Here is a 121334-nt window from a genome sequence, read left to right on the forward strand (position 1 = left end):
TATGAAAGACACCATATATATTTTTTTTTTAAATTATAGATCAAAATATATTATTCATTGCACTTTATAAAAGCTACTATTCATGGTTTGAAACTTTCGAGGATATCTGAAAGTTGAAGTTGGATTTATATAAAACAAAGAGGAAGTAGTTCTACATTAGTATCGCAGATCTTTTTGGCCCTTGAAATTCACTTCCATTTATTGTCTACTAGACAGGACAACAGCCAAGTTGTCAGTTTTGCACAAATATGTATCTTTGAAATTGAAAGTACTGCAAACTACATTATTTTTAACATAAAAAAATTGATCGGCCACCGGAGCTTTGAACAATAATGGTAGTATGACTTTACAAGAATTGACATTCTTCAAAAGCATGTGATACTGAACTTGTAAAATGTACATGTGACAACACAGACCACGTGGGTGGGTGCAATTTTCTCGCTTTCCTAACAGATTATTTCTCATTCTCATTTCCGTAAAACGGTTCCGGTTACGTGTTAGTAGCTGGTCTCTTCCAAAACGTGTGATGCTGTAGTGTGCGTGAAAAATGCTGCGAGGTTGTGAATTTCCTTGTAATTGTTAATTTGTGCAATTATTCAACAATGAATGGAAGTGAAAACATAATTATTATATTTTGGAGAATTTAGGAAACTCAGTTTACAAAAACAGATTATTGCTGTACAAAAGGGAGGAAGGCCAACCCCAATACTACCTGGTCTTACATGTATGCATGTAGGCTAATTTGTAGCATGGTTCTCTCAAGAAGGTGTCATTTTGCGCTGTTAACTTCTTTCCTCCTCTTAAGAAATATGCAGGAGCCGCCTCTGACTTCAGGATAATGTAGTTTGGGTTAACCTACATCAATTTAACCCGATATACCTATGTCTGAAGTGTAATGGTTGGAGAGAAATATTGGAACATCTTGCGTTTCCGTGTACTATAGCCTACTTGAGATTAAAAGGACAAAGTGTACAAGACAAATCCACACTCTTTAGATGAACTAAAACATTATTCTCGTGAAGAAATGCGAAAGACGTTTAAATGGTTTTTGGGGGAATTTTTCAGACGCCATCAGTTGTGAAAGGTGCGTATCCTTCAACTGACTTCTTAAGCAGTAGACTACACTTCTGGCATATTTTTCGTTAGGCATCGTTGAAAAAACTAATTCAACATTAATAATTTTCTTGCGGCTAACAATAAGCATTCTAAAATACAAAGCACTCCACAAAGCACAGACATCAGCAGAATTCAGGCAACCGAACACTTGGCTGACGTCAGCGTGTAAACTGATAATAGAGGAGCCAAGTTGTATCGTCGGCCTACCCCAACAACACAGTAATATCACAGTCTAATACTTACAGTCACGCAACTCATACGTATAAAATATGCCAACATTTGACAGCTGGCGCGACAGTAGCCCTCTAGCGGCAGGCAAGTTAAAAGTGTGCACACGACATATGATAACATATCAGAAAAAGGGGTTTTGCGTAATTTGTTTTATATTTTTATGCTATACAGTAAGTGTATATGATTCTTATTATTTTTACTTTAGAATCCTAGAAGAATTTCACACGCAGTTAATCTACAAGTTTCAGAAGCTGAGAATAAACGTAATTCTTTCTGCTCCTTACAACTGAATCATGGAACTGTTCACGTATCATGGTTTGAAATAATATAATTGTTCGTGCGTGGTCGGTTAATTCAATTCATTTCTAAATATATTTATGAATCACTGGAACTTTGTATTTCCTGTGAGAAGAGTAAAAATTAGTAGCTTCAAAATTGTAGGGCATATCTCGTAGGGTACATCGCGTGGTAAACTCTTCTCCCTATTTCCTGAGAAATTAACGATTTTGCATACCGCAAATTGGGATAAACTCGGCTGCTGAGGTAAACATTAATATGAAGTTCATTATTTTTCCATTTCTTAAGAACCGGTATTTCCTTTATTATTTTGAGTCGCAAATAGTGCTGATGTATGGTTTAAATTTTTATGGCAAGTTTATCGCATTTTACATTACATTTCCAGTTTTCACACATAATGCCTAATTTTGACTTATCCTACCTATATAATACGTAATTTACGTGCACTTACTGTTGATATGACGTAGGTGAGAACAAATAAATGAACACACAATTTTGTTGAAAAAAATTGTAACTTCAATTAACTCAGAAAGTGTAGGCCTTATTTTATTTTCAGAGCAGAAGTGGTGTAAGTCAAAAATGGGTAATGAGGGTTAAAGTAAACATTCTGTAAAATACAGCGCAAAGTGGCAGTTAATATTGAATTTATTTAAACTATTAATAGTCAGTGAATAGCACGAAGGATATTTAATTGCTACTTTGCGCTGTGTTTTACAGAATTTTTACTTTAAACCTCATTACCTGATTTTGACTTACACCACTTCTGCACTGAACGGCTCAAATAATCACTGGGAATGTAAAATCAACGCCAATAACAGCCATGAAATTATTACAGAAAAGATTGCTTTTTATATTAAATTAAAAAAGGCTCTTTTATTTATTGAGAACTTAATACGTCTGCCACATGAATCTACACCAACACATCAGAAATTTATCGACACAGTCTGGATTTATTCAAGAAGTGAATATTTTGCAAAAGGATTACTATACTCCATGAGTTCTTGCAAAATTAACACCATGATACCTACTTGAATGCTATATAACATTCAACTTTTGAAAAATATAATGAAAAAAACACGAATACAAAAATTATGGAATTACTTGCATTAAAAACTGTAGATATATTATCCAAAATCGGAATGGTTACACATTTACACATATGATCTCTGCAAAAAATAATATACTGTAACAGGTATTTACTTTGTTTTTATTTAAACTGTCCTTCTGACATACAAATAGGTAATTGATAAGTAATAAAATAGTGTTTTATAGAACACAATACGTAGGCTACCTATAACGTGGATTATTGGTTATGACTGAGTTATGATTTTCTCTTGGTCTTTAGGAAATCTGAAGAACGACAAATTCGGAGATTTAAACTTGTTGTTACTGTACTGCAATTTTCGTCATTGCACACATTGTCTTTATTGCGACGCGTGATTAAAACGTTATTATAACATCTCGCATCCCTTTAAAGCACGTGCTGGCTGTATCAACCCTATGACCAGTGCCTTGCCTGCCGCTTGGGCGCTAGTGTCGCGAATGTTGGCAAAAAAAGTGTTGAAGTTGCGCGACTGTATATATTAGACTGTGGTAATATATTATGGTCGAAGAATAGACGATGACCAGAAAAACTACAATTCGAGATCAAGTAGCACATGTGAAAGAAGGTCAGTGACAAGAGTGGAAGTAAAAGTGATACAATTAACCAAAAAAAGAAGAAGAAGAATGTGAGTGTTAGTGCAAGAAAAGATTTAAGAAACGGAGTGGAAGTTAAGAAAAGGAAAAGGGGAGAAGACGAGAATAAATCATGGGGAAGAAAAGTACTGGATACGATTTAGAGAGTTTAGAGATATTGAGGGAAAAGGGGCAGAGGGGGAAAATGAACCTGGTTTATCTCCATCGAATCTGATCAGGAGTAGTAAGAACAGAATATTAAGGGTGGTATTCATAGACATTTCGCAGCACGCGCTACGAGCGTACTAAGCTAGCCACGGCTATCCACTGGTTACTAGTACAGAATTCAAATCATATCCTATCGCTAACACTGGTTTATGAATACGAAAAACGCTGATAATCCACTGAAAACCCGCGCTAAAAATGTCTATGAATACGGCCCAATGTGTTTTTGGAGAAGATAAGCCAAGATTATTTTCTATGAATATTGTTGGTGATAGTGAGAGCAGAAAATTAAGTGCTTTAGACGTAGCAATGAGAATATGTGAAGTGGAATATTGGAAAAGAAAAATGAACGAAAAACAGGTCAGTGAAGTACAATAAATGAATAATGTTAAAATGTTCAACCTTATGACTTATCAATTTAATATTAACATTTATTAATACATGTTAAATATAAATAACGTATAAACGTTTTCGCCTTTTACGGCATCATCAGATATAACTTGCTTCTACGATATGTAAATTATATAGCAGAATTTTGTTTTCTATTATAGTAAACCACCAAATTGGTGTTATAATAATAGGTAATATTATGTACTGTAATAATGACTCACGAGTTTTATGTATTTTATTGTTCGAAAAATTTTTAGGTTATAAATAAGTCTACATTGTAGGCCTAGGCCTATAACTAATGTATTTAGTATTGAAATGCATAAAACTCATGTTATAATGGTGGTCCACACCTGTGGAGTAACGGTCAGCGCGTCTGGCTGCGAAACCAGGTGGCCCGGGTTCGAATCCCTGTCGGGGCAAGTTACCTGGTTGAGGTTTTTTCCGGGGTTTTCCCTCAACCCAATACGAGCAAATGCTGGGTAACTTTCGGTGCTGACCCCGGACTCATTTCACCGGCATTATCACCTTCATATCATTCAGACGCTAAATAACCTAGATGTTGATACAGCGTCGTAAAATAACCCAATAAAATAAAATAAAAAATGTTATAATGGTTTCAGCCACATGTGTATTTTAAACTGACGTAATTTTAAATTCAAAAACGTTTTTCAAAGTCACATGATATCGTGTTTGTAATATATAGCTCAATTTATGTAAAGCTTTGTTGACGTAATTTATATCTTCATTTTATATTTGTCATAATTCATAAAATAGTTTATTACAATAGGCTACATATGGCAATGGGTGAGGATGATGATGGTGAGGAAGGGAGAAGGGGAAACCCGGTGCTGGCACGTAGCCTACTCCTGTCGAATAGCACCAAGAGGGCTGCCAGGCTTAACGTCCTCATCCGACGGACGAATCACTATCAACAGTGACATAGGGATTATAAAGAATGGACACTGAGCGAATTTTCCTGTGTTTTGTTTCTCTGTGCGCAGCGTTTAGTTCCACTTTCAAGCGCTAGAGGTTAGTGTAGTCGAGCATACGCTAAGATAATAATTGAGAATAGAATTGAGACACAGGATCCAAACATCGCCTACCTTATTGCATAATCCAGTAACGCTTTGCTTCAAATAAATTCAAGTTAACAGCTTTTCCTTATTTCTCAGTGACAAACTAGTTGTAATAATAATATTTTATATTTCAGATATAATAAATTATATTATAAAATAATATAATACATTATAAAATTAAGTATCGAATTCGTTTAATATTAATTTGTATATAATATATTATAGGTATATGGTTTTACTTCTTGTAAGAGTTTTGTTTTTCCATTTTCAGCGCTATCAAATCATTACATATTTTAATTGTTGTTGGGGTCAACGTCTCAACTCTCATTATAAAGGAACTCTAGAGTCTAGGCATTACAGTTAATGATGGATTTATTATTTTATGGATCCAATTTATTTTATTTGAGTACATAATGTACCTAGATGCATGAATTATATATGTGTTATATTTCCGCTGTGTCAACTGCTAGCTGGTGTGATGTCAGCGCCAACTCTAGGGAGAAAGCAGAATCTCACGCTTTAGCTGGCTTGAAGGTCATTGAAATCAGTCCGGCTACATCAAAGGTACCGACGCGAAGTGTCCATTCTTTATAATCCCTATTCGCTGTATGCACTGCGGAGAGATTTGGGATTTAACCTAGGCATATTGGTGCACAGTTTAGTGATTAGAAGTTGTGCACCGCCATCTCTCCTAGTCCCGAGGTAGAAATTTTACAAGAAATGTGAGAACCATAATAGCAAAAATCAACACCACACTGAATTCACAATATGTCAAACTATTTTATGCAATAAATACTATGGTAGGGAAACGTGGACAGCAGATGAGCGATAATTTCAATACTGTTTGTTTTGGCGTATACCGTAATAATTAGTTAAAAGACCTAAAGATGGCTCTGCCTAAAGTCATTGAAAGAGTGTTTTTTAATTGTTGCATTCTTATGATATCTTATATTTTATGTTATTGATAAATTGTATTTTGTCGATTTCTTGAAATATTTATTTAAGCTTACTTCGTCTTACTTTTAATCGTAGTCGTAGTACCTCAACGTTAACTATTATGCTTCTGAAGCAGTACACTCATGAGAATTTGTCAGCAGTTGGCAACATTGACTGTTGAAGGTCCTATACAAATGGCGCGTTCAGATAGCAACGTGAGGTGGCAACAAGCTGCAATAAATCGAATAGGTACTACACCCTTTCCAATAAGGGTAGGGAAACATTTGTTGTGTTGGCTCTACTGACTAGAAGTCCAATTTTGCTGCAGTTCACTACAGTCGTAGTCTGCGACAATCAGTCTGTTTGTGTAGGCGTATGTATAATCAGCGGTTGAGTTAGTGTCAGCTGATGCATGTGTATTTGTTGTTGTGCAATGTCACGTGAGGCAGCAAATTGTGCAAGTTAATGTTCCGCATTTCCAAGTAAGTATAGCTGTGTTTGTTTAAACAACTAGGGTTTAGTTGGATGTAATTAAAGTTACCTCGAAACGCAGTGTTACGTATCAAAAATCCTGTTCACATACTTTTATTATTCTGATTACCTTGAGATAAACCTGTAGTTCAGTATCGATTCTGTTAGAATGCGTATAACCTGGAATTGCTATTTTCTAGGTTGTAAATACTAATTTGTTTGTGAATGAAGAATAGAACGACGACAGTACCGGTAACAGGCTACCGAGGCAAAATCTCTGTATGTTGTACAAATGATAACTAAAGCAAACAGAGTTAGATAAGACTTAATGTCATGTGAGCTGTAAAGCTGTCATGTATCGAAGTCCCAACTTGACTGGCTGCAGAGTTTGAAATGTTCTCGTTATCAAGCTGTGTTGCATGTTTACCGGAAGTTCGGCCGGTTTTAGTGCACAATCGCAGTTTCTTCGCGTACGTACATGCAACATGATGCAAGGTTTTCCTCGTAAGTTTTTGACGCTCATCATATTCATACATGAATTAAAAATCAGAATAGATGTGATATTTGAGAATATTTACTATTTACTGACTTACTGCAGTATGTATATCGAGTGTACAATGTGGTAGGAAACTATGCGTGTTTGACAAGAATCATTTTCAGTAGTTATCCTATAAGCAAATATTGAAATAGTACGTAGGTACGTATTATGAAATTAACTCTCGAACTTGCCTAAACTATTTTTCTTGAATATTAAGACATTGCTTTTATCGTTAGTAACTACAATATACCGAAACAAAATGGTTTCATTCCTGAAATCGTGTTACGACTAGATATTACAAGGTATTTTACACTTTCAGTAATACTATAGTTCAGGGGCCTGTTTCATAAACACAGTAATAATATTAAGTAATAGCATTACAGTCATGAAAATAATTTTATTAACCGACTAAATTCTGTTTCATAAACGTTTTGCACGAGTCATAAAATACGTACAGTAATATTATTAATTTCTTAATGAGCGCATTCTATCAGACTTTGGTTGCGAATGGTCATGCATGGTAAACGGTGGTTATAGTGTGCTTGTATCGTTTGCAGCCAGGTGATTTGAGGTTAAGGCTGACAAACATAACCTAGTTGGTCTGCACTCTACAGCTATTTATATTATCCTCTCTGTTAACAGTTGTTGAATGAAATAAGTTTTGAAGTGCTATGTTTAATAGCAACAACAGAGTAAATCGTACTATGTGTAAAAGTTTGGGAGACATTTATTTCAGATAAGATTGTAAATCATTGCAACTCGAAGTTATTGTTTGTTATTTGATTCAGTTGATTTACGAGTAAAAGAAACAATTTGATAAATCTAAAATATTGTGAACAGATATTTATCATTCCTAATTGTTCACGTCTCTGCTGTTGTAAAGTTTGCAACTCCAAAAACAGTGTATCAGTGACAGAAGCGTGTGTGTGTGTATGTAAAACTTGCACCTCGTTGTCTAAAGAAGTACCGTATGAAAATATTAAGCAGTGAAAACTTTTGATGATAATATTGGAGCAGCCTTACGGACAGTGTTAACGACAGGGTTAGTGGACCCTATAAAGCGTCTTATGCAAGATATTTCAAGTTCCGTTATAGTTCGGAATACTGCGCAAGTAGGCCTATTTACATAAAAAAGCTAAAAAAAATATTGGTGCAAGAGTAAATAAATACAAATGCAAATGCGGTGAAGTCGTTCCTAGAAAATATCGTATTTGAGTTTGAATGTGTGGATGTTGTAGAAGATTAATGTTATGACGAAATTAATAAAAATATTGAAATTGTCTTAATGGGCTTTTATTGCTGATTATGTTGTAAGTAGTATTTTCAAGAATTTACCTGACTATACAAAATATAAATATGTTCTAATTATTAGAGATTGTGATGTGGAATTGTAGATACGGTACCTATAAATCTCGTAAGTAAATTTTAGTTTATCAATAGGGATGGTTAAAGTAGTCCATATGTTTTGTAATACATCCACTTGTTGATATATGTCTGCACAAGATCTTGGCTCACCAAGATCTTCACAATGTTAATTAGTCAAGAGTACCTATGTAGATTCAGGTTGTCACAAGTATACATTGAAAAAACATTTCAATAGGTACAGCAAAAGTTAATATTACTGTATTTTGTGATGTAAATGTCCCATAGACATATATTTCTGAACAATTATTATAATTTTAAAAATGACAAGAAAGGAGGGGAAAAACGTTAAGTTCATTCATTCAAATAACATAAAAAAAATGAAAAATATATAGTAATTACTTTCTAACAGTTCTATACTGTAATTTAATTTAGGTTTGACCCTTTCCAATTGTTCCTCTTTTTCAATTAGATAAGATAGCTTTCAATTTCAGTATGGTCCATCTACATTGGCGTCTATGACAATTTGTAAGAATGGAGAGGGACTTGGTCAGTCATTCATTTTGTCTCTGATGCTTTTTAAAATGGGGAAAAGACGTGAAAATAACTTGAAGAAACAGAGTTTTTTTTTTTTTTTTTTTTTTTTGCGAAAAGTTCACGAATTGAAAGGTCAACTATTTGAGGGTTTTCACCAACAGTAACAAAAAAAAAACTCTAAGAAAGAAGCTTGGATGGAATTGCGGGATTTTGCTGTATCAATTGGCTTGGTAACGAGTGATAAAGATTATATTTATGTACGTAACGCAACATGGCCAAACATGAGAACCAGAACTGTGTTAAGTACGTAATATTTTTCTTTGTCTGCAATTGTATTTTAGTCTGTTTTAATTTAATTCCATGCATGTCTGATACACAATGATATTGTCCACCACTACCCAACCAATGCAGAGCAATTTGTAGCTGTTTCTGAGAAGTTAACGATTTATTCCTTTCTGTGGGATGTTCTAACAAGTTATCAATTCTTTGAAGGACATATCCAAATGTTTCAAAATTTAAGCGAAACCTTTCATTATTCATTATATTCGTAACTTTCTTGCATGGTTGTAGGATATTCGTTGTCTAAAATTTCTTGGACATCTGACAAACACTCCCTCTTCATCACTATTTGAGTCAGAATTATCTATTTCAAATGTTTTCACGGTTTTATCTTCAAAATCTAACCCTACATTGGCATTTAATTTTTACAAATTATTAAACTATTGGGCCCTATTTCATAAAAGTAATAATTTAATACCATTACTAAAAAGGTAATAGCATTAGGTAATATTATTACTGTTCTGTTTCATAAAAGTAATAGTTAATAATATTATTTATTACTGTAAATGCTCATAATATTACTAAAATAAATAATAAAATTACTAAACTGTTTCATAAAGCAGCAAAGATAATTAAATTTATTAATAATATGAACCTTAGTTCCATGACTGTATTTTAAGTAATAGTTTAATAATTTGTAAAAAGTAAATGCCAATGTAGGGTTAGATTTTGAAGATAAAACTGTGAAAACATTTGAAATGGATAATTCTGACTCAAATAGTGACGAAGAGGGAGTATTTGTCAGACGTCCAAGAAATTTTTGACAACGAATATCCTACAACCGTGCAAGAAAGTTACGAATATAATGAAACGTTTCACTTAAATTTTGAAACATTTGGATATGTCCGTCAAAGAATTGATAACTTGTTAGAACATCCCACAGAAAGGAATAAAGCATTAACTTCTCAGCAACAGCTACAAATTGCTCTGCATTGGTTGGGTAGTGGTGGACAATATCATTGTGTATCAGACATGCATGGAATTAAATTAAAACAGACTAAAATACAATTGTAGACAAAGAAAAATATTACGTACTTAACACAGTTCTGGTTCTCATGTTTGGCCATGTTGCGTTACATACATAATCTTTATCACTCGTTACCAAGCCACAGCAAAATCCCACAATTCCATCCAAGCTTCTTTCTTAGAGTTTTTTGTTACTGTTGGTGAAAACCTTCAAATAGTTTACCTTTCAATCCGTGGGGGGGGGGGGGGAACTCTGTTTCTTCAAGTTATTTTCACGTCTTTTCCCCATTTTAAAAAGCATCTGAGACAATATGAATGACTAACCAAGTCCCTCTCCATACTTACAAATTGTCATAGACGCCAATGTAGATGGACCATGCTGAAATTGAAAGCTATCTTATCTAATTGTAAAAGAGGAACAATTGGAAAGGGTCAAACCTAAATTAAATTAAATTACAGTATAGGACTGTTAGAAAGTAATTACTGTATAATTTACATTATTTTATGTTATTTGAATGACTGAACTTAACGTTTTTCCCCTCCTTTCTCGTAATTTTTTTAAATTATAATAATTGTTCAGAAATATATGCCTATGGGACATTTACATCACAAAATACAGTAATATTAACATTTTCTGTACCTATTGAAATGTTTTTTTCAATGTATACTTGTGACAACCTGGATCTATATAGGTACTCTTGACTAATTAACATTGTGAAGATCTTGATGAGCCAAGATCTTGTGCAGATATATATCAACAAGTGGATCTATTACAAAATACATGAACTACTTTAAACCACCCCTATTGATAAACCAAAATTAACTTACGAGATTTATAGGTACCGTATCTACAATTCCACATCACAATCTCTAATTAGAACATATTTGAATTTTGTATAGTCAGGTAACTTCTTGAAAATACTACTTACAACATAATCAGCAATAAAAACCCATTAAGACAATTTCAGTATTTTTATTAATTTCGTCATAACATTAATCTTCTACAACATCCACACATTCAAACTCAAATACGATATTTTCTAGGAACTTCATCGCGTAAGTACGTATGTCGTTATTGCATTTGTATTTATTTACTCTTCCACCAATAATTTTTTAAGCTTTTTTTTTTATGTAAGTACTTGCGCAGTATTCCGAAGTATAACGGAACTTGAAATATCTTGCATAAGACGCTTTATAGGGTCCACTAACCCTGTTGTTAACACTGTCCGTAAGGCTGCTACAATATTATCATCAAAAGTTTTCACTGCTTAACATTTTCATACGGTACTTCTTTAGATAACGAGCGTGCAAGTTTTAGACACACACGCTTCTATCACTGTACACTGATACACTGTTTTTGGAGTTGCAAACTTTACAACAACAGAGACGTGAACAATTAGGAATGATAAATATATATTCACAATATTTTAGATTTATCAAATTGTTTCTTTTACTCGTAAATCAACTGAATCAAATAACAGAAACAATAACTTCGAGTTGCAATGATTTACAATCTTATCTGAAATAAATTGTCTCCCAAACCTTTACACATATTACGATTTACTCTGTTGTTGCTATTAAACATAGTACTTCAAAACTTATTTCATTCAACAACTGTTAACAGAGAGGATAATATAAATAGCTGTAGAGTGCAGAACAACTATAGGTTATGTTTGTCATCCTTAACCTCAAATCATCTGGCTGCAAACAATACAAACACACTATAACCACTGTTTACCATGCATAACCATTCGCAACCGAAGTGTAATAGAATGCGCTCAGTAAGAAATTAATAATATTACTGTACGTATTTTATGACTCGTGCAAAACGTTTATGAAACAGAATTTAGTCGGTTAATAAAATTATTTTCATGACTGTAATGCTATTACTTAATATTATTACTGTGTTTATGAAACAGGCCCCAGTCATGGAACAAACGTTCATATTATTAATAAATTTAATTATCTTTGCTGCTTTATGAAACACTTTAGTAATTTTATTATTTATTTTAGTAATATTATGAGCGTTTACAGTAATAAATAATATTATTAACTATTACTTTTATGAAACAGAACAGTAATAATATTACTTAATGCTATTACCATTTTAGTAATGGTATTAAATTATTACCTTTATGAAATAGGGCCCTGAGAAGAAAATACTGGCGGACTGTACTAGGATATCTTCGCATTTATTACTCACACCAGATAACTCATTAGCACAGCCAAGCCATAAATGAGTTGGATTCTCGTAGCGCTTTTAAGTCTGTTGTTTCTATATACGTAGTTCCTTACCAATTAATGATAGTTTTGATTTTCAGTGCACGGTATGTATCAAAGCAGTATTTTAATTTTAATAACTTTAAGATGCACTCTCAGAAAACGGACGGGTGGAACATGGCTTAGGACAGCGATTCCATTAGGCAACCCGAGGGTACATGTACCTCCTCCAAAATTTATTTCTGGCCCACAAAGAAAATATTGTTGTTATTTAGTCAACTGTCCGAAGACAGATCTGAAACTCGCAAGTTTTTTTTTACTTGGATATTTAACGACGCTGTATCAACTACGAGGTTATTTGGCGTCGATGGGATTTGTGATAGCGAGATATTTGGCGAAATGAGGCCGAGGATTCGCCATAGATTATCTGACATTTGCCTTACGGTTGGGGAAAACCTCGGAAAAAACCCAACCAGGTAATCCGCTCAAGCGGGAATCGAATCCGCGCCCGAGCGCAACTCCGGATCGACAGGCAAGCGTCTTAGCCGATTGAGCTACGCCGGTGGCCACCTCACAAGTGATACCAAGAAGGCACCACTTATGAGGCAACTAGGCCAGGAGATAATGAGGTAGTGTGGCTGTTCCTTTCCCCCTCCATTGCATACATCGCCGATTAGCTACATATTACACTAGTCAGACTTTAGATCAGGCATAGGGAATAGGAACTTTTTCTTTTATTAACCCACACCAATTTCCAACAGCAACGATACTCGAACGTCTGTTTGTATACAAGGCGGCACCAGTGGCGGAACACAATCGAATTATAACTATTTGGATCTGTTATTATTCAAATCAAAGAAGTACTGCAAAACTACACATAAATATATTATACTTCATTAAGTGTAACCAAAATAATAACTTACCACATCCGGCGACGCTGATATAACCTCTGCAGTTGCGAGCGTCGTTAAATAAACCATAACATTTAATAACTTACTCTATTATTACAAAACATAAAAATAAAACTATGTTATTATATAACAAAAATAATACTCTTCTATTACAAAACAAGCCACCGGCGTGGCTCAGTCGGTTAAGGCGCTTGCCTGCCGGTCTGAAGTTGCGTTCGGGCGCGGGTTCGATCCCCGTTTTGGCTGATTACCTGGTTGGGTTTTTTCCGAGGTTTTCCCCAACCGTAATGTGAATGCAAGGTAATATATGGCGAATCCTCGGCCTCATCTCGCCAAATATCATCTCGCTATCACCAATCTCATCGACGCTAAATAACCTAGTACCGTAGTTGATACAGCGTCGTTAAATAACCAACTAAAAAATTACAAAACATAAAAATAATACTTATTGTTACAGTTTTTAAGACTATCTGCACGACATTATCTACTAGACAGCCTGCTTTAACGCGCCTCTCAATATATTATGCTGTGAATTGCAACTAATTCATCTGATTATTCATTAATGGATTTTAGAAATCGTCGTAATATAGCTATGGAGCAATTATGTTTCCCTATCATTGCTGGGTCGCCATCTGTGGCTATACAAATCAATTTATCCCAGGATAATTAGTATTTTGTCAAAACTTCAAAGACAGCTTCAAAAATATCATTTCTCAAAGGTGTAAAATGAAGAAAATCTTGAAGTAGTGAGTTCAGAATCCACGCCCGTAGAAAAATGCTAACTGCGCAGTGTCTTTTGTTTCAGTGCTTTCATCGATAGCTAAAGAGTACCGTATCAACTTTCTCAATTTCACTTTTTGCTGATTTACTTTTTTTGTCTGTGATAGTTCGCCGAGAGAGACTTGTTGATTTAAATGCTTCAGTTTTTTCCGGACAAAGACGCTCGGAGACAATCATCAAACATTCTCTAATAAATTCTCTTTCCGAGAAACATTTCAAATTTTCGGCTATGTGCTTGGAGATGAGACAACTGACTCGAATTACGTTTGTTACTGAACAGACTGAAGTGGGCTCATGTCTTTAACTCTTATAACCTTCTGAGACGGTTTCGACCTCTGCAGAAGGAATATAAAAAGTAGGCCTATGTTACTTTTAAATATGCGTAATTCGTAATACCTTAAAATCACAAACATTTTGTAAAAAAAAAGTACACATATACAGAGACATAATTTTATTTTTACTAACATTTCTAATATTAACCTGGCTATACCTTTGCTCATACAGCAGAGTCCGTATAGGTCAGTTTCTATCTGATGCTTTTCCAATTCACTGCGGGCTAAAGCAGGGAGATGCACTATCACCTTTACTTTTTAACTTCGCTCTAGAATATGCCATTAGGAAAGTTCAGGATAACAGGCAGGGTTTGGAATTGAACGGGTTACATCAGCTTCTTGTCTATGCAGATGACGTGAATATGTTAGGAGAAAATCCACAAACGGTTAGGGAAAACACGGAAATTTTACTTGAAGCAAGTAAAGCGATAGGTTTGGAAGTAAATCCCGAAAAGACAAAGTATATGATTATGTCTCGTGACCAGAATATTGTACGAAATGGAAATATAAAAATTGGAGATTTATCCTTCGAAGAGGTGGAAAAATTCAAATATCTTGGAGCAACAGTAACCTTTACTTTTTAACTTCGCTCTAGAATATGCCATTAGGAAAGTTCAGGATAACAGGCAGGGTTTGGAATTGAACGGGTTACATCAGCTTCTTGTCTATGCAGATGACGTGAATATGTTGGGAGAAAATCCACAAACGGTTAGGGAAAACACGGAAATTTTACTTGAAGCAAGTAAAGCGATAGGTTTGGAAGTAAATCCCGAAAAGACAAAGTATATGATTATGTCTCGTGACCAGAATATTGTACGAAATGGAAATATAAAAATTGGAGATTTATCCTTCGAAGAGGTGGAAAAATTCAAATATCTTGGAGCAACAGTAACAAATATAAATGACACTCGGGAGGAAATTAAACGCAGAATAAATATGGGAAATGCGTGTTATTATTCGGTTGAGAAGCTCTTATAATCCAGTCTGCTGTCCAAAAATCTGAAAGTTAGAATTTATAAAACAGTTATATTACCGGTTGTTCTGTATGGTTGTGAAGCTTGGACTCTCACTTTGAGAGAGGAACAGAGATTAAGGGTATTTGAGAATAAGGTTCTTAGGAAAATATTTGGGGCTAAGAGGGATGAAGTTACAGGAGAATGGAGAAAGTTACACAACGCAGAACTGCACGCATTGTATTCTTCACCTGACATAATTAGGAACTTAAAATCCAGACGTTTGAGATGGGCAGGGCATGTAGCACGTATGGGCGAATCCAGAAATGCATATAGAGTGTTAGTTGGGAGACCGGAGGGAAAAAGACCTTTAGGGAGGCCGAGACGTAGATGGGAGGATAATATTAAAATGGGTTTGAGGGAGGTGGGGTATGATGGTAGAGACTGGATTAATCTTGCACAGTATAGGGACCGATGGCGGGCTTATGTGAGGGCGGCAATGAACCTTCGGGTTCCTTAAAAGCCATTTGTAAGTAAGTAAGTATACCTTTGCTACCCCCTTCCACAACTGAAATTCGATGATACTGGCGTAAAATACAAACAAATCACTTTACTAGGTACAGGAGGGAAGAAAAGTAGTTCATCCATTTACGTTAATTAGGAATTATCGCGATTTTGAGTTTGATAATTTTCATTATGTTTTCCTTTAATCAAAATACAGTACAGTATTAACAATAAGTGTTTTTACTCCTGAACTGAGCTATCCATTCGGACATAGGCCTATTCATTATGCAGTGTATATTATACTGTCTACAGCACATTAGCGTACAATTTAGAGAATTAAGTTAGATTGAAAAATAATCATAATATGGATATTTAAACACATTTTTGAAAATAGTGGCCGTTCATTTCGATACAGGCTTCAGTTCTTTTGTGCATATTATCGCACTATAGACTATTGTACCTAATTCCAATTACCAGTTTCGTCCTTCGTACTAGTAACTGATGTGGAAATAATTCTGTACTTAATCTATAAAAGATTACCTGACGTACTTCTGCTCGATCCGAAACGATAAAATTACTTAGATATGCTATCTACTTTCCATCCAAGTAGTTAACGTCGCAGGGTCGTAGAAAGGAAGGAGATCCTTTTATTTAAGTTATTTTAAACAGTTGTATAATATTACGTAGACCTCCAATTCCTAACAGAAATTAATGTTTTCAGAAAAGAGCTAAGATAGCCCAGCCATTAGCCTTTACAGAGGGACGAGCAGAAGTAGATGGGGAAAATCGGGATGAGACGTAGGCAAACGGACGACAGTACCTGTGCGAAAATATGATTCAATATTGAAAGCTCTTTTGTCACTGAAAAATGTGAATATATTTCTGGAACGTACTATACTCACTAACTCAGTACTGTTTAGTGTCACCGTAAGGCACTTTGACTGCATACGCGGCCTTGGTTCTGTGTGGAGGACGATTGGAAGTTTAGTAGTAGAAGGGGTGGGAGTGAAGTACGTTCAAAAACTCAGGTACAATAAAAATTGAAGTAAAAATAAAATGATGTCCCTGTATAATTGGACATCCAGGGCCGTATTCATAGACATTTTTAGCGCGGGCTTTCGGTGGATTATCAGTGTTTTTCGTATTCATAAACCAGTGTTAGCGATAAGATATGATTTGAATTCTGTACTAGTAACCAGTGGATAGCCGGGGCTAGCTTAGTACGCTCGTAGCGCGTGCTGCGAAATGTCTATGAATAGCACCCCCAACTACCTAAATGACAATCACAATGTGAAATAACAATTTAAATACAATCCTCTATGTCAACAGTGTTAAAATGTCGTCGCACGTTAAACAGGGCAAATACCGCTCTGCTCGACAAAATGCCTTTTCATTATGAGCGACATAGTTCCCATTCTAGTTTGAAAACACAGTATTTGCTCTATCACGAGACATAACTCTACTACTGATGCCCACTCAAATGTTATGAAAGACATATTTGTGCTTTCCTAGTAAAGGTAGGCAAGTCGTGGTCACAGTGGAAGGAGTTAAAACACGGACAGAGGGGAGGGAACTGAATGAGGCACTTTTCCCCAAGACTGCTTTAGGTGCATACAAACAATTGTTCTTCCTCGGACACATATCGTTAATTGAGATATACTGCCTGATAACTTATCAGCCTGAAACTCTATCAGAGGGTAAGTAAATGTTAGTAAACAGAAAAATAATCTAATCATTTGATACAGGCACATTGTACGGGCTATTCCATCTCATATCGACCGAAATATAGAGAAAATTGACCTTGCAATTTTTAAATACAATGAAACTTTTTCCGTCCGTTGACAACTGTGATACAATGCTTTGTGCAAAGTTTGAGGCATCAGAACTTCATAGTGTTTAAATGAAAAATATTTAAATGTATCGTATTTTCATAAAATTAGCAACTTTAAACTGTTGTGGCTCCGAAACCCTTTCACCCAATGATCAAAATCATGGTTTATTTTGATGCTGAAAAATTAAAGTTTATATTGACATGTAAACAGTTTTTCTTACTTTTTTTTTATGGAAATGGAAAAATTTAGATTTTTCTTCATTAAGACACCTTTGCCCACGAAAAATATTTTTAAAATATATGATTAGATTTCGCATTGAAAGTACAAATAAACACATATTTTTTTACTGGTGCACCGTTGATAAAGTATTGAAAATATAAAATAAAGAAAATAAATAGTACGCGCGTGAACTAACCAGCTGACTGTGAGGCGGGAGCTAGTCGAGACAACCAAGGCCAGGAGACAAACACGTGATGTTTCGTCTAGTAGCGCATAGCTGGGCTAGCTTTATCACAAGTTTTCATAAACACAGGAGTAAAATGACGCCCAACGCTCGCTTATCTTCAGCTCTCGGCCAGTGCGTGCGGTACTGCGCCGTTCAAGTCTAGGCGTATGAAAATAATTTATTTAATACCCTCGAAACTTATTGCCGAGCCAGTAAGCAAACAATGCCGAATCCCTCTTAATAATGCAAGGTTTTTTTTCTCAATATTTTTTACATTTTTACAAATGGGCAAAAAGCCTAAAAGTAAGTAAAATCAGATTATCTGTCTCTCTATGTACAATAAAAATGACTATTTAACATAACCTACCAAATGTCAGCTTGAAAATAAGCTTCCGTTCAATGTTCTGTAGTAAATGGTTCCAGAGTTCTGAGCGCTGAAAGAGGCTTGTTTTTTCTAAATACCGGTACGCTAAATTTGTCGCTTAATAGTACGAAAACCGTTTGACTTTTGATAGTATATTTTTGAAAATGCACTCTCCTCAGCACCTTGTATAAATAGGGAAAAATTAGAGTATTAAAAATTGCGCGATCGATTTCATATGGAATAGCCCATACGTACTGTTGAAGACTCCAATCTTGGAACTTGCGGGATGAAGTAGCGGAGTGAAGCTGGGAATCAAAAACAACAGATAACGTACTGAGGCCTGTGTATCACCATTGCACGTGTTCAATATTACAAAACGTTCTGAAAACAATTCCACCCATCGTAGACTGGAGCTCGAGGTACTAGTATCTGGTGCAAATAAATTAATTCCGGAATAAGGGACAATCAGTTTTTTGTTATATAGACGAGTCCAGGATGAATAGCAATATGATATTTCGAAAATGTTGGCAAAATGAGAGTGCAAGTGTCCACACGAACTGAGAAGAATTCTGTAGATACATTGAAAATATAGAAAAACAATAGTGTACTGTGAAAAACATAGACTCCAATCACATGTGATTAATAAAATTATTAGGCTTGTAATGTTGGGAACCGATTATACAAGTTGACTGCAGTATGGTACATAGCCGGGGATGTGAGCTAGTACGAGGACATTGACTTGGTTCTGCGATCGATTACACGAATTACAAGGTGCACATAAACAAATTTGAGTCCACACCTGTGGAGTAACGGTCAGTGCGTCTGGCCGCGAAACCAGGTGGCCCGGGTTCGAATCCCGGTTGGGGCAAGTTACCTGGTTGAGGTTTTTTCCGGGGTTTTCCCTCAACCCAATACGAGCAAATGCTGGGTAACTTTCGGTGCTGGACTCCGGACTCATTTCACCGGCATTATCACCTTCATATCATTCAGACGCTAAATAACCTAGATGTTGATACAGCGTCGTAAAACAACCCAATAAAAAAAACAAATTTGGACAGGTCTAAAAGTAAATATACGATACAAATCATTACAAGGATATATTTATACGTACCTTTCGTTATGTGCAGAAGAATTATCATAGAATTATTCGTGGGTTTGAGTTTCCTCCTTTATTTTCTTGTGCTACAATGGCTCTGTATATAAAGTCGCTTGTCACCTCGTATGTTGGTATTACATAATTTACATGTAATGTTCCCGTCATTCACTTCAAAACTCTCACCAAATTCCTCTGCAAAAATATGCGCTGAGAACCTTCAACATTCGGCATTACTATTCAGCAGGTACACTGTTTACGCATGCTACAGTACTGACTGGTGAATGGATAGTCAACTTGAAACCGCCGTACGCACCCTATCGGTCTCCAACATTACAAGCTTATTTCTTTTAAATTTAAGGGGGCAGCAAGACAGTGATAGTGATAGTGATAGTGATAACCAGGCTTCGAGACTTTGGACCCGATACAATAAGTTTACTGTTCATGCACTGTAGGTTGTTGACTCGCTGCAGGTAGGTAGAGATGTGTTGAGGTAACAACGTTGCTATTTAGAGTAGAGTACGGTAGTATGAGGAAACACACACACACATGTGCATTCTGAAAGTAAATATATAGTACCGGTACATTAAACAATGACAATGTGAAAAGAATGTTAAAAGTATTTATTCCCCTGTCTTTTATGAGCATATGTGTTTAATTATACACAGTGTTAATGGTGGAAATAAGCATTTAGCAATTTTAATTTTTTAATTTATCCTATTGGTCGTCTTTAGGAAGTGCAGTTACAGTACCGAATTGCAATGTACCTACTACAAGATACATTCTCATTGTCTCAAACGTAAATCTTTTCCGGTTATCTGCCAAAGTTTGTACTGTGGAAAGTTGCGCTCTACGTCGCATGACGTGATAGGAGCAAAACGAAAGATCCTAACATCATTGACCCACACCTGTGGAGTAACGGTTAGCGCGTCTAGCCGCGAAACCAGGTGGCCCGGGTTCGATTCCCGGTCGGGGCAAGTTACCTGGTTGAGGTTTTTTCCGGGGTTTTCCCTCAACCCAATATGGGCAAATGCTGGGTAACTTTCGGTGTTGGACCCCGGATTCAGTTCACCGGCATTATCACCTTCACCTCATTCAGACGCTAAATAACCTGAGATGTTGATAAAGCGTCGTAAAATAACCTACTAAAAAAATTAAAAAAAAACATCATTGCAGTCTTTAAGAGACAGTCCTTTATTCTCGGGTAACTCTATGTCCACTAATTTGCTGTTTACATTACACAATGTTCCATATCCGTTACTTTTTTACATAAAATTTATTTCCGCTTCTGTTTTACACGGTCAGTAACCGGTGTACTTAATGTCTCATTAATTCTCTGTGTCATTTCCTCAACTAATTTGAGGGCTTCCGGCATCTCTTGCTCTGACTTTTCTAACCGTGTAGTAGTCTCAGACACAGTTTGAAAATGGGTTTGTATGGAAACTAAATTATTCGTCAGAGCCTTCAAATCCAGAGCGTTTTTCTTTGCGTATTCGTTGGCATTCATTCTACAGTAACCCCACCTACTGTACGCTTTACCACTATACTCAGTATGTTGTTATGCGGATTTCCCACTGAACTGCTCTATTGGGTCCGAAGTCTCGAAGCCTGGTGATAACATTAGTAATATTGATGACGGTGATGTAGGAGTAGTGAGAACAGTGACACTGCACCTGAATGTGATGCTGACATGACTTGCACAACAGCTTCCGCTGTGAGGTAGGAACAGAACACAATTTTTAGACATCCGGTAGCAGGCTAGCATTACTAGTTTTTTTTTTTTAAAGATGCGACATGACAGGAGCGTTGCGATCGGAAAAACAACTGAATGCCACATAGCGTGGTAGGCCTGTTGCTCGACCATGGTAACAACGGTTCAGTTGCCAGAGTTACATTTCCCACGTGGCGAGTGCATAATAGCTCTCTTGGCGACACTTATTGTGCACACAATGTTAGCATTGGTACGTTTCGTCTTTGATTCTCTGTCAATTTTTGTATTGCTTTCTTACCTTCGCGTCAATTGTCAATGAATGTTTTAACGTCAGCCATCTTAACGACAATTACTATAGTCCCGTCGCTCTAATTTCCGGCAGCCAATCGCGTTGCAGGTCGGCTACATTTAAACGTGTGCGTCTTGTGATTCGCTGAGGAAGACATTATTCATTTCTTAAGGCTCGATAAATACTTAATATAATCGCCCACCATTTTGGCTCTTTCGTTGGCGTTCTCAGAAAGCACACGAAAACGTTATTTGCCGCTCAATTATTTGCTGAATTACAGTGCGTTTGATTTATTATCATAGGAGCTACGACATGATAATGTTTAACGGTGTGGCAAATAGATTCCTCGTATGGTAGCTCGGCAACGAAAGAACAAAAATGGCGAACGATACTACCTACCTAGACTTCATAGAGCCTTCACTTCCTAAGACGTAAGCAAAGAGGAGGAGTCACGCCGGGAATAAGGGCGTCGCGACTATAGCTTCCATCAGCTGGCAACATGGCACTGTAGTTCCAAGCTCGGCCGCTTAACTGTCATGTCCCATCTTTCAAAAAAATAAGTATAATAGGGGTCGCTATCGCGAACTGTAGGGTCGCGTCGCATTCCTGTCAGGTTCCAAGATTAGAGTTTTGAACAGTAAACTTAACATTATTTTTTTTTACCGCTTCCCTTCCATTATAATTTCTAGAATTTTAAATAGGTTTATGCTCGACCATGCCGAAATGTAGTAATTATACACCTGGTAGTAGCCCTTTAATGCACCTAATGCCAGTGACAAGTCACCTTTGTACCATTATAAAACCGCAAGTATCGATTATTCTCGGATATGCAATCGAAAGACAATTAGCGAAAAGTCACGGAGGCTGGAAATCCAATACTGTCGCAGAAGATTATGTTCTGTTACTATAATAATTAGCGTTAATTGTAAATAATATTCAAATAAATTCAATTTGTCATCTCGTTTTTCAATTCTAAATCAATTTCCAGGTTATATCAGACTAATGTTCATCTTATTCTCTATCAAGGTCAATGACATTCGACCTCGGAAAAAATCAATACTTTCGCGTCTGCGCACATCTCACAATTCAGGTCAGTTCGCACATAACTATAACATGACCTAATTTTGAATAATTTCAAGTTAGAAATATGGTCGAGCATAAAAAGTCGTATGAAACTTGCCTATAATAGTAATTAAGACGCTCGTATGAAAATAATGAAACTCGCTTGCGCTCGTTTCATAAACAAACATACTTGCGTCTTAATTACTACCATTATAGGCATAATGTACTATTATAACTGGCGTATGCACAATGTAAAGAGGTGTGTGTTATTATTTTTTTGTTTTTGTTTGTTTGTTTTTTTTTTAACTTGCAAGCATTAGAATAAAGTCACTGCGATTCACAGAACAACCAATATTTGCGACAATTGCTTCCGTCCGTCAGGCTGGCCAGCTTGGACGAGCCCCAAGCGATACTCATAACGGTAACTTCGTAGCACTTCGTGAATTTCCGTCGGTAGCGAATGCGACATAGCACGCCGCGCACCATGGCAGTTGAGCGGTAAAGTGATTCAAGTTGTGGGGCCCTTGACGCGGACCCAAGCTCACAATATTTAATGTCATACAATCTTTGACGTTTTACTGACACACCGCGTAATGTGACGAAATTTATTGAAATAATTATGAATCCAGTACATTCTACTGAACAACATTTACGTATTTTAAATTCGAGAAAGATTACGGGGGACGAAATATTGGTGGGGCACGGCCCCGGTCCCCTAAGGGCCGGCCACCCCTGCATGTATTCATCGTTAAAATGTGCTTGGTAAAATTCAGTAACTTAGGCCTACATTAAAAGAAAACCACTACCACTTATCCCAGGAACATCGGCGTGCGTTGCTCTCAAATTTTGGAGGGGGCACCCTTTAGCCAGAGAGAGAAAAAATGTTGGATGATATGCCGCTTCATTAAAACGTCCTCCCCCCCCCCCAAAAAAAACTGTCGTTGCAGAAATTTGAGGTTTCTAAAAACACGACCGTTGTGTTTATAAATTAAATTTATTAATGTCTAATGCCCAACTGCAGTTTGTCTATAGTGTAACGTGTTGTTATTCTATTAAATAGTTAATTTTGCTTGCTTTATTTTATAGACTAGGCTACTATAATTTTTTAATATACTTTATGCTCGATCATGCCGAAATGTAATTATACACCTGGTAGCAGCCCTTTAATGGACCTCATTAAAGTACACCTATTCATTAAAGTTCAGGTGTTCCACCAATCAGAAAATACCATTGTGGCAATATGAAAGCTCAAGTATCGATTATTCTCGGATATGCAATCGAAAGACAACTAGCGCGAGATTAGATTAATAATTAGCGTTAATTGTAAATAATATTCAAATAAATTCAATTTGTCATCTCGTTTTTCAATGTTTAATTTCAAGGTTATATCAAGATTAATGTTTGTTTTACTCTTTAGATTATATCAAGGTCAATGTCGACATTTGTTTCTCGGAAAAAATCAATACTTTTCGCGTCTGCGCACATCTCACAATTTAAGAGGTATTGTACAAGGTCAGTTCCGCTCCTCAGTCAGATAAGAATAACATGAATACTTACGAATAATTTCAAGTTATAAATATGGTCGAGCATAAAAAGTCGTATGAAACTTGACTATAATGGTAATTAAGACTCTCGTATGAAAATTATGAAACTCGCTTGCGCTTGTTTCATAAACATACTCGCGTCTTAATTATTACCATTATAGGCTCGTTGCATAATGTATTATTATATAGCCCAACTTACATTATATTTTTCTTTAATTAAATTGTGAATTTCGTTTATTTGGTCAGCATGATAAATTTCTCGGATGTATGTGGCTCGAAAGAAGAAATAAGCAGATATCAAGATTGTTTCTTTTTCCTTTAGTGTCACCTGCATCCAAGAGAAACTTTCTAGTCCCACATTTTATGCCGATGTAGAGGTGGACGATTATCCAACCAGAATGGAGATATCGGGTCTACCGTACGATACTGAACTTTTTTTTTTTTTTGACGTTCTTTTGTTTACTGCTAAGTTGCGTGGCTAACGAGAACTATTTTTTTTGGTCCCGTTGCGATTCGAGAAATCGAGGTACAATACAAGAGAAATGTTTTCTCAGCGATTCAAGTACCCTCGCAGACAGGTTCTATAGAAATCTTACAAGGGTTCGTTGCCATGGTTACACGTAAACAAATCCGCAAATTGAGAAGCTCTGAAAGAGGGATATGTGCAGAACATATCACGACGCAGAACGTAAAAGACAAAAATGAAGTGAAATGAAATAACATATTAAAATACTTGTAAATAAGTGAAGTTTCGCTTAGTAAACAGGTGAAATGCCGCTTTACGAGCTTCACACGAAAAACCGCCACTGCTTGTCAGTGTACATACATGGTGGCTATCTGGAAGGAAAAGGTGTTGATTGTCATTTCTGACGTTTACCTTCAGAGCAATTCTATCAGCGACATATTCTCTCATAAAACTTGCGATGTGTCTCCGATACAGCCTTCTCGATTTTTAAGATGTAGAGTGGTAGCACAGTCTAATACATACTGTGGTGGTAGGTGACAACCAGTTTGCAAATCTGTCTGTATCAGGGACGGCTTTAGAGGCAGTGCCATCGTGCCATGGCACTACCAGAATGCAAGAGAAAAAAGGATAATTCATATTTTCCGTGCAAAACCGAAGAGAAACAAGTTACGCTTGCGCTTGCAAACTCTACCACCAATATTATCGTTGCCGCCAACCACGTTGTAACCAGTGTTTGCAGCATGGATCTGAGCCAGGCACTACGTCCCATAAGAAATATAATGGGATGCGCGCGCAATTTTCGTCTTTTCCAGTCCATTTCAGCATTTAAAATGTGCCAGGCACAGTTTACCGCTTTCGTTTCTAAATGCTTGGGTAGCTATATACAACCCTATTTACTATCTCACTCCCTTACCTCGCACCCGCTTTGTCGGAATAAGTTTCTTACAGGGGAGGATGCAAAAATAAGATAATAAAATCCTTGCCGGTTTTTTTTAAATACTGTGTTTAAGAATGCTTTTATTTCAGTAGGTTTAAGGACTTTACTAATAGACGATAATTATACACAGTATGTAAAGGATGTAAATGATATTTTGTTATTGAAGTGTTGTATCAGTGAAGAATTATGTTGTGTCAGTGAAGTGTTTTCTGTCAGTGAAACATGTTCCTGTCAGGGAAGCTATAACTTATAAGTTTAAACTATAAGCTATAAACTATAAGTTTATAGTGGCAGTGCAAAGTATTTGAACAGTGAAATGTTTTTGAAGTGTTAGTGAAATCAGGATAGAATTAGTGAAATGTGTCGTAGTTTCAGTGCAGTGAGTGAGTGAGTTGACAGCGAAATGAGTGTAATGTGGAAAGGTACTTGTGCAGATATGAACATATCATACTCGTGGGTTTTGGTTCGAACTTAGATTTAAGATACAAATTAGATTTATTTTAAATGTTATTTTAAGTGATAGTGCTTAATTTAATTTATGATATTCCCTATTATTATTATTATTATTATTATTATTATTATTATTATAAATTATTGTTAGTATTAATTATTGGTATTATTATTAAGTGTATTTTTAATTAACAAGTTTATTATTGTCATTATTGAGTGTAATTAGTTACCACTGCCACCGGGTATATACCCATTGCAGTGTGAATAAATACATACATACATATTTCTAACTGTAGTGCGAAACTGTAAACCTGTGAAGTGTTATCGTGTTATGTAAGTTGTGAAGAAATTAATTCAGCTATCACTTTATTAAAATCTCCGCTTTCAATATTAACATATTATGAAAACTAAATTCCTGTTAAATAATTTACTTACACGGCGTTTAAATATTCACCAAAAACAGCAACATGCTAATGTTAACAGATCTGCCAAATTCAACTTGGATGTTTATTAGGCCTATAAAAATTGGTTGTGTGGATGAAATATGGAGACAGGGGCGGACGCAGGATTTTTTTCGCGGAGGGATTTGAGGAGATAGTAAAAATGAAATAATGAGAAATAAGTTTATATACTGACAATATGTTTCCGAGTCACAAACATTTACAAGTTGGCCTGAGTAGCGTAGTCGGTATAGCCTTCTGTGCTCGAAGTTGCGGGTTCTACCCCAACCCAGCTCGATGGCATTTAAGTGTGTTTAAATGCGACAGGCCTCATATCAGTCGATTTACTGGCATGTAAAAGAAGTCCTGAGGGAAAAAATTCCGGCACACCGGCGACGCTGATATAATGTCGGCAATTGCGAGCGTTGTTAAATAAACCATAATTTTTTTTAATTTTAACATTTACAATGACTGCAATACAAAAACAATGACAGAATGACATTTACAGAAGAAGGGGACGAGGCTTCTTAGACATTTCATCCAATACTTCATGAGCTTTTACTTCTACATTTTTATGTATATAAGTTACATCAAGGCCAGTCCATTTAATCTGTCTGCTCCCATCGTGCTCCTCAAGTAATTCTTCAAACACCGCAATGTTGAGAACGACCGTTCTGGTGTTGCTGTAGTTACAGGCAACATGCAGGGAAAAATAATTTCATTGCACCTGTTCAAAGATGATATAAAATCAGTAGATATTAGGTGAAGATTTTTCTGATCAAGGAAATTTCTTCTCCACATCTTCAATTCATTGAAGAAAGACTCTGGTGATGCATCAACATCATTGGGCCACTGATTTACTATAGCCTCAACAGCAGTTTCTAAATCTTCATCTGATGCTTGCAGTATGTTTTTAGGCAGAAAAGTTCGTATGGACTTTAGGATTCCCTTATGATTTAAAAACCTGTCCTTGAGCTGACTAATGAAATAGTCTAAGAAGAGAAGGAAAATTAAAAGCCTAAAATACTCTTCATGACTCTCTGTCTTGAAGTAAGAACGCTGTGTTTGCCTTCCTACAGTTCTTGGAATTTAACACTTTAGCAAAGAGAATTTACTTAGAAACTCTCTAATTCTTATGTACATTCACGAATTAAAATTAATATTATTTTTGTTTCTTGTTTCGCATTTTTCTCAAAATTTCGGGAGGGGATATATCCCCTTAATCTCCCCCCCTTGCATCCGCCCCTGTATGGAGAAGTGTTCTTCTGTTTCCTGTATGTTCTGTTCCGAGGTGAACGTAACTACTCGAAAGGGTCTTACAGATTTACTACACTTAGGGCTAAGGGATAAACTAAAACATAAAAAAAATCAAAGCTTCGTATAACTGCCTTCAGTTTGTCTGTGCTGGTTAAAGAGAATATTGAAATTCAGTTAAACTTACATTACAGACTCGCGAGTGCAAAACACAACGAGCAAGTTGAAGAAACCAGATATGTCCTAAATTTAATAATAAATTGTATAACATTTTAGGCAGCAACAGATTTAGTATTAACAAGGTACGATAAATCCGATAACTTAGAATATAGGGGTGTGTTTCGTGAATTAGTTCACTTCAGTTCTGAGTTAGATAAAGACTTAAATAGTTAAAAGAGCACTTAACCAAGTCAACAGCATTTAAGGGTATTTCTAAAATCATTCAAAACGAGAGTTGCTTGATTGCATGTTGAAAGTGTACCATGTACAAATAAAAAGGAACTAATGATTATAGACTATGTTTCATCATTGTTTACCCCACGACTGATGTTTCAACATCTTCTACAAGCCACCGGCGTAGCTCTGTCGGCTAAGGCGTTTGCCTGCCGATCCGCAGTTACTCTTGGGCGCAGGTTCGAATCCCGCTTGGACTGATTACCTGGTTGGGTTTTTTCCGAGATTTTCCCCAATCATAAGGAAAATGTTAGGTAATCTGTGGCGAATCCTCGGCCTCACATCTCCAAATATCATATCATTATCATCAATTCCATCGACGCTAAATAACCTCGCAGTTGATACAGCGTCGTTAAATAACCAAGTAAATAAATAAATTACGTTATGTTATTGATGGAATGCTTGTCTATTAACTGGCAAGTGTGCATTTTTCGTCTAATTTGCAATGGTAAAGTTTAGCGGTCCCTGCTTAGATAATAATAATAATAATAATAATAATAATGTCATTATTATTACTGTTTATTTTATCCTTATCTCTAGCACTAGGCATTAAGTGTTTGAGCCGCCACTGGTCTGTACTAACCGAGAAGAGTTGAAGCTAGTCTCCAAGACTGGGGCTGATGTTGAAGAGCAGTGGAGTTTTGCAGTACTACCTGAATTGAAATACTACATTAGGCCTATGCAACGAGCCTATAATGGTAGTAATTAAGACGCAAGTATGTTTGTTTATGAAACGAGCGCAAGCGAGTTTCATAATTTTCATACGAGCGTCTTAATTACTACCATTATAGGCAAGTTTCATACGACTTTTTATGCTCGACCATATTTCTAACTTCAAAGTATTGAAAATTAGGTCTTTTTATGGTTATGTGCGAACTGACCTGAATTGTGAGATGTGCGCAGACGCGAAAGTATTGATTTTTTCTGAGGCCGAATGTCATTGACCTTGGCACACAATAAGAATGAACATTAGTCTGATATAACCTGAAAATTGATTCAGAATTGAAAAACGAGATGACAAATTGAATTTATTTGAATATTATTTACAATTAACGCTAATTATTATAGTAACAGAACATAACCTTCTGTGACAGTATTGGATTTCCAGCCTCCGTGACTTTTCGCTAATTGTCTGTCGATTGCATATCCGAGAATAATCGATATAACGGTACAAAGCTGACTTGTCATTGGCTGAAGACCTGTACTTTAATGAGTAGGTGTACTTTAATGGCATGCATTAAAGGACTGCTACCAGGTGTATAATTACTACATTTCGGCATGGTCGAGCATAAAAGTATTTTCATTCCTTCTGTCCAAGTAGCTATCTCTGCAACGGTAAATTACTTGGTTCTGAATACAACGCATCTACGTGCGCAAAGTTTAAAAGTTGCTTTTCCGCGAAAAATAACTGCTCTATTTTGTCTTCCCATGATCAATTGCCAGTTTTGTTCCAGCTTCTGTATCTGAAAGTTCAACGCACGTACTGTACATGTTTGTACATGTGGTCTTGACAGTCTCTGCATAAAATAACATAATAGTTTACTTTAGTGTATTTAGAGTACCGGTACTAGTGATAAGTGCAGATAATGTATTAAATCTACGTCATAGTGTGCATATCAGTGGTGCGGTCAGAATTTGGTTCTGGAAGGAGAAGGTTTGAATTGTTTCTAAAAAACTTACTATAGCTTAGTACATACTATAAGAAAACTTTAATGTTTCTTACAGTTTAAATGAAACAACATATAGTATATGTAATTAACATTGTTTAACCTGTATTTCGTTTTTCTCAATTGGGATTACTGAATAACATCCAATTTCTTGCAGAATCAGTATTCATCTGTTTCAACCTCACAATGTCTGAATAAGTGTACAGTTATTAACATTTTATGAGCGAATTTGAGAGATATAGCCCTATTATTTACATTTTTATTTTATTCACGAAATAGTCCTAATAAATGTCACTCGAGGTCTGAGTTCGCTCGTGGATTTATCTGAGAATCTCAGACCTCTTGCGACATTACTATAGATAAATTACCTGATTGACTAGTTTCGACGTGGTTTGCGTCATCCTTTGACTCCTGAATTGTAATTTACTATCAAAATTTACAATATTAACCTAGTGAAGTAGTTATTACTTGTTCAATAACGTTCATCAGTGGTTGTATAGAAGTGTTCAAATAGTGTATCCAAGAATGAAAAATTAATTTTAAATAAACTTCAAAATTTTACATTCTAGACAATCGCTTAATGGGATTCTAACCCTGTAACCGTGATTGTTGCTAGAAATGAAGACTCAGCACGAGTACTGGTTGAACTTGCCATAACTAGATTCAACGAAATTGGTCTCAGCATAAACATAGATAAATGCAAATGCATTTCTGTAACCAAAGGTTCTCTTAATTACAAATCACTTGACTTAATTTCTGGCCAAATAATTCCGTCAATTGTCCCTGACGAAAATATCAAATATCTCGGTGTAAGTTACCACACTTCTACTGTATTTGATGCAGTCAAGTGTATGGAAAAGTTAAAGAACAAACTAGATATCCTTGCATCAACTCCTCTATTACATCATCATCAGAAATATTCTGTGTTATGCAGCTACATCTGCCCTATTTTGATTTATCAGTTTCAGACAACTCCACTGAATAAAATACCAGCCAAATTTCTTTCTGATGCCGATGTTCTCATTAAAACCACATTGAAGGAAATACTCAGCTTCCCACCGACATACCAGACAACATGCTTTACGCTGACAGAAAATACAAGGGTTTGGGACTATTTAAATCTAGCTGGGAAGCTTTTTTGCAGCATATCAATGCATGTCAGAGCTCACAACGATCCCAAAATATCCATGTAAACGCTTGTCGCAACTTGTCTAATGAAATTGGGGTTTGTTTAAATAAACTTGGACTTCAAAACATCTCTTCTGATTCACTTCAAGTGAAAAAACTGAGACGAGCTCAGGGAGCGAGCATTTCAATCTTGGTGCTCTTTAAATCAGAAAGGGAAAGGCGTCATCCTTTATAAGGAGTTCACTCCCGCCAGTAAATGGATCCGATAACCTGATCGCCTCACTAGCAGTGAATGGAGACAAGCTCTTAAAATGACAGCTAATGTTTGTCCGCTGCGTGCTATACCAGGAAGGTCCCGAGACGGAAACCACTGTCGTCATTGCGTCAGTGAGATTGAAACTCTTGGCCACGTTTGGGTGCCTGTCCTTTCAGCGAGACACTGCGGAACTCTAGAAATCACAAGTCTTGAGGAAGAAAGGTCTCACTGTGCACGAAGAAGTCCATGGCATCTCTCAAGAGGGATCCTGTCGGCGAATTGACATGCTTGGCATTCCACCAGGCTCTACATCCGCCTACATTATCGACCCGACAGTCAGGTTCGAGGCACAGGAACAACAGCCCGCTGACGTCCACGCAGAAAAATGCAGAATTTATGAGCCCACAGTTCCATTCTATTTGGAGAAATATCACCTCACCTCCCTTGAAGTAGTTGGGCTAATGGTTGGCGCTAGGGGCACAATACCTCGCCTCTTTGCCAGTTTCTGCAAGAAGTTCCAGCTCAACAACGACTTCATTCGTGATGTTTCCCTTGCCGCTATCAGAGGATCGCTTGCCATTTTAAAATACCATCTGTACTTTGTTTCCTAAAAAGGGATACTTTTCCTCGAATGTCTAATCTGTTTGTTTACTATGTTTAGGCCTGTTATATGCAAGCTATTATCTTTCCTGTACTTAATTTTTCCTTTTGTTCGTTCTCCTCATTTCTCTTTTGTGGTCCGTTTTTGTTTTCACTCAATATGTTTATTATGCTTTGTTCAATGAGGCAGTACCGTCATTGGGAAAGCTGAAAGAGTGTCTTTCAATGTGTATTGCATTATTGATTATGTTCAAAATTAGGCTCTTGTGTAAGCATAACTGTATCTCTTTTATTTCAGAGCCATTTTTATTTGTCGAGCTATGAAGCAGTGCAAAAATAAATTTTAAATTGGAAGATATGATGAATGTTAACATGGAGGGCCTGGATAATAGCTCTGAGGAGGATATGACGAATGATATGGAAGAAGAGCTTAATTTGGCAATGGTATCTGATACCAATTTTGAGGACTTGATGGCAGATGTGTCTGAAGTGCAGAAAATACTGGAGTGCAATAACGTTGGACAAAAAATAGACGTTAATGAGATTTATGAGAAATTGGAAGAACTTGCGTATGTTGTAAGAGAGAAAAGAATTGAATATGTTGCAACGCAACTACTCCATAAATCGGGGATTATTGTTGAAAATGATGTTGCCCCAGAGGAACGTGCGTTTAAATTCAAAGATCATCTTCCAAATAATGAAGTACCGGTAACATCTTTTACCTATACATTGTCTGAAACAGGTGATGTAACATCACAAAATAATGTTTGTGCCATAAGCAAAATTTCTGATATGTGTGCACCATATGATGTAGCACCAGACTTTCCTAAACTTCGTCAGGATGTTGTCAGTATTTCTAGGCCAGCGACTTCTCCAGGTATTGCTTACCATCAGAAAGAATCGAATGCAAAAGTTTTAGGAGCTTGCTCCCAAGACTTTTATGTAGATACTGAAACACTAATGGAAGAAGCAAAGTTAATATATAGTATTTTGCCAGATAGTGATATTGAGCAAATTTATGCTTGCCTTATAGTTAATAAAGATAGTGATGTACGAGTTGATATTGTGACTGAAATATTCTTTCAAATGAGCGAGAATAAGAGAAGAATATCAAAATCAGAAATTGTAAATTCAAGAAATATGGACAATAAATTGGTGGAAGAAGATATCTCTTCTTCCAAATCCGTATTTCTGTCTCATAATGCCATTAGTAGTGAGAAGACGTACAGGCAAAACCAAAACCCTCCGGATAAAATTTACACTTCTTCCAGCACTATACATTCTCCTAAAATCCAACATGCATTTCTTCAGAAGTCGTCTCCACTTTCATGCGTCTCTTATTATGAAGATATTCATAAATCCAACAGAGAGAAAGAGTGTGAACAAGTACAATCTTCTTATAATGGTACCAAAGATACTAAAGACTGTGATACTGCTGCTCAAAATTGTTTCGGAAGTACCAATAAACGACAAAACTTAGGTTCAGACTCCACACAGACTTCTGATTACCCAAAGAGAAGTAGTACATTACCTGAATTTAGTGATATGAAAGAAACTGACAAATGTCAGTCAAAAGTATCAGTTTTAACAACTCAGGAGGATTTTACTAACTCTGAATCCACTGAATTGGAAGCTGGTGCTATACTAGGAACTTCAGAGTTACATGAAATAGACTTCAGAGAAGATTCTGTCCCTGTTCCAAGTAATTGCAGTTCAAATTGTGACTACTTCCCACTTTCTACTTCAAAATTTATGGAGGAAAATGCCTGTGAGTCTGACGTTTCAAACAATATGAAAGATATTACTATGCCCTCTGTTACAAATCAGCATGGAAAAACTGATCTGTTAGATTTGGAAGTTCCAAATAGTGAATCACATTACCTAAAAGAAAGATTTGCTAGTTCTACAACAGAAGCAGTTGAAACTCCTGCCGACATGAATGAACAAGTTGAAAATAATGCCTGTATAACATCAGATGAGACATTTTCGGATCTGTCTGAACTTCCGGTGCATAATTCAGAATCGTGTTCATCCGTTGACATGATCTGGCATAATACAAACAGTTCTGTAGATGAAATGGAGAGTAGCAGTTTGTTACGTAACAATGCTAAGGATCTTCACATATCTGAAGACACAAGTTCCACTGCTTCACTTGTACAGCAAGCAGAATCCTTTCATTCAGTAGAAACATGTAATGACTTACTGATAGATTACAGACCTGAAAATGATAATTTGCATCTCTGTGAAGGCAGTGAAACTGGTGATCATCTCGTTTGTAAAGCAGTTGTAAGAGGGTGCACAGACAGTAGGCTCGTTCAAGAGCAAGAAATCTCAAACAGCATTCAAGAAGATTTAATTGATCTCGATTTTATGTTTGTGGAAATGACCGATATTGAAGAACAGAAAAAGTCAGTGGAGGGAACTGGTGATGGTAATGTAGCAAATTTTCAGAATGTAACTTCAGAGCCTTATTCTAATATGACACAAGAACACGAGAATATAGGTGATACACAGAATGAAAATGAAAAATTGTCGATTATAAATACAGAAGATGATTGTAATCATTTTAACTTTACTTCAGACAACTTTGAGGAAGAATGTTCTCACAGAAAGCTGGAAGAACTGCATGAGATATTTCCTGATGTAGGAATGGACTATTTAACTGATGTGAGTCTGAAATTTGATTCACTCTCAGACATGGTAAATAATGTGCTGGAACAGACTGACGACGACCAAGATGATACCAGTGTCTTACAGCCTACAAGTTCATCGGTTACAAACCAATCTAGCCAAGGCTGTCGAAAAAAAGAAATTACCTATGAAGAATATCTCGCTTCACTTCCAAATGTTGATCCAGTGTTCTTGGAAGAGACATGGAAAAGAATAGGAACAAATTACAGTGCTGTGAAAGAATTTATATCACAACAACTACAAGAAACTTCTGAAGACAATCAGTATCACACTCTCCTATCATTGTTTCCTCACGCAAGTCCAGCATTCTTGCGCGAAAAGTGCAATGAAATAGGCGATGATGAAAACGCATTGGGGACTTTTATAGAAGAACAGTTACAGAGTGATAAAAATGAGGCACAGTTTCACTCCCTTCTGGTCATGTTTCCCCAAACTGATGCAGATTATCTCCGTAAGAGGTGTACCGAAATTGGTAATGATGAAGCAGCTATGAGAGCTTTTGTTGTAGAGCAACTAAAAGTGAATGAAGGTGATGACAAGTATCACACATTGCTGGCCATGTTTCCAGACGCGGATCCAGCTGTCTTAAGGAGAACTGTTGATAATATAGGCAATGATGAGGAGGCCATGAGAAGGTTTGTTGGAGAGCAAATAGAGGAGATGGAGAGTGTTAAATTTCAGACACTCTTAGCTATTCTTCCCGATGCTGATCCCGAATATCTACAAGAACAGTTTGAGAGAATTGGAAATGATGAAGAAAGTATTAAATTATTTATAACAGAAGTACTTGAACACAAGACTTACCCGACACGAGATGCATATATCAAACGACAAGAAGTGGCTGCAATGAAAAGGAAATACAAAGAAGAGTTTAATATATATGATTTCCTTGAAATGTTTCCAGACCCACGAAAGCATTTTACAGACGGTAAAAAAAATACTACTGTGAATGAAATAGTAAAGAAACATGGAATAGCATACTTGGAGTATAAGTACAGAGACATTTCACTAGATCAATTAACATGTGTATTCAAGAAAAACAAGTATAATTTGACTTTGACGTGCTGGGAGCTTGACAAATGGCAAGGACCTCAGCAATCCCTACGTGAAATTTTTGAACACAAAGTTCCTGATGAAGAGGACATTCCTGTTGCATTTTTGCAAGAGGTGAGTGTATTGTTCACTGTTCTTGAAATGTGCATAGGAATTTCGAAATCTATTTAAAAGTTACTTATTTCAGCAATAGATTAATTAGCGGACTTACTCGTGTTAATTATGTAAGTTTGTGCGGCTTACAGCTGTTTCGGTGCTTCATCATACCATCCTCAGAGCCTATTAGATCTCGGCGTTATCTCGAACTTCTCTGCCTGTTATGTGGGTGCATTTGATTGTTGAAAGGTGTTGAAAAGTGGAGTCAAATAGTGTGTGTGTACTGAAATTGATCTGTGTGTTGAGAATTTGATCGGGGCGTGTTTTAGTGTGTTTGTATATTTCGTGTTGTTCTAGTGTGTTTGTATACACCTGTGTGGTCGTATTTATTTGTTTGTTTTTTTGTGTTGAAATGTCTTTGTAGTGTGTTTTCTGTTCTGTATGCTATGTTGTATTTCTGCTTTCTGAATAAAGATGCGATCTTATGTGTGCTTTTGTTTTCATATGTTAGTGTGATGTATTCTACGGGTGTTTGAGAATAAGATTCTTAGGAAAATATTTGGGGCTAGGAGGGATGAAGTTACAGGAGAATGGAGAAAGTTACACAACACAGAACTGCACGCATTGTATTCTTCATCTGACATAGTTAGGAACATTAAATCCAGACGTTTGAGATGGGCAGGGCATGTAGCACACATGGGCGAATCCAGAAATGCATATAGAGTGTTAGTTGGGAGGCCGGAGGGAAAAAGACCATTAGGGAGGCCGAGACGTAGATGGGAAGATAATATTAAAATGGATTTGAGGGAGGTGGGATATGATGATAGAGAATGGATTAATTTTGCTCAGGATAGGGACCAATGGCGGGCTTATGTGAGGGCGGCAGTGAACCTCCGGGTTCCTTAAAAGCCAGTAAGTAAGTAGTGTGATGTATTTCTTGTGTTTGTGTTGTGTTTTGCTTGTTTTTGTGTTTGTTAAGCTTTTCTTTGTCTTGCTTATGATGTTGTCTATTATGTTTGGATTGTAACCGTTGTGCAACACAAGAAATACATCACACTAACATATGAAAACAAAAGCACACATAAGATCGCATCTTCATTCAGAAAGCAGAAATACAACATAGCATACAGAACAGAAAACACACTACAAAGACATCTCAACACACAAAAAACACAAACAAATAAATACGACCACACAGGTGCATACAAACTCACATGTAATAGTTGCGACAAGTTCTACATAGGACAGACAGGCAGATCATTCCAAACACGCTACAAAGAACACATTAAAGCAATAACCAGAGGACACAATACATCTACATACGCCGATCACATAACCAATGCTAACCATACATACAATAACATAAATGCGGACATGGAAATCCTACACATACAACCCAAGAACCAAAAACTCAACACACTAGAACAATACGAAATATACAAACACACTAAAACACACCCCGATCAAATTCTCAACACACAGATCAATTTCAGTACACACACACTATGTGACTCCACTTTTCAACAATCAAACGCACCCACGCAACAGGCAGAGAAGTTTGAGATGATGCCGAGATCTAGTAGGCTCTGAGGATTGTGTGATGCACCGAAACAGCTGTAAGCCGCACAGACTTACATAATTAACACGAGTAAGTCTGCTAGTTAATCAATTACTTATATTCAAGTGTTAAAAGTAGTGTACGCAAGATTCAAAATGGATTATCAAGACAACTCTATTTAAAAGTTACTTATTTCATTTACACATAAAATAAGTCAGGTTTCCATAGTGTTTCTTCACTCTTACAGTAAACAATAAATTATTTCTGTTAGTACAGTACAAACTACAGGAGATTCCTATATAGACTGGTCCCACTTCAGCCTCAACCTAACAAAATCTATTGGTGGGCGACAAGTGGTCACATGCCTGCATATTATGGACAGGTCCTTACATGCTTTCCTATATGAACCGTCCAGTACTTAGCTTTCTTGGGACAGGCGTTCTGCACTGTCATATAAGCCCGTGGAACATGACCAGCCTGCATAAGAATGTTCTGTATAAAGGCGAAAGGAAATAGAAAATAAATAAAACAAAATAATAACAGTAGGAAAGATTTTCTTCTTTATATTTTATACAGAGTGGCTCACTTAATGCTTTCACCTCCGATAGCGTGTGAAATATTTCAGATATACACAAACCGACAGTTACAAGTTAAATTACATCAAAGGGGACATCTGATACACATATTGTCGGACCATCGGATCTGTGCCCCTTCAGCGCTGTCGTTGTTCTTGGAAAAGTTAATGCCTGTACTTACTCCATTCCACCACGTTAAACAGCAGGCCACGAACCTTGCCGAATAGGGATGTTGCCAAACTTCCGCCAAACGGTGTCAAATAACTGGTCCTCCATGCTACAATATCATTTCTTTCAATCAAAATACATCTTGCATTTCTACATTTTTAAAACCTAAATCCCATGTCTCGAATCACTTTCCGTAGTGTTTCTCTCCAACCTTGGAAATTATTGCCTCTCTCGCAACCTTCAATAATTTCTTCGATGTCGGAACTTCTTTCTTTCTTGTGTCTTTCTTCTTAAAATACATCGGTTCATATAATCTACAAGAATTAAAGGTTCCCTTGATCTTTTCTTCCCTGGTGATTCTAGCTTTTCGTCTCCTGCACAGACTTCCTCTCTCCTGATTTTCTTTATTAGACTCTCTGACCTGCCTATATAAATTACATAAAAATGTTGTATTATTAGTATTAGTTAAGTAATTTTAATACGTAATCAGTTGAAATAAAATAAGCCTCACCTGTGATCGCAGCTGCTCTTTTCGTTGCCTGATTTATAGGAAACAGATATTGACCTGTTTGTTTCTCTTCATCGCAAAATGCTTATTACGTACTTGCTTAATAATATTTCTTTCGCCACTCCGTGCTACAGTGTTCATGTTGAGATGACAACACTGGACTGTAAGTGCAAATAAACTGTCCCGCAAGAAGGCCAAAATTGTGAATTGTGGGGGAGAGAAAGGGAGAGAGACAGAAAAGAGAGAGATAGGAATATAGGGAGAGAAATGAATTACCGAGGCTGAGAAGGAATTAGGGTTCAGTTCGCATGTCTTACGGGGGCACAGATCTGATGGTCCGACAATAACGTATTTTTTGTACATGAAATAATTTTCAAGATGTTAAAGTCAACTTCCTTTTTTTTTTTTTTTTTAAATAGGAACCAACTATGTTTTGTATTGCAAATGTTGCGTTAACTCTGTCTAATAATAACTGGCTACTTTACTGACTAACTATCACCAGTAAGAGTAAACATAAGCAGTGTCTGGCCAAGAATCGAACAGAGGGAGGACAATTCTGGTTAGAGTTGTGCTCAATTGCACATGGTGAAGTGAGACATAAAAATAGTGTACAATAGAAAATAAATAATTATTCTCAAAAAACAACACAAAATCTCCGGTGTGCAATCAGATTTCTCACAGCAGAAAGTTTACAATTGATGTTCGAAGAGATGGCCATTTGCATCGCAACACATCTGTGCATGCTCCATCACTGATTGACTCACTTTTGTCAGTGTTTCTGGTGTTATTGCAGCACATGGAAAGGTAATACTGCCTTTTCTTGTTTTCAGTGTTGTTGGAACCTGCTGATACACAACATTTTTCAAATGTCCCCAGAGGAAAAAATCTTAATGGGGTGAGGTCAGGCGATCATGCCGGAAATCTCTGAACAGGATTACCGGTACCTCGTTCTATCCATCAATAGGGTGACATTCAAACAAACAGTCGGTAAAGTAGTCAGTTGTTATTAGACAGAGCTAACGCAACATTTGCAATGCAAAACATAGTTGGTTCCCATTTAAAAAATGAAAGTTGGCTCTATATCTTGAAAATGATTTAATGTACAAAAAATACATTAAGTGTATCAGATGTCGCCTTTGATGTAATTTAACTTGTAATTGTCGGTTTGTATATATCTGAAATATTTCACACGCCATGAGAGGTGAAAGAGTTAAGTGGGCCACCCTGTATAATACTTAAGTACTCGTATATTTGCTTATTTATATATCTATTTATGTATTTGTCTAGGTTGCCTTCATTGAAAATGAACAAAGGATTAAGGATTTGTTGCAGGGGAAGGAACAACAGAAAAGAGATGCGTTTGAATTGGTAAGATGTTTTATCATTAGTTTCTTACATTTATAAATTTAATTTATCTAAGTTTATACAGATACACTCAAATAAAGGCGAATGTTGACATGCAGATTGACAAAACTATGTAATTTTAGTTCTGTAGAAGCGGAAATTTAGATTATTGATGATGAACCCTGTGTCTGGACCCACCCACATATCTTACATAAATTTTTTCTTACACTTTCATTGTTCAAACAAAGATTTCAATAATACGATTAAACGATAAACATAAACAATGTTTTGGCAGACTTTTATCACAGTCTAGTATATACAGCCACGAAGCTTGAGTTGTGAGGGTGCTAGGAACAAAAGACTGTGCCGGTATTATTTCGCATTGTCTGTAATGAGGCGATATTAGCGATTCTAGTGGTCAGCAACTATCTATGGATGCATATTTACTACTTATTGAGCTTCGTGACTGTATATACTGGGTGTTCATTTCAAAGTGTGTCATGACGTCACTGTTGTGAGTCAGCGATTTGAAGCGAGTTTCAGCTTTTATGTCAGAGAAGTTGCCTATTAATCAAGCCGTTCAATCTGAACTTGAGAACGTGTATGGTATAACTTGAACGTCATAGCAACAGATGGCGGTCTGTACGGTCTGTGTGCTACCATAACCTCTTTCGAACTGTGTTTTGCGCGGCCAAGTCGTACGCAGGGTATTTGTTATCATCGGTTGTATATGGCAACATTCTACAACACAAATCAAATGCTCCGTGTCCATGTTGACCGTCGAAGTTAATGTCAACAAATACGTAAGTAATCGTCTTAACCCTCTCCCCATATCCCGACAGTAAGGAAAAAACTCACCTCAGTACATGTTTCCAAACAGTTCACATTCCTGCCACTACCGGCGTTACCATATGTATCGGTAAGTACTCTTCAGAATGAATGCCGTACTTGCTATGCAACTTCTCTGACACATATATAATACACCTCTGCGGAAGTGTAGGAAGATTGAATTCTCTAGGCTCATCGACTAGTCATATGACGGCATACAGGGAGCCATGACACACTTTGAACTGAACACCCAGTACTAGACTATGCTTTTATAGTACACTGTTCAACATAGATGAACATGAGCAAACAAAGTCATAATGTACAATGATTTTTTAAAATCACTGTAAATAACTGTATTCACACATTTTGGATAAATTGAGCCATTCTGAATAATGGAGAGTATTACAGATATTGTTTGGAAGTTCATTTACCTGAATGTATTTACTTGTTTTCAACAATCAGGAAATCACATGATTGTAAGTCTTTGTTCAGCATACTCATTAGTTATCTAAGTGTTGCCAGACAGCTAATATATTTTATGCTCGACCATGCCAAAATGTAGTAATTATACACCTGGTAGCAGCCCTTTAATGGACCTCATTAAAGTACACCTATTCATTAAAGTTCAGGTGTTCCACCAATCAGAAAACACCATTGTAGCAATATGAAAGCGCAAGTATCGATTATTTTCGGATATGCAATCAAAAGACAACTAGCGAAACATCATGGAGGCTGGAAATCCAATACTGTCGCAGAAGGTTATGTTCTGTTACTATAATAATTAGCGTTAATTGTAAATAATATTCAAATAAATTCAATTTGTCATCTCGTTTTTCAATGTCTAAATCAATTTCAAGGTTATATCAAGATTAATGTTTATTTTACTCTCTAGATTATATCAAGGTCAATGACATTTGCTTCTCGGAAAAAAAAAATCAATACTTTCGCGTCTGCGCACATCTCATAATTTACGAGATATTGTACAAGGTCAGTTCCGCCCCCCAGTCAGATAAGAATAACATGAATACTTATTAATACCGGTAATTTCAAATTAGAAATATGGTCGAGCATAAAAAGTCGTATGAAACTTACCTATAATGGTAATTAAGATGCTCTTATGAAAATTACGAAACTCACTTGCGCTCGTTTCATAAACATACTCGCGTCTTAATTACTACCATTATAGGCTCGTTGCATAATGTACTATTAATGTTAATTAACTCTCAAATATCATTCCAAACAAAATAAAGAGAATACAGAAAAGAATCATACAAGAAAGGTGGTTTCCGTAACAGATAGGTATATACTTGTACTGCAAGTTCAACAAAACATAATTTAAATAACTTTCATTGACTTCACTAAGACGTCGTAGTGTCGATATGAATGGGAATGGTCTTGACTAGCTGCGTCAGCATACATGTCGTCTTAGCGGCAGAAGCGTGCCTCCCTCCGGCCACCCAGTCTGTCAATCATCACGAGGATGATGGCGAAGACACGCTGTAGTATTCCTTAACAGAAAAACCTAATATGCTTCTCACAGAGAAATGGACACTTCCTTCTCACTCTCGAATCTTTAATAGCATGCTGTTTAGCATTATTGTAGTACACGAATTCGGAATAAATCTTCTTGCTTGATCTTTTCTGTAAAAGCAGTTGTTCAGTTATTTTAGTTTCTCTCACTATATCTTTGTGTAAAAATTGTTGTAAAGTGTGTAATGTAAGGGTTTAATTGATTTACTTGTATGTACTTTGTGATCTATAATATAATAAATACCGGTATCATATTTTAGTTTCTCTCTGATATGTTCTAGAATGTTAATCATAAATTGAAAATAAAACCATCTTGTTACACATATTTTAGGCAAAAGCCAATGGAGAGCTATTGGAGTGTCAGTGTTGTTATGATAGTGAAGTGATGGCTGAGGACATTGTCTCTTGCCCCGAAGGACATGTATTCTGCAAGGAATGTGTTAGAAGGTAAGCACAAGTTCATTATACACAGAGTTCTCCTTTTAAAGGCTAAATACATCGTTGTAAGATTATAAAATAAGTTAACATCTCTGTATTATATAGACGTTACTATTTGTACATGTCCGTCTTTCATAATGTTATGTAGTCACCACACACACACACTTATATATTATCCTTTATACAGGGTGAACCGTAAGTAATGTCATTAATTTCAGGGAATTATTCTTGGAGATATTTCAAACAAATATGATTAATAATAGCCGCCGGCGTGGCTCAGTCGGTTAAGGCGCTTGCCTGCCGGACTGAAGTTGCGCTCGGGCACGGGTTCGATCCCCACTTGGGCTGATTACTTGGTTGGGTTTTTTCCGCATGGGGGAAAGGAATTTTGAATGAGGGTACAGTTTTAAAATTGTTAAACTACACAATAGAAATTTGCTACAATTTTTTAAGCACCGTGCTGTTATATAAAAAAGGAAACAAGCAAATAATTATAAATTGAAATATGCTGAAGCTGAGAATATTCCGTCTAAGCATAAAACATTTATTCACATTGATTCTTATGAAAATTTCACATATGTGTAATGGAGGACGAGATACAGAGTGCTCACTGGAAACAAACACAAGTCTGTTTGTTCACAGCCTCTGTTTAGCATAATGGGAAGCATGGGAAAGGGGGAGGAAGAGAGGGGAACAGGCAGGGACAGAGAGAGGAGAGGGGAGTGAGTGCGTGCGTGCGTGTGTGTGTTTTTTTAATATGCTTTTACTTAAAAATGAGCAATATACACTATGATCTCGTCTAAAATTAACAGTGGTGTAGCGTCAGTGTAAGCTTAAAAGCTCCGCTTCCCCAGTTAATAATAATTTCATAATAAACCTGCAGTTTATGAACAAAATTATTTATTAATTTTAATACAATTTATATTTGCGCATTAAATATTGTGATGCGGCAGCTCAGGATGATTTGTGATGCAGCATTAAACATGAAGCCAGTACACACCAGCTTCCAATCCTCTCCACTGAATTACAAGCAGACTGCTTTCTTTCACGCATTCTTCTGTGTAACCTACCCTGCAGATTTTCCATCCCTTTCTACTAACTACCGTGGTCGCAAGAAGCTAGCTTAGACATTGAAAAAAAAAAATTAGTTTCTGAGTTATCCCTTTCGTGAGTTGTGTTCAGTTGAAGTGTTAGTGTGCATTGTGGCTAATATAATAAATAATGAGTGAAATAACAGTTCCTGACACTAATTTACTTGAATTTTTTTAGGACAATTCCATTATCAAGACTGACTTACGAAAAAAAGTGTGATTTAAAAAACAAACGACCGAATCCCTTGCTCTCAATGAAAGACATAACCAAAAGACAGATGCATACTTGCATAATTATACAAATACTGTTTCTAGTACTGTATGTATTCGTTAATATTGTAATTTCTCTAAATATGACAGGGAGTGAGCTAATGTTATGCGTATACATGTCTATTTGTTAGAGATATTATGTGCAAACCGTGAAATCATATTTTACTACGTACCACTTGAGGTCATGCCTTATTGGTGTTACGAGTTTTCAACCAATCTTCGGACTGCTGACCTGACATTGACTACTATTTATTTTAAGACTATATTTTTGTAATACGTTTTTTCATATGTACATGCAGGGTGCGAATTAAGATTTCTGATGAGGGGGAAATAGAATCCTAGATAGAGAATACCACACATAAAATCATTATTATCCTCATTCGATACGCCTCAACGCTTGGTCGCACTGAGTTGCTCGTCTTGCATCTTGATCATAATAATAATTATTAGGGGAGAGTCGGGTAGTATCGGACATCGGGTAATATCGGACAGTGCCTTTCTTTCATCTACCACCATATGGTAGTACCTGAATGACATGGTTACGTTTCTCTATGCAACATCACAGAAACGTAACCATGTCAATCAGGTACTATCATCGTGTGGTAGATGAAGGAAACTCACTGTCCGATATTACCCGATGTCCGATATTACCCGATGTCCGATACTACCCTACTCTCCCCTATATTCATGAGATGTGTAATTCCTAAGCTTTTGATTGTTGTCAGCTTGCTGGTGATGATAATACATCAAAATTATTTTCTTTGCTTTGTTTATACTTTATACAGTATACTCGTATTAAAACAATTATATTTTGTGAGGGGGAGATAGAAGTTATCCCAGGCAGGGATGTTAATATGAATTTATGAGAGGGGATAACTTTCCAACGGGGGAGGGGGGGAAATCCCCCCCATCTCCCCGTTAATTCGCACCCTGTATACATGAAAGACAATTTGAGTTAGCTTTCCCTGCTCAAAATTTCATGCTATGCCACTGAAAATTAATACTAGTACACTAATATATTTTGAAACTTTCATAGTAGATAGAGTATAGAATACAATGTAGATCTTCCTAACTGAATGCGTGTATGCTTTCTTAAACTTTGTTTCTTCATAATGATGTGCTTTCTTTATAGATCTGCTGATGTCATTATAGGAAATGGACAGAATAGTTTCTTGTGTCTAACAAACTGCATAGCAGAGTTCAGCCTCAAGGTTATGCGGGTAATGTATCTTTTAAAAAACTCAGTAACACAAAATCATCTTAAGAAGGAACAACAGAATAATGCTGGATAAGTTGTTTGTCTCAAGATTTCATTAACTTGTCAAGTATACTCTAGATTTTTTGTAACACTCGCATGAATATAGAATAGAGACTTGAAAAATCAAAATTAAAATAATGCTTCTTAACCAATTTTATTAATCTGGAATTTGTGGATTCAGTTTCAATTGTATTACTTCCTCTGTTAATCTTTTATGCACAGATGGTGTTGAAGCCAACGGTCTTTGCACGGATTGTGCAAAGAAAACAAATGGAAGAGATTCAAGCTGCTGGAATAGAAGAGGTGGAGAACTGCCCATTTTGTAATTTTCCAAATATTCCATTTTCTGATGACAAAGTTTTGATGTGCACCAATCCAGATTGTGCGCGAGACTCGTGCAGGTTTGTTTTGAACTTACAAATTTAATATTTTGTATCACATGAAATGCACATCAGCAATTCAGATAGTTCGAGTTATGTGCAAAGAAAAATGTGTTTTAGCGGAGTGCATATACTGTAACTGGGCAATATTTTACTGTATTAATTTAATATAAACTTAAATCACAAAGATATACAATAAACTGAGAGGATCTAGCTGTTTTATAGTCCCATCACTCTAATTTCCAGCAGCCAATCACGTTACAGGTTGGCTACATTTAAACATATGCGTCTTGTGATTCGCTGATGAAGACGTCATGCATTTCCTAAGTCTCGATAAATACTTAATATAATCGCCCGCCATTTTGGTTCTTTCGCTGGCGTTTGCAGAAAGTACATGAGGACGTTATTTGCCGCTCAATTATTTGCTTAATTACAGTGTGTATGATTTATTATCATAGGAGCTACGACATGATGATGTTTAACGGTGTGGCAAATAGATTCGTCGTCTGTTATCTTGGCAACGAAAGAACAAAAATGGCGAACGATATTACCTATCTAGACTTTATAGAGCCTTCACTTCCTAAGACGTAAGCAAAGAGGAGGAGTCACACCGGGAATAACAATGTCGCGACTATAAATTACCAGTATTTTATTGGATGTAAAAGAACGCCTAAATGGAAAGAGTAAGTAATGAATGAAAAACGTGTTTCTTTCAATTACCGACAGTGACAACGCTTTCAGTTCTTTTAAGCATTCTGATTATTGTATTGTTTCTGTTTTGTGAAGGATTTTAGATAAGGGCGGAAATAGCCATAGTAGCTGACGCACCTTTTTTAATTACTTACTGAGAGTTATAATTACTTAACATGAAATTACTTTAATGTCAAGCAAGTTAGAATTAAGTTACACTATTACCAGTAGCTGTGAGTGTTTTTCTTCAATGGATCTATGTCGATTAATTTTCTCAAAGTTGGCATTTTTTGCTGAAAATGTGAACAGATTCTTTAGTTTAAAAAATAACACAATATGATAACTTGCGGTACTGATCATCTCGGATTTTTATATAATCTCGTAAGATAAATAACAGAACTATTTCTCCACTTGAAAACTACTTATCGTGAGAAACAATAAAGGTGTAAAGGTATCTTTACGAATGCATTTAATTAAAAACAGCAGATAAAACTATTAGTGTTTAGGTTTTCACACGAATTACTTTCAAAAATTTATATAATCCTCACTGTTCCGGAACTTGCAAATAGTTTTTTCTCTAAAGTAACTAACTGTGGATTAGCTTCTTCCCCTCCCCCCCTCCGTGTCCTTCAATTTATAATTGCGTTTAAATCGGATAACAAACATTTTTTGCATTTATATGAATAGTTATAATATACTGTAATATATGGATTCGGAACACCTCAAAATCTGTGCTTCAGTGGCTGGTCATGATAATATCTTTGAAAAATATTGGAGTGCAAGAGGTCAAATGACTTTATTGTCAAATGCCTGGCATTAGAAAACAACAACAACATAATATACTGTAAGATTGTTTGTGTCCATGAACCAGGATTTATTACAGAACTTAAACGGAAATATATATCGGTATGCTTTGTATGGTATTAAAATGACATATGCCCTTTATCCTCTCTCTTTACAGGAAATGCAGGAGGTCTAGTCACATTCCTCTTCGTTGTGATGAAGTAGAATCTAAGGAAGTGAAAATGAGGACATATATTGAAGATAGAATGACAGATGCTTTGATCAGGTAAGATAATAATTTTAGAGTAGAATGCATTCTGTGCCGAATAATAGAATGTGGATCACATATTCATGAAAATATAGACTTACAAGTAGAATAGTTTTCTGTTACAAGGAAGATCTGGATGAGGAGTAACAGAAGCAACTGGAGTAGAAATAGCAAGAAGCAGAAACTTTTAAACGAGTTCACCGCTTGGTGTAAACTTTCCCAAAAAAGGTTGGGAGTAGAACTTTACGAGCTTTAACAACTTGTTTGATCAATGATCTATTCTCGTAATAATTTCGTAGTGTGGGTCACAAGTTCTATTCACTGGAATGCCTCCTTTTCCAAACTGACCATTTCTAATGGTGTGTGATATTGCAAAGTAATTGGGTGACTGACTTGCCAATCTCTTTCTGATATAAGCAGAAATAATCGCGGGTGCTCGTGTAAAGGGGGTTAATTCAAATTGCAAGGTATGTAAACTTCTCTCCTTTGGTACTAAACAAAACCCCTTTGTCACAAAATATGGAGCACTGTAACTGCATCATAGATGGAAGAATGACATAGGTAACCCCTTTAACACAAGAGAAAAGTAATTATGGATAGTTCAAATCTGTACTTATTCCAGTTTATCCAATTCATACTTAACCCCCTTTACACGAGCACCCACCTTATCTTTGCAGGACATGCTGTAGATGCAAAAAATCGTTCATTAAGGAGTCTGGTTGCAATAAGATGACTTGTAGTTGTGGTGCTATGATGTGCTACATCTGTCGCCAGCCTGTGCAAGACTATACTCATTTCAATGGACAAGGGGGTACAGAATTTCACAAGTAAGTAATACTGCACTACTTTTTAGTATGCTAATATTAATGAAACCTCATTCTTCTGTTACATTTTTTCGGAATATGTATAAGTACTTTCTTGTGTTAAATTTTAACGTACCTTGTTAACATGTTTCGACCTATTTTCGGTCATCTTCGGAACTGTTCGTTGTTGGTCTTGGCGCCTCTTGTTTCCTGTGTGGGTGCGTTCGTAGTGTAGAGTCAAAGAGTGTATGTGTTTTGAAATTGAGTTATGTGTTGAGTATATTGTTGGGATGTGTTTGTATATGTCATATTGTTCTAGTGTGTTGAGTTTCTGACTTTTTGGTTGGATGTGCAGTGTTGATGTCTCTGTAGGTGTGGTTGGCATTTGTGATGTGTTCTGCATATGTGGAGGTGTTTTGTAATTTTGTTATGGCTGTGATATGTTCTTTGTAACGTGTTTGAAATGATCTGCCTGTCTGTCCTATGTAGAAGTTGTTGCACCTCCACATATGCAGAACACGTCACAAATACCAACCACACCTACAGAGACATCAACACAGACATGGAAATACTGCACATCCAACCAAAAAGCCAGAAACTCAACACACTAGAACAATATGAAATATACAGACACACTAAAACACACCCCAACGATATTCTCAACACACAACTCAATTTCAAAACACACAAACTCTTTGACTCTACACTACGAACGCACTCATACAGGAAACAAGTGGCACCAAGACCAACAACGACCAGTTCCGAAGATGACCGAAAATAGGTCGAAACATGTTAACAAGGTACGTTAAAATTTAACACAAGAAAGTACTTATCATACATATTCTAAAGTGATACAGTGTTAAAAGTTGTGTAATCAAGATGTGTTACATTTTTATTTTCTGTACAGGTGTCCACTGTATAGCGACTTAGAAGTGATTCATGATGTTGCCGTGCAAGAAGAGGGAATAAAAGCAAAGAAGGAAATACAAACCCAGAATCCAAACATTGAACTGAAACATGACCCCACAGAAATAAAACCCATTGCAAAGAAATAATTACGTGCCTTCCCACATGATGGTTCGTATATTTCTTATTCGTCTATTTTGAACTTAACCATACATTTTTAAACGACTTTGGCTTTTGATATTTTTTATATTTTTTGTACTTCACATAAATTACATTAGTATTTAGATATGTCTCGTTTTAGCTAATGTTCCATTTATCTTGTAAAATAGTCTATTTAGCCACTAGTTTGCAGCATGTAGATGTGTTAGCTTGAATATCATTCCATAATGTTAGATGTTAAAACTTGTAAAATTTATTGTTCTTGTAAATGAGGTGAGAGCAGGCAGAGCGAAATTTGATTCTGTATTTTTATAATATTTAAAAGAAGTCTTTTAGGGTGAGTGTACCAATGACCAACCATATGAAGACAGTTCTCGTTTATGTGCGACTTTTAGGTGTAAAAAATATGATATAATATAATATAATATTGTTTTATTAATTCAGTCTAATTGACATATCACAAATATAAAAAGTCAATGACACTTACCCATGTAAGTGATCATTGTGTACTATACAAATATAAAAATTAAAAATTAAGCAAAAGTTTTCGCCCTTTGGGCATCATACGTGGTACAGTCATTAAGTTCTGACACTGACGCCTGAAGGGTAGGCACCCACAAGAATCTGGATGTCTCAGAAGATGCCGCGTGATATGGCGTATACTTAAACAGATCAACATCCTCCCTCAATATAGTCGCCGTTGGCCGCTATGCACGTCTGCCAACGTTGGTGTAGCTGCTGGAAGCACCGCTGAAAGATGTTGGCAGGAAGATGCCGTACGGCTTCTTTTGTGGCAGTCATGACCTTTTCGGCCACATAAAAATTACGCCCACGTAGGATTGATTTCATGAGGGGAAAGAGAAAAAAAATCGCATGGTGCGAGATCAGGTGAGTACGGAGGGTGTGGCAAAACAGCGACCTGTTGCCATGCAAGTTCCTCTTGGACAAGGATGGAGCAATGTGCAGGGGCGTTGTCGTGTAGCAACAGCCAATTCTTCCTATGCCAAAGCTCAGGACGCTTACGACGAATTGAATTGCGTAAACGGCCAAGAATCTCTTTGTAGAGGATCTTGTCTACAGTTGCACATTGTGGGATGAATTCTATGTGAACAATTCCATTTGAATAAAAAAAACTGTTAAAGCATCATCTTGCCTTTTGACCTGTCTTGTTGCGGATTTTTCTGTCGTGGAAATAATGGCGTTTTCCAGGTGGCGAATTGTCGCTTCAGTTGCGGATCGTAAAGGAAACACCATGTTTCGTCTCCAGTTATGATCGGTTAGGCCTATAGCAGTTTCGCATAATTTCTGACAGAACATGAAGTTTGCCCGTTGCTCAAACTGCAACATACTCGAGTTCCGACGCGCGCATTCAAATCACCGTCACAACAAAGACCTTAGTTCTGCTTACACTATATGCACCTAACTGTATGATGCTGGGACGAGAGACTAACTGACAAGGTACCATATCACGGTGCCACCTATCCGTTCTAGTGCACCACACCGCCACTATGCCCTCAGTCTCAGAACTTAATGAATGTACCACATATATAATTTTTATTTTACATAGCTTTATTTATTCGATTATGAACAGTTTTATTTTTATGCAATACACTACATTTATGGCACTAAATCTGTGCTTCAGTGGCTGACCATGATAATATCTTTGAAAAATATTGGAGTGCAAGAAGTCAAATGATTTTATTGTCAAACGTCTGGCATTAGAAAACAACAACAACATTTATGGCACTTTTATAATAATAATTTAAAATATGCAGAAACAATTCTGCAGTGCTTGGGAAAAGTGACTTAGGTCAGTTTCCACGAACCTTTTTTGATAATTTATTGACAACTTACGGAACATCTGCTCGCTTGGAAAAAAAATACATAAGTATTTCTCCCATTACAATAATTCATACAGAAAAAAATCAAATCGACATAAACCAGTGTAAATTGTCAATAAATTATCAAAAAAGGTTTGTGGAAACTGACTTATTTCACTTTTCCCAAGCACTGCAGAATTAAAGAGTAGAAAATTCTGTAGTACTCAACTAGCAAGTATCAGTATTCACACATAAGGATCCCAATGGTCAGCCACATTTTTTAACAAGTAATTCTTTTACAGTAATAACATTATTCAAGGTTTTTATTTTACAGACTATCTATTACGAGGGTGCTTCAAAAAGTAACAGCTCTCACGGACAAATTTCATTTTATAGGCAGATATACTGATACACAGTAGTTGGCATTGGTATGCTTTACTTTTCAATATAGTCATCATACTTGTCCCAATGATAGACCAAGGTATAGATGCCAGCATAGAAGAAATTTGTAAGTCCCTGAAGCCACGTTAGACAGCTTGCTGAACGGTTGTATTGGTGTTGAATCACATACCACCAGGTGTTTCTTCAATGGTCCAAGGAGATAGAAATTATTGAGTACTAGGTCGGGGCTGTAGGTAGTTTGGTCCAGTACCTCCAACCAGTTTGGTACCGTATACCTCAACAAGTTTACAGTGAATTTCTGCTGGTGAAGTGCCCTTCAGATGCACATTTGACCATGTTTCTGTGTGCGCAGTCATCTTACAACTGATATTTAGAGAGTCTGACGTAACATATGCGCCATCTGTTGGCTACATGATAAAGCTGTAGTCTTGCTGCTGCGGCCCTGGTGGAAAATTCGAACAAGAGGGGAATATTTTCACAGTGTAAAATAAATAAAATGCATCACCATTTCAATTTATTTAGCCAAATAAATTAACGCAACCCATTCAAGAAAATATAAAGAATATATATAAAAATGTTTTTAATTTCATATTTTGATTTTGGTTAATTTAGTTGCATAGTTTCCTAAATCTCTTTTCTAATATACCGCAGTTCAGAGAATAAAGGTAATTTTTCGCTTATTACTTTTAGTTTTAGGGAATTTTTAAAGATTTTTTTCTGTGTTACTGGAATTATTTTTCGAGCATTTCATAGTCTTCAAAACTCTTAACATAACATAAATGATACTATCAAAAGAGATTTTGTAATGAGAGTAAATTAACTGTACTTTAAATATAATAAATGTGCTTATGTGCTTCATATGGTAGCCTAACATGGGGTAAGCCATCTTGGGAGCAAAAGTTTTTCCAATTGCTGGGAATACTAAAAGATTAAATCCCAGAACTATTTTTAAAGGGACTCCTCAATCAACACTGCACGCCCTTCTGTGATGCTTTCTGGAGTTCTGCGAACAAGTTCTGGGTTTCACCTCTTACAACCAGCACACCATTTTCTACCTGGTCGACCATCCTTAAATGGTGTTTGTCTGTTTTTCTTCTGCACAGAATTCAAAGAGTTATTCCCTTTTTCGAGAAAATGGCTGACAAGAGGTGGATGACTGGGAATAGGAACACTCACCCTACAAGCTAAAATAACAGAAATGTTGATATTGAACCATCATTCCTCCCACCTATATGGCTGTGTGATAATATAAAAAATTACCAAGATAGAAATAGTGAAGTCTATTCTGTATAAATGTGCAGAACAGTTGAGAAACTACAGATTTTTTCTTAAATTGTGATTATAGAAATTATTTTGTAAAATGAAAAAAATATGTGATACAAAATTACTGTAAAAATGTAGTATAAAAACATTTCATAAAGAGAGTTATACTCGTATATTTTAAGAGCATTTGTATCTTTTGTTATGTACGAGTATGTGATATAAGTACCTTACCTGCAGTTGATAGATTTTATGTACTGGTATTAAAAAACACATAAACTTAGAAGAAATATTTTGATTTGTTATCGATTCACTTTATGACACTTAATAGTTAAATATAATAAAAGCTTAAAAACTTTGAAAAATTTCACTGTGTCAATAATTATTAACTTAATCTTTCTTTAACAATTTTTAACACAGTAAAGTTTTTAAACTTTTATTATATTTAAATAATTTGAAAGAGTCGGGTAAACTTTGCAGAATTGAATAACCAATAGATAATCTATTGAAGCTTAATTTCATGTCCTTCAGCTGTTTTCCAAGTACAGTATTAAATACCAAACTTAAGGATCACACAAAAGATTTGTTTTCTATCTAATTTTTATCCTATGTATTAAGACCAGAGCCTTCTTTAGTTACAAGCCGGAGCATGGGTAGGTTTGCCAATGCAGAGTGGAGGCGAAATAAAGGCATGACGTTTGACATTTTAGTGCTTTGATTTCGTTGTGACATGTACATTTTCGACATTAATTGATACAAAACTAAGAGCATATGATCAAGATTCAGCGTATTGATGTACGTAATTTATTACGGAATCCGAAATGGTATTTTATTTGAATTTCAGAATACCCCTAAGTACTTGCATACAGCCACTTATAACTTCAAAAAAATTAAAATCATACGCGTTTTCAATTGATGGTACAAGGGAAAATAAATAAATACTTAAAGAAATGTTACTTCTACCAAAAATAAATAAATTAACGACGTAATTTCGCAATACCCTATTCAAATCAATTAACCATTATGTGGCTATTAAATTGACAATGTTTTGTCGCTTTATGTTGTTTCACCTCTGACGTGAAAGGTCTAGAATATCATATAGGCCTACATTTTAATTCCATGTGATCTGTCGTGCTTTTCAGTAAATATTTCCGATACCCAGGAACCCAGTTTTAGTTTGAACCTCGCCAGTCATCATAACAATACTGTTATCCTAAATTATTTGTTATAAATTTTTAAAAATATAATTTTAAATAGGCCAAAGCCAAGTATAAAGATCTATGAAAAAATTAAGAAAAATACCTTCAACATACGTAACAATACACATCATTATCTATTAAGTATGTGCCAATTAGCGTAAACTTAGTGAACTTTAAATCCTGTAAATACGAAGTGAAAAGAAACACGTTTATAACTAATTTATTACAAAAGGAATAATATTAATAAATAAACCTTGAAAACCAACAAAGTGAGTGTATGCATCTACAAATTATAGATAGTTCTGAAGTATAGCAGGCATTCCGAATCTTCAAAACTGCAACTTATTTTATGGCATCACAAAACAGCTGTTTACAATGAACTTGAAAATCAATGGCGTAACTTTATTGATATAGCAGGCGAGACCCAACAATTTGGCTAGAATTCTGATACACCACAAACCACAAGTAAGACTATAAAAATGTAGTTAATACAATATTTAATATTTACTTTGTCATCACTAACAGTAAAAATTTCCAAAGACTGCAACCATTTTTTTTTTTCCTTTTATTGTCTTGATTTTATTGCCAGCACGCACATAGTTTATAATACATCAATAATGAACGTTTGGTACGACCGCGAACATAATTCCATCGACACACACTTATATTGTAACATTAATTTGCATTGAAAATCGGCATTAGCACAAACACGTGTACTGTATGGCTGACAGTTAATTACAGTGTTGCCGACGTATGGCTCCGGCTTGTAACTGAAGAAGGCTCTGATTAAGACCCTTTCAGTACAAATCTTTCTCTATGAAATCAGCAAACTTTGTTGCATTGCATTGTATTTATAAGTTCATTTTTATAAAATGCTCGCCATGGCAGAGTACTGCACTGTGGCCAGCCCATCGCACTGGGCTTCGAAGCTCACAACACTGCTCTACACTGCAGTGATACCAACTCACCAGTTGATTGTATTCTACCGTTTTTCTACTTGTGCTTTCACTTAGCATGTGGGCCAGTGGATCAGAGACCCTCTAAATGTACCTACCTTTGTGTTGCATTTCCTATATAGCCTTGACTGATTCACATCTATTATAAAATCTATTTGAAACCCTTATGAGTGTCTGATCTTCAGCTTATCACGCAGGCAGTCTGGGTTCGAGTTCTGGCCAGACCTGGAATTTTTCATTGAAAAATCCATAGTGATATATGTGGCAGACTTTCCCATATGTAGTTCTAGTATTTTTAACATCTGTGCAAGAACCAGGAGACCTTCGCCATCAACTGTCCGAAATTACCTCAAATCCCGTTCACACATGGGCGCACATTTCTCGGTTATCAGTTTCCACAATGGTTTGGGTATAAAGGAATAAAGTATAAGCAGCATTAAAAAAAAAGATAAAAATATTGGTGCAGTTTATATTTTGGAGATGGATTACATTTATATTTATTATTGAATTATTATTTGAAATTACTTTAAGACAATTGGGTTTAATAATGAATAAATTTATTGGAGGTCTTATATTCATATTTTATATGATAATAGAATGCAATTCACACGTTTCCCATAGTCACTTCGAGTTATGTGATTTGCAACGCATGGATGACGGGAAATATGTGAGGTCCCAGTCCTCCCCCTTGTATGAGCATACAGTTTCCCATATACCGAACAACACACAAAAATTCTTTTTCACTGCAGGCTGTAGAACACAGATGTAAAAACTGTCCCAAATGGTAATTTTTAAATTTACATCCGGCTCTGTTGTTTTAAATTCTCTTGCAGTGGGTTTCTTTTTCACTTGTTTTCTTGTTGGGAGACTTCTTTGCTATTTGGACTCGTCTTCAAAAATTAAAACAAAAATGTTTGTTGATCGAACCGCACATGCAACCATAAGCTCACGTGAACTCAAATAATAAGTAAGTTAACTGATAAAAGAGGAGACTTGGGTTCTATGCCCTGATACCAGCCCACAGCCCAGCTTGGCCCTCGTGGTCACGTCACGGGCTTGTTCTAACAGGCTGTGAAGTCCAGTGCGGTCTAGTGCGGAAGCAGCCCATGGGCTGGGCATTTGTGCAGGTCTCTGCACTACGATACTGTACAATGTTATGTATTCAGTACTTATCATTAATTTTTTTAACATATTTTAACATTCTGTTTACCAGCAGGTATTCAAACAAAAGCACTATTCTTATCTTTCACCAGATATAAATAAATCTAAATGGCTTTCATTTGTCATGCTACTGGGCTCAATAAATTGAAGAATGGAAAGTATCATTAGATAATTACGAAGTATTTCTATCATGAACCATGTTGTAATGTTGATTGAATTTTGCATTATGTACATGCAAGGGTGCCCGCAGGATCCAATCTCAGTGGTAATAAGATGGTTAGAAAATTAGAGGAAATGGATGAACGAGGAGAGAGAAAACTGTACATGAAAAATAGCTAGTTCTGAAATCTAAATTACCCTTAATAATAATAATAATAATAATAATAATAATAATAATAATAATAATAATAATGATGATGATAAAAAAATCATGGCAATTATGAGTTAGATCTTCAGCGCGATCTGCTATATCATTTCTGTTTCGTCATTCATTCTTCATAAGTGCGAATACCAGTTTTCTTGATGTGCCTTTAATTTTATTAATACTGACATTTCCTGTAGCTGTCCTCAAATGTTCACATTTCATTTTGTTGAATATTATATATCCAGCAATGGATCTTAAGGATCTCATTTTTGACCCTGCAGTCTTATCTATTTATCCACTGCCTTTTTGTGTAATATAATCTGTTTGTCTCCATTTGTTTCTATATGAATTAGAACCTACTAAAGTCCTAAAAGTATCTTCTGCTGCTAAAGAATTCGTAGTATTAATAATTATTAAAGTGTAATGGTTTTTATAGGCTTTAATCCAATGTTTCCACATAAATTTAAACATCTGTCTTATTAAAAGACTTAAAAAGTTTAAAGTTTAGAGTTTACTTCCGACTTCTTTTTGTACTGGTACATTAATAGTTTAAAAAATAGTGGTGTTATAATTAGGAAGCAGAAATTTTGCATTACTACTCGCAACAATAAATTTAATATCATTTGTTATACCGGTATAGGTCTACCATAGATCTTACTTCAGCATTATATAGGTTTGATTGGACCAAGTCAAAAGTACAAAAATATGCAATACATAGTAAGCAGATTAATTCAATTTACAAGCATAGATTAACAGGGTGTAGATAGTTACAATTTATGTCTTGTAGGCCTATTAAAATTATGAATGTTTTGATAGTACCTTACTAAAGGTACTGGTACGGTATCTAGATTTTTAACATAAAACATAATCAGGGAAAGAATGTAGGCCTACTCATAAATTTCTATATTTTGGAAAATCTTTTCACATGATGCCCTTTTATGCACTCCTATCATTATCCTTAGAACTTTCTTTTATTTAATGAGTTGTCCGAGAATATTAAGCCATATTGCATTATAGAATGAACATATGCAAAATATACCATTTTAACAATATGTATCACCAACAAAATATAAGGATGTTAATACAGAACAGACAGAGCTCAATTTAGAAGTACTAATATATTATATTAGCTAGTCGGCGATGTACGCAATGGAGGGGGAAAGGAACTAGCCACCCTACCCCATTATCTCCTGGCCTAGTTGACTCATAAGTGGTGCCTTCTTGGTATCACTTGTAAGGTTCAGACCTGTCTTCGTCCAGATGACTAAACAACAATATATTCTATGTGTTTTTTCCATTTCAAGTAATTATTCCATTATAAATCAAGAAACAATGTGGTTATAAATTCTTTGAGATCAGTTTCATTTAATCTAATACTGTAGGAAAATTGAGTACTGTATGTACTAAATTTGATATCACCGGTTTTATCACATTAACAATTTTATTGTTAGTTTATTTGCATAAACCCATTCACGAAGAGTGTATAAATTAAATGCATTTTAAATTTCAGTTTACACATTTAAACTTACTTTTTTTTCATGAATGAATGAATTTCATTTGTACTGTAGCCTATCTGTAATAATAGCTTGCTCAAACAGATATAAAGTAATATGTCGTTAATCTTTTCTTTATGGCCATAAATATGTGAATGTAGTTTACCCTCTTCTTTCCATAAATTCCACAAATCTCTTATATTCTTCTTCATTCCAATCCTAATATACAGGGTGATTCACGAAGATTGTGCCATATTCTAGAATCTGTTTTCTGACATCATTGTGATGAAAAAGTTCATATAAACATGTCATATTTTTAAATTGAGTGAGTTATTCCCTCCTGAATGTTGAACATAAACATGGAAAATTATTCTTACTTAATGCATGGTAATTTACGACAATTATCACATTTACAACTGCTGGTATTGAATAAAGGAAAAAGAAAGTCTAAAAAGTTTAAAATACTTATATGCTATATGTGAACTACTGATGTATATAATTTGATCAACTGTCACTTTACCCACTATATAATTCAGCTTGTTCTTAACGAACAAGGAGTTGCGTAACATTATTCATATTTCTCCATTTCTTTGTTATTTTTTTTTTTCGAAACTGCATTTTTTATTTCTTACATACTTATCACATCTACCATTTCCCATTTTTATTGCCTATGTATTATTATAATTATTATGTGTATAAGAAGAAATAAAATACGATTGAAAGGTGGAAATATTTATTTCAAAATTCTGAAATTTTATACAGTGAGAGTAGCTAGAAATTTCTTAATGATTGTTTGTTTAAATCTGTCCAACGTTTTAGGCTCTAAAGCATTGGTCGTCAGCACTCGCTGAAATGGGTAGAGTGCATGAAGGGTTAGGAAATATGCTCCATTGCGCACAAGGGATAGGGAGACAGCATACCCGCCAGCAGCCATGAATGCACGCTAGGGCAGAGTCTTGTCCGCGGGTAAGAGATGCTAGCCCGAGAGTGCAGTGTTCTGATGACAGCTGCTCTAAAGCAACACAAGAATCTTAACAGATAGATGCAACAAACAATTGTGTTATCAGTATTCATATTGGTATCTATTTTAAAACATAGTACTTTTTATAAATAATGACAAATTGATCCAGAAAATACTTCAAAATTGTTCAAAATGTGCTGTACTTTATATATCACCAAGTTCTCATAAAAGAATGAATGAAATTAGACAAACACATCATTAGGCCTAAAATAAAAGTAGCACAGATTACTTGTTTTGATCAGTGCAAGGTTTCCTTCCCCCTCTTCCCCCCAGTGGCAGGGCTGATAACTTTTACATTATTCATCCAGACTGTATGAACAGGCTCATAAATGTCGCAAGTGTGAAGTAGTGTAGACCACTTTTGTGTTTGGAGAGGACACGCTCTGTATATCACCGAATTAAATAAGATTTTGTGACATGAAAGTACAAGACGTACTGTTTAAAGTCATACCTGGTATGGGTGGCCAATGACCCCTCGTTTTGAAAATATTGGCTATTGTTTGTGACATACTTCCGTTAGGTGTCTAATAGGAAAACATTAAACTGTGTAACGGCGTAGCTCAAATGGTTGGATGCTGAGTTGTCATCCAGGCAACTTGAGTTCGAATCCTAATGCCTTCTCATTTTTTAAAGCTTGATATTATTATTATTATTATTATTATTATTATTATTATTATTATTATTTGTTTTTTTTTTCTTTTTTTTTTTTATTCACTTTCAGTTGTCAGCTCCTATATTCAAAGCCATGTTGAAATATGGGTGGTATGCATCAAAATTAATAAACGAATGAGAAGTGTTTGTGAACGTGAATGATATCTGTTTCGCAGTAGAAGTGCGGAAAAATGTGTGTGACTGTGGACAACCTTCTTTCATTTGCTGTGCATGGTGCAGGAAATATGTATGTTTTGTGTGTTTTTATAACATTTATCATAATGAATCGAGCACAAAATGAAGTGGAATAGCTGCTACAGAAACAGAACAGACACCAGTGACACATCTTACTGCCTACATGAGTAATATTTCATTGTTTATCCTTTACAATACAATGTTAGTTAATTATAATTTGTTTAAAACATGATGAAGCATTCAATACATTGAGAAATATGATATATGTAAATAGATAACTGTGGTCACAATATTAATCATTATTAAAAGAAAAAAAATATAGGACCAGTTAAGATTCGAACTTAGGTTGTCTGGATAACAACTCAGCATCCAACCATATGGGCTACGCTGTTACACAGGCTAATGCTTCCCTATTGAGCACCTAACGGAAGTATATCACAAACAATAGCCAATATTTTCAAAACGAGGGGTCATTGGCCACTCATACCAGGTATGACTTTAAACAGTACGTCTTGTACTTTCATCTCACACAATCTTATTCCATTCGGTGGTATACAGAGCGTGTCCTCTCCTTGTTAGTTCGTCAGAGATTATCCAATTGCACCACAGACAATGCAATTACGAACATTGCACTCATTAAGGCAAAGGCTGTGTGTCAAGTGTCTTGGACGTTAAACATTGCATTGGAGAATTATTGGGATGTCGCAGGGGAACTGGAATACCTGGAGAAAACCCTGTGTTGCCTGGACCACGGGATTGCCCAACACAAGCTATAAATTCAGGGCCAAGCGGGATTTGAACCTGGGCCCTCTGGCTTAAAAAGCCAGCTCGCCAGTACTGAGCCATGGTGGCTGTTGATCAATATAATATAAATTGTATTAAATATTTTTTCTTTTCGTCGTGAATTTTGAAGTGTTTCACAATGTTCTTGTTATTATAAGTTACTTCACTGATATCTACTGTATAATAAATATTATCAATGAAAAGATACTTTGAAGTTTATATTAGATGTGCGATTGAAAAATGTGTGATGTGTTAATTTTTCATCTTCTTTAATTACCAATATATTATAAAGAAAACTGTGATAATATAAGAAAGGTTTTAAGAATTGTTATTAAATTTTATGTTGATTTGTACTGTTTCTTATATGTAAATATTTCTGAAGACATGAGCTTTCTTGTGTGTGTCATGCTTGCATGTATTTTTTTCAAGATGTTTCAGACGTAAATAGTGATGACTATTTCTACTTCATACATAGGCACTTAAAACTTGAATGTTGATCAGAAATGCAGTAAAATATTGGCCTAAATAATAAACACTTATATCTTGGCATAATATGTAATTTAATGAGAATTATGAAAATAAAAATTATTTTAGTTATTTAAAATTTCTTCTTTTCCTTCTCGCCTTCTTTGTTCTTCATGTCTTATTTTATGGGGGGGGGGGGAAACTATTGTAATCTTTTATTTACGAAAATCGGAATTGAAAATTGTGGAAATATTAAAATATACTAAAAGTTTATTGGCTTCACAAGAAACTTTAGTTATGTAATAGTATATTATAATACAATGTTGGTAAGTGCTTTTTACAAAATCGAGGAAAAGTTTGAAAAACTAGCAAAGCGATTTTTCAGTTTCCGAGATTTTGTAATGCAATTCACAAACGTGTATTATACAACATTTTTTGCACGATCATATTTTTAAAATTGCAAGTACAGTATATTTTGTATTGAAAATTTAGAGCAATATTATTCCACAGCTTCACAAAACTGCACTGTAATGGTAACTAAGTAACAATAAGTGTACTGTAATGGGTCTATTGCAGTATAGTTTTATGTTTTGAAGAATGGTTTCCCTAGCAACAAGTTTCTTTGTGGGAATTCTAACTTTCAAGGTCTAACAACAATAGCTGTAAATACAACAAAAAAACATGATCGTACAAAAAAAAATTGCAGTACAGTATAACAATAACAGAAGACACCTAAACCTCATGTTCGATGTCGAAAAACCTCTCCAAGTAAGATCCTAGAAAACAAGAAGTCGTAAACTTCATCAAAAAGCTACTAGCAGTGCTTTCATAATATTATTGAGGAAATACTACCATACAAAAAAAAAATGAAAAAATATTATAATCTGCCAGTTGAAATTTTTAAATGTAACTAATGTAGACAGGTTATACCTACGCAGAACACATCACAACTACAGCAACATAGACACTGACATGAAAATACTACACAGCCAGCCAAAAAACCAGAAACTTGACACTCTAGAACACGGATTCTCAACCTTTTGAAGACTGTGAGCACCGCCCACATGTAAACTAAACAAGTGAGCACCATGAAATGGAATAGGTTCAATAGCCCTATATGAATACGCAAATAAAATAAGTAAAAAGATACCAGTACATTTTTAAAACACTTATTAGTATAATGATATCCTTGAACGTGAATGTTACTCAGAATTCAGTGATGTCCACGGAGAAGTTGCTTCTAGCTACAACAGTTCTGCAGATGTGAATTAATTAATTGTGATTATGCTTTGTTCTTGAGGCATTTCATAAGTGAGAAAATTGTTTCTGCATAGTTGCTCCGAATATAGCAAGATATTTGAAACACTCCGCAGTATTTGGAGTCTTTTCGTATCTTCTGCTCCCAAAAGACTTTGAATTTCTCCTTTTAAAACAAATATTTCAGCACTAAGGAAGACTGGAGATCTATCAACTGAAGTTCCTCACGAGCAGCCATATTATTGTCTTGATTAATCCTGATTTTTTTGATTAAGTCCACACTGAATTGAAAAAAGATAATACACCATGAAATACGAGAAGGCCTATCAGGTCTCTAACATATGGGTAGAAACACTACTTGAGTCCACCATAGTGGAGTAACGATTATCATGCCCGAACATGAAACTAGTGGGCCTGGGTTCAAATCCTGGTTGGGACAAGTTACCTAGTTGAGTTTTTCCTGGGTTTTCCCTCACCCCATTAAGAGCAAATCGTTACCGTCATGAGTAAACCTCGTAACTCCACTTTTTTTTTTTTCGATTTTTATGTCGTCTATATTGAAAAACACCAACTAACTTAATCGACTACGTAAATTTCATAGCTGTAGATTGATTTTCAAGTCGTCTGTGATGAAGAAAGAAAAACTTGTAACCCCTGCATAGGTTTTCTGTGCGTGAAAAAGTCTTAAATCCGCTAGACAGCTGTGATATTGCTGCTTCGATGGTGGGATACAAATAAACGAATATGATTGGTTATTTAAAATCTCTCGCATCCTGCTCCAATAGTATTTCACATATTTATTAATTCGATTGGCCTAGCTGTTGCACAGTTCAGAGACAAAATGTTGTAATTATTTTCCCTTTACTCAAAGTTTCATTCATTGTTGACACTCATTGTTTTCGTGCAGGCTGGCATTTTACAAGAGGGGTGAGTACATTTTTAGTATTAGTTTGTAGTTATTTTATTCTGGCACGTCTTTATTAAGAATACAATTTTTAATATAAGCCTACTACTTATTCTTATGTCTTTCAAAACACACACAAATCATAGTGTTTATTTCGGAAACACAAATTCTGGTGTTCATTTCGGAAGACGACATACATACAGTATACATTTTGTTTTAATTCAGTATGTTGCATGCTAAGAGAACTCTTACGTAGTATGAAAGAGGCAATAATGAACTCACTGTTTATAATCTTGTGAATAATTACACAATAAAAATTTACTTTTAATTGGTTTATTTTAAGACGCTTTACAAACTGCGATCGTTATCTATCATCTGAGTGAGATGAAGATTATAATGCCAATGAAGTGAGTGCAGGTCCAGTGCTGAAAGCTACCCAACTTTTGCTCTTATTGGGTATGAGAGAAAACCTCGTAAAAATCTCAACCAGTTAACTTGTCCCAACCAGGATTTGAACCCGGACCCTCTCGCTTTAAGGTCAGACATGCTAACCGTTACTCCACAGAGACAGACAATAAGTACTATAACTTAATCGCTGCAAATAACACACATACCGATAACGAATAATACAGTAAAATAGCTCATAAACTAACAAATTTTTCTTGCCTAAACCCAAGAAATAATTATTAATTGAACGTAAGTCACAACTTACATTGCATCTAATCTATACAGTGGAGCTTCCTCAGATACGTGATGGAGTGGGGATGGGGAAACCCCTTCGAATACACGTGAAGGTTTGGTTTAACATAGGTGGTGATTCACGTATATTTCAGTTATAAGTTATTAGAAGAAATCATTGATTTACAGATTAAAAATCCATGCCATGTCATGCCAAATATAAACTTAAAGAAAAAGATAATATAAAAAAAAAAATGACAAGTTTTCATCTGCCAAAATTTTGCTCGCCAAAAATTCTAGTAGCCCAAAAATTTGCAAATCGCCTGAAGTAAAAATTAGTCGCAAAAGAGCTTTGGAGTAGCCCAATCCGCGACATTTCGCCCAATCTGGCAACTCTGAATTAAATTCATGTTTAGTCAGGTTTTCCACATTACTAAAGCGTTTGTCGCAAAGTTTAGGCCTACATGTAGGCAGATTACTAGACATTCTGTAATTTGATTTAACTTTGATATCAGCTAATTGTATGTCGCCTGCTTTTACAACTTGCAAGAAATTATTTATTGCAAAACCAAATTCAAGTGATACCCTAGATGATCTAGGGTGATACTCTTCTTTGATATCGGCTGGTTGTAAACACAGTTTACTATATACAGTCACGAAGGTTGAGTTTTGAGGATGCTAGAAACAGACTGTGACGGTTCTATTTTGCATTGCCTGAAATGAGGCGATATTAGCGATCCTAGTGGTGAGCAACTAGCTAATGTTTGCATATTTACTACGTATTGAGCTTCGCGACTGTATATACTAGACTAGGTTGTAAGTATGATACGTCGTCTGCTTCTGCATCTTTACTTGTCAGAAATTAGTGTTGGCGTACGCTTTTGCGACTGCTGTTCTTGGGCTGTGAGTTTCTGGACTTGTGCCGTGTTATCTCAGTTGCTGGACCTAACGTTTCGATCATCCTGCTGTGATCGAAACCATTGTGATCAGGGTCGAAACGTTAGCTCCAGTAACTGAGACAACGCAGCACAAGCCCTGAAACTCACAACCCATTGTCAGAAATTACTTCTGCGATCACTAGAAGACTCTCGGCAGGAACGTCCACAGCATACAGCCACCTGTTAGGTTTCTCGGAATCCGTGGCTAACTAGAAAACCGTTCCTGACAATTTGTGGATTGAATAATTTCAAGGCCTGGGGTAACCCAGTCGGTAAAGCATTCATGCGCTAAGTGAAGGGTCCCAGGATCGATGCCCGGCCCAGGAACAATTTTTCCCTTGAAATTATTCAAGCTTGCTTCACAGGGAGCTTCTACCTGAAAGCCAGATTTGCATAATTTGTGGATTGTCATATCTGATAGTGTTTAATCTAATATTAGTTAATAAAAAATTATTGCAATTTAAGAACGACATGCTTGTTGTTTCTTTCAACAGCGACTTTTTTATTTTCAGTAATGCAAAAGCATTTCAGTCGGTCTGGGTGGCGCAGTCGGTAGAGTGACGGCCTTCTGTGCTCAAGGTTGCGGGTTCGATCCCGGCTGAGGTCGATATCATTTAAGTGTGCTTAAATGCGACAGACTCATGTCTGTAGATTTACTGGCTTGTAAAAGAACTCCTGCGGGACAAAATTCCGGCACAGCGGCGACGCTGATAAAACCTCGGCAGTCCGCAGTTTTTAGCGTCATCAAATAAAACATAAATTACAATTATTACAAAAGAATTTCACTGACTGAAGCTGACAACGCTGTTCCTAACCTCTAATATTACAAACGACGTGACAACACTGTTCCTAACCTCTAATATTACAAACGACGTACCGGTAACAAAAATAAATAGTATAATATTTAATCAAGTTGATCACTATACACGTTTTCAAATTTATAAACTCTTTCGACTTTTCGGCTAAACTAACTCACGGGAAGATGCTTTTGGAAGTGAAAATCGTCGAAATTGTAAGGGATTTTTTTTAGATGAAGTTTGAGGCGCTGTACTTCAGCGAAGCACAATAGTAATATTTTCATAAAAGACGAATATTTTTCCTGGACCATAATTACAATACAATCACTTGAACTTTCCTCTTTTTAATTGCATTACAGTAAATTGAACTCTGAAGAAAACGAATGAGGTAGAAAGTTTTACGTAAAATTTCAAATGTTGGTTACATTGCAACGTTTGAACATGGAGGGAGTTTGTGAAACGAAGGCTTTGTCAGAGCAAAATATCAATGTAGAAAAATATCGCAAACTCGTTAAGTCGTACATTGATTTGGTAAGTGTTGTAAGTTGTCGAATACGATGTATTGTTGTGTAATGAAATGGTAAGATCGAAGATTGTAACGTACTTTTTCTCACTTTTCAAACAGCATCTTTACAATGCTGCGTTATTCTGGGCGGACAAAGTGGTTTCTTTAAGTAATGGAGAAGCAAGAGATGTTTATTGGTTAGCACAGTGTATGTTTCTTATGAAGCAATATCACCGAGCTGCACATCTAATCCGCAGCAGGGGCTTAGAGAAGGTGAGACTGAAATATTTATATATTGGTCTACTCCTGTTTTACAGGTTTATTATTTTTTTATATTTGTGTTTTTCCAGCATTTAAGTTTTTATAGTGTAAAATGAGGCCAATCTTCGATATCTTCCCACACCACACACAGGATGGAAGTCTTGATTTGCGTTTTGTTATGGGTTAAATGAAGGGGATAGCTAAGTTACATGGGGCCGAGGTATGTGTCAAGTGGGGTAGTTGAGGTATCTGTGTGACGTGAAGCCGAGGAATGTGAAAAGGTTTCAATCTCCAATGTGAAGTGAGGGGAGATACCGAAGTTTAAATAGTCATTTACTGAGTGTTCCTCATTGTCATTCTAAAAATCTTGTAAGTCTACCTGCTTATGACTTTACCAGTTAGTGTATCAATATACATATTTATTTCACATTAAGTAATATGTTTGATTTTCTTTGTATATATGTGACATTATTCCAGGAATAAAGTTGTTGCAATCATATTTTTCTATGTATTCATATTCATATTCTTTCCAGACACACATGCTTTGTCATTACCTGGCAGTTCGTTGTTTGCTTGAAGCCCGAGAGCTGTCAGAGGCATTGCAGGTGCTTACTGACGTGGAACAGGAGGGAAGTTTGTTTCCTAACACATGTACTAGTTTTGATTCTTCTACCCCAATGAGTTTGGACGACACTACACCTAATGTATGTTAAATGCATTTGGTATAATTAATTTCATATTTTTAATAAGAATGTAGATTAACAAGTACTTACAGTAATATTCATATGCTAAGAGATATGTACAGTTGCTCCAAAAAAGATGTAGTGCATAATAGCCTATTTTCGAAGTATCTCTTGGGCACATCTACACCATCTCGATGAGTTCATACCATACGGAAAATAATAATGTGTTATTTAAACCCTTTCCCTCCGTCCCTAACTTTATTACATTATTCTGGAGAACGAAATGATTGAATTTAATTGATTGACCTTCAAATTATCTCATTTTAATCACTTACATTAAGAAATACACACATCACATTTAATTAGTATATCTGTAAACATTTAATAGTATGATAGGCCTATATAGCAGCTGCATTCTTAAATGTGAAAGTTTAGCGTAGCTGATTAAGGCATAGAGAAACAAATCTGAAGATTGCGAGTTCAGTTCCAGTTCATTACATTTTTTTTTTTCCTATGTTCGAAATAAATTTTCCACTTCATCTCATAGACAACGTTTATGGTTAATGTGTGTAAAGAGAATATTTTGCGAAAAGTTAATTAATCTTAATATTTAATTCTTTAGTGTTTATTACGAAAAATGAGTCTCAATTGTCGAAAACCCTGTCCTCAGAAGAGCTAAAACTACAGACCTCTCTCTGAGCTCCACCATTTCATAAATGATCATAAAGTTCTGCTGCCATCTAGCGACAAATATAACGTAAGATTATAGGTTCACTGTTTTTAAATGTTATTCAAACATTCCATTCATTCATTCATTATTAGCACGACAGCCCATGAAGGGCCTAGGCTTCCTTAATCAGTAGAAACCATTCATCTCTATCTTGAGCCAGTTGTCTCCATCTCTTGCATCCAACTCTCCGCAGATCATCCTCCATATCCTGAAGCCACCTCAACCTTGGTCTTCCTCTCTTCCTTAATTCTCCTGGGTGTCCATATAATGCCCGTTTAGGTAATCGGCCTTCTGGCATACGTTCAAGATGTCCCAACCATCTAAGTCTGCCTTTCTTAATGAAGGAAACTATACTCGGTTCTCCATACAGTTCCATTAGTTCTTTATTTGTTCTACTTCTAAACTGACCATTTTCAAAATGGGGACCATATATCTTTCTCAGGACTTTTCTTTCCCAAACTGCTAGCATATCAAACATTCCATTAGATCATATAAAAGAAATCTGATATTTTTCATAATAAACACTAAAGAATTAAACATTAAGATTAATTAACTTTTCGCAAAATATTATCTTTAAATACATTAACAAAAAACGTCGTCTATGAGATGAAGTGGAAAATTTATCTCGAATACAGGCAAAAAAAATAATGAACTGGGATTGAACTCGCAATCTTGATTGATTGAGTGACTGATTGATTGATTGTAGTGAGAGAATAATTATCAATTAATAGTTGACCTATACGATAATAATCGCGTCCTTGCAAGGACTCTTAAAACTCCTGCATGGCTCAATGTGGTCTGCCTTTGCCACCACCCACATAGAGTGAGAAACAATTCGAATATTCGTTAAACCGAACCTGAGACACTCCATGAGACGGAAGAGCTTTGCATACTGACCATGATTAAGACATAGAGAAACAAATCTGAAGATTGCATAACTGATAAATGACAGGTGGGGCGACATTGAAGTCCTTGGCAACACAAAGAAAAGTCCACCCTTTCTGGATCAAAGTGATTGCTCTTGCGACTTGTACGTCATTAAGATGTTCCATTGTACGTGTTCAGTGGAATACGAACTCCACAAATTCATAATTGGTTCAATGATTCACTGATTGTTCATTGATTGATTGGTTGATCCCATTCATTCATTACAGTTGGTATCGTCAAAAGAAAAACATATCTTGTTACAAGTGATTTATTAATGGAATAATGCATCTGCTTATTATGTCTCGTGACGAGAATATTATACGAAATGAAAATATAAAAATTGGAAATTTATCTTTTGAAGAGGTGGAAATTTCAAATATCTTGGAGCAACAGTAACAAATATAAATGATACTCGGGAGGAAATTAAACATAGAATAAATATGGGCAATGCCTGTTATTATTCAGTTGAGAAGCTTTTATCATCCAGTCTGCTGTCAAAAAATCTGAAAGTTAGAATTTATAAAACAGTTACATTACTGGTTGTTCTTTATGGTTGTGAAACTTGGACTCTCACTTTGAGAGAGGAACATAGGTTAAGGGTGTTTGAGAATAAGGTGGTTAGGAAAATATTTGGGGCTAAGAGGGATGAAGTTACAGGAGAATGGAGAAAGTGAACTGCACGCATTGTATTCTTCACCTGGCATAATTAGGAACATTAAATCCAGACGTTTGAGATGGGCAGGACATGTAGCACGTATGGATGAATCCAGAAATGCATATAGAGTTTCAGTTGGGCGGCCAGAGGGAAAAAGACTTTTGAGGAGGCCGAGATGTAGATGGGAAGATAATATTAAAATGGATTTAAGGGAAGTGGGATATGATGATAGAGACTGGATTAATCTTGCTCAGGATAGGGACCGATGGCGGGCTTATATGAGGGCGGCAATGAACCTTCGGGTTCATTAAAAGCCAGTAAGTAAGTAAGTAAGTAAGTAAGTAAGTAAGTATGCATCTACTTAGAGTAATTAAAAGGCATTAACAACTACTGTTTTAGAGGTATGCATTTTGAGTTTAAAGTGTAAACGTTATAATAGAATGTATGTACTTCTTTTCTCTTCTATTTAGTGAGTAATTGTAATTTATTCTAGTCTTGCATTTCTTTACACACCAGATTTCATATTATGCAATACACTTATTTCCTTTGTTACTGATGTCCATTTGTTCACCTACACATGTTATGAAGGTAAGTGTAATAAAGTAGGCAATCAATCGTAGGCCTATGTTAAACAAATACTTTTTTTAAAGTTACACATGGTAAATTTCCTTCAATTGTTACTCTGTTTGTGTACTCAGAAAATGTCAGTGTTCTGTCTAGCCTGCAAAACATCAGGGGCAACTGGTTGAAATTCGAACATTCAGTTGGATGGTCTACCTTAATAGATGCTCTCTAACCGGTCGAATGAAAACCGGTTGAAAGCCCTATTCTGCAGCTTTCTAGTAGATACACATGAACATTAGTGAATTCGGCGTAGCTCACTGGTCAGAGCGCTTGGTATGTAGAACCAAGGACCCGGATTCGATCCCCGGCGCCGGAGCGAATTTTTCTCCTCAAATAGTAATTGTCAATATTACAGATATTATTCTGTAGGACAAATTAATAAAATATCTTTAATATTCTCATAGCTAGCAGTGCATATTTCTGTACAGAATACTGTGCACTTAACTGCGGAATCCCAGCCAAACAAGTCACTCAGCTGAGTGCGCTCCTAATATAATGGCAGTTGACATTGGACATATACGTCAACATATATGCCTAACTTGGAGTCAGGCCAAAAGGGAAAAATTCAAGCAGGAAGGTTCGGTCCAGTGCTGTGGATTGAATTCAGCGTAGCTCAGTGGTCAGAGTGCTTGGTACATAGAACCAAGGACCCAGGTTCGATCCCCAGCGCCGGAGCGAATTTTTCTCCTCAAATATTAATTGTCAATATTACAGATATTATTCTGTAGGACAAATTAGTAAAATATCTTTAATATTAGTGAAGAACCTTTTTATATTCAGACTTTTATCTCACTGTTTGTCTTTATGTATTTTCTTTTTTTTTCCAGCTAACCAGCTCTGTTCTCTTCTTGAAGGGACGAGTATATGAAGCGATGGACAACAGAGGTTTGGCCGCAGACTGTTACAAACAAGCTTTGCGCTGTGATGTTCATTGTTACGAAGCTTTCGAAGCACTTGTCCAGCATCAGATGTTGTCTGCACAAGAAGGTTGGCATGTGTGTATACCTGAAGAAAGCCCAGAAAAATGACAGTTTGATGCCTAATGGTAATTTAAACTGGTTACTTTTGTGCATTCTCACTGAGTTGACGACTTGTGACTGTTGTAGAAAATGAGTTGCTGGAATCTCTGCCAATTTCGCAACAATGTGTTGGCTCAGAGGAGCAACTACTGCGACTGCTGTATGAGAGCAAGTTGAAGAAGTATCATGCTCCTAGCGAGTCCCTGCCTCCCCCTCCACCTGCCTTAGCTGCGAATCTAGATCTAGCGGTAGCACAAGCTGAACGCCACTACTACAACTGCAACTACCAGCAGTGTAGTCATATCACTGAGGAGTGAGTAATTCAATTCTTCTGTATTGGTCAAGCATTTCAAAAGAAGATCTCTGTTGCATTGGCTTTATTATTACGTTTTAAAATAATTATGAATTATTTACGTACGTTAGTAAAAAAGAAATAAATATGTTGGTTTGTTAAAAATTTATGTAAAAATTAGATTCTACGCTTCTTGAGAATGAACAAAAATAAAATACCAGAATAATAATGGAAACACATTCACATAGTGAGGGTGCAGCTGTATATCTTACATTTGTGCGAGATCGTGCGTATTTGCTTGTCTTCCGCACAGAACCAATACGCGGTAAGTGTGGAATACCACATTCAGTATTCGCAACGTAACACGCATAACAATTTCCCTCTTCTTACCACTTAAGCGCGACATTCATTTTACTGCTTTAGGCTTTTAACATATTATTTTTTAGAGACGTTTAACATAGTAATAATTATAAATTGGAAACTTACCACTGCAATTTCACCTAAATTGCAATGTTAATTATTGTTTTTAAATATTTGCAAAAATTAAGTAAAATCTACTACTCCACGAAACTTATTGCATTCCTGATACAAGCAACATTAAGGAAGCCGTGAAAAAATCAACAAGATTCCAGATGCTGATGTTATTACTGCAATATGTTATATAAATAATATTGTTAAAATATTAAAATGAAAAATAAATCATTACATAACCTTACCGTTTGTTTTAAGTTCGCATTTATAGACTGGGGGAAAAAAAAAGACAGACGTATATCACTGCCTGCTGGAGTATAGTAAACACAGAAAACATTTTATAGCAACAATGTTGAAGAAAGATATTTTGGTTTTCCGAAGTTGCCGTCATTAAACAGAAACCAACATGGAGATTTCATTGCAACTAATTAGAAATTCGTCTTTCAGGGTTTTTCAATCTTTTCCTCGACCATGAAAACGTCAACATACCGCTCTTGTAACGTATATTACTATTAGAGTAGGCTAAAGTGTCCATTATGAAATACAGTCTTGAACAACAAGTGTTTATTTATGACAACTTTGTGAAATACGAATCTTGGAGAACAGTTGTAACAAACTTCCGTCAGTCATTTCTTGATTCACCAGAGCCTTCTAAAGAATATATATTATTTTAATGTACTGAAGTACATATGATATTTCCATGCAGATATTCTGCGTCATCATACGATGAAAGAGTAATGGAACGGAGAAAAATTCTTTCCGGCACCGGGATTTGAACCCGGGTTTTCAGCTCTATGTGCTGATGCTTTATCCACTAAGCCACACCGGATACCCATCCTGGTGTCGGACAGAATCGTCTCAGTTTAAGTTCCAACTCTTGGGTTCCCTCTAGTGGCTGCTCTCTGCACTACGTCATAGATGCCTATGAACGTAGGACTGAAGTCCACACGTGCTGAGGTGCACTCGTTATGAGTGACTAGTTGGCCGGGATCCGACGGAATAAGCGCCGTCTTAAATCACGAAGTGATTTACGCATATCATATATATTATTTTAATGTACCAAAGTACATGTGATATTTCCATGCAGATATTCTTCAGTCCTACATTCATAGACATCTATGACGTAGTGCAGAGGGCGGCCACTGGAGGGAACCCAAGAGTTGGAACTTAAACTGAGACGATTTCTGTCCAACACCGGGATGGGTATCCGGTGTGGCTTAGTGGGTAAAGCATCAGCACATAGAGCTGAAAACCCGGGTTCAAATCCAGGTGCCGGAGAGAGTTTTTCTCCGTTCCATTACTCTTTCATCGTACTTCTAAAGAATGCTTTACGATTTAGCTAAATTTCGAACAACTGGATCAGTATTGGATAAGAAACGAACATGTGTGAAGCGTGTTCTTACTGAGAAGATGTTGACCTTTGTTTACAAATAACTTGAAATGCATTTATGCAATGATAGCATAAATTTACGGTATACAGCTGCACCTTCACTGTGTGAACGTGTTTACGTAACTAAACACGAAACATATGCGAGCAAAAGGTCTGATCACTGCGATGGCGCAGGACTTATTACAGATACGACTGTTCGCTGATGTCGGTGTAGCCCTGGCTGACTCACTCTGCATATATGCAATAATGCATTATTCTGTCTTCTACATGCCAACGTGGTGATAAGTCAGAGAAAATTCGATAGTGTGTAAAGTGGATTGTATTTTAGCTGCAAGAAAATAATCAATTTTGAATTAGTTTTATCAACAATGCCGAACGAAGTGTGCCAGAAGTGGGTTGAAGGACATGCAAATTTACCAACTCATGGTATCTCAAGTATTCTTATAATAATAAGATTTATTAAACACAATGTGTACATTGTTACATTTTAGTCAAAAGTTGTCTTCTTTTGCGTAGAACGTTATTGTGTTTGTCCTTGCTTGGCATTTTTGTGCATATGAATCCGCCTCCTAATAATGATAGTCTCACACTAAGTGAATGAGAATAGTTCTGTATCTGATTTCTCCACACTGTCTGCCAAATCAAATGTGATACAATCCAATCAAGATTGTCGGTGGAAAGATAAAAACACTGTTGCATCTTCCAGTCTTGATAAATGATCAAGAATGAGATCTTTCAGCTTTCCCAGGTCTTTATTTTCTGCCAGATTAAAAAGAGATGGAAAAATTAATGTCTCCTTTCTGAGCTGCATACCACCAAGAACCAAGCTTTGTCTTAAAACGTTTGATTTTATTGGTTGAAAAAAATTATTTTTTACTGTTGCCCCTATGTTGAAACATTCAATTCAATTAGCTTAGTATGTTAAAAATATCTGGCATATACAACAGTTGTAAACATGAATGTGTCTTGATTTTCTTCCTTAAAATAATTTTTCACTACCGGTACTTCTTCTTTGAGTTCGATACCCAACTCATGATAACCACTCTACTTCTGTGTGTAATGTTAGTGAGGTGTGAACTGCACTCATTTTCTAGCATAACTGTTGAAAAATCCTATACTTGTGTTTAGCATTTTCATAACCTGGTAAAAATCAACTGTAAGCTCTTCACCATAAGCTTTCGCAACTAATGCCTCTCTGTGCAAGAAGACTGAATTTTTATGATGGCTGAATTTTCAATCAAAACTCTGGCAGTAAAGACTTTATATTTCCGTGACATTGATGGTGTACTATCGGTACATACAGAACAACAGTCTTTCCCCATGAAAGGTTATGGACATTGAGATAGGAGGTAATAGAAATGAAAATATTGTGGCCAGTAGTGGCCTATAGAACAGAAACTACGTACTCTCTATATCTTTATCATCAGTAAATTTGATAAACCCAAGGAATTGTGATTTGTCACTGTGCCAGTACTCCCATTTACTTGCGAGGCAAATTTACTATGAAATTTTATTTTCTCTGTGACTTCTTCATTTATCCCTCCAGAATTTCTCGCGGCCTCTACTCATTGTGAATCACTGAAAATAATGAAACCAGTGTAGTGCAGGGGAGCATGAAAAGCCAAAAATTACTTACCTTAAATAGAACACTTCCAAAATAGATCTGTGAACAAAATCCAGTTAATAAAGCTATAAAAATAATGCTAAATTAGTGTCAGAAAATATACTCCATCTATCTTTGTTGACATAAATGAACAGTGTGTGATTAAACCTGCTTCAGTCTTCTGTTGGAACAAATCAATCAATCAATCTTCTTAATGTATCCAGCTGTTTGCTGACAACATAAAGTCCACTATAGTCCACTGTAGTCTATTCAGTTGTTTTTCACGAAAAATGAGGGGTATTTTGATCGGTGTTCATTATAGATGCCTGTTGCTAGTAGCCAGAGTTGGGGTGTAGGTCTTCTGATGGAACAAAAATTTATAATAGTACATTATGCAACGAGCCTATAATGGTAGTAATTAAGGCACGAGTATGTTTGTTTATTAAACTAGCGCAAGCGAGTTTCCTAATTTTCATACAAGCGTCTTAATTACCATTATAGGCAAGTTTCATACGACTTCTTATGCTCGACCATATTTCTAACTTGAAATTATTCAGAATTATTCATGTTATGGTTATGTGAGGAGTGGAACTGACCTGAATTGTGAGATGTGCACAGACGCGAAAGTATTGATTTTTTCCGAAACACGAATGTCATTGACCTTGATATAATCTAGTGAATAACATGAAGATTAGGCTTGATATAACCTGGAAATTGATTTAGAATTGAAAAACGAGATGACAAATTGAATTTATTTGAATAGTATTTACAATTAACGCTAATTATTATAGTAATAGAACATAACCTTCTGCGACAGTATTGGATTTCCAGCCTCCGTGACTTTTCGCTAATTGTCTTTTGATTGCATATCCGAGAATAATCGATACTTGCGGTTTTATAATGGTACAATCAGTACAAAGGTGATTTTTCATTGGCTGAACAACTGAACTATAATGAATAGGTGTACTTTAATGAGGTGCATTAAAGGGCTACTAGCAGGTGTATAATTACTACATTTCGGCATGGTCGAGCATAAACATTTTTACGTCACTCATTCGTTTGTGCTACAAGCTTTGATTAATGCATAACCATATGATGTAAACATACAATTATGTAGCATATTTTACAAGAGAAAATGCACTTATATTTCAATTTTTAATTTAAAATTTGTACTTTATTATTATTCATCTGCATTATATGTATTGTATATTTAAAATGTTCAGCTACAGTTTCACTATAATTTTAATTTTTTAAAAGTTATTTTCAATTTTATCAGTGCTTCAACATGTATACATGTTAAGCTCATCATGACATATACTGTTAAGATGTATAAAGCATACATAGCCAACACGTAAAATGTAAAATATAACCTGCCATAGCATTGTGTTTTTAAACGATTCTATTTGACCTGAAGATGACTTTTATATAAGTCGAAAATGTGCGTCCTTTTATAATATGTGATAATATTTTGTATTTTAATAAATTAATGTTGGATAAGTTACAGATGGAACTCAAATAGTTTATGTATATAATCTCTATTTAATTGAAACATTTATTTAAACCTGTGAAGAGCATTAATTGGTTACTTGTTTTCTAGTGCAGAGGTGCAAGCCATTGTACTAATTTAAATTTATAAATACATGCTACAATCCTTGCTTTTTTCTTTGTAATGACAAAAAGCAATTTTTTGGTACTTAATATGCATTTTTATTTTAAATGATCTATTGTAATATTTTGTAGTGTGCTGAAGAAGGATCCGTACCATAGTGGTTGTCTGCCAGTTCACATCAGTTGCCTTGTAGAACTCAAGAAAGTTAATAGTAAGTAACATATTTTTAATCGACACAATAGAAATATTGTAATTATAAAATAAAAATTAAATAAATGGCTAGATACTACGAATTCCTACTAGGTAAAAGCACTGGTAATTCATCTCAGATTCTTGTTTGGTCACTCACTCATTCATAGTGTTCTGCCCATGGGCAGGTCTTTCACTGCAAACCTAGCATTCTCCAATCTTTCATATTTTCTGCCTCCTTTTTAGTTTCTACACACATTTCTCTTATGTGTGGTATTTTTTTTCAGATCAAGATGTTCACAACCCAATTAGAAACCTTGGCAACTCACAGATTAAAGAACACTGGCTTAAATTGATGGATTTAAAAGTTTGAATTTAAATAATTTCAGCAAGTTACACAGCAGACATGAGTACAGTCATTGATATGAGGGTTGATCCCTATAATAAAAAAAAAAGAAGTTCATTTTTCCACATAGTCCCCTAGTGGATTGATGCACTTCTCCCAGCGATGCTCCAGCATTTCCACAGCTCCCTGGAAGAAGGGTTGTCCAACCTCTGCAAACCACTGGTTTACGGACTTCTTTATTGGATGAAAATTTCTTCCCATGCTGGTGTTCTTTGAGTTTTGGGAATAGCCTGAAGTTGCTGGGTGCCAGAAGTGGTGGATAGGATGGATGGTCCAGCAAAATCTTGCTGTTGAAATTGCAGTCATTGCAACTAAGGACTTGTGACTTGGAGCATTGTCTTGGTTGAAAAGATGTTTCGCCTCAACTTGCCGTGATGTTTCTCCTTGATAGTATCCCACAATTTTTCAATTAAATTTGAATAATAAAGGCCTGTTATTGTGGCTCCTTTCTGAAAATAATCTGTCAAAATAACACCTTGGGCATCCCAAAAAACAGAGCAAAACTTGCCTGCTGATGGCTGCCCTTGAATTTTTTAGGGGCCGATGAACCCTTATGTATCCACTCCTTACTTTGTATTTTGGTTTCAGGGTCGTAGTGGTGAACTGATGTCTCATCCATAGTCATGTTTTTTTTTTTTTGTTCTAAAATTAGTTAAATGCTACTCACAGAACACTGCTTTTTGTCGTTTTTATTTCCATGTCAACATTCAAGGCATCCACCTTTTTCATGAGCAATTCATTTATGGTACCAAAATGTTGTGCACACTATGGTATGAGAAGCCTATTTCCTTTACTATATCCCTGATAGTGACTCGTCGATCTTGCAGCACTAAATCATGCACTTTATTGATATTTTCTGGTGTTGTGATAGTTCTCGAAGGACGCTACCATGTTCATTTTCACACATTGTTTTCCCATATTTAAAAATTCGACATTATCTTTTTACTATGCCGTAAGATACAGTAGATTCTCCCAAGGTACCTGTCATATCTTGGTGAATGACCAGCCTCATGGTCTAGTGGTCAGAGCTTCTGGCTATAGTTCATGAGGTTCCGGGTTCGATTCCCGGTTAGAGCACAGGAAATTTTCCTTAAAGGGGATTATTCCTGTGTTCGTCCATGGTCTGGAATTTAGGTTAAGTTTAGATTTAAGACCTCTCCTGGCACTACATTATCATAATCATCCTATCACATCATCGGGGTAATGTAACTCCGCCTTCCAGGCGCCCCAACCTCAGAAGTGGATTACAAATAAGCCACAGCCAGGAGAGAACACCAGAAATGTCGAAAAGACAACCTGGTGGCATTGGATAAAAAAAAAAAATATCTTGGTGAATTTGAGATGAAGATATTGCCTTCTTTTGCAGCTCTTTGCTCGACAGGCTCCACTTTTCTACTGACTCACCTCGTCCGGCCACTCGAACACCTGCTACGAGCCAATGCGGACATGTACCGACTTGCAACTTGGCATGTAGCCGTAACACACGTCAGTCATTTGTATGCCACAAAATAGAAATTTTAATTCAGCTAGAAATAGGTCAGGGCTACAACATAGGGATCAACCCTCGTACAAAGAGATTAAATTAAAAGTCTAATATTTGTAATGTTGGTCTCGTATTTTGAATATTATTACATCAGTTGTATTCTTGTTGCAGAATTATTTTACCTCGCTCATCGACTGGTAGATTTGTATCCTGAAATGGCTATATCTTGGTATGCTGTTGGCTGCTATTATTATGTGATAGGTAGGTTCAAGTTTGTGGGATTTGCAGTTTGTTTTGAGATATTTTAAATGCAGATAAGCTGTATGAAGCTGTTCAAATTTAAATGCCATATTAAATATTATCGCCGCGCTCTCATGGTTAACATGTCAGCATCATACAATAACATGCTTTTAAAATATAATTTTGCCGACCGATTGTTGCTCTGTAGGTTTCACTCTAAGCGTCACGTCAGATCTACATCCTCGATAAGAATAAGCACTAGTTTGTTATATTGTTAAATGGCTATTATAATTATTATAATTATAATAATTATTATTTCATATACGAGTACGTTGACATTGTTAACTCTTAATAATAACTCTTTAATAATAATTTTTAAGTCCACACCTGTGGAGTAACGGCTAGTGTGTCTGCCCGCGAAACCAGGTGGCCCGGGTTCGATTCCCGGTCGAGGCAAGTTACCTGGTTGAGGTTTTTTCCGGGGTTTTTCCTCAACCCAATACGAGCAAATGCTGGGTAACTTTCGGTGCTGGACCCCGGACTCATTTCACTGGCATTATCACCTTCACCTCGTTCAGACGCTAAATAACCTGAGATGTTGATAAAGTGTCGTAAAATAACCTACCTACTAAAAAAAAATAATAATAATAATTTTTAATCACATACCTTAATGTTCGTCCTCAGCACAAGACATTGCAACATCGGTTTTAGTCCACATGGATTAGACAAGTAGATGTCATTTAATAATGGAAGCAGCTTATTGGTTGCAATATTGAAATTGAGGCGAGTGATTGGAGCGGCGACATGAGAAATTGAAAACAATAATGCAATTAAATTTCAAGGACCTGCCGAATGTTATGCACGAGGACGCTCAAAGACCTGCCGAATGTTAACCACGAGAGCGCGGCGATAATACCATCAGTATTTTTCTCATAAATTGTTCAGTGTACATTGTTATTGGTATATTATTTACTTAGAAGTATACAATTATTAATACTGAACACACAGTGATAGATAATATTTATGTAGTGAACATGTGTACAAGGAATGTGTGTTTATTTCAGGTAAAAGCGATCCAGCTCGGCGGTACCTTGGAAAATCAACAACACTTGATAAACTGTTTTCTCCTGCATGGCTTGCCTATGGGCACTCTTTTGCAGCAGAGAATGAGCACGATCAAGCCATGGCAGCATATTTCAAGGCTTCGCAACTCATGAAAGGGTAATGGCATCCAGTATTTCAACTTGAATAAGCGTATTATTATTATTATTATTATTATTATTATTATTATTATTATTATTATTATTATTATTATTATTATTACTTACATATGGTTTTTAGAGAACTCGAGGTTCATTGCCGCCCTCACATAAGCCCGCCATTGGTCCCTATCCTGAGCAAGATTAATCCAGTCTCTACCATTGTATCCCATCTCCCTCAAATCCATTTTAATATCCTCCCATCTACGTCTCGGCCTCCCCAAAAGTCTTTTCCCTTCTGGCCTCCCAACTAACACACTTTATGCATTTCTGGATTCGCCCATACGTGCTACATGTCCTACCCTTCTCGAAAGTGTGGATTTAATGTTCCTAATTATGTCGGGTGAAGAATACAATGCGTGCAGCTCTGCGTGGTGTAACTTTCTTCATTGTTCTGTAACTTCATCCTTCTTAGTCCCAAATATTGATTTTAAAATGTGTTCATACAACTGTAACATATCACCTTTAATGTACCGTAAAGTGGGGATATTTCGGACGCAGGGGTAACATCAGACGGTAATTAAATTTATCATATTTTATGTTGGTAACACCAGTTCTTAGCATCTTTTCCGCGCTTTTTACTATGTTCGTATCGCTTGTATGTTTCTGCACATTTTTAAAGACCCATTGGTGTTACCAACATAAAATATGATAAATTGAATTACCGTTTGATGTTACCCCTGCGTCCGAAATATCCCCACTTTACGGTATTTCATAAAATCAATGAACACTGTATTATTGACCTAACATGTGTGTTTTATCTTACTTACTTACTGGCTTTTAAGGAACCCGGAGGTTCATTGCCGCCCTCACATAAGCCCGCCATTGATCCCTATCCTGAGCAAGATTAATCCAGTCTCTACCATCATATCCCACCTCCCTCAAATCCATTTTAATATTATCTTCCCATCTACGTCTCGGCCTCCCCAAAGGTCTTTTTCCCGCCGGCCTCCCAACTAACACTCTATATGCATTTCTGGATTCGCCCATACGTGCTACATGCCCTGCCCACTTCAAACACCTGGATTTAATGTTCCTAATTATGTCAGGTGAAGAATACAATGCGTGCAGCTCTGCGTTGTGTAACTTTCTCCATTCTCCTGTAACTTCATCCCTCTTAGCCCCAAATATTTTCCTAAGCACCTTATTCTCAAACACCCTTAATCTCTGTTCCTCTCTCAAAGTGAGAGTCCAAGTTTCACAACCATACAGAACAACTGGTAGTATAACTGTTTTATAAAATTAAATATTAAAATGTTATGTTTTATTTAACAATGCTCGCAACTGCCGAGATTGTATATCATCATTGTATTTGATATCCTCCTTTATATTTTTCTTCATTTTGCAGTTGTCACTTGCCATTACTATACATTGGACTGGAGTGTGGACTGACCAACAACGTGAAGCTTGCAGATAAGTTTTTTCTACAGTCTCAGAGCATAGCCCCTCAGGATCCTTTTGTGATACATGAGATGGGAGTCATTTGCTTCCAGAATCATGAGTGAGTTTACAATTCGTCACTATTTGTTGCAGTAATTCAATTAAAAATTAAAATTATGACATTAATGTGTGTGATTCCATTTCTCCTCCTTGCTGTGCTTACATAACCTTCCCTTTCTTGACATCATCCATCTTTTCCTCTCTATTCTTACCTATTTTCTTCATTTCAGTCCTAAGTATTACTTTCTAAGCAGTTCATAGAGATGAAAAGACTAAAATCTTATTTCAAACAATTTTCAAGTTAGTTATTTTGATGTTATAGTTATGAGGCTGCAGAACGACATTTCTCAGAGGCACTGTCTCGCCTGCAGGCAATCAAGGAACCTGTGCTCCCTGACAAGTGGGAACCGCTTCTAAATAATCTTGGTCACACGTATCGGAAATTGCAGAAATATGAGGAAGCACTTGAATATCATCGTCAGGTAAGCAAGAGTAATAATAAATTTTCGAATGTAATGTATTGTACATATTTTAGGGTCGTATTCATAGACATTCTTAGCGTGGTCTTCCAGTGGATGATCAGCGAACTAACGTTTTTGGTATTCATAAACCATTGTTAGCGATGTGATACGATATGAATCCTGTGCAAGTAATCAGTCGATAGCCGGGACTAATTTAACATGCTCGTAGCGCGGGCTAGCGAAATGCCTATGAATAGTACCCTTAAAGTCTTATATATATATAATAATAATATATAATATATATAATAATATATATATAAAATATATAAATATAAAAAATATATAAAATATATAAAAAATATATAAAATATATATAAAAATACACGTAACAAAAGTGTGTTCGTAGGCAAAGTTCACTAAGGTGCATACCTACTAATCTAGTTGCTCTTGGACGCGGGTTTGATTCCTGTTTGGACTGATTATTTGGTTGAGTTTTTTCCGAGGTTTTCCCCAAATGCAAGGCGAATGTCAGGTAATCTATGGCGAATCTTCGCCCCCATCTCGCTATCACTAATTCCATTGATGCTACATAACCTAGTAGTTTATATAGCGTCGTTAAATAAAAAGTAAAAGATAACTATTATGTACATGAGGAGAGTGGGGTAGAGATTTTATATTTGTACTTTCTCATTATGCTGTTGTTGTTTGCTAATGCCAGGCGTTTGACAATAAAGTCATTTGCCCTCTTGCACTCCAATATTTTTCAAAGATATTATCATGGCCAGCCACAGAAGCACAGATTTTGAGGTGTTCCGAATCCATTTCTTGGTTTGAGTTGCACAATGGGCAGTTAGGGGACTGATATATTCCAATTCTATGCAGGTGTTTGGCCAAACAATCATGGCCTGTTGCCAATCTAAATACAGCTACAGACGATTTTCGTGGTAAATCGGGAATTAACTGTGGATTTTGATGCAGAGAGTTCCATTTTTTCCCTTGAGAATGTGTTATCAAATTTTGTTTGTTGAAGTCTAAGTATGTAGATTTAATAAATCTTTTCACAGAGTAATACGTAGATTTAGTAACAGGTCTGTAAGTAGCAGTGCTGCCCTTCTTTGCTAAAGCATCCGCATTCTTGTTTCCCAGGATTCCACAATGGGATGGTATCCATTGGAATACAATTCTTTTATTGAGTGATATTAATTGAGAGAGCATTTTAGTTATTTCTGCTGTTTGAGATGAAGGTGTGTGTTTAGTGACTATTGATAGAATAGCTGCTTTAGAGTCCGACAATATAACTGCATTTTTAAATTTATTGATCTGGCATAAAAGATTCCTGAGACTTTCACTAATTGCAATGATTTCTCCATCAAAACTTGTTCCATACCCAAGAGATCTATAAAGTGAGAGGAGACAGCACGTAACACCTGCACCGGCACCTTGTTCTCTGGAGATCAAGGATCCATCAGTGTATAAATGTATTATATTTCTCATTATACGAAGTGTGAAAAGAGAGTATTATAATGTTGCAAGGAATAATTTGGAGATTTTCGGAAATGTACGTTTTCAGCATTAAAAATGCTGAAAAGTAGTTGACTAAATAGTGATTTCTTCTGAACTGTTATGTATACAGTTTTGCTTACAGTATATTGAGGGTCACTTTATTAAAGAGAAAATTTGGGATCCACTAAAATATGTGAAATTGTAATTGTGCCATGTTAATGTTGCCTTTTCGTTTTAATTCTCGGTCTTTAAATGTCCTACCCAATGAGACATGGAATTTATTCTTTTTAGCCTCATATAGTGGACTTTATGTTGTCAGCAAATGGCTGGATACATTAAGAAGATTGATTGATTGTAATTGTGCCATGAGTAGTAATATCCGCGAATTTAAATGAAATCTTTTATCTTACAGGCTCTAGTCCTTTCACCGCTAAATCCTTCTACATATTCGGCTATGGGATTTGTACATGCTATAATTGGCAACACCGATGAAGCTGTTGATGCATTTCATAAAGCTCTTGGTATACGACGGGATGACACATTCAGTACAACGATGTTAAGCTATGTTATTGAACAGCTGGCAGAAGATACACCACCATATCAAGGTATAGTGTCGTTATAAATTGTCAAGATATGTACATCATATTGCCATTTCAGATTACTTTTTATAGTAATTTCTCCAGCAGCTCATAGCTATGTATAAAATCATTGCATGTGAAGTGATCCACTGCATATTATCTTACCATTTTATTTCACTCTAATTCTCTGCACCCATTTAGGCGAGCACTGTGAGTCGGGTCCTGGCATAGCTCAAATGGAAAGAGCATTCAGTGCGCAAAGCTAAGAGGTCCTGGATTCGATTCCTGGTGCCGGAACAAATTTTTCTCCAGTATTAGGTATCTACAAGTAAAATGCTAAGACATGAATTATTTGTAAACTAGCCGTACCCGTGCGCTCCGCTGCACCCATTAGAAATAAATATAAAGTAATTACATAATTAAAATAGGACATTTGATCCAGGGAACATTCGTGTTTGATAGAAGAATAAATCGTTTAATATGTTACTTAATTTAAATTGTATTTAAAAAAAATTAAAATGCGATTATTTTGATCCAGAGGCCACTCATTTGGTGCAATGACAATTCCTTTAACATGTTTATTTGTTATTACATGCAACCATAGTTTAATGAAGATTGACATATCTTTTAGTTTTAATGTGTGTACTTTATATTAATTGCTATATGTTTCGTTAAATTATGGTAATAACTTAATTTTAATCCTTGTTTTCTACGTCTTCAGTAAATGGCGCTTGGCCCACTATCGTTCTGAACCCTTCAAATAACTTAGATAGCTATATAGCATATATTATAGTGATATATAATTATAATTATATTTCTTTCTTTCGAAAATGTAAGAATTCACGATCTCCTATGCACCATTGCCATGGAATGAATAAATGTGTTTTTTCTTCCTACCCAAAAATTTTATATTTTGCACATAGGAGTTATTGCAGAACAACAACACTATAATCTGAGGTGGCGGTGAAAATGTATTGTATTGTTATTTTAAAAGTCTTGTATATAATTAGCTTTCGATATTACTTCATACAAACACAGACACATTCTCTGTAGGCTATGTTTAATAGCTTTCGATTGTTGTTGTCCAAGGCCTCTTATAGATGAAGTCATTTGTTTCCATTTCATTACAGGCCAATAGGTGGAATGATTATTTTAATTGTAAAACTCATTTATCTCATTAAATATCAATCCTATCAAAATTTTTCTTAGAATAGCACTTATCGCGAATAATTTTTAAAGAAACTTTTGTTATATAACATTTTTCACGAAAAGCAATAATAAGGGAGATATTTCGATTTATTTAATTCAAGCCCCCTTATAATCCCCCTTTTAAATAAAGTATTTTGAATGCCATATAGCCTAAAATCTAAGTTACAACGAACTTAATTTATATTCCAATTTTCATATAAATCGGTTTAGCCATTATCGTGTGAAAAGGTAACAGACATCCAGACATACAAACAAAAATTTCAAAAAAAGCGATTTTCGGTTTCAGTATGGTTAATTATACATGTTGGGACCAATTATTTTTGGAAAATCGAAAATTACCAGAAAAATTTCGGCTACAGATTTATTATTAGTATAGACGAGCATATTTACCAGTACGATTTTTTTCAGGTGCTCCAAAACAAGTCCCACCGTTCAGCTTTCCATCACCAATGCCACAGTTAAGCTTGGACAAAACAGAGGTTTCAGCAGTTAGTTTGGATTCTGTGACAACACCTGGGTGCAGTGATACACCTTCCTCCAGTAGTGCTCTTAGATTTGAAGTGGATATGCAAGACTCTTCATCTCTTGAAGAAACTCGACGTGATATTAGCTAGTAAAAATTCTTGTAATTTATCTGAGAGTAATGTTGTTGTTATTGTTGTTTTATAATGCCAGGCATTTGACAATAAAGTCATTTGACCTCTTGCACTCCAATATTTTTCAAAGATATTGTCACGGTCAGCCACTGAAGCACAGATTTTGAGGTGTTCCGAATCCATTTCTTGAGTTAAATGGCAAGTTGTAGCGATTTAAGTGAACACCATATTTTTAATGTTTTGTTGGCTACTTTATCCACACACAATCCCCAGAATGTCTGGAGGACCACACCTGCTGTTGGTCGACGGGTCTACTAAACCTAAACCCCATTTCAGTTTGGTTGATAGGCTTTCCCCTCTACTCACACTCTTTACCATCAGTCCATCTTACTAACGTTCGACTAATTGACTTTCAACAGTGACAGAATTTTATTATTGAAAATGTTTACCGGTAATCCATATTTCGAAGGCCTATACTAAGCCTTAATATTTAATTTTATTGTTATTTATATTAACTGGCACATTATAAAGCTACTGAGAGCAGAAGATAAATGTTTTCTTCACCACTAGTTGCTACTCTACAGCATACACAATGGGGCAGTCCGCACTGTGTCACTCCCCCCCTGACTTCATAATACAAACTAACATTCCTTAATTTAATTATTAGTTGGAAATATTGTAAGAACGACACTAAAATATACACAAACATGTAATTATCAAACTTGTGTCACTGTATTTTATATTCACTTATGTACTTTATTTAATACTAGCCGTACTGTGTGCTCCGCTGCACCCGTTAGAAATAAATATAAAGTAATTACATAATTAAAATAGGACATTTGATCCAGGGAACATTCGTGTTTGATAGAAGGATAAATCGTTTAATATGTTACTTAATTTAAATTGTATTTAAAATATTAAAATGCGATCATTTTGATCCAGAGACCACTCATTTGGTGCAATGACAATTCCTTTAACATGTTTCTTAATTGTTAATACCAATTATTTTTGGAAAAGCGAAAATTAACAGAAAAAGTTTGGCTACAGATTTATTATTATGTTTATATTATATTATGAAAAAGTGTGTTGATAACGGATGTACTCGAATTAGAAAGTTTTTAATTTGTTGTGGGAGCTCTTGAATCTCAGGAGGAACACTTTTACAACAACGCAACATAATCTGCTTGGCTCATTACCCAATTTTTTTGCATTGCATTTATTGCATATGTATTTTAACACGATTCAATTGAGCATAGTTAAAATTTGAATTATAAAATAATGGATTGCTAAGCTAACGTACTATTACTGCATACTAAATCAATACACTCTCGTTGTTCGTTAATCCTCTGAGATAAAAATGAATATGTTCATAAACATTATTATAAGAAATACAAGAAATGAATATACAGAATAACCTATCAAGTTTTCTGTGCATAAGAAGCTATTTTAATCTTACCTGTCCTCAATTCACTCACAAGTTACTGTAATAACATTATAGCATTATGTCCATCTAGAGAAACTACACTTTCCAATGATGAAATAATAATTAATTGTACAAATCGGTTAATTTAGCTTCATACAAACACAGAACCATTGTCTGTAGGCTATGTTTCATAGCTTTCGATTGTTGTGTCCAAGGCCCCTTATAGACGAAGTCATTTGTTTTTTATTTTAATACACCGCCTTAGATGGCAGTTATTTTAATTTTAAAACTCATTTATCTCATTAAATATCAGTCCTATCAAAATTTTTCAGAGAATAAAACTTATCAGAAATCATTTTTAAAGAAACGTTTGTTATGTAACATATTTCACAAAAATCAATAATAAGCGAGATATTTCGATTTATTTAACCCTAATCTGCCTGGTTTTCTGACATGTGGCGAATTTTTGTAATTTCTTCAACATTTGTTCAAAGCCAAATAACTTCAAAATATTATTTTCCTAACAAGGACTGGAATGTCAGTGAGTAAACTAAACAGTGAGAAATTGTAAAAATAATCATTGTTGCCAACACAGCGACTGGAAAGTACTATTGTACCTGTGGTACCATACGGTACTGCTAGGCAGATTCGGGTTAATTCAGGCCCCCTTATAATCCCCCTTTTAAATAACGTATTTTGAATGCCATATATCCTATAATCTAAGTTACAAGGAACTTAATTTATATTCCAATTTTCATCGAAATCGGTTCAGCCATTATTGCGTGAAAAGGTAACAAACATACAGACAGACAGACATACAAACAAAAATTTCAAAAAAGCTATTTTCGGTTTCAGGGTGGTTAATTATATATGTTAGGACCAATTATTTTTGGAAAATCGAAAATTACCAGAAAAATTTCGGCTGCAGATTTATTATTAGTATAGATTTTATTTTCTTGTGTGTAGAACTTGGGGGTGGGGGGGGAGGGTGCAGGTATAAGAGGTAACAGCTACCGTTCTGTTACTGACGGACTCTGGGCAAGTAGAAGGGGAAAGAAATGCCTTCGTATCCTCTCAACTTGTATGAAATGTTGTTTAGTTGGGAGATCTTGTTGATCACCAGCTTTCCCTCCTTAAGCCACTGGAGGACGATTTTAGTGCAGGTCGGCACTAGGAACAGAAAAGTAGAAAGAGGAGGAAGGAAAGGGAAATGAAGCCCTAGGCCTCGAACACTGTAATACCATTGGGCTCGAAGAAGTAAGAGTTCAGTCAAAGGACTGGATAGGAAAGGGTAAAGAGGGAATTAGGTATTGAATAGAGAAAAATTATACTAAATTCGGTCATTAACTCATTAAGCTGACCAGTGCTAATTGATGAGTAGCCCCTCCTTTTAGTTCAGCTTGTAAAATTATATATATATTCTATATATTTATATATTATATATATCACTGAAATATTATATGTACTTCCATACATCGTAATATATATGCGAAAAATAATCACTTTATGATTTAAGACGGCGCTCATTCCGTCAGATCCCAGCCACTTAGTCACTCATAACAAGTGCACCTCTGCACATGTGTGGACATTGTGCCACTGTCATACATCTATGACGCAGAGCATGAGGGTAGGCCACTAGAGGGAACCCAAGAGTTGGAACTTAAACTGAGAGAATTCGATCCGACATTGGGATGGGAATCCTGTGTGGCTTAGTGGATAGAGCATCAGACATAGATCTGAAAACCCGGGTTCAAATCCCGGTGCCGGAGAGAATTTTTCTCTGTTCCACTATTCCATTTTCATATTGTAAAATTATGCTTACAAACAGCTGTACCACGGGAAGGTAGCGATGGGACATTGGATATTTGTCCAGGTTGGTTCCTTAAAGCCTTCAATGGGAAGGATTAATGGCTCTCCCCCCTGTATTCGACAAATAAGATTATAATGGAGAGGAGTAATGAGATAGTGAGACAGGAAATGTTTAGCAATATAAATAGTTTAAAAACTTTAATAGGTACAAAGAAATTAAAATCATCTGGGGACAGGAAGAATATACAAAAGTTAACAACAGGGACTGGCGTGGTGTAGATTGGGAATTTGAAGGTTAAAAAATAGAAGAGGAGACTTAGAGAAAGATATATATATCAAGAAAAATTTTTATTCAGTAGCCATTACTAAAACTAAATGTAGAAATAGCATATAGCAAATTATGTAGAACAGTAAATAGAAGAAAATTGAGGAACTTGGAAAATTTTTGTATATAGTAAGGAAAAAATGGGAAGGGAAAACTAAGATATAAACATATATATATATATATATATATACACGCATACATACATACATAAGAAAATAATTAAAGAGAAAGAGTTTTTTTAAGAAATAACTACTGCATGTTCAGTTCAAAGTGTGTCATGGCTCGTTGTATGACGTCATGTGGCTAGTCGATGAGCCTAGAGAATTCAATCTTCCTACACTTCTGCAGAGGCATATTACTTCTGTGCCAGAGAAGTTGCGTAGCAAGTACAGGGTTCATTCTGAAGAGTATTTACTGATATGTACAGTAACTCCAGTAGTGGCAGGAATGTGAACTGTTTGGGAACATGTACTAGGGTGAGTTTGTTCTCACTGTCGGGATGTGGGGAGAGGGTTAAGACGATTACTTACGTACAGTATTTGTTGACATTAACTTCGACTGTCAACATGGACATGGAGCATTTGATTTGTGTTGTGGAATGTTGCCGTACGCAACCAATGATAACAAATACCCTATGTACAACTTGCCGAGCAAAACACAGTTCGAAAGAGGTTATGGTAGCACACAGACCGAACAGACCGCCATCTGTTGCTACGACGTTCAAGTTATACCGTACACGTTCTCAAGTTCAGATTGAACGCCTTGATTAATAGGCAACTTCCCTGACATAAAAGCTGAAACTCACTTCAAATCACTGACTCACAACAGTGACGTCATGACACACTTTGAAATGAACACCCAGTAGAATGATTGTACATAGTATGAATATACAATAATAGTTATTAATACGTAAAATGTAGTTAAGGTGGTTTCCTGGAAAACAGAATTGTAACAGGACCACCATTAACGAATGATATACAAATTTTGTGACAATAAATACATATACATACATAAATACATACATACCAAGGGCGTCCCAAAAGTTTACAAGGAATATTTTTGCTTTATGCTCAACACTTTCCTTTTCGACATAGTCTCCATGTAGGGTGATCAGAGATCTGGATTTCAACGGACATGTCCTGCTTTTTTAGTATTTTGTGATTGTCTGGCTGGCTTTTTACGATAAAGCCAAAATGTCCAGCTTTCTGCCTTTCAGCAACATAATGTATCAAATATTGAAATACAGTACGTATATAAGATAAAATCTGAGGTCAAAAGTATGTGTTTCTGTCATTATATGAAAAATATGCATTCTGTGAATTCTGTGCTCTAAAAGAATTTGTTTTGAAACAAGCTGAAGCATATTTCTTGGAAACAAAAGTTTTCAGTGGAGTATATTTTTTGAACTGTTTTCATGTTTGATCCCTATTAGAGGAATCAAACATGAAAACAGCACTATTTGCAGATGGTATAGTTTTGTGCGACTTCTGGATCTCACAGACATACAGATAAAATTCAAAAGTTTGCTCTTAAAACTCTAAATAAACTACATGAATGGAATACATCAAATTTGATGACACTCAATTTAAGCAAAAGTAACTACCAAATATTTTCACTTGCTAAAAAAGAAAGAGAATTCAATATCCAATACAATGGCCAACACCTTCCTAGGACTTATGAATCCAAATATCTTGGAGTTATTTTCGACAGTAAGTTAACATGGTGCAACCATTTGAAATATATTTCTGAAAAAGTTCGTAAAAGATTGTCCCTTCTGAAAAGACTAGCAGGAAAAAAATGGTGATGCTCTAGAAATACTTTGAACACTACATACAAAATGTTTATACAGCCAGTGCTGACGTACTGTGGAGAAATTTTAATTCCTTCACTTTTCATAAACGAAATAGAATATGTTCAAAACCAAGCCCTCAGACTCATTACTGGTGGAATCAAAACAACTCCAATAGATTCTATGAGATTCCTCACTAATATTAACAGCATCAAAATGACAAGAGAAGAAAAGCACTGATCCAATATGAAAAACTTATCAGATTATCAGGAAACAATTGGCATTCATACAGTCCTCTCTGTAGATTAAAAACTCAAAAAAGTTTCATATCCATGGTTCAAGAATTAAAACAGAAAATCAACAACCCGAATTTAAAAGGAAATTTACAAATTAAACCAAATCCTTTAACTCTATTAAATATAGAGTATAATCTAAATTTAACAGAAGAAATACTGAAATCAGAAGTAAAGACTGAAATAATGAAGCAATTGTCTTTAGAGATAATTAGTATTAGTTACCCTCCACAAAACTGGCTTCATTTATACACTGACGGATCCTTAATCTCCAGGGAACAAAGTGCAGGTGTTACGTGCTGTCTCTTCTCTCTTTATAGAGCTCTTGGATATGGAACAACAAGTTTTGATGGAGAAATCATTGCAATAAGTGAAAGTCTCAGGAATCTTCTATGCCACATCAATAAATTTTAAAATGCAGTTATATTGTCAGGCTCCAAAGCAGCTATTCTATCAAAAGTCTCTAGACACACTCCTTCATCTCAAACAGCAGAAATAACTAAAATGCTCTCTCAATTAATAACACTCAATAAAAGAATTGTATTCCAATGGATACCATCCCATTGTGGAATCCTGGGAAACGAGAATGTGAATGCTTTAGCAAAGAAGGGCAGCACTGCTACTTACAGATCTGTTACTAAATCTACGTATTACTCTGTGAAAAGATTTATTAAATCTACATACTTAGACTTCAACAAACAAAATTTGTTAGCACAATCACAAGGGAAAAAATGGAACTCTCTGTATCAAAATCCACAGTTAGTTCCCGATTTACCATGAAAATCGTCTGTAGCTGCATTTAGATTGGCAACAGGCCATGATTGGCCAAGTATCTGCATAGAATTGGAATATATCAGTCCCCTAACTGCCCATTGTGCAACTCAAATCAAGAAATGGATTCAGAACACCTCAAAATCTGTGCTTCAGTGGCTGACCATGACAATATCTTTGAAAAATATTGGCGTGCAAGAGGTCAAATGACTTTATTGTCAAATGCCTGGAATTAGAAAACAACAACATTTTTGAACAGGTTGTGAATGTTAAGTGTTTGCAAACTTTTGCTGTATATATCAATTCTTTTTTTAATAATTGTATAAAATGCCAATGTTGAAAGGATATTTTCACTAATCAACACCCAGTGGTCAGTTGAAAGAAATAGAGTATGAGTAGAAGCAGTAAAGGGTATTGTAACAGTACAATATAATTTGAAGCATTTTACATATAAACGAATTTCACTGTATTTATTAAAATCCCCAAAGCTACTGAAGGATATTTCCTCTTCAGAGATGTATGAACAATGAAATTGTAATATTAATAACAATGGATAGCTTTGGTACTTGTTTTTTTCCTTCAAATGTCCCGCTTTTGGACCAGATCAAGGTCACCCTTAACCAGGGGGAGTCATGCATCCTACTTATATCAGTGTTGAATGTATAATTATACATCTTGATTACACAACTTTTAACACTGTATCACTTCGGAATATGTATGATAAGAACTTTCTTGTGTTAAATTATAACGTACATTGTTAACATGTTTCGACCTATTTTGGGTCATCTTCAGAACTGGTCGTTGTTGGTCTTGGCGCCTCTTGTTTCCTGTGTGGGTGCGTTCGTAGTGTAGAGTCAAAGAGTGTATGTGTTTTGAAATTGAGTTGTGTGTTGAGAATATCGTTGGGGGTGTGTTTTCGTGTGTCTGTATATTTCATATTGTTCTAGTGTGTTGAGTTTCTGGCTTTTTGGTTGGATGTGCAGTATTTCCATGTCTGTGTTGATGTTTCTGTAGGTGTAACACCTGCAACAACTTCTACATAGGACAGACAGGCAGATCGTTTCAAACGCGTTACAAAGAACATATCACAGCCATAACAAAATTACAAAACACCTCCACATATGCAGAACACATCACAAATGCCAACCACACCTACAGAGACATCAACACAGACATGGAAATACAGCACATCCAACCAAAAAGCCAGAAACTCAACACACTAGAACAATATGAAATATACAGATATACAAAAACACACCCCAATGATATTCTCAACACACAACTCAATTTCAAAACACATACACTCTTTGACTCTACACTACGAACGCACCCACACAGGAAACAAGAGGCGCCAAGACCAACAATGACCAGTTCTGAAGATGACCCAAAATAGGTCGAAACATGTTAACAAGGTATGTTAAAATTTAATACAAAAAAGCTCTTATCATGCATATTCCGCATAATTATAATTTGTGTTATATAAACACACATAGATATCCGATGATTGGATGATTATTATGTGTTATATTGAGTTGTTGATTGAATCACATCTTCTGCATATGAAGTAAGGTCTGTATTGTTGTTGTCTTCGACTTCTCCGCAGCACCAAAATAAATAAAAATGAAAATAGCGTCTGAATGTCTGACTCACGATGTACATTGCTACGGGGTTGAAGCACGCGTTGCAGAACATCAGTGTATACAGCACGACTTGGAGAACTGTATGCGATTTAAGACTGAGTTCTAGTCCGCACCAAATGTAGAGAAACCGATATACGTAATACGGAACATAACTGATTGTGACCACAATCGTCAGGACTGCTAGAATATTTGTCACTCGCCGAACAGCTTGTCTTTCCTTCTTTGCTTTCTTGTCTACAGTGAAGGAGAGTGTGCATCCTGTCAATATCGTAAAAAACGAAATGGTGACGACAGGAAATATACACAACATAATGAATTCAAACAACGTGATAATAGTAATATACGATTCGTGTTTGATACCCGAATTGGAACATCTGCTTCCATAAAAACCTGCGAAAAATGTGTGAGGAGCGGCAAAGAGACATGCCAGAACCCATACGCACACAACTAAAAATGTTGAAAGCTGACGTTTAAGTTTCTTCCCGCGGGAAGATTTCAATGCTGCACAGTAGCGCTGAACACTCAGCGCCGTAACAGAAAATATGTTGACTCCAATACCGAGATGCCGAGAGAAGCGAAGTAGCTTGCATGTTTCTTCGCCAAGTTTCCAGGTCGTGAAGGTAGAATAGATGTAAAATAAGGGCAAGTTTACAACAAGAGAATAAATATCGCCTACCACCAGGTTTATTAACATGATGTTGGTAGACGTTCGCATTTCTTTGTGTTTGACGAAGATTGCAAGTAGAATTCCGTTACTAACTAAGCCGGTTACAAATATAATGCCTTGGAGGACTGGTTGAATGTAACTTCGCAGTAGCATCTGTTCATGCTCATCGTTCTCTATATGCACTATCTCCAATGTCAAATTGTCTGCATAAGATTTCACTGTTGTCCAGTTGATCTCTGTGAAGTCATCACTTTCTGTACTGTTTGTAACACATCTAGTGAAATTGTATACTTCTAGGAAAAATTTCCGTTTCTCTTTTATTAAAGATTCCAAATACATGCGCTCGAGTGAATCATAGTCCATGTTATATAAATTGTAATAATGATCTGTTATTGACGTCAAACACTGTTCAATATTCTGCTGCAATCTGTTCTTCACAGTTTCAAGATGTACCATGTTGCGCGAAGTATTCGTCAATTTGGATTCAATGAATTGGGGTAGTGTTTCTTCTGAATTGCTTGCTGCAGATAAATAGTGCAGGGTACTGAAGATATCTTTGATATCTACATAGCAGGATTTCCAATTTGTTGGTTGTATGATGTCTGCTGAGATTTCTTCAGAAATGGCTGTTACAAAAAGTAACATTACTGCTACCTGAAAATGAAAGAAACGTAATATCAGGCAGATGCGTTAATTATAAAAAACATAATTATGACGTCTAATACGATACAATGACATCAATTATATTTGGATATGGTGCACATTACGGTTGAGGAAGCGTGGTTTACAGCGTTACTTACTGGCTTTTAAGGAACCCGGAGGTTCATTGCCACCCTCACATAAGCCCGCCATTGGTCCCTATCCTGAGCAAGATTAATCCATTCTCTATCATCATATCCCACCTCCCTCAAATCCATTTTAATATTATCCTCCCACCTACATCTCGGTCTCCCTAAAGGTCTTTTTCCCTCCGGCCTCCCAACTAACACTCTATATGCATTTCTGGATTCGCCCATATGTGCTACATGCCCTGCCCATCTCAAACGTCTGGATTTAATGTTCCTAATTACAGTAGCGTGCAAATTAATCCGAACAAGACATATTTTTACATTTTCTGTCATTGTTGGCCTCACAGCTGCTCATACCGCTTTAATTGACATCTGTAGTACGTGTAATTCCATTGTTGAAGCTCTGTCATTATTTTTTTTTATAATATGTGACATTTTGCCTGTCGTTTTGTACTTATAAGCATTTCAGTTGTGTTGAAGACTTAATACTGCAATCCTGTGTACATTCTGTCGTCCTCACAAATGGATACAACTCCACGAAAACGATCTAAAATTATAACATTAGCAGAGCATTCTTCTATGACACAGAGGCAAATTGCTGCAGAATGTCACATCGGTTTGGCTACTGTTAATTCGATCATAAAACGATACAGGGAGACTGGATCCATCACACCCTAGAAAAAAGGAAACTGTGGCCGGAAAAGGAAGACTTCACCTGCAGATGATCGTTTAATTGTCAGGAAAAGTAAATTAAATCCTAGACTAACTGCTGTCGACTTAACCCGCGAGTTAATGGCTATCACTGGGGCGAATATTCACGTCACAACAGTGTGGCATAGGCTTTTGAAATCTGGACGAAGGGCTCATAAGCCTATTAAGAAGCAACTGCTAACCCCTGTTATGTGCAAAAAACGCTTAATGTGGGCAAAATTACATCAACACTGAACAGTGAATGACTGAAAGAATGTACTTTTTTCCGATGAGTCTCATTTCGAGGTCCACGGCCACCGTGTTTCTTACGTATGGAAAGGATCCGAAAAAGTAACAGCAGCTCATCTCCAAGAAGCACACAAATACCTCCCTAAAGTAATGTTTTGGGGTTGTTTTACACATGAAGGGCCTGGAGCATTCATATCTATCAAGGGAATGATGAATTCTGATAAATATATTCATTTATTGGAAACCAGAATCGTACCCCAGTTGCAAAAATCATTTCCGGATGGCAGAGGTGTGTTCCAACAAGACCTGGCACCATGCCATACGTCTCGAAAAGCTACAGAATTCTTCAACAAGAAGAATATTCAGGTACTCCCCTGGCCAGGCAACTCACCCGACATCAACCCCATTGAGAACTTGTGGTCAATTTGAAAAAGAAGAATGCAAAAAATGGATTGTTCTACAAAGGAGAAGATGATTTCTGCCCTCATTGGTGTATGGTTTCGCGATGAAGAAATGAAAAATATTTGTGGGAAATTAGTGGAATCCATGCCAAATCGTCTCAGAGCTGTTATTAGGAACAAGGGAGGCCACATAGATTACTGAGGTATGTCTTAGATCCTTTTTTTTTTATCCTGTTTGAGTGTTTTTGCATAAGTAATTACGTTGTTCGGATTAATTTGCATGCTACTGTATGTCAAGTGAAGAATACAATGCGTGCAGTTCTGTGTTGTGTAACTTTCTCCATTCTCCTGTAACTTCATCCCTCTTAGCCCCAAATATTTTCCTAAGCACCTTATTCTCAATCACCCTTAACCTATGTTCCTCTCTCAAAGTGAGAGTCCAAGTTTCACAACCATAAAGAACAACCGGTAATATAACTGTTTTATAAATTCTAACTTTCAAATTTTTTGACAGCAGACTGGATGATAAAAGTTTCTCAACCGAATAATAACATGCATTTCCCATATTTATTCTGTGTTTAATTTCCTCCCGAGTGTCATTTATATTTGTTACTGTTGCTCCAAGATATTTGAACTTCTCCACCTCTTCGAAAGATAAATTTCCAATTTTTATATTTCCATTTCGTACAATATTCTTGTCACGAGACATAATAATATACTTTGTCTTTTCGGGATTTATTTCCAAACCTATCTCTTTACTTGCTTCCAGTAAAATTCCCGTGTTTTCCCTAATCGTTTGTGGATTTTCTCCTAACATATTCACGTCATCCGCCTAGACAAGCAGCTGATGTAACCCGTTCAATTCCAAGCCCTCTCTGTTATCCTGGACTTTCCTAATGGCATACTCTAGAGCGAAGTTAAAAAGTAAAGGTGATAGTGCATCTCCTTGCTTTAGCCCACAGTGAATTCGAAATGCATCTGACAGAAACTGACCTATACGAACTCTGCTGTACGTTTCACTGAGACACATTTTAATTAATCGAACTAGTTTCTTGGGAATACCAAATTCAATAAGGATATCATATAAAACTTCTCTCTTAACCGAGTCACATGCAAAGTTACAAAGTTTAAATCTTCCAGTCTTTATCTAATAATAGCTAAAGGAGGATCTATTCAACTGCGCGTCGAGCACTTCACACATGCAAGTTCCCGTTATAGCGGTTATCAAGAGATGCTGCGCTTAAATTTGTTATGTCTTTTTTAAAGGCTTCTGTAATTGGACATACTAAGCATTAGAGATGGCCGATATTTCACAAACCGATATTTTGTCACAGGTATTTTTTTGTCACAGATAAACCTGTGACTGATGACGCGAAATATCTGTGACAAAATATCGCTATCGAAATCTGCTCCGTATTCAGTACTCTGTCACCGTTGCAACGTCTGACTGATATTTTCTCCTCTACGTCGTGGGTTTGCGCATGCGCATGATACAATAACAGCAATCGGGCGGTGGTATTTGATTATTTTTTCGTGATATTTTGTTCAATATTATTTTTTTCAAAGTGATGATGTGTTGCAAAGTTATTAGCGGCATTATAATAATATAATCATGAATCTGACATTTTGTTTTCATATTTTAGTCTGTATATATGTTTTATAAATATTTTATGTATTCTCCCGAGATCTTCACATTTTCATATTAAGCTTACTGTCAATTTATATTAATGTGTAAGTATTTTCCACTCAATTAAAACCGAACGAGACAAAACTGGCTAATATGATGGGCAACTTATTTCACCATCTTATTATAAATTATATAACGATTACACGATTTAAATAATAATAATACCATAGGTTACCAATACTTTATCTTGTGTAAAATCCTGTCTGAACAACAGTTTTGTTTTGTAATTACTTTCCATTGTTTTTCCGAATACTGATGTGTCGTTAATTTTTATTCTGACTCAATATTATAATGTTAATGCACGACTTAAAATAATTATTTATCCATTATATTATATACAATAAAAAGGATCAATTTTTAAAACGATTGGGATAATCACATAACCTCAATTTCTCCATACCCAACTACATTTAAAAATTATCAACTGATTCCATATCTAAAATCAACTGCGATATAACCTCTTGGTATATGAGGTTAACTTTTTACATGTTTCTGTTGAGTTAGCTTAGTATTTATTTGTTAATGGTACATGTACATAACTTATTTGTTGCATTTTCCCATATACGCCACTGATATGTGGCGTGTATAGAGAATTCGTATTCACATTGCACTGCTTTTCAATATTTCCTGTTAATTTTTATCGGTGTAATTCATGCATATCGTGCTTACTTATCGATATAAAATATCGGTGTGACAAAATCACAGATAAAAGTCACAGATATTTAATTGTCACAGTCACAGTTGTCACAGATACTTGGAAATATCGTTTAAGCTCAACTCTACTAAGCATTGCTTCCCACACCACAGCCAAGTCTGGTTGGCGAGTTGGTATAGCGCTGGCCTTCTATGCCCAAGGTTGCGTGTTCGATCCCGTGCCAGGTCGATGGCATTTAAGTGTGCTTAAATGCGACAGGCTCATGTCAGTAGATTTACTTGCATGTAAAAGGATTCCTGCGGGACAAAATTCTGGCACATCCAGCGACGCTGATATAACCTCTGCAGTTGTGAGCATCGTTAAATAAAACATATCATTTAAACAGCGAAGTATCAAGAAACATATCAGACACTTATGGGGACATGATTAAAATACTGTTTTCGAACTTTTCCAATGGTTTTCAAACACGCCCTGCCCATCTCAAACGTCTGGATTTAATGTTCCTAATTATGTCAGGTGAAGAATACAATGCGTGCAGTTCTGTGTTGTGTAACTTTCTCCATTCTCCTGTAACTTCATCCCTCTTAGTCCCAAATATTTTCCTAAACACCTTATTTTCAAACACCCTTAACCTATGTTCCTCTCTCAAAGTGAGAGTCCAATTTCACAACCATAAAGAGAATCAGTCCCATTCCGAGGCTTATTTTAAGGTTTCATAAGAAGCTGTTTTTTACTGTGATGGGTTCTTAGCCCTTCGCCCAACCCCCAAGCTGGAGGACCACCCCTCATCGGCTGTCCGCAGCTGCTTATTCAATATATTCACAGCTACCCTCCATATCTGGAGGAGACTATGGCTATAGCAGTATTATTATTATTTTTTTTTTTTACTGATTCCATATTCTAGCTTTGAAGCAATGTACGAATACCATGGAATGTTAATGAATACACTATTTCATGAAGTAAACACCAGTTAGAGAAATTATTGATTTTTAATTTCTGAAATAAATTTTGATTAAAATATGGGATTTTTTCGAGTCCCGACAAAAATTATGGGGCATCGGAATTTAGGCCAAAAAGGGGACTGTCCCCTTTACAGCTTCCTTTTATCATAGGCATGCTGAATACAGATATCGTCCTCTTCTAGAATAAATGGTATCTTCAGAATCTTGGATTTATTCCTATTCATTTTTCTGTAAAGTCCTTGACCTATGTTAACTATTTTACATGACCATCTGTAGTAGATGAAGAGGATGAAACAAAACAAATGAGAATTGACAGCGATGTACGCTGATAAAGAAACCGCTTCCTGGCGATGGTCGCCAGTGTTTATAATCGCCTGCGATGTACGTCCGGCGATGATCCCCGTAAACAAACCGTAGCTTTAAGTGGATTGTGTTTTTTTTTTTTTTTTTTTTTTTTTGCAAATCAGTTTCTCTGAATATAATTCAATGCTATTATGAATAGAATTATAGCAATATAGTCTCTTATTTTATGACGTTTTCAACTGCAGAAGTTATTTAGCGTTAAATTCGACGTTTGTGAGAAGTAACTGACGAATTTTTCCTAAAATCCACTATTAGGAATAGTTTTTTCTCCCGTAATACGGCAAGACCTCCGCAGCTTTATTCCCCTCCTGCAGGAAGTCATGTCAGGATTTTATCGTCCTTTGAAAATCCCTCATCCTCGGCCGGGTAAGAAACCGCGAACCTGAGATCCAACGACGACCATGTTAACCGTGAGACCACTGTTGACGACTAAATAGAATTTGGTATTTGTTATCAGCAACTGGGCAAATGTATAAAAATTCGGAGGATTTTCTTGTGAATTATGTGTGATGTGGTTGGTTTCTAATGTGCTGTTTTGACATTTAAGCCATTAACAGTCTAGCTCTCCAATATTTTGCGGCAATGCAGGTTCAGCGTCTACTGCTGGACAGACTTAGGGCTGGTCCACAATAAGTCGGGAACGAAAACTACAACGAGAACGGAAATACTGTTAAAATGTATTTAAAATGTGAGCATTCACAATTGAGGGGCTTAGAACAAAAAGCAGGTAAGTGACGGAAACCTAGTTTTGAGGAAATTACAGTTAAAGTTCTACATGCAATGGAATATTATACACTAGTTTGGTGAAATGATGCCCATATAGCAGCACTGCACAGTGTGATCACTTACCTGATTTTATCCCAAAGAAACATCCTTTTGGGATATCACAACACGCACTTACCTCATTTTTTTTAATAATGTCACCTGCTTTTTGTTCTAAGCCCCTCAATTAATTTTCACGTTCCCGTTCCCGGGCTTCTGCAAGCTTCTCGTTAATTGTGAATGCTCACATTTAAATACATTTGTTTTAACAATATTTCCGTTCTCGTCGTTGTCGTTTCCATTCCTAGTTCATTGTGAATCATCCTTTACAGGTAAATTATGAATGATGTATGGTGCCAGAAAGTGAAACTGTTAAGGCTCATTCACAATGAAAATTAAACATAACGTACCGGTAAGCGTTAACTTAAAAATGTAAACGTTACGGTAAAATCAAGAACATTCACATAAATATAACCGCAAAGATACTTGGTAACCATGGAAACATAACGACGTCATTTCTTCATATTCTGTCGTATACTTCAGCGTTCCACGATTGTGTACTGTTTGCAAATCACGCAAACATAAGCATGAAAGTTTGGAGTTTGCAAACTTTTTATGTTAACGTCTAACGGCAATGTTTATGTGAATCATTGTAAATGATCCCATTTGGTAACCTGGCCGCAAACTTCTGTGTTTATGTTACGGTATGTTTAATCTTCATTGTGAATGGGCCTTTAGTAATAGAAGAACAATGGAGGTCATATTTGAATTTTGTATTAGCCAGTTTTGCACAAGTAAACCCAATTATTATTTGTGAATAAAATATTGATTAATGTTTTCATCAGCTGTTTAAGGATTACGAAACTTTTCAGCTCCGATAGAATTAGTACCGGTACCAGCGAAACGTCAGAAATATGGCAAGATGTGACGAGGATTCATCGTACAACTACTTGACATTGAGATTTATTATTAACGTATCAACAGCGGTTCGTGAAAAACAAATACATAAGCGAGTCAACTCATCACGATACCAATTAATATAGTTGAATCCAGTTAATTGGGCCGTCGGTTAATCGGGAAACCGTTTATAATGGAAAACTTAAAAGAACGGAAACAAACCGATAATACTGTACGAGTGTGACGTTGATATGCTTCGTTTATATGGGTCACCACGCCGTCTAATCCGGATAGTGAATTTACATCCTCTAGTTAGGAAATTTTAGCGTGCAACAGTGGACTTTGTCGCCGAGAGACAAACTACAGTGAAACAAAACTGTCTAAAAATTGATATCGAATTGGAATTTTAAGTACGATATGGGAAACTACGTATAAAAATGGAGATACCATACAAAATCTTGTTACTACTCTTATTTCAGTTTTATGCTAATGCCATCATCATCATCATCATCGTCCTCATCAAGCCCAGTTCCAGAACTACTAATGACGCAGAAACTGCGCGGCTGATTGTTGCAGAAGCGAGAAAGCATCACGATGCGAGAGAAACCTGTTCATGGAAGTTTTCATTTGCGTCATTGCCGACCTTTCCTTGGCGATGAACCTTGATTTCGCAGACACCTCTGAGAAAACATATAATATTCTTTTGAGAGTATAATTCTTGATGTCACGGTATACTGTAAATATAAACTTATTATTTACTTCCGTTCCTAATAATGAGTGTGGCTACTAAGTAAGAGAATTCCGGTTTGAACTCTGTGTAGAGGAGATGGACTATGTCTAACATGTAGTAGTAGTAGTAGTAGTAGTAGTAGTAGTATAGTAGTAGTAGTAGTAGTAGTAGTGTAGTAGTAGTATAGTAGTAGTAGTATAGTAGTAGTATAGTAGTAGTAATAGTATAGTAGTAGTAGTAGTATAGTAGTAGTATAGTAGTAGTAGTAGTAGTAGTAGTATAGTAGTAGTAGTAGTAGTATAGTAGTAGTAGTAGTATAGTAGTAGTATAGTAGTAGTAGTATAGTAGTAGTAGTAGCAGCAGCAGCAGGAGTAGTAGTAGTATAGTAGTAGTAGTAGTAGTAGCAGCAGCAGCAGGAGTAGTAGTAGTAGTAGTAGTGGTAGTGGGTAGTTGGTAGTTGGTAGTTAGTAGTAGTAGTTAGTAGTAGTTAGTAGTAGTAGTTAGTAGTAGTAGTAGTAGTAGTAGTAGTAGTAAATATTAACAACAACTTACTTGGCTTTTAAGGAACCCGCAGGTTAATTGCCGCCCTCACATAAGTTCACCATCGGTCCCTATCCTGAGCAAGATTAATCCAGTCTCTACAATCACATCCCACCTCTCTCAAATCCAGTTTAATATTATCCTCCCATCTATGTCTCGGCCTCACCAAAGGTCTTTTTTCCCTCCGCCTCCCAACTAACACTCTATATGCATTTCTTGATTCCCCCATACGTGCTACATGTTCTTCAAACGTCTGGATTTAATGTTCATAATATGTCAGGTGAGCAATGCGTGCAGTTCTGTGTTATGTAACCTTCTCCATTCTCCTGTAACTTCATCCCTCTTAGTCCCAAATATTTTCCTAAGCACCTGATTCTCAAACACCGTTAACCCCTGTTCTTCTCTCAAAGTAAGAGTCCAGGTTTCACAACCATACAGAACAACCAATAATATAACTGTTTTATAAATTCTAACTTTCAGCTTTTTTGAGAGCAGACTGGATGACAAAAGCTTCTCAACCGAATAATAACAGACATTTCCCATATTTATTCTGCGTTATATTTTTTCCCGAGTGTCATTTATATTTGTTACTGTTGCTCCAAGATATTTGAATTTTTCCACCTCTTCAAAGGATATATTTCTAATTTTTATATTTCCATTTCGTACAATATTCTGGTCACGAGACATAATCATATACTTTGGCTTTTCGGAATTTACTTCCAAAACCTATCTCTTTACTTGCTTCGAGTGAACTTACCGTGTTTTCCCTAATAGCACAGTCTACTATATACAGTCACGAAGCTTGGGGTGATATTTTGCATTTCTCGCGATAGTTGCTAGCCGCTTGGAGCGCTGTGAGTATTAGGAACAATAGACTGTGTCACTGCCATCGTGATCTAATATAGGCCGTAAGGCAGACCATTTGACTCGCTTAACCCGATCACGAAGGGCGGCGTTTCAACCATATAAATTAATTGGAATGCATAAAGAGTAACATATATTTCTCTAAAATGTAGTGTAATTGCATTAATAAAATTTAAAACAATGATTAGGAGACACTTCAGACATAATTCCTTGCGAGTTAAGGTGTAATATTATTTTTGGTGTGAAAATTACGTTGTTCGTATGTGTAATACCTGCCTTTATTTCGATTAAATATTGCAAAATTCTTGTACATTCATAATTGCACGATTCAATAATTTTCAGTTGCACCGCACGAATATTTAGATACGTTGAAATTATAGGTTATGTTTACTGTACCAGTTGCCCATTTCTGTCTAATTTTAGTGGTCTCCAATGCCCTGCCACTACATATGTATGTTATGTCATATGGAAATTAGAGGTTATGTTTACTATATTTAACTTATATTCCTATATTTGCAATTATACATTATAATTAAATATAATGTCATCTATGACACTCGTCATATTCTATTTGTATTTTAATACTACAATTGAGTAGCTACTGAATTATTCTATTTATCTGCTACCTAAGAGACGAAGTAACACAATCGTAACTAATTTCATAGGAGTGGTATGGTAAATTTTCTGTCTACAATTAAGGAAAGTAGATGTGCTAAATTAAAATCACAATATAAATTCATTTTTATTGAACCTCAAAATAGCTTCCATTCTAAACTATGTTAATGTTAACACGTAAAATTCTCTTCACATTAAAATAACACAGTTTCGTAATTATTTCTGCACCATATTAGCAACAAGAAGTAAACGGAACTTATGGATACATTACACTAAATAAAACTTAGCAATAATACGCAATAAAGTTGTAATATAATATTTCACTGAGCTCCATACACTGAAATAGAAAACCCGAACATACATTACGGCCTGGTCTAGATCGAAAAGGCATTGACTGTGCCGTATTTCGCAATGTTGTGAAAAGTTGTGTAAACTGTGAAATGTTCGTTATCGGTTGTAATAACTGTAAATGGCTAAAATACAATAATTTGAATAATAATATGGGACAAGAAGACGTTTGTGGTACTATAAATATTGTAAGAAAAAGAGGTCAGAGTTATCCAGGAAGGTGAGTTTATAAAATATAATATATAGGTACTTTATGAAAATAATATATAAACCTTATATATTTCAATAGTGGAAGGAAAGTGTTAATTTTTTCAAAAGAATACGATATCGAAAGTACAATACATTTTATCGCCTGCTGGGGAAAGGTGATGAGGCTAATAGTAGCGATCCTGGTGTTTAGCAACTATCTATGGATGCGTATTTCAACTGTTTATGTTTGCATATTTAGTAAGTATTGAGCTTCGTGACTGTATATACTAGACTGTGCTAATACTTTGTGGATTTTCTCGTAACATATTCACGTCATTCGCATAGACAAGCAGCTGATGTAACAGTTCAATATAATAATAATAATAATAATAATAATAATAATAATAATAATAATAATAATAATAATAATAATACCGGTAATAATAATAATAATAATAATATTATTATTATTATTATTATTATTATTATTATTATTATTATTATTATTATTATATTGTTTCACTTATGTCATCTTAAAACATGACATTGAGTCACGTTTCCCAGATAAACAAGGAGCACCACTACTTGTAAATGTTTAATGGTGGATCAAAATCTGAGCGGGAAATGAATATTATATGACCTTTACCTTGACGAAAGATGATCGCGGCATTGTTGATGACTACGATGATGATAATGATGATGTTTTGGTTGAGTTATTTGAATTTCTGTTAATTTCCATATAGGCATAGAAAGAGCGCAGTCTAGTCCTTATACTGGACAATGACTATAGTAGGAAATGATAAAAATAACGAGCGAGGAGATTATCAACGTCCATCCGGGGCTTGCACTTCCTTATCGGGTTTGCTGACGCAAGTAAGAATGGTTGAAAAATCGCGGAAAACGATTATACAATGTGTCGTAACATACAGCAGACAGTAATGCAACACATTGCATGCCATTCTGAAGGCTTTGGGTACAATGAAGAAAGTTTTCGTTACTGGAATATGCCTACATTACTTTGAACAACGTCCATGCAGTTAATATTTAGTAATTTTGATTTTAATCAACGGCATTCTACGTTTTTCAATCACATATTACTGTTTACTAGAGCTGTATATAGCAATAAAAATGTAGGGTTTGCTTTTACCTGTAATGATGTTTAAATCTATCGTCCGTTTGCTGTGTTCGCGGTAATGGACGCTAAATATCATGCCAAGCATTTACAGTAATTCCTTCCTCGCACGCAATTACATTAACAGTAGTAATTTTAGGGATATTACCATCGGATTATTAATTTATTTTTCAGCATAATATTCAATATTCATGGACTCTCACTTTGAGAGAGGAACATAAGTTAAGGGTTTTCGAGAATAAGGCGCTTAGGAAAATATTTGGGGCTAAGAGGGATGAAGTTACAGGAGAATGGTGAAAATTACACAACGCAGAGCTGCACACATTCTATTATTGACCTAACATAATGAGATGTTTGAGATGGGCAGGGCATGTAGCACGTATGGGTGAATCTGTGGGGTACTGTAATTTTTTAAACGCTACTGTGTATTTAACTGTGTATTGTTAATATTGTATATACCACTGCCACCGGGTGCTTGCCCACTTGCAGTGTAAATAAATACATACATTCACAGTGCAGTGAACAGTTCCGATCAGTGATAATTTATAGCGCCAATGAAATGTGTTCTATAGTGTCAGTGAAATGTGTTACAGAGTGTCAGTGAAATGTGTGCTAAAGTGTCAGTCAAATGCGTCATAGTGCCACTACAGGGAATGAGATGAGAGTAAAGTGAAAGACTATTGAAACTTATGTAGGACCTATAGATAATTATGTAGGTTGTATTATAAAATTAGGTATTTTATTTTATGTTTTATTATTATTGTGTTAAACTGTATTGTGAATTATTATTGTATTGTGTGTAAAATTGTATATGTGTTGTAAAATTGTATTGTGTATTGTAAATTTTATTGTGTATTGGTTATCATTTTATTGTGTATTGCTAATATTGTATATACTACTGCCACCGGGTGCTTGCCCACTTGCAGTGTAAATAAATACATACATACATACATACACAGTATCAATAGGGCACACAATCAGGAAAGAAGATGGAGCAGTAGAAAGAATGGCTTTGGATTGGAACCCCCAGGGTAGTAGAACAAGAGGAAGTCCAAAAAATACATGGAAGAGAACAGTTTTGGAGGAAATTGCTAGGGAGGGGAAAACATGGAGCGAAGTGAAGAAGTTGGCTACAAATAGGGTCCGATGGAGGCACTTTGTGAATGCCCTATGCTCCTCATGAGGAGATACAGGAGTTTGATTGATTGATTGATTTATACACAGTATCACGTTTTATACAACACCACATGCTGCATGCTGATGCTTGTAAATACAGCGGAAAAACGTCAGAAATAAGCTGTGATGTGAGCGCAAGTTACATACCGTGGAGGGTTTATTGTAAGGTGACCAGACGTCCCGTTTTTAAAGGAATTATCCCTTTTTTTTTTGAGCCATTGTCTCCTGTCTCGAGAAAAGTATGCTCGGGACGCCAAATGTCCCGTTATTTAAATGGCGTCCCTTTTCCTAAATTACTGTTATTTTCATTTTATTTTATGTAATAATCACGTAAAACCACAGTCTAGTCACGAATATACGCTATACCCTAGTTCAGCGTTCTCAAACTTTTTTGAAGTCGGGACCACTTTTTTAAGTCAGAACAGTTCCGCGGACCACCTTACTTATGTTCCCTTCGAAAGCAAATTTGTCATTTTCGTAGCATATTTTAAAACCAGTATACTTATATTTTAAAATTGAATTAAGGTTCGGTACTTTGGTCCTCTGTTATGAATTCGGGTGGTCCCTGGCTGGGTTACAGGCGCGGCGCCAGATGTGCAGGGAAAAGATGGCGAGAAACACCACGTGTATAGTGCTTTAAATCCCTCTTTTGTTGCTGAGAGTAGAGTGGGAAGTCATAGACGGATAGGGTAAGAAATTTCACAAAATGTCATTTCCAAACTCTGAGATTTTAAGCTATAGTGTGATACGCAATTCGTTTGAATTTTGTTTTCTTCTGTCTTTTTTGAAGGACCACAAGGGCAGACCTCGAGGACCACAGGTGGTCCGCGGACCATAGTTTGAGAAACGCTGCCCTAGTTTAAAGAGAAGGAAAGCATTATGCTTTTGTATCTCTCTGTTTCCGCTTTTCTTCCCAGCAATCCATTGTCACAGGCAGGTATAGCTGGAAGCTAATATCTCACATCGACCCGCGAATTCATCCCGAGTCAAAACATTGTAAAAACATAAAATAACGAAATATAAGAAAAATAACTTATCCGTATACACATAAAAATCTTTCCTTTAAAAATTGAAAGGAAAGCAATGTTTCAGTCACATCCATGGACGCTACACTCCTGAATTTCGGCTTGTTAATCCAAAAATAAAGGAACAAAGTTATTTTTTTTTTACCGGTAAGTGATTCATAAGTAAGTGATTGAACGGGTTACATCAGCTGCTTGTCTATGCGGATGACGTGAATATGTTTATGCGGATGACGTGAATATGTTAGGAGAAAATACACAAACGATTAGGGAAAACACGGGAATTTTACTGGAAGCAAGTAAAGAGATAGGTTTGGAAGTAAATCCCGAAAAGACAAAGTATATTATTATGTCTCGTGACGAGAATATTGTACGAAATGGAAATATAAAAATTGGAAATTTAACTTTCGAAGAGGTGGAGAAATTCAAATATCTGGGAGCAACAATAACAAATATAAATGATACTCGGGAGGAAATTAAACACAGAATAAATATGGGAAATGCCTGTTATTATTGGGTTGAGAAACTTTTATCATCCAGTCTGCTGTCGAAAAATCTGAAAGTTAGAATTTATAAAACAGTTATACAGGGACATCATTTTATTTTTACTAACATTTTTAATATTAACCTGTCTACCTTTAGAGAACCGGAAACACCGCTTGCTCCCCCCTCCAAGACTGGAGTTCGATGATACTGGCGTAAAACACAAATCACTCTACTAGGTATAGGATGGAAGAAAAGTAGTCCATGCATTTACGTAAACTAGGAAATATCGCGATTTTGAGTTTGATAATTTTCATTAGGTTTTTCTTTAATCAAAGTACAGTACTGTATTAAGAATAAGTGTTTTTACTCATGAAGTGAGTTATCCATGCGAACGTATTCATTATGCAGTGTATACTGTCTACAGCACATTAGCGTACAATATAGAGAAAGAAGTTAAATTGAAAAATAATCATAATATGAATATTTAAACACAATTTTGAAAATGGTGGCCGTTCATTTCGATACAGGTTTCAGTTCTTTTGTGCATATTATCGCACTATAGACTATTGCATCTAATTCCAATTGCCAGTTTCGTCCTTCGTACTAGTAACTCATGTTGAAATAATTCTGTACCTACTCTACGTACTGTGAATTCAATCTTCACTTCTACCCGACCCGAAAATATAAAATTACTCAGACATGCTATCTACTGTCCGTCCAAGTGGTTATGCCGCAGGATTGTAGAAAGGGAGGAAATCACGTGACAGTTAATTACTTAACGAGGCCCTTTTATTTAAGTTAAATTAAACAGCTGTATAATATTACGTAAACGTCCAATTCCTAAGAGAAATTAATATTTTCAGAAAAGAGCTAAGACAGCCCAGCTTTTACAGAGGGGCGAGCAGAAGCAGGTGGGGGAAATCGGGATGCGACGTAGGCAAACGGACAGTACCTGTGCGAAAATATGATTCAATGTTGAAAGCTCTTTCGTCACTGGAAAACGCGAACATATTTCTGGAACGTACTATACTCAGTAACTCAGTACTGCTTACTATCTGCGGTCTTGGTTCTGTGTGGAGTTGGAACTTCCTTAGTAGAAGGGGTGGGAGTGAAGTACATTCAAAAACTAAGGTACAATGAAAATTGAAGTAAAAATAAAATGATGCCCCTGTATTACCGGTTGTTCTGTATGGTTGTGAAACTTGGACTCTCACCTTGAGAGAGGAACAGAGATTAAGGGTGTTTGAGAATAAGGTGCTTAGGAAAATATTTGGGGCTAAGAGGGATGAAGTTACAGGAGAATGGAGAAAGTTACACAACACAGAACTGCACGCATTTTATTCTTCACCTGACATAATTAGAAACATTAAATCCAGACGTCTGAGATGGGCAGGGCATGTAGCACGTATGGGCGAATCCAGAAATGCATATAGAGCGTTAGTTGGGAGGCCGGAGGGAAAAAGACCTTTAGTGAGGCCGAGACGTAGATGGGAAGATAATATTAAAATGGATTTGAGGGAAGTGGGATATGATAGAGAATGGATTAATCTTGCTCAGGATAGGGACCGATGGCGGGCTTATGTGAGGACTGCAATGAACCTCCGGGTTCCTTAAAAGCCAGTAAGTAAGTACAAGTAAGTGATTCATAAGTTGAATGAGTATCTGGCATGCCAGCATTCTCAGCCTCAACTGTCAGACCTCGATTAACGACGACCTCGGCCACCAGGGTCAGCAGGAGTTGAGATTACCTGAGATTTGCTGTTCGCGAGATGCAACATCTCTGACCGGCCTTCAGGCAGGATCTCTTGAGAGCTCCTCCTATTATTTGACGTCAGCAGCAACAGCGTAGACCTAGAGCATTACAATAGCACGATTAGGTGTCTCAGTGCTGTGCGAAATTCGTGGCTGCTGTGTGAACCTTATTCAAGTTCTCGACTCTGATTATCGTTACTTGGAAAAAGAAAATTCCTAAGCAGTAAATTTGAATCTTTCGTAATAGTTATTTACGTTACAAGACCGTTATGTAGAACTTGACATGCGAGTATGAAATCTAACTAAATGTTTTATGGTATTTTGAATTATATATCGAGAAAATAAATTAATAATTGTATTTTGTATGTTGTTGGAACCGAAATTATTGAGAATTTGTAGATGGAACTATAATAACAACTAGTGGCTTGTGCAGCAATTGCTGCAAATGAAGTTCATTAGACGTTCAAATAACAATTTTTCAGATTTATTTTCAATGAAGAATACCACACATTTTGAAAGTTATTTGCTTCCGTAGTAATGAAACATACTCCCTCTGAATGGTTTTTTATGCCAAATACTTTTTCTTGAACTCATCTACCTTCAGTTTTTTACTTTCAACGCGAAAACGCAAGTAACAATATCAGGACGATCAGGGGTATTTCATGCGGGAGTAAAGCAATAACTATTTCAGGTCATTGTGGATTGTAGGTGAAAGTTAGAAAAAGTCAGGTTTGCTATGCTTTCGAACAACAGACATAGCATCTTGGTATAGCTGCTACATGTAGAGTTTGAAATGTAGAGGGTAAAATCATTTTATCCTGCTAAGAGATCTTGCTCAAATGATCGGGAGACTACATAATTTTGTAGACTTCTTATTTTATGAGTAAGTAATACCTACTGGTCTTTCCTTAGGAACTGTAATTTTTGCGCTCTCTCGAACCAATAAGTCTACTGAAGATAATGCTTCATATAAATATCTACACCACACAGCCATTAAGTAGCCTATATGAAAAAGACTCAACTCCAATTGATTAGCAACTATAAACATATTTGATTTTTAATAATATTATCCCACGTAAGTTTTGTAGTTATATAAATATAATATATAGCCGCCACTCAGTAAATTAGAGAAAAGAAAATCTAATTTACATCTACTTACGTAACCCCAAAACGTTTCACTTTCATATCATCATTATAGCATTAATAGCCTATGTATAATTAATGAAAAATAGTCACGTCATGGCATTAACTATAATAATATTTCATTTCTAATGGTAATAATGTCATCAAACCACCTCAAGTTTTATAGATTTTAATATCCAATACACAGCTATACTCAGAAAATTACACATCGCAGAATCAGAGCTGTAAATTATTTTTAGTAAGTCTTGAAGTTTTTAATAACCAATTGCATTTGAGCTCTAAATATGTCAGCAATCCTGCAGGTCATGGCCTTCGTGTAATAGCCTATTGTTTATTGGAGTGTGTTTTTTTTTTGTTTCATACTAAAATGTAATTAGTTCTCAAAACTGACGAAAAATGGATTTTGGAAAATAGAAAAATTATGTAAGAAAACTAACGCTTCACTGAAAGTTACTATTTTTCTGAAAATCCTTGGATGCCAAGCTTCAAAATGAGGGGTCATTCATTAAAATCCGTTCAGCCGTTTTCCCGTAATTTCCATTCCCAGTTCAAATTATATATATAGATTGAGAATCTTCTTAATCAGTCACTATGGCAGAGAAAACGTCAGATTGCCTACTATGATAGGAAAATAAAAAGGAAGTGTTTAATACAAATGGTTTTGTCTGAGATTAATTTGTAGAAATAATGGATTGCATTGAAATTCCTAACGAAATATTGGTACAAGCAGAACAAGCAAGTCAAAGAGCTGTACTTACCAGGAAAATCGCGAGATCGATATTATAAGTAGCTGTCACTAATGACTGGCGAAAAAAGAAGGCGGTGAGTGAGATGTTAAATGAAACGGTTGTGTAGTCCGTTAAGTGTAAAATAAAAGGTGCTATATGTTAATAACTCGTTAGCTGGGAGGTTACTAAACCTTACCGCTGCGCTGGAGGCGGATTCGGACTTTCCCTCCATTAATCTGAACCATTGTCGCTACTGATTGACGAGTCACATGATGCATCACTGCTATCAGTTAAACATTCTCCTAACAGAATATTCTGTCAGTTTCATTGTTTATTATTAGAGACGAGAATTCAATGCAAATGCATGTTTTATAGGAACACAGGACATAGCTCAAACTTAGTACTTATCCATTTCGTTACTTTCCAGTTCCAAATATGTGTGCTTTTTCCGTGCATATTTGCATATTTTGGCCTTTTTGGGGGATAAAAAACATGTATAATGCATGTTTAAGCAATTTTTAGCTTAATAATGCATATAATATACATTATATTCACCTTAAAGGCATGTATAATGGTTTTGAGTGGAAATCTCAGTTTCTCGATTTTATGTCCCTTACTAGCCGTACCCGTGCGCTCCGCTGCACCCATTAGAAATAAATATAAAGTAATTATATAATTAAAATAGGACATTTGATCCAGGGAACATTCGTGTTTGATAGAAGGATAAATCGTTTATTATGTTACTTAATTTAAATTTAATTAAAAAATTAAAATGCGATCATTTTGATACAGAGACCACTCATTTGGTCATAAAAATTAGTTTAGGAAATACAGGAAACGAATATACAGAATAGCCTATCAAGTTTTCGGTGCATAAGAATCTATTTTAATCTTACCTGTCCTCGATTCACTCAGAAGTTACTGTGATAACATTATAGCATTATGTCCATCTAGAGAAACTACACTTTCCAATGGTGAATTAATAATTAATTATACAAATCGGTTAATTTAGCTTCAGATATTACTTCATAGAAACGCAGAAACGTTATCTGTAGGCTATCTTTCATAGCTTTCGATTGTTGCTGTCCAAAGCCCCTTATAGACGAAGTCATTTGTTTTTTAATTCATTATACGGCCTTAGATGGCAGTTATTTTAATTTTAAAACTCATTTATCTCATTAAATATCAGTCCTATTAAAATTTTTCAAAGAATAAAACTTATCGGAAATGATTTTTAAAGAAATATTTGTTATGTAACATTTTTAATAAAAATCAATAATAAGCGAGATATTTCGATATATTTAATTCAGGCCCCCCTTATAACCCCCCTTTTAAATAATGTATTTTGAATGCCATATAGCCTATAATCTAAGTTACAACGAACTTAATTTATATTCCAATTTTCATCGAAATCCGTTCAGTCATTATCGCGTGAAAAGGTAACAAACATACAGACAGACAGACAGACATACAAACAAAAATGTCAAAAAAGCGATTTTCGGTTTCAGGGTGGTTAATTATATATGTTAGGACCAATTGTTTTTGGAAAATCGAAAATTACCAGAAAAATTTCGGCTACAGATTTATTATTAGTATAGATTTTAACTTCAGGAATCAGGACTGAAGAAGGAAAAGAAAAAAAACGAAATAACAGAAAAATAAAATAAATGTTAAGATTTTCACAATAAAATGTTAGGGGACATTCCCCTGGACGGAAGTTCACTTTTACAACATTTTACCGACGATCCTCTACAGACTACGTGTCATAAATGGATTTATTACGTTGGATATTTTGAGAATAGTAGAGGGGAAATATAGCGCATCTCGCCGTGTGGCGTTTAGGAAACAAACCAACGATACCCATTAGGGTAAAAATATGCTGAAGCGTCGGCCTGGTTGGCGCAGTTGGTATAGCGCTGGCCTTCTTTGCCCGAGGTTTCGGGTTCGATCCCGGGCCAGGTCGATGGCATTTAAGTGTGCGACAGGCTCATGTCAGCATATTTAGTGGCATGTAAAAGTACTCCTGCGGGACAAATTCTACGGATTTAGGGCGAGAAATTATACATTTTATTTTTCCAGTATTATTTGATTTCTCCTCTTTTAAATGGTATAATAACTTATGACTAAAGCTCGGAACTTGGGGACTTGTGTCGTGTGCATGAGTAAGGTTACAGGTACAACGTACACAAAGCTCACGCTGCAAGTGCTCAGGGACAGTCGTGTGTACTAAGAAGTGGTCACATCGAACGACAAGAAGACGGACGAGAATTGTGTCGTGTCGAAGCCAATGACATTCAGAGAATTACAGGAAAACGGTCTGTTTGAGAAATGAGAAAATACGTGTTATTCGAATGGGTATTATAGAAGTTTGAAAATACATTTTTTAAATTTTAGCTGCAGAATTTCGTGGAGGACTTAGGAGGAGATACATTATTTTCTTCGAATGGAAAGTTTATATTTTGTAAATTGTGCCACACATAAACTAGAGGTTGGAACGGCGAAAGACATTGCAGTCCCTTAAATCGGTGGAAAATTTGTCCATAGCCATGGATCAAGTCGTAGAGGAACCTGCCCTAGTAGTGACACACAAATTGAAAACTATTTTCGAGAAAAATTTGGGAAATTCTTTCTCAGATAGCTAGCAACTACTGAAAATCGAATAGAAAACAGTAACAGTGAAAAACATTCAGTATTTTAAGTTTGTTCCCGTCACTTCATGTGAGGTGGAAATAAGTTTCTCTCGTTTCAAATCATGTTTAACTAACAGGCGAAGAAGTTATGGGTTCGAAAATCTTCGAATGTACGTAGTCATACACTGTAATAACATGTATAGAGCAGAACAGTAAATTTGACTCGTGTTTATTTTCATTATACATATGCTGTAAAATTATGTGTTTCAACCTACCATAATACAATCAATATGTTGTTACAGCCAGAAACCACTTTTATAGCAGAACTGACTGTACCTCCGTGCTGGAAGCGGGAGTTGTTGACATGGAAGTCCAGTCGCTTAGCCACGTGCAAAGACACAAGTCCCCAAGTTCCGAGCTTTGCTTATGACTATAAAAATTTATGTCCATTTTAATTTGCTATTTCATGGGAAGAGGTATATAAGTTTGAATAATAACTCTCATTATTCATAAATCTACGGATTTTGGGCGAGAAATTACACATTTTATATATTTTTCCAATATTCTTTGAGGCCACCGGCGTGGCTCAGTCGATTAAGGCGCTTGCCTGCCGGTCTGAAGTTGCACTCGGGCGCGGGTTCGATCCCCGCTTGGGCTGATTACCTGGTTGGGTTTTTTCCGAGGTTTTCTCCAACCGTAAGGTGAATGCCAGGTAATCTATGTCGAATCCTCGGCCTCATCTCGCCAAATATCATCTCGCTATCACAAATCTCATCGACGCTAAATAACCTCGTAGTTGATACAGCGTCGTTAAATAACCAACAAAAAATATTCTTTGATTTTTCCTCTTTAAAATAGTACGTATATGATTATAGGCCTACTAAAATTATATCCATGTTAACTTTTCGTTTTTCTGAGAATTTGACGTAGTCCTATTTTAACGCTTATTTTCCGTAAGTTTATTTGTTTTTAATAAAAAGGAATCTTTTCTCAACTTACATTTAATCTAGAAAGCTGAAATTTTCTGGAATTGTTCATTTTAATGATTTACTGTTTTTGAAATTTGTTAAATTTTGTAAAATATGTTATATGGAGTAATGTGCTGAAAATTATTGAAAAAATATGCGAATGGGAAAAGAAATATATTTCTCAGGAAGAAAATTAATTAAAGAAAAACGACTGTTTTAGAATAAATTCAAGTTATGTGTTCATGAGCTGTAAAAGATTCAGCTATCTAGTTTCAACAGTTTTCGAGAAAAAGTTCCTTATGTAAGACATAAATAAACATTGCCAAGATAGGCGATGCCGTGTGCCCTTAAATTAACTTAATTGTTACAGTACGGTGTACTTACGAATGCAATCATAATTTGGAAAAGTTTATTTTCAACGCATTTCGTTATCTTCATCGGTGTAGTCAAGCTCCAGCACTGCACGTAAGCATTTGAATTAATCGTCTTGTATTCGAAAGCGAGTTTACAGGTCTACTTTTTCTTAAATTTAAGTCGCACACGTAGCGTAACAAGTCTAGACAGCCAGCACATACCGCTGGTCGTAGTACTCTAACTTCAGATCGAGCGGTTCTGTGACAACAGAGCATTGCCCCTCCAACTCGTCGCGCGTTGCACGTGATTGGACGACGCATTCTCATTGACGGGCATTTCCCTCACTGCATCAAGATTTCACATTTGGGAAGCCATGATTTTTTTGCGCGTTCCCACCAGCTTTTTTTACCTTGAGATCTCTGGCGTCCAGGGGCCTATTGCATAAAAGGGACGAGGAGGATCCAGGAAATAACGACCGTTTTGTTGTAATAATTAAAAAATATATATATTTATTTGAAAAAACAAAGTCTGTTACATAATTGAAGGTTCCTTTACTTCTCTACATAATCACCACCTACATTTAAACATTTGTCGTATCTGTTCACTAGCTTTAGAAGTCCCGTGTTATACTCCTCTGCCGCCAGTTCATTAAGCCAGGTGTTCACTGTCTTCTTCAACTCTTCAACACTTCCAAAACGCGTACCACCCAGAAAGTCTTTCAGCTTAGTGAAAAGGTGAAAATCGCTAGGAGCAAGGTCTGGACTATAGGGCGGATGATCAAAGATTTCCCAACCGAATTGATCCAGCAATTCTCGAGTTGAAGCAGCAGTGTGCGGGCGGGCACAGATTTTGTGGTAGCCAAGATGTAGCGACACAATTTCACCAAGCAAAGAACGAGAAATGTCAGGAAAGGCAAGATGCAATTCGTCGAGTGATGTGCGCCTGTCTTGCAAGATTCTGTCGTTCACTTTAGTCTTCAGGTCTTCTGTGATGAGTGATGGGCGTCCGGGTCGAGTTTCATCGTGGACATTTGTTCGCCCATTGTTGAACATTTCGCACCATTTTCTCACATTTCTTTCATTCATTACAGTATCACCATACACTTCTTTCAATTGCCGGTAAATTTCTGCAGGTTTCAAATGTCGGGCATTCAAAAATCGAATCACACTCCTCACCTCACAGTCGGCGGGATTATCAATCTCGTCGTTCATTTTGAAGTAACACAAAATGCACAATGGCGACTTGTTGCAACCAGTACTCACAACATTATGAGAACACATGTTAAGGAAGCCAGTTGACCTTCAAACAAGGAAGGGGATTCAGCTGCGCGACGGGTATGCGCGAACGGTCGTTATTTCCTGGATCCCCCTCGTAATATCTGTGCATTTCGAACTGGCGGATCGAGGTCACGTACAACTGTACAAAAGTACAAACCACGCACGAGTCTCTGAACTGAAAACTGCGAACTAAACCACTGGTAATTACAGCTGACTTTAGTTGAGGGGAATGATCCAGGATTGAGGTAAACACACGTGGCAAATGCAGTCCATTGCTTGACCTTGAGCTGCCAGTTCGAAATGTATAGATAATAAAGGCTGTGTGATGTATCTTGTCGCACTGTGAAAAGAGAGAGAAAGAGATATGTCTTACTTCGTCCGTATTGTTATGGCGATAGGGGGAGTGGAGCGGTGCCGTCCATCCATCCAGTGGCGGAAGGGACTAGTTGATACATTCTGTACCGCAAAATAAAATAACAAAAAATCTCTCTTCGTACTGTGTAGCTTCGTCACTGAGCTTGTCTTTCAAGAAACTGAGTTCCGGCAGCCCGTACAATAACAAGATTTTGAAAGGAATCCTGAAAATTTACAAACCTCCTATAATCTCCACCCTCATTTGAAGGGACTTGGTTTTATTGCTATTGAGACAAGATAAACCTTACCAGGTATAGTGATAAGTGACAATTTTATTTACCAATATATGGATAGCAAAAGACAAGTCTTAGTAATTTCTGTTGCATGACACAATTTTACTAATTTGTCATGACTAGCATATTTTACAAATGAATTGCTCCATAAAGAAAGGACATCAGTCACATTTTTTTCGAAATTGAGTTAACATTGAATTTCCCATCTTGAATGTTCAACACATCGTTTTATCAAGAAAGGAAGCTAGTTCAACGTTTCCTTCATTGTTAAATTGTGGTCGGAATGTGAGCGTTTTGTAAAGGAAGGGCATCGGTCCGGACAGTTTTTCTTCATTTCCCACAACTTAGCTAAAATGGACTGATGCCCTTTCTTTATGGAGCAATTCAAATGAAAGACAGCCATATTGACAAATTTTGTTTTAGAATATTGCGAAAATAGTAGTGGTATAATACTAAAATCAGATTTAAGTATTATTTAATTTTGCATTTATTTAAGTCAATGCACTACTGCAATTTCTAAAATGCGCAATTTTTTAGTTAGAGAGTTAACATTTTTACTGAAAATGCATATCAATATCATAATCAAACATTGTAAATTTCATTCTTTTCTCATAAAAGCTAAAAAAAATTAAACTTATTTTATTTTGTTTTACTTTTTTTTTTTAGTGAAAATCATATGTCAAAAAAAATTATTTTTTTTCTTAATCTATTTTCTTTTCTTAAAGGTAACACTGCATATTGTGCAATGAAGCATTAGTAATGCTCTACTCTGATTTGTTAATTTGTAAAAAAATATATATAATTTCTTCAATGTTCAAACATTAATAAAAGAATAATACTGCTTTACGTATAATTGTCTAGCAATAAAACTATGCTGTATACAGCCAATCAAATGCTCCATTTCACAACTAATAAATAAGTATGCCAAGTTTCACCACTCTAGCTTTAACCACTGAAAAATAAAATTAATACTTTTCTTTGAAAACGTAGAAAATTTCTTTTTTTAAATCATTAAATTAAAATTTTTTGTTACATATAACTCATACACAACTTCTACCAAATTATTATTATTATTATTATTATTGTTATTAATATTATTATTATTATTATTATTGTTATTATTATTATTAATATTATTATTATTGTTATTATTATTACTATTATTATTATTGTTATTATTATTAATATTATTATTGTCATTATTATTATTATTAATATTATTATTGTTATTATTATTAATATTATTATTATTATTAATATTGTTATTATTATTGTTATTATTATTAATATTATTATTATTATTGTTATTATTATTAATATTATTATTGTTATTATTATTAATATTATTATTGTTATTATTAATATTATTATTATAATTGTTATTATTATTGGTATTATTATTAATATTATTATTCATATTATTATTAATATTATTAATATTAATATTATTTTTATTATTATTATTATTATTATTATTATTATTATTATTATTATTATTACCATCTCATCATCACTTTCCCTAAACAGGGATTGCCTGAAAGATAAAGTATACCATTTACAAAAATTAAATTTTGAATAGTACGTACCCGGTATTACATGGATAACTTGTTATGATTATAAAACCAATGCAAGAAACAAAAGGAAAATGCAGTGTAATTGTCTTATCTGACAAGATTTCGTAATAACGCAATCGATAATTTATAATTTAGGTATTGAGATAAAATTTTCATTCTTGAAACCCTATATTTTTAGCGCGAAATAATGATAAAATGATAAAATTTGGCAGACGACATTGGCCAATCCTCAACTGCTGAGTGAAACCTCTTCGTGTCGTGTAGCTCGACACTTTCTGCAATTGTGTCTTCTTCCCTTTTCACTCCATGGGGCTTGCCACCAGCTCCCTTTTCATCAGAAAGGTAGTTGTTTTCCCTCTTCTTTACTTCTTTATCCCCTCAACATCGACCAATCTCCTTGTCGATCTGCCAGAATTCAGCGACTGATTCTGGATCTCCATTCTTCAATAAGAATCTTTGATCTGTTACAGTGGGGAATAGTTGTGTGATGTGTAATCCATATATTAACGGATTTCCGCCGTCTCATGTTCCTTTAGCTATGTGGCGAAAATGTAATCGTGCGCCGAGCCACTGTGTAACCTGCAACGTGCATAGCACCTATGGAGGGAGGCGGACACCCGAAGGGGAAGTGAAGCAACTGTCTGACTTATTAACGGATTTTCATTTTCCTTACGTCAAGCACTTAAATATAATTTTATACAGTACAAGGCTACAAACTAATGTTTAGTACGTGTAACGAAGAAAGAAATGAACACTATCACAAACTGTCTTCAGAATTAACTGTCTTCAGAATGTCTCTGCGACAAAGTTTCAAAATCAGGAATTATGTCACTTACTGCCAGTCGTAGATGATCACGAAGGTATTTGTCTGTCAGTCGTGATCTAAATTTGGTTTTTACTATTTTCATTGTTGAAAATAATTTTTCACAAACGTAAGTTGTAGCGAACATGGCTTCAGCAGAGCAAGCGAAAGAATGAAGCTTCGGATATTTATTTTTTGGCAAAGATTTGAAAGTTCAACAATTGTCAAGTCCTTACATCTAGCTTTCATTTGACATCACATAGTAAATCAGTGACTTCAAATTGAAGAGCTAACCGCGTTATTCGTACATCTGCTGAAAAAGGGTCGACGTACAGAGATGATGATGATGATGATGATGATGATGATGATGATGACACTTAACCTTTTAATGTTTCATCAGTGACATGTAGTATAATGCCGTTTTATGTTATACAACCGTTTTCCTCGTAATACTTGTGAA

The 121334-nt window shown here is 35.8% G+C and overlaps 3 protein-coding genes and 1 non-coding gene across 13 annotated transcripts; 2 read left to right on the plus strand and 2 right to left on the minus strand.

Annotated features, from left to right (window-relative positions):
• Positions 1-3787: 3787 nt before the first annotated feature.
• Positions 3788-61158, plus strand: LOC138706470 (putative leucine-rich repeat-containing protein DDB_G0290503). 6 transcript variants are annotated; one of them, XM_069835816.1, is made up of 10 exons: positions 3788-3906; positions 32151-35710; positions 39789-39869; positions 42535-42650; positions 45135-45222; positions 45483-45661; positions 47292-47399; positions 48059-48208; positions 49092-49261; positions 52426-58510. In XM_069835816.1, the coding sequence occupies exons 2-9, from the start codon at positions 32210-32212 to the stop codon at positions 49237-49239; spliced, it is 4371 nt and encodes a 1456-aa protein (XP_069691917.1). In that variant the 5' UTR covers positions 3788-3906; positions 32151-32209; the 3' UTR covers positions 49240-49261; positions 52426-58510. The 6 variants fall into 6 exon arrangements, with proteins under 6 accessions (XP_069691917.1, XP_069691934.1, XP_069691908.1 ...); XM_069835833.1 differs by lacking the exons at positions 3788-3906; positions 52426-58510 and adding exons at positions 6138-6430; positions 60351-61158; XM_069835807.1 differs by lacking the exon at positions 3788-3906 and adding an exon at positions 6138-6430 and having other exon boundaries at positions 51404-58510.
• A 4303-nt stretch (positions 61159-65461) lies between these two features.
• Positions 65462-89705, plus strand: Cdc16 (cell division cycle protein 16). 2 transcript variants are annotated; one of them, XM_069835845.1, is made up of 12 exons: positions 65462-66124; positions 66219-66371; positions 66893-67063; positions 70806-70965; positions 71085-71310; positions 76494-76573; positions 78612-78701; positions 79745-79901; positions 81288-81440; positions 81702-81861; positions 83756-83948; positions 85539-89705. In XM_069835845.1, exons 1-12 carry the CDS (start codon positions 66008-66010, stop codon positions 85742-85744), a joined length of 1866 nt encoding a protein of 621 aa, XP_069691946.1. In that variant the 5' UTR covers positions 65462-66007; the 3' UTR covers positions 85745-89705. The 2 variants fall into 2 exon arrangements, with proteins under 2 accessions (XP_069691946.1, XP_069691955.1); XM_069835854.1 differs by having other exon boundaries at positions 70833-70965.
• TRNAY-AUA (transfer RNA tyrosine (anticodon AUA)) lies at positions 72518-72589 on the minus strand. Its single transcript has one exon. It is a non-coding gene; the product is annotated as a tRNA-Tyr (tRNA).
• A 3350-nt stretch (positions 89706-93055) lies between the features above and the next one.
• Positions 93056-116801, minus strand: LOC138706507 (bombesin receptor subtype-3-like). Of its 4 annotated transcripts, none has more exons than XM_069835877.1 (3): positions 116605-116801; positions 110748-110850; positions 93056-95097 (listed from the first exon to the last, which is right to left on the minus strand). In XM_069835877.1, exons 2-3 carry the CDS (start codon positions 110775-110777, stop codon positions 93652-93654), a joined length of 1476 nt encoding a protein of 491 aa, XP_069691978.1. In that variant the 5' UTR covers positions 110778-110850; positions 116605-116801; the 3' UTR covers positions 93056-93651. The 4 variants fall into 4 exon arrangements, with proteins under 4 accessions (XP_069691978.1, XP_069691987.1, XP_069691967.1 ...); XM_069835886.1 differs by lacking the exon at positions 116605-116801 and adding an exon at positions 112653-112947; XM_069835866.1 differs by lacking the exon at positions 110748-110850.
• Between the last annotated feature and the right edge of the window lie 4533 nt (positions 116802-121334).

Source organism: Periplaneta americana, chromosome 1, assembly GCF_040183065.1.
Source record: "Periplaneta americana isolate PAMFEO1 chromosome 1, P.americana_PAMFEO1_priV1, whole genome shotgun sequence".
NCBI lineage: Eukaryota > Metazoa > Arthropoda > Insecta > Blattodea > Blattidae > Periplaneta > Periplaneta americana.

Coding starts and splice junctions, on each gene's coding strand:
- LOC138706470 (XM_069835816.1), top strand. CDS start 32,210: ATGATGAATGTTAACATGGAGGGCCTGGATAATAGCTCTGAGGAGGAT. Junction 39,870..42,534: donor AAAGAGATGCGTTTGAATTG/GTAAGATGTTTT, acceptor CACATATTTTAG/GCAAAAGCCAATGGAGAGCT. Junction 48,209..49,091: donor GGGGGTACAGAATTTCACAA/GTAAGTAATACT, acceptor TTTTCTGTACAG/GTGTCCACTGTATAGCGACT.
- Cdc16 (XM_069835845.1), top strand. CDS start 66,008: ATGTTGGTTACATTGCAACGTTTGAACATGGAGGGAGTTTGTGAAACG. Junction 70,966..71,084: donor GATGTTGTCTGCACAAGAAG/GTTGGCATGTGT, acceptor TGACTGTTGTAG/AAAATGAGTTGCTGGAATCT. Junction 79,902..81,287: donor GCTTCGCAACTCATGAAAGG/GTAATGGCATCC, acceptor TTCATTTTGCAG/TTGTCACTTGCCATTACTAT.
- LOC138706507 (XM_069835866.1), bottom strand. CDS start 116,658: ATGAAGATAACGAAATGCGTTGAAAATAAACTTTTCCAAATTATGATT. Junction 95,098..116,604: donor TCCAAATTATGATTGCATTC/GTAAGTACACCG, acceptor TTTCATTTTCAG/GTAGCAGTAATGTTACTTTT.